Genomic DNA, 144,179 nt, shown 5'->3' on the forward strand with positions numbered 1-144,179 from the left:
GCCAGGTGACCATGAGGTGATGGTCAGGCGGTTGTTGACTATCTCTCTAAAATAATAATTTGTCGCAGCTGGCACCAGGGAAAGGCAATCTCCCAGTAGATAGAAAACATCAAAATTTGGTGATCAGCAGCTCCCCAATAAGATCTCAGGAGTTGGGCGAGTGGGCCCAAGCATGCACGCTGAAAGGCAAAATGGCAGAGTTTAACTGGTATACGACCTTCCTCTAGGAATACTCAACTGGTAAGGGAAGAACGCCTCAAGTGAGCATGTGCACAACTCCAGTAAACACACTGTGCATGCGGCCTCTCGCAAGTACTGGCAGGCCACTGCTCATGCGGACAGCCCACCCCGAAGGAAGAATCAGGGGAGAGGTAATGCAAGACCTCCGAAGCATGACAACATATAAAACCCCAAGTCAAAAGTCAAACCATTCACTCTAATCTCTCAAGTCATCCAATTGGTCCTCTTCCAAGTGTAGTTTACTTCCTTTCATTTCTGCTCTAATACTTTTTAACAAACTTTCACTCCTGCTCTAAAACTTGCTTCAGTCTCTTTCTCTGCCTTATTCCCCTCAGTCAAAATCTTTCTTCTGAGGAGGCAAGAATCGAGGTTGCTGCAGACCTGTACGGATTTGCCACTACTAACAATAAGATGTAAGATGGAATGATATTCTCTGCAGGAGCACAAAGGGAAGGAAAAGAGAGTTGTTTCTGAGACTCAAGTAGGCAACATGGTGAGGGTGATGGCAATCTGCCCCCAACCTCTCCACCTGACCATGTCTCTCTTCCCTCCAGGATCCTGTCCACCATGACCTTCTTTCTTTCTTCCTGCAGTTGTCTTTCAAAGCCTTTCGTCACTTTCTTGGCTTCCCTTAAATGCCATGGTCACTTAGCAGGCAGCCCTTCTGCCTGCTGTGGTTGCTCAGCTGAGCACCTTCCTGGGTTGTGCAGGGGTGAGGGAAGAGGAAAAGAACTGTGGGGGTGTGGGCATCATTCCTTCTTGGAGTTTGTGATTAGGGCAACCAGGACAGGTGGGGATTGGTGGTGTTAATCAGTCTGTTAACAAGTATGTTCTGATTTCTGAGTTTCAGGATCGAGCTAAGGGCTCACTGTTCTCTGTTGTCTATCTCTGCTCATCCAGCAAAAAAAAAAAAAAAAAAAAAGGGGGGGGGCGGGGGAGAAAATAGAAAAGAGTTATCCATCAGGTCTCTTTCTTGTGTTGAAGGTAGGGGCTTGGAGAGACATTTCCTGGATTCTGGTCCTGACAGCTACTAACTGGCTGTATAATCACAAGCCTTCACACCCCAGCCAGGGAGGCCAGGGAATGGCAGGCTTCATATTTTCTCAAGGCAGGATTTTCCCATTGTTGAAACTGCTAGGCAGAGTTCCCAGCACTTAGCAGGAACAGCGGCGGGGGCAGGGGCGGGGGGTGGACAGGTGGGCACATGAGTGCCTCTGATACTGTCCCTTCTAATTCGACACTCTAAAATTCCAGATTCTTTCTGTCAATAAATGGCCAGAGAGCAGTGGTTAATAAACACAAAATGTTCAGAGGAACAAACAGGGTGTAGGACCCAGGCGGGCAATAGAAAGATTTCATTGCAATTCGGGTAAGAAGAAGAGAATTTTAATTCAAATTATTCAGTAAAAATTTATAAAAAGACATCTTGGTAAAGTGTTATAAAAGGTTACTGTTCAAAAAAGCCAAAAAGGTAATAAAGGATGCACTATATTGCAAGAAAAGGTATATGATTAGGAAGTTGTATTCCTACAAGAAGTGTTCAGTTTATTAACTCATGGCTCATCTAGAATGAACTTGGAACTAATGCTCAGGCCTTGCTTTCCCATCCAGAGTCTCAGACTAAACCCTGATTCTGAAACGTCAGTTACTGTACTCATGTGACTGACCTAGTTTTTAAGTCTCCCTTATCTGGATGAGAAAAATGTGTAGTTCTGGGAAATTGTACACGCAAGCAGAGAGACAATAAAAAGATAAAAATGGGATCAATACTTTTGGTAAATTGTGTTCATTCAAGGAAATCGATTTGTCTTCATGATGCTGCTTTGATGATGCTCTCTCTGCTTAGCACATTTAGCGGGTGGGTATGTTCGATTTCCAAGACTTAGTTATATGCTTACAAAGATTCTGCTTATTAGATTTATAAATCTTATCTGTCAGAAGTTTGAAGTGCTGGAGATAATTTAAATTTCCAATTGTAGGTAGAAATATCTAAGAATCGGCCCGGCGCGGTGGCTCACGCCTGTAATCCCAGCACTTTGGGAGGCCGAGGTGGGCGGATCACGAGGTCAGGAAATCCAGACCATCCTGGCTAACATGGTGAAACCCCGTCTCTACTAAAAAAATACAAAAAATTAGCCGGGCGTTGTGGCGGGTGCCTGCAGTCCCAGCAACTCGGGAGGCTGAGGCAGGAGAATGGCGTGAACCCGGGAGGCGGAGCTTGCAGTGAGCCGAGACGCGCCACGGCACTACAACCTGGGCGACTGAGCAAGACTCCGTCTCAAAAAAAAAAAAAAAAAAGAAATGTCTAAGAATCTTTGATGAATTACAAAGCCCTACATGATCTTCTGTCCCCTTCTTTTCTCCTACAGTGGTGAATGGTGTGCTCATTTCCCCAGGACTGAGGTAGACTTTTACATGTCAGCCTTATCTCTAGGGGGTTATTTACATCTCTGAGGACTTCCATGACACCTATTATGATGAACCTCTGGCTTCCATTAAAAAAAAAAAATTCCACCACTTTGGGGCATTGTTCAGTGTAGAAAGCAGAGTAGGGCATTTTGGGAGCACTACACAGACCTGAGTGTAGTCTCATAGGATATCTATTTGAGACCATCATGGAAGGCCTGGAGTGCTGGGTCACTTGTCAGCTCCATGGAAGACTTCACGACATGTCCTGGTGGGCTCATCAGGATGCTCCTGGGGATAAAGTTTCCATCTGAGTGTGAATTAAAAGTTCACTTTACCTGCTGTGTGATTTTGGGCAAGTTCCTTAACATCTGTGAGCCTGTTTCTTCATCTATAAATTGGGAATAGTAATAGCTAGCTCAAAAGATTATTGGTAATGCTGATTTGAATTAATATTTGTAAAATACTTAGCATACTGCCTGAAACATATAAAGTGACCAAGCCATGAGAACTATCTGTTCCTCTTAAGTTTATGGTCAAGGAGAACTGGGAACCCCCTAAATGCAATCAAAATGTTAGGTCTAGAGTTCAATTCAACAAGCATGCATTGACCATCTGCTAATGTAGTCATCATGCTGGGAATTCATTCATTCATTTGTTCAACAAATATTTATTAAGCAGATGCTTGTTAAGGAAATTGGTTACACCTATTGGCTGCTCAATCCCCTGAACAGTGCTGAAAACACACTTAAAAATTATTACTCTTTGTTCTTTTGCTTATGAATGTATTCTGCATTCAGAGAGGGTTTTGAAAGGTAAATACACATTTCTAGTTAAAAGACACAAGGCTTCATATTGTATGATGAAAAGGCTACATGCTGTATGATTCCAACTATAAGACATTCTGGAAAAGGCAAAACTATGGAGACGGTAGAAAGATCAGTGTTTTGGAGTGGGACGGGGGAAGGAGGGGTGAATAGGAGGAGCACAGAGGATGTTTAGGGCAATGAAACTATTCCACATAATACTGTAATGGTGAATACATGTCCTTGTACACTTGTCAAAACCCATAGAATGTACAAGCAAAGAGTGAACCCTAATGTAAATGATGGACTTCAGTTAATAGTGGATCAATGTTGGTCTATCAACTGTAACAAATGTCCCACACTAATGCAAGATGTTAATAATAGGGAAAACTATATATGGGGGTGGGGTGAGGGGATATGTGCAAACTCTCTGTACTTTCTGCTCGATTTTTCTGTAAATCTAAAACTAGTCTATTAGTTAACAAAAAAAAGTAAGTGAGATTTTATCTCCCAGGCTTACCTACTGGAGATCAGACTTGATTTCTTAGGCTAAAATGCGTGTTTCTCCTTCATGATCTTGAACTACCTGTGCTTATCTTAATCCCAGTATCTCTGCATTATATTATTCCTGCAAGAATGCAAACTCTGTGAGAACAAGGACCATGCCTTACTCATCTTTGTAGGATCATGTAAGTCTTGTGTTCAGACTTGCCAATGGCTTCCCATTCCAAGCGCTTTAGATGTATTAGCTCATTTAATCCTTAAAACAACCCTGTAAGGTAGATGCCATTATTATTCTATCAATTATGAAAAAACTGAATCACAAAGAGGTTAAGAAACTTGCCTGACGTAACCAAACTAGTAACTGGCAGACCTGAGACACCAACTCAGATAGTCTGGCTTCAGAGTCTGCAGAAAAAGTACCAGAAAACCCAAAGATGTTTTAAACTGTGGGTCACAACACATTTTGGGGGTGAAATAATTTTAAGGTGCCTCAAACAAGGATGGTTTTAAAAGCACAATAGTAGAATGGAAGAAAAAGGAGAAATATCAGCATACCTTTCACATAGTAGGAATGGTATTGTTTTGTGAAGCTTTTATTTGTATATTACATGTGTGTATATTACATGGCACTGAGATGCCATGTAAAATGTATTTAGAAGGCTCACTGTGTTAAACCATAAGGAGAATTATTACCTCAGGTAACAAGCAGTGCAGAGTGAAGGCAGCTTCAGGCCTGACATGCCATCTCTGACTCCTGCCCCATTACCCTGAGAGCCTGTTGTCCCTGTTCTGCTATACAAGCTGGCTTCATCTCACCAGTTCCTGTCATCATATCCAAACCCAGTGATGCCCAGAGGCAGGGAAACAGCATCACTTCTGGAGAATCCTATCCCAGAAGTCCCTAGGAGATTGCCTCTTGCCTCCCTTACTAGATTAGATACCTCCTTACCTCTCACTGGCCACACCTGGATCACATGGCCACCATGAGTCAACCTGGGGGAAGGAGACCAGGACTACCATGATCAGATTCCTCAATCTGATATACCTCTGAGCAAATATATCCATATATCCAGCAAGGGTAAAAGGGGAAATGAGTCTTAGGCACCCAAAGTGTTTGCCCTGAGTAGAACCCAGAAAATAAAAAAATGTTTAAATTAATTTTCTGTCTCCTTAGAGATAGAAGCTTTCTGCATACTACCCATCTATTAATTCATACATTTATTCACTCAACAAATATTTACTGTTTATCTAACGTATGCCTGGCACTGTGCTAGGCAATGGGGACACAGAAGTGAAAGAGATAAGACTCATGCCTCCTGGGGATGACGCTAGAAAGGGAGAGAGTAGTCGAACAAATAATCTCAGAAATACATATATGTAACTTCAAATGGCTATAAATGCTCCTAAGGAAACGGTGTGATTGAGGTTGTAACAGGAGGATCTGATTTAGATGGAAAGGGGAGGTGGTCAAAGAAGTCTTTTCAGAAAAGGTCGTTTAAGCAAGATATAAAGAATGAGTAGAAGTTAGTAGAGTGAGGAGTGGGAGGAAGAACATTCCAAGCAGAGGGATCAACACACACAAAATGTTGGGATTGAAAACTTAGCACTTTAGAAGACTGGGAAGAAAGAGAATACAAGAAGATTTTTCGCCATCAAATATAGAGCAGAGACCCTTTCTAGGAGAGATTTGAGAACTTTCTAACTCCAGGAACTCTTTGTGGTAACAGAAAAGGCTATCTTTGCTTCTAATATACAGATGTTCTTTCCTAATCCTGGATATCATTGCTTGTTTCTGGAAGATGGGTAGGTTATTCAACTCATTTCTCACAGGAGATGAGAAGCCAAATTTCAGATGGCTTGCAGTATACATAGTTTGAGACAGCTTGAGCTTTTGTTCATCTCAAAGGAAGAGGAATTGTGCAGGCCAATTGATGGTGGCATTCTGTATTGATGGGCCTATTCTTGGGGAAATATGGGTTGCTTTTGTTTTTATTGTTGTTCTGGTGTCTCTGTGCCAAAAGATATTAGGTTCTAAGTATGGGACAAGGTTTCCCCGTGAATGTAATAAACATCACTCTTGTCAGTCATTCTTGAATATGCGAATACTGAGACAGGGCTGCGTTCAAGGGCATTCCCACTGGAGTCAGGTTAGCTGATCCCTGCAAGATGGGGGCAGCTCTAGGGGTAGGGAGAGAAGTACTCCAAATAGGACCCTCATACAGACCCCAAGAGTGGTAATACTTTGTGTTTAATTTTTCCTTTTATAACGTGCTTCTCTTATCATAAAACAAAGTCTTAACAAACCTTCAGCTAAGTCTTAACAAAACCTCTTCTGACCTCAGCTATCTCTATATGGAATTGAAGATAGAATCATTGTCCAAGTTGGGCAAAGTGGCACAGGGGAGAACAATAGCAGTATGTCTTCAGACACATGGGTATAACTGTGGAAGGGAAAGTAATAGTTTGAATTCCCATGATGGACCCTAATGACCAGTGAATATCAGAATTGGTCTTTGGAGTGTGTGTTTCTTGAGGTTTCTCAGAAATTCCTGGAGATACAAGCCTGGTAATAGACAGTACTTTCTGCAATTAAAAGAAATGGAGCTGAGACTACAGTGATTTGAGGATTAAAGGTATGTATGAAGTTTGGCATTTTTATTACAAATATATTCTTTCTAATCCTCACAACTGCCCTGCAAGGTGATTTTATTATATCAGAAAAGTGAGGCTCAGTGCAATGCCTAACCCAAGGCTACAGGGCAAACAAGAGGCAGAGTGGGTTCAGGTCCAAGTTCATCTGTGTCAGATGCCCAGGCTCATTCTGTTATGTCATACTGACTGCCTCCTTGAATACAACTTATTAGTGTGCTTCCTTTCAAGACCTTCAAAAAAGGAAGGCTAGGGTCGTTCACTTCCACTCTACAGCCAGACTAGGAGAATGACCCAGGGGACAGTGGAAGATGGCAGCTACAAGAAGAAAAAGAACCTTTTGTCTTAGCAGAAACTGAGGCCTCCTGTGGTATCCTTTAACTTCTTGCTACCTTATCTACACATTTATCAACATCTATAGCCATTTTCATCTTTTTTTTCCCTCAGATAAAGTTTCCTTCTCCCGGCCACACGCGGTGACTCACGCCTGTAATCCCAGCACTTTGGGAGGCTGAGGCAGGCAGATCACTTGAGGTCAGGAGTTTGAGACCAGCCTGACCAACATGGTGAAACCCCATCTCTACTAAAAATACAAAAGTAGCCGGGTGTGGTGGTGCTCGCCTGTAATCCCAGCTGCTCAGGAGGCTGAGGCAGGAGAATCGCTTGAACCCGCGAGGTGGAGTTTGCAGTGAGCTGAGATCACGCCATTGCACTCCAGCCTGGGCAATAAGAACGAAACTCTGTCTCAAAAAAAAAAAAAAAGTTTCCTTTTCCCATTTAAAGCCAAACTTCTACCTAAGCTTCTAATTGCCCCCCCGCTTCTCTCAGACGCTGCTCCATCTGCACACCCTCTTTCTTATACTTTAAATGTCTACCCTTGCTTATTCTCATTGCTATACCCATAATATGCTCTCATCTTCGCCATCTTAACCCATCACTTTAAACCCAAATTTTCCACTATGGATCAATTAACTTGTTCCTATTATTATCCACACTTCTCAAAAATGCAGATTATACTTAGTTAGCTCCACTTCCTCCCATCCCAATAATTTCTAATTTTATTCTGAACTAGCTTCTTCCTGTTTCATTACCTTCATTAATGTCACCCTAACATCCTAACACATACTTTAAAAATCTTTTTAAAGTCTCATATACATATAGAGAAGTGCTTAAGTGTTCACTGCAAAGAACGATCACATAGTGAATACATCCATGTATCTACCACCTGGTTAAGAAATAGGACATTATCAGCATCCTAGAAAGAAACACTATGGTATTCTCCCAATCATTATTTCCTCCTTCCTCCCTAAAGGTAACACCATTCTGACCTCTCATACCATAGATTAATTTCACCTGTTTTAAACTTTATACAAATGGACTCTTACATAATGTACTCTTTTGTGTCTGGCTTCCTTTTCTCAACATGATGTTTGTGCAATGTAGCCATGTTATTGCATGCAGCCGTGGTTTATTTATTTTTACTGCTATGTAGTACTTCATTATGTGAATATACTGCGATTTACTCACTTTACTATTAATAGACATTTGAGGTTATTTCCAGCGTGAGTCTGTTTCAAATAAGACTCCCTTGAACATTCTTGTACTTATCTTTTTGGTGCACATGTACACAGTTTTCCTCATCTGTTTTTAAAGAAAGGAAGTTAGTTTGGTTGGGAATACCACAAAATAGATTGGGGAAGTTAAGGCACAATACTATTCAATCAATTGGACAAGTTTATCATGAGCAACGACTGTTCTTACACAGAGATGCATAAGACATGGGTTCAGCCCAGAAAAGGTACTTGGGGAAGGGAAGTGTACTTGTGTGCGGGAATACACAAAGAATAGGGAACAGAAACAGACTGTAATTAAGTGCAAAATTGCATACGGCCGGAGTAAAGTCAACTTTTAGAACCTCTGGGCTAAGACTAGACAGTTAATACTAGGGCTGGATTCCCAATTCTGGCTCTCCCATGGTGACTGGAGAGTCACCTGGAGGCCATGGAAAGAGGGCTGTAGGTCTGGGAGTCAGGCCCACAGATTCCAGACGTATTTCTGCCAGAGTCCCTTCTTCCCTCTGCCTACCTCTCCTGAAAAGGACCCTAAAACCTTGTAACCCAGGCAACCCCAGATGGACTCTGCATTTCCCAGCCCTACAGATAATGTCCTGAGAGGCAGCGGGGAACTAGGGCAGATCTCCCAGGAGGAAGTGGGCTGAGCAGACCCACAATGTCATGGTTGATACCAGAAGTTTACAGCCTGGACGTATTTGGAAGTCAATGAAGATGTGAAAAGGGAGGAGCGGAAAGGCTGCATTGAAATTCAGGATTAGAAGGGGAGAGGGGACAGCTGCAACAATTACGACAATAACAGTCCCTTAAATTTGTATTATGTAACAACCTACAAAGAGTTTTCTATTCCTGAACTTTCACATTTCTGTGGAATGGCAGGGGTTACCCCCATTTTGCTGGTCTGCTCAAGGCCAAGTTTGAATGGAAGGCAGCGACGGGTCCCTAATCCGCATCTCCAGTTCCTCCTCAGGAACTCCGAGAGTGAGAGGACAAGTAGGGCAAGAGACCTGGAGATGGTCGAAGGGCTAAAGCAGTTGCAAAGGGAGAGGTGGAGGGGTTGGAGAGGTGTGAGGACTGAAAACTCTGCCCCTTTTGGGATCCGTTTGGGGCCACCTGGAAGACGATGATTTCAGCCAGGACATGCGCTTTTGCGGACTGCAGGGTGTTCGCTAAGTCAAGCCTCCCCGGGAGCCCCACGGAGGGTGGGAACGAGGTGGCGCCGCCCAGTCCCGGACGCGCGTCGAGCGCCCTCTTCCACCCCACGCTGCCCTGCCCAGGGCGAGGGCAGAGCGGGCCCGCCCAGGTGCGCCCGGGGGTTGGGCCGGAGTCCGGAAGGTGCGCCGCGCCGCCCCGAACCTGTCCCCTAGGCCTCCCCCCGCGTGAAAGTGAAAGTGTCGGACCCGCGGAGGTCAAGGATAGGGGGGCTGGGCCAGCGCGGAGCTGGGAGCGGGAGCCGGGCACTCCAGGGGCCATGGATGGGCTCGGCCGCCGCCTTCGAGCCAGCCTGAGACTGAAGCGCGGCCATGGGGGTTAGTGCCGGCCGGGGAGAGCGCGGGGGGACGGCGTGGGCACCGGGGAGCCGGGGCTAGGGCTGGCGGCTGGGGCCCGGTGGAGGGCGGCACGGGGCGTCGAGATCCGGGAGCAGTTGGAGGGGGACTCAGGAGGCTGCGCGGGGGCAGGTGAGCGGGAGGGAGCGCGCTGAGAGGGGAAGAGGGTCAGGTTGGGGGGGCGGGGACGGCGAGGCCAGGCCTGCGGGGGCGAGGAGGAGGCGGCGGGACACAGGAAGCCGTTGTGGGGCCCCGGGGCCACGTGTCCTTCCATCCAGGAAGCTTGTGGTGCAACCGCAGTGTGCCTGAAAGCGCCCCGGTTGTGGTGTCCTCCCAGAGGCACTGCCTCAGCTCCCGGCGTGCCCGCCGCCCCGCCCCACCTCGCCGCCCTGGGAGTCCTCCGTGGTCTTTGCCCAGTTCCTCGGAGCCAGCGCCCCTGCCCCTGCCCCGCAGATAGCCACCGGCCACAAACACAGGTCTCCCCGATGACGTTACCACCCCCACCCACCCTCGGCCAGGTGCCCTTCAGAGTGTGGCCTCCAGCGGAGCGGCGGTAGAACCTGCGCAGCTGCTGCTTTCCAGCGTGTCGCCCAGACAGGGCACCCCTTCCCTTTCCCTCAGCCCCGCAACAGTGAAATGGACATAATTCCCCCGTCCAGGATTATGGGGATTAAATTAGAAGTCAACTTCTAAGTTAAAGAAGCACCTTCTTTTCTTTCTTAGCAGAGCCCTGGGGTTGGAAGGAGGGCAGTTAGAAATTCATTCATTTATTCATTCATTCGGCAAATATTTGTGTGGCTTAGATACTTTGCCCAGAGGTCCTACTGTCTGAGGAGCAAAGAGCAGGGGCCATTCCCAGACAACCTGCCCTTTCCAACATTGGCACGCCAGGAGGCCAAGTGAGCCCCTCTCTTAGCCCAAGCCCCAGAGTTGGGGGGACCTCAGGGAGTGAGGTCAGTGCACCCTTCTTTGAACTGCAGTGACCTCTGAGTGATCTGCTCTTCCTCCTGTTGCCATTCCTCCTGCCACACCCTGCTCCTTCCCTCTTTGTAGTGTCCTCTCTAGACACAGATCTCCAATATCTGGCCATTCCATCTGCACCATCAGGGAGAGGTCAGAGACCACAGTTTGGGGCAGAGGCCTGGGACCGTGCAGTGGTGGGAGCAGAAGGCAGGATGAGGCTGACATTCTCTCTTCTCTGGAGAGCACTGGCCTGGTCTGTCCTGGTCTTCCCAGACCCTGGGACATCTGTGTGAATGGAAGGGGTCTGCCCCCTGCAGCCCAGAGGAGACATTCCAGTTGTTCCCACCCACCCCTGCCCCAACACCAGGCACTTCCTGATTGTGCCTGGAGGAGCTTCCTGATACTGAGGAACTGTAAGAACTGAGGCCTAACACTTGTAGGGCCAGGAGCATATGCCCTCTTCATCTTCCATACCATCCTCCACTTGCCTGGGGATTCTCCCCCTTCCTCCTTTGCCTTTCTGGCCCCAGGACAGTTGTGTATTAGGAGGGAGTGTGTGTGTGTGTGTGTGTGTGTGTGTGTGTGTGTATCCTGGTGACAAGGAGTGATGTGGTGGTGGTCCTGGGTTGAGAGCAGCTGAGCTGGAAGGGATGGGCCAGCTTCCCAGATCAAGGTTCCAGAAGGTCCCCTCACCTATGTTCTAGACAGATCTGGGACTTCAGTCAGGTGTGTGTGGGAGAGGCTTTCTGGTGGAGGAACAAGTGTAACCAGATTCCTGACTTCCCTAGAAAGGGTGGCTCCCTCCTCAACTAAAACTCTGGATAATAATTCCTTTCTAGGGCACTGGAGATTAAATGAGATGCCTTATATGAAACATGAGTTTGATGGAGGTTAGTTTTCTCTTACGCTTTTCTCTCCTGTGGATAACACCTTTTGAAAGAGGGGAGAAAACAGTCTTTTGCTGCATTTCTTGGGCCTCATCCCAAAAGTCTAATTACTTTCTTTTGTCAATGATTTATTAATTTTGCTATTCTCTTGGCTTGCTTGATAAAGCAGAAGAAAATGATCTGAAAACGCAGCCCAAAGGATTTAGGGAAAGGCATAATTTCATTAGAATCTGGAATGATCAGTGATAAGATTCTGTTTCTCAATGTCCTTTGAAAACCTCTGTGGGGTATTTGATGTCAAATGCATCCAGAAGGCAGGAGCATGAATTTGGAGCTTTCCTAATCCCCATTCCCAACAAATCCTGTCAATTTTAATAGCGTTTGAATTACTTTATGCCTCAGTTTCCCCATCTGTATCAGGAAGATGCTTGTTCCTCAAACAGGTGGTAAGGCTTGTGCAACAAGTCTGTGCAGCTTGCAAGTAAGGTGTGGTGCCAGCTCCAAGTGTTCTAGTTCGCTCTTCTCACCCATTACAGCATTTGAACATCTTTCTTTACTGTACATGAGTTTGGCCGTGAGTCCTGGCTTTTTCTAGTCCCACAGAAGCCAGGTCTAGAGCTCTTAGGAGCAAAGCAGCTGTTTTCCCTATCCTAGCACCCCACTCTCTTCCAGAGGGGTGCTTATTCTTAGCAGGAGTGGCAAACACTGGCGTCAAACCCTTTTGCCCCCTGCTTTCCCTTTGAGGCAGCTTCCTGGTAAAAGCCTTCCCTGTATTTACTCATTCAGGGGTTTCTGTGAGAATCCAAGGTGATTTTTTTGCTATTCCTTCTCTCTTACCTAGTCTCCAGACACAGCAGTGGGCTAGCAGCTGTGCCTGTAGCTTGGGCAGAACAGCTGACCTGGCCTGACCCGGAGGAAGGCTGAGCAGGCGTGGGGGTTGGGTGGAGATCACCCGGATGTTTTCCACTGCCATGGAATCACCCTCAGGCTGCTGGTGCAATCAGTCCCCTACCTTAAGCTGGGGACAGTCTTCTGAGCCAGTGCTTCCTATTTGAGAAGAGGGACTCTGCTGGAACCCTGGAACAAGTGCCAGTGACAGAACTCTCCAGGGGGTGAAATTCACCATTGTAGCTATTTCCAAAATATCACGAACTCTGGGCTTAGAGATGGATTTTGCTCTCTACTGCACCATCAGGAAAGAAGGCTATTGGGTATTGACTTCCAGAACTCTTTCTTTTGTTGGAAGAATTAATCTATTTGGATAATTATTAGGCCAAGTCTATTTATCTTAATCAGGGGAGGGCAGTGGCATCCTGGCTGCAGAAAGTGTTTGGCCATGTGCTCTAGGTCGGGAAGTCCTGGAAGTTCTAGAATTCAGCAGGTGGCCTTGCTGGGGTTTTTGACTTCTGTTGACCAAGTTGAGAAGTGAAAGGTCAGCAATCCAAGTGTTGGAGGTGTAGGATCCCTATCCTGAGACCAGCCAGTTTCCAGTGCCCACAGTCTGACACTATCAAGCATTGTCCACTGTTCTAAGGTTGTAAATTAACTCTCTGCACAATCTGCAGCCCAGATTCAAAACCCTTAGCCCATAAGTAGCCAGGCCTTTCCGGCTACTTTCAGCCAGAGGTGTTTGCTCATGACCTTTTCTCTCGCCACACCCTGGGGCTCTTGGGAGGAGCTGAGATCTGCGCTGCAGTGCCAGGATGCTGACTCTGTTGGTGCTGGCTTCTGCTGCTTTCCTGGGTCCCGTCACATCCTTCTTGCTCAACCACTGGGTGCACAGGATGGAAACTTCTATTCCCTCTCTGGAAGACAGCGCGTGGCTTGGCTTCACAGAGTTGTGGCTGGAGACCGAAGCAGCCCCTTTCTCAGGCTTTCTGTCACCAGTCTGTCTGTGTTAGGGGAGAGGGGAGTCTGCTCTGTCCTGAAGGCCCAGAGATGGAAGGACAAGTGGTAGGCCGGGTGTTCAGGCTCTTCCAACGCCGACTGCTTCAACTCCGAGCAGGTCAGGACTAGACTGCCTACTTCCTTGTTTTTAGGGTGACCCTCTTAGGCGGGACTGTTTCTTCCTTGAAATGCTCCTTCCTCCTCTTCCTTTATATCTCGGCCTCCACATGGTTCCCATGTGACTGGGTCAGGAGGCTTCCTCTGCTGGTTTTTAAGAGCTGGTCATGCCCTCTGTGGGGCTAGTGTGGTCACAGTCACATGCCCTTTGGGCCTGTTCTTATTCACTTAGTATGAACTAAACTCTCAGGCCGTATTGTTCCAGGACTGCCAGAAGCACCCGACAGGTTAGGCAGTCTCTGTGGTACCCTGGGGCCTTGGCCTCCATGTGGCCTCTCCAGCACATTTCCGTGGCTTCTGTGTCAGTGGTTTCTTTCCTCTGCTTGGCTCCCCATGGTTTCAAGTCTACCAGGGCAGGTGTGGAAACTGCCCATTTGGCCCTGATCCTGAGTGACTGGTGGTTCTGGCCAGTATCCAGGTATCTCAGCATTGGCAAGGCGGCCTTGAGGTGTGGAGGTCACCCGGATTCTCACAGACTCCACTCCAGGAATGGATCAATGAGATTATACTAAATGGGCTCTGGCTTGATTTCAGGACCACCCCAGGACAATTCAGGGGAAGCTTTAAAGGAACCAGAAAGGGCCCAGGAGCACTCTTTGCCCAACTTTGCTGGGGGGCAGCACTTCTTTGAATACCTTCTTGTGGTTTCTCTCAAAAAGAAGCGTTCAGAGGATGATTACGAGCCTATAATCACCTACCAATTTCCCAAGGTAAGGACTGAAGGAGGGGCAGGGCCAGCCAGAGGACTGGGGTGTTTGGAAGGTGGTAGGGGTGGGGGTTCCACCTCCTTCTCCCTACCCTACCGGGGCTTGAGCCTGGAGCTGCCCTGAGCTCTGAGCTCGCTGCTCTCCATTTCCTTCTTAGCACAGCCCCAGTTCTCTGTTATCACCCACAGAATCTAGGTCTAACTTCTTTGTGAGGGACTGACCTAGGCTTCCTAGCAGGGAAACTAGGCTAGACATTTTGCCTTTTAGGGGACCTGATAGGTCTTCCAAATCCCATTTTCAGTCACCCTTCTCTGCAGAGAAGCTTACCTTCTGCCAGAACTCCTAGAATGAATCCCCTCTCTGGGATGTGTGGGAAGGAAAGAGTGGGGCAGCCTTGTAACTGGTGGGCAGGCACAGCCCTCTGCCCGAGCCCAAGCATTAGACTCCTTGTCTGATCCTTCACCAGGTAGAGGGTTGGGAATCCTTCTCATTAGCAGGTGTGCCAACTGAGCTGGCCGCTTCTCTTCTCTGATGTGGTACCTCTCTGATGTTGTCCTCCCAGGGGCCTGGGCCATTTCAGGGCCTTTCTATATTCAACATGGCCCTGTCCCCTTTCTATGTAGATCTCGATACTGAGGTCGAACTCAAGCTTATGTAGAGTTGACCCAGGAGGGGCTGTTTCAGCTTTGGAGTTGTTCCAACTGGACCCAGAATGCAAACTGTGCAGAGTCATGGGCAAAGGCACCCTTCGCCCCTATGCTAGTGGAGAAGCTTATCCCTAGACTGCTTTAGAGCCTCAAAGGAAGCCCACCAGCTCTGAAGCTGTCTCCTGCTATCTCTGCCCCCAGCTTCACATCCACTTGTCTTTTCCTTTACCTTATAGCGGGAGAACCTGCTTCGGGGTCAGCAGGAGGAGGAGGAGCGGCTGCTCAAAGCTATCCCCTTGTTCTGCTTCCCAGATGGGAATGAGTGGGCATCACTCACCGAGTATCCCAGGTAATTGCTCAGCCCTGGGCAAGGGTATTGGATTTGGGGAGAAGGAACATGTGTGAGTTCTGTGGCTCCTGTAGCCTCCCTCACTGCTGTCATTTGTTGATTTTCGGCCTGGGAGTGTAATTGATTTGTTTGAAAACATCTGGCCTGGGGTCCCTCAAGGCCAAGAATATGAGCTATCAGTTTGATCAGTCACTTCTGTCCAAAGAGCCAGATTCTCCCACCTGTCCTAGAAGCAATAGTTGCTGCTTTTAACTCTGCTACTGGCCCAAGCTGGACTTAGCAGAAAGCAGTTAGCCTCCAAGAAGGCGATGTAGCAAAGGCCCTTCTAGCATGAGCCCTGGAATTTGACTGCTTGAGCTTTGACTTCACTATTTATGAGTTGAGTGACCTTGAATAAGAAGCACCCTCTGGCCTCAGTTCCTTCATCTTTAAAGTGGGGATAATTACTGAACCTACCTCAAAGAGTTGTTTTGACAATTAGATGAGATGATGTGTTTAGGGCCTGACACCAGTGAGCCCTTACTCCTATGATTAATCAGCAACTCCCCTTTGCCCTCCTCTCCACCCTCTAGTGCTGACCACTTTCCTGTTTTAGAATTCAGTGAGCAATACAAATCAAGCCTTGTCTGCTCTTTCTTAGGGAGACCTTCTCCTTCGTTCTGACCAATGTGGATGGGAGCAGAAAGATTGGATACTGCAGGCGCCTCTTGGTCTGTGCAGCTCAGAACTGCCCCTTCCTTTCTGCAGTCTGCTCAGCTCCACGGCTGGGCTTGCTCAAGCCTGAGCTGCAAAACTCCAGGCTTATTGGCAGCACTGGTTGTAGAAAAAGCACAGCCCAGGACCTGCTGCCATGCTAGTGCTCCCTCTGCAGCCCCACAAGCACAAGGACCTGATGCCCCTTCTCCCCCTGCTGGTCAGGCTCTGGTCTGTGCTCTCTCCGGCTTTCAATACAACGAACTCCTCTCCCTGCCTGCTCTATCCAGGCCTGCTTACCTTGGCCCCTGGAGCCTCCCAGAGCAGAGGCTGGGACTTGGACAATTAGTTTCAAATCTTAGGTCTCAGGAGGATTCCCCAAGTCACCTTTACAGTGCTTTCCTCCTTAGCCATTTCTTCATCTCTAAGGCACACTTGCTACCCCTCTTTGCTGACCCCAGATTGTGCTGGCACTGAAGGTGGCAGCGCTTGCCCACCAACTCACCCAGTACCCTCAAGGATTTCTTCTTTTGATGCTGGTGGCCATTCTGACCTCCCTGCTGCACCCACCATTCCCCATAAATCCCCCTCCCCAGCCCTCAGCCTTGTGCTCCTTCATACCCAGTTGGCAGAAGCCCTTGGGGAGGCTGCAGCACTGAAGGAGCCTCTCTGTCCCTCCCCAGCCTGCCGGCCCTGGCCCTCGCCTTCCCAAAGTGTACTGCATCATCAGCTGCATCGGCTGCTTCGGCTTGTTCTCCAAGGTAGGGATAGAACAGGATTCCTCAGGGCCTGTTTGTCCTGCCCATATTCCAGGCTGTCTCTGGCTGCCAACCCTGCCTGTGCAACTAAGCTCTTAGTGGAGCTCTTCTCCCATAGCCAGAGTCAGCATTAAAGCACACTTGGGAAAACTGAGGCAAAGGGGCATGCACTTGACTTAAGGGAAAAGTGGAAATTGAATCTAGGGGACTGGACCTCTTGCAGAGACAGCTACTGTTCCCACTCTAGCCAAGTAAGAAAGTAGTTGAAGTAGGACAAGCAGAAGAAACTTCTGCCCTGAGTTTCAATTTCCTCATCCATCGAATGGATATAATAATCTCACCTTCCTATCTCACTGGGTGGCGTGAGGCTTAAATGAGGTGATATATGAGAAGACTCTTTATAAAAGGCAGAGCACTAAACAAATGTGAAGGAGTTATAAGACCCATTCTGACTCCTTCAAGGGTAGAAGAACAGTTGAGGTCCCCAGGACTTCTCTTGGAGCTAATTTGAGTGCCAGTGCATCTGAGACAGAATTTGAGCAGAATCCATGGGGCCCATGCCATCCACTGGTGACCAGAAAGGACTTCATTATGCTCTGACCCCAGCAGGACCTTTGGAGGAGGAGGGGAGGAAACTCTGTCAGCTTTTGCTTGGGCAGAGCATTCCTTTGTGCAGTGCTCCTAGGGATGGAGGCAGTCTCTGACCTCGGGAATCTACAGTGGGAGTTGGAGGACAGAGTGGTACCAAGAGGCTTAGGCTTCTAGCCTCCTGCTCCAACCAGCATGAGTGGACATGGTACCATCATGGGTGATGAGTTTACTCCGGGATGACTTCCCAGGGAGGTGCTTTTATGTTGGTGTTAGGAGAGGGGAAGAATATGGATTTGTAGAGAGATAATAAAAAGGAAGCTGGAAAAAGGCAGGTCTTATGTGGGAGATAAACTGCAGATTATTTAGCATGAGCCCAGCCTCTGCCAGGGAGGGAGAGGACCAGTTCGTGGAGGGCCCTAGAAGATACATGAGGATCAGCTGAACCAGTATGAGAACATTATGACGCTCAGGGGTAAGTAGAGTCTCTTCCACCTGCCTGGTATTGTCCCTTTGAGCCGTGCCTCCCGTGGTTCTTTTCCCTGCAGATCCTGGATGAAGTGGAGAAGAGACATCAGATCTCCATGGCTGTCATCTACCCGTTCATGCAGGGCCTCCGAGAGGCAGCCTTCCCTGCTCCTGGGAAGACTGTCACTCTCAAGAGCTTCATCCCCGACTCAGGCACTGAGGTGGGTTAGCAAAATGGGTGAGACCTTCCCTAGCTGGAGAGGGTAGGCATCTGTGGCACCTCTCACCACTGTTCTTCCATTAACCAGGTTAAAGTACAGAGAAACTGAGCCAGATGGGGACTGGGACTTGGTTAGAATGGACAAAGCTGAAATCAAACCCAGATTTTCTGATCCTTCTAACTTGATACCCACAAGCACCTAGTTACTGCTCAAGCCACCAAGACTTTTATTTATAATAAATAAAACATGTAAGTTGAGGCTTCTGGTGCTATAAAGGACTTTTCCCTCAGCCCTCAGACTGCCACTTGCCCCTACACCCCTTCCACTCTCCTTTGTTTGTCCTGTCTCTACCTTACAGCGTCCATCTGTCCATTTCTTATCATCCATCCCCACCTCCGAGTCTCCACCCATGCACAGGGGAATGCTATTGTTTTAAGGCACCAAGCACACTGAGGCAGCAGGTAGAACACTGTTCTAAGAATTCCAGTCCTGACCTCTGGAACTCTGAATAGTCTGTGTGCCCCTTTGAACCTTGGCTTCCCCACAGGAAAATAAGGGGAGAGGCTAGAAATTTTCACTTTCTCAAAAAATAAGTGCTTAATGCTGGCTGTGTGCCAAGCTATACTATTTTCTGGGAATACAGTGGTGACCAAAATGAATGTGGTCCCTGACCTTTTGGAGCTGTGAGTCCAGTGGGGAGAATAGATGTTAAATAAACACACCAGTGCATGTTGAATTAGAAATTATGTAACTGTGATGAAAGAAAAAAAAACAAAACAGGGTGCTACATAAGAAGAAGATGGGAAAGTATCACATGGCCAAGGGGGGGCCTCTGTGACCTGAAAGAGGGTAAGAATGAAGGGAGCAGAGCAGTGCAGGAGGAGGGCCCTCATTGTGAAGGCTGCAGGCAGGAAAGATGGGATTGCTCAAGGAACAGAAGCCCATGTGGTGAAGCACAGTGAGAGAGGGGCGTGTGCTCGGGGAGGCGAGTGAGGGAGGGTGCAGGACATTATGGGCCATATTCAAGATCACATCAGTGCTGTCCTCCAGCCAATTAGCAGGGGGACAGAGAGACAGGGCCAGATTCACTCCTGGGGGCAGAAGGAATAGAGGCTGGTAGAGGCCCAGCACCTCGGGGTCTGCATGATCTTGCAGTGTAGTGACACCTTCTCTCTCTCTGGTTTCCCCACAGTTCATTTCACTGACACGGCCCCTGGACTCCCACCTAGAACATGTGGATTTTAGTTCTCTATTGCACTGTCTCAGTTTTGAACAGATACTTCAGATCTTTGCCTCTGCCGTGCTGGAGAGAAAAATCATCTTCCTGGCGGAAGGTCTCAGGTGGGCCCAGCCCCTGAACGGCTCACCTGAACTGCCCAGCATCCCTGGGTTCAAGGGAACAGACTGGAGGTTATCCAAGGAAAATGGGCTGTAGGGTCCATGCGCCCACCCTCCTGTTTCTAGCTCCTTGTTCTTTAAACCAAGAGAAACAGCTGTTTTGAACCACCCCCACTGCCTCTTCCTCCACACAGGACTGCTGCCTGGGCCTGAGGAATGCTCCTGACTTAGCTTGGGGAAGGACAGGAAGTATTCCTGGGACAGCCCGGGTGGGACCAGTTAGGGTGGATGCAGACATGATTCTGCCCTTGCAAGGCTGAGGGAGGGTGGAGAACAGGGCAGGAGGTAGATACTCATTCAACAAACATTTATTGTGTGTCAACTGGTTGCCAGATGCCAAGCATTGGGAAGATACAAACAGGACAAGGTCCTTCACCTGAAGGGGATGTGGAATTACATAGTGGTTGAAAGCACAGGGATTGAAATCAGCAGAATTAGGAGGTTTAAATCCAGTTCTTCTACCTTTAGCTATGAGGTTCCCATTAAGTTAGTTTGTTAACTTCTTGAAAATGGAAATAATGATTGTGATTACCTCATAAGGTTGTGGTGAGGATTAAATGAAATAATGCACATTAGGTACCTAACACCCTGCTGAGCACATATTGCTGAGTGCTAGCTTCTGTTAAGTTCACAGTTGAGTATATCCCTGTGTGTAGTGGAAGCAGGGTACTATTGTGCCATGGTCTCTACCTCTTAGGGGCTTCAGATCTGAGAAGGACATGGGGAGATGTAATAGAATGGAGAATGAAAAAAGTCATAAAACAGTAGGGGTAGGGGTGGACCTTCTATTCATACCTGGGGAGGGAGAAAACCAGTGATTTTAGGTTGACAACCCTGCTTTTATCTTTTAGGGAAGAAGAAAAGGATGTTAGGGACTCAACAGAAGTCAGAGGGGCAGATGAATGTCATGGGTTTCAGAGGAAAGGAAACTTGGGCAAGCAGTGGGGTCTCTGTGTTGAAGATTCTGTAAAAATGGGTGATAACCAAAAAGGAACTAGTTGTAGGTAATCCTTGAAGGGAGTGGCATCATCTTTTGCTTTGGAAATAGCTCTTTCACTCCCAGCCTTGAATGGAAACCAGAAGTTCCTGTGTGGCTAGAGCTGGGATTCTGCCTTTCCTCCTCAGATCAGTGTTTGGGAAGTGGAGGTCGGCAGGATTCACCTCTCAGCCGTTTACTTTCTTCAGGGAAATCCCACCACTCCCCACTTCCTTCCCACACTGAGTTTTTCAGCTCCCTGAAGCTCGGACAGGGAGGGGACTTCCAGTCAGCTAGCCTCTCAGAGACTCAATTTTGCTAATTCAGGAAGTGCCAGCTTGAAACCCAGAACTGAAACAAGGATTCCCGCATCTGTGCTTTTATTGGCCTTGACTTTGAGGCAATTTGGCTGGAGTAAAGAAGAGCCATGAAAGCCAGGGGATAAAAGAGAAAGACAGAGAGTGGGACTGTGTGTATGTGGTGGCGAGAGGAGTAGGGTCCAAGTTGTGACTTGGGCAGGAGTGACGAGAAATGCTTCACTGGAAAGTCTTGAGGAGGCACCTTTGTGGGACTTTCCGTGTAGGAATTGCTGGGCAGAGGTTCCTAGAACCTGGGAATTTCCCAAGCTACTCAGGCAGCAACCTGGGAATCTTTAATAACCTCGAGTGTGCCCAGAGGGGGCTGTGTGGGGGCAAAGGCTGGGGATGAGGGTGGATAGACATAGAGAGGTAAAAAGGCTTTGCCTCTCGGCTGAGCCTCCAGTGCTTGCTCACATGTTTGTCTCTTAACTACACTGTGAATTCCTTAAAAGCAGGGTCAGTGTCTTACTCTTCCTGGTATCCACATCTGTGAGGTATGCTCACAGTTGTGAGCACAGGCTAGGGGCTCAATCAATTATCTCCTTGAATGAAGGCAACTCTTCTTCCCTCTTCTCTTCAGAGTCGCTTTTATTTTTGGCCAGTAGTAAGTTGAGAAGACTAACTGGGAAAAGAAGGGTCAAATCAAGGCCCTTCTTGATAGTGAAGCCTCAGACTCTCTAGTTTCTGTCCCTCCCTCCCAGCAATGTACGTTCAAGCTCTGTGACCAGCATGGCCCCCAGACTTGCCTTTCTGCCATGGGCACGGGCAGCACTGCTCTAGCTGCTGTTGGTGGTGGGCGATGAGGGGTGTGTAGCATGGTGGTGCAGGGGCCCCCTGACTCTCATCCTCTGTGCTCTGTCCCAGCACCCTGTCTCAGTGCATCCATGCTGCTGCCGCACTGCTCTACCCCTTCAGCTGGGCGCACACCTACATCCCTGTTGTCCCTGAGAGCCTTCTGGCCACCGTCTGCTGCCCCACCCCATTCATGGTTGGAGTACAAATGCGCTTCCAGCAGGAGGTCATGGACAGCCCTATGGAAGAGGTATGATGTGGCAAGAAGAGTGCATGATTTGGAGCCAGGTAGAGTGGGATTCAGATCCCAGCTCTGCTGCTTACAGCTGTGTGATTAGGGGCAAGTTACCTTACCTCTTTAAGCCTGAGCTTTCTCATCTCTAAAATGGGGATAACAGTGTTCACTTCCTAAGGATTCTGGGGGAAACCACCTGCCTAGAGCTCCTAACCTGGCACCCGACACACAGGTGATGCTCAATAAATGCAGGCTCCTTTCTGAAGGATTCCCCTTTAGGCATAAGGGGCAGTGAATAGCTTATTCAGGGGTGAGCAGACTGTTCTATGCCAGCTGGCCCTAATGAGCAGTCTTCGGGGTGTCCCATCTCATCCAAATGTATGACACAGCTGGTCTATACAACACACACCCCACTGGAATGTATTTGAATTCCTTGGAATTGAGCTAACATGGTCCTCTGGCAAACTATGAGTCTTAAAAATGCAGATTTTTACAGCAAGTCGTCTTTCTGAGTAGCTCAGAGCTAAGGTGGCTAATGAGGATATAGGTCTGAATCCTCTTTGATTTTGTTAGCTTCTTACATCTTGGCAGTGCACCAGACACACCAGAGAACTCAGTTGTGAAAATGGGCATTAAAAGCGTAAATCTATCCCCACTGTTGGAAAAATAACTCAAAACATGTGCTTTAGAGTTGTCAGTAGGGACTTTCAAAAGATAGTATGTTACTGTATCTCAAGACGGAAGAGGGACTTGGGAATATCTGCCCTGGCCATAACCATTGACTCACTCCAAGAGATAACTGAGCTCCAGAGACTAATCCAAGGCCACATAGACAACAGTGGAACCTAGCACAGATAAAACCAAATCTCCTCCTATAGAAACCATTGCTGCAAAGTAAAGAAGAAGGCTGTGTTTCCCTTCTTTGCTCCACCGGCCCCCTCATCCTTCCTGAGGACTGCTGAGTACACATGCCCTTTGAACCAGCTTTAGCCTTGTGACTAACTGGGACAGAGTATTAGCCCCATGTTTAGCAGTAAACATTTAAATGTTCCAACCCCAGAAATTATGAAACTTCTTGACTCTGCAGCTCCAGCTCCCTGGAAGCCGTGGCTCCTCTCCTGATGGCCAGTCAGACTCTGGCTTTTGGTAAGGGATTACTCCACAGACAATAATATGCCCAAATACTGGAAAGATTTCTGGGAACAATCTTGAAAAACAAATTATTTATACACACTCTCTGCCCCCAATCCCTCAAAGGAACAGTCTTCCCTTCATGAAGGCATCTGAGCCTATGTATACAAGTGGTTTCAGGCCTGGACTAGTTCAACTTTTCTCCCCGATGACAGATAATTACAGTGCATGCTCTATTTTTTGGCATACTTTCCACTCTCTCTTTCCTTGTATTTGGAAGAAGGGACAATGGAGGGATCATTCTCTCTATTGTCAAGACCAAGGGTCACAAACGGAAAAGAGAGGCCCAGCGGGCATTTAAATGACCAATACATGATTTGGGAAATTACGGTAAACTGGTGGGAACATGCCCTGCCTAAAGCAGGCAACTGCTACTCAGTTCCATCTGAGTGTTGTCCTTTAGAAATGTGGACCCAGTGTTAGATCTCCTGACTTTTCAGGAGAAGCCCCAAATCCAAACTTTATGTGAGATAGTCCAGTTTAAATATTGGAAACCAAATCAATTACTTAAAAATACTGTGAAGATCAAAGAAACAGATCTGCTGGTTGGAATCAGCCAGCAGGATGCCTATTTGTAATCTCTGGTCTAGACTGAAGGCTCCCTGGGCAGTGATGGGGCCCGTGCTAAAACTCAGGTCCCCCAAGTTCCAACCCAGTGCTTATCTCACTTGAGGACTGTAGACACATGGTCTGCTCACTTCCTTTCCTTTCCTCTTCCTGTTGACCCTTCATTTTCTTCCTTTGCTGTTTCCTGCTGGAAGGCCCAAAGCTGTGAGGTAGGTTTTTTTGGTTTTTTTGTTTTTTTGTTTTTGAGACAGAGTCTCGCTGTGTCGCCCAGGCTGGAGTGCAGTGGTGCGATCTCGGCTCACTGCAAGCTCCGCCTCCCGGGTTCACGCCAGTCTCCTGCCTCAGCCTCTGGAGTAGCTGGGACTACAGGTGCCCGCCACCACACCCGGCTGATTTTTTGTGTTTTTAGTAGAGACAGGGTTTCACCGTGTTAGCCAGGATGGTCTTGATCTCCTGACCTCGTGATCCACCCGCCTCGGCCTCCCAAAGTGCTGGGATTACAGGCGTGAGCCACCATGAGAGGCAGGAGTTTTTCTAATAGAAAATTGTACATAAGTTGTTGCAAGCATGAAAAAAATAAAGATGTTGGTCTCTGTTCTAGAGAGCAGGGAGTTGAAGGGGAATTGTAGAGAGAGGAATGCAATCTCAAGAATATCAGTCTAGGCTTGGAAAAAAATTGGTTCTCTTATTAGCAGCATAGTATGACCTCGGGCAGCTTCTTTGGGTCTGTTTCCTCATCTTCAAAATGGAGATTGTATCTGCCTCATGGGACTGTTGCTTGAGATCAAACGTGTAAAGCATTTATGTGAACAATGTACTAAATGCTCCATGTAGAAGCAATTTCTGCAGTCAATGTTTTATTAAGGGAGTGACTGGCTGTGATTTCTCCATCTTGTATTTCCCTTCTACCTTAGCTCTTTCTCCTACTCCCTTCCTACAAACACCCACACCCTTTCCTCAGGAAGGGAACTGAGATTTCCAGAGGGGAATGGTGAGAAAGGAGAATGCTAGATAGGAAATGAGAACTGAAGATATTGATTTTGTTGCTACCTGGGCTGAAAGATACAGCCACAGGCAGAAATCAAGACGGTAAATCCTCTGGAGGTCTATGAAGAAAGAGGACCAGAGAAAGCCAGTCTATGTTTATTTCAGGTCCTGCTGGTCAATCTTTGTGAAGGAACCTTCTTAATGTCGGTAAGTGTCTGGGTTCAGATCCCCTGCAGGCCTATCACCAACTCTACCACTCTAGTTTCATCCATGTTCCACTTATTTAAACAAACATTTAAGTTCTTTGTTGAGTGAGAATCTGTGCTAAAAAGACCACATCTCTCTCAAGGAGCCCATGGACATAAACACATATGACTTCACTATAAGACAATCAGTGATAGTGCCTTTTAAGCAAGGGATATAAATCAAGTACCACCGGGATGGAGAGGATCCCTTGCTAATGTCTAGAGTCAAACTAAAGGCCAAGAAACAGCTTATGTTGTTTCTGTCCTATGTGGCTATTTGTGGGTGGAGTGGGGGTGTAGAATTCATGCCCTCCTTATGCTTTTCTGCCAACCACCTTCACTCCACACTTCCTTCCTGCTTGACCTCGGAGCTCTGTCCTCTTCTAGGTTGGTGATGAAAAAGACATCCTGCCACCGAAGCTTCAGGATGACATCTTAGACTCTCTTGGTCAGGGGATCAGTGAGTTAAAGAGTAAGTCCTTACTCTTATTTTGGGTCTCTCCAGGCAGTGCAATGGCATGCTTCTCAATCATTCCCTTCCAGAACTAAAATGAACTCACTCAGTAGTCCTAGACCAGCCCTAGAGGCCTAGAACCTAGGTCAAGTCTGAATTTGGGATTGTATTCTTCCTAAGCAATGGCAGAGAACTCATACCCAGATTCCCATCTCAGTCAGTAATTATGAACCCTACCCTATGGCTTTCCCCAGGAGCTTTCTGCCTGCAAGAAAGCCATTCTTGAAGGTGAGTTTGGGTAATTTCATCCTTCTGCTACCCTCTGAGATGGCCTTTATATCTCCTGCAGCTGCAGAACAAATCAACGAGCATGTTTCAGGCCCCTTTGTACAGTTCTTTGTCAAGATTGTGGGCCATTATGCTTCCTATATCAAGCGGGAGGCAAATGGGCAAGGCCACTTCCAAGAAAGATCCTTCTGTAAGGCTCTGACCTCCAAGACCAACCGCCGATTTGTGAAGAAGTTTGTGAAGACACAGCTCTTCTCACTTTTCATCCAGGAAGCCGAGAAGAGCAAGAATCCTCCTGCAGGTACAGTAACAGTCCCCATCAGTCTAAGCCCAAAGAGGGTTACCTCTAGAATAAAGAGGAGGGGAAAGAAAGAATACTTCTCTTTAGAAACCCACAAAATAGCTGTAGGTAGACTTTTATTAGTGGAGTTGAAATGACATAACCTGAAACCTAAGAAAATGTCTAATGGGCTGCCATTTTGTGGAAGTTGGTTTACCCATTAGCCAACAGGGCTGAGCCCTTTCCTCTGTTTTAGTCTAGAGCTAATTCCTGCTAAGTATCCTCTGTTTATGGGCTCCTTTTTGGACAAAACTGAATGTCTGGATCTCCAGAAGCCTGTGAGGCCAGAGACATCCTGGCAGGGATGGGAGTATGGGGAGCAGACAGGATATTTCTGATCCTTATTCCTGAGCTCATTATAATCTGCCTGACCAGATCAGATGCCTCTAACACCCGTATTTGAACCCACAGGCTATTTCCAACAGAAAATACTTGAATATGAGGAACAGAAGAAACAGAAGAAACCAAGGGAAAAAACTGTGAAGTAAGAGCTGCGGTGAATAAGAATGACTAGAGCTACACACCATTTCTGGACTTCAGCCCCTGCCAGTGTGGCAGGATCAGCAAAACTGTCAGCCCCCAAAATCCATATCCTCACTCTGAGTCTTGGTATCCAGGTATTGCTTCAAACTGGTGTCTGAGATTTGGATCCCTGGTATTGATTTCTCAGGACTTTGGAGGGCTCTGACACCATGCTCACAGAACTGGGCTCAGAGCTCCATTTTTTGCAGAGGTGACACAGGTAGGAAACAGTAGTACATGTGTTGTAGACACTTGGTTAGAAGCTGCTGCAACTGCCCTCTCCCATCATTATAACATCTTCAACAGAGAACACACTTTGTGGTCGAAAGGCTCAGCCTCTCTACATGAAGTCTGTGGACACGTAAGGACGAGAGTAAAGAGGAAAATCTTATTTTTATATGTGTCTTTGGCTTTTACTATGGGTAAAAGTATTTTCCTCGTGGAAAATAAGGCAATGAATATGACAATCAAGTGGACTACAAGTGGAAGACCTGGCCATGGGGATACGTTTGGAGTGATAGAATCATGGTGGGCAGCAGCTCTACTTCTTCTAACAGGAAGGGTAAGAGATACTGGTAAAAGCAGCAGCAGCACTGGACATAGGGCATCTAAGTCCTTGGTTTGGAGTCAGGTGTGCTTTCCAGAATCCTGGGAGGAGAGGCTGCTCACTGAAGGGAAGCAGCTTCAGTCTAATTTGAGGATAGGAATTTCAGTCAACAGCAGCCTGTGAAGAACACTACATGGCTTCCACAAGTAGGTCTGTTTCCCCATCACTTTCAGTTTGCACTAGTCCTTTACCTTCAGTCTTGGACATCCTACCTCCAACTGATCTTTATTTTGAGCAGCACAGTCCAATTCTTTAGCTAAAGGTGAAGGGATCGCTGCACTGACGTTCTTCCCCTTTGAGAAAAGAATCGTAATTTTAAGAGTCTGAAGGAGTTTAGTGGTCACCTAGTCTCTCCTCCCTTGATACCTCTACTGATACTTTCTACTCAAGCATTGGGAAGCTTTTTTAGAAGAATCTTATCTTCAAAAAATCTACCTTTTTTAATGTGTGTATTTGTGGCCCTCAGAAGTTCCTAAATTCTATACAAAGAACACAAAAGTTTCTGGAGGGTGGAACCGGGCATACTGAAGTTCAAGCCAATGTAATTTGCTTTTGTGACTGCAGAGACCTACTGCAGGTGGCAGATGTCCCACTGTCCACACACTGTGCTTAGCTACACTACTATTCTTCACAGCTTCTAGGAATTACATTTTTTTTGGTAGTTTATGGCAGTGGTGCCTAAATATAGTTGTACCTCCAAAGGTTTCAGAACAGGAACTGGAATCCTGAGAATCTTGTGAAAATATCCTCTTATGCCTCATCACAAATATACCAAATCATCTCTAGTGATAGGACCTGGAAATCTGTACTTTCTTAAAAGGTTCTTCAGGTAAGGTTTGCTGAGGTTTATTACAAATGTACCCTTGATTTGATGCTAATGCTGTATTTAGGGCTGAAGGAAGCACACACTAAATATCTGAGTGCTTTTCAGATTCCATCTATGCTGAAAAAGAATCTAGGAGAATAAACACATTTCAATTAGCCCTTAACATCTTGCTTCAGAACTTTAGCCCACTAAAGCCCAGTAGAGCATAGGAGAGAACACTGCACCAGGATTCAGATCTGGATTCTAATTTTTGTTCTGAAAAATAGCAAGTGACACTGGCATGCCATTTAACCTCTCCAGGCCTCAATTTCCACTATAGATAGTACCTGATGTGTCAGTAAGACAACTCATGTAACTTTGCCAAACAAGTAGAATTATCCTTCCTCCTTTGTCCTGCTCTGTCCTAGCTTTTAATACTTGGTCTGCCCTAACATTTTCCTGTATGTATTTCTTTATCCCAGATATTGGAACAATTGCTAGCAAGGAAAAGTAATGACGGATTTTCATTTCCCAATATAGTCTGGCAAAGAAATGAAAGGTTTACTTCTCCTTGCTAATTCAATCTACATGGTATTGATGGAATCATTAAAAGTGCAAGTAAGCAGCGCTCTGGCTGCCATACAAGGCAGTGTAGCTACTGTTTATTCCTGATTATGGGACAGGATATAGATGAAAATCAATAATAAGACACCTCATTTTAGCCAATAGTTTAAATCTTTTCTCCTGTGTCCCTCTTCTTCAAGCAACTGAATTATCTGTATAAAATGGAAACAATATCTGGTTCCCATTTCAAACGATAGTACAGATACCAAAGAGGAGACTGCCAGAAAAGGAGAGTACAAAGTGACCCCTTAGAGAGGCCCAGGCACTTGCTGAAAATTTAGGGGAAGGGTTTGAGATTTCTAAATGACTGATATTCACACAGGTGACAACTACAACACAAAAAAACCATTGACAGGAAAAATGAACACAGTTCTCCTTTTTAAAGTTTCTACAAAACAGAAATGTCACAAGACACATCACAACAATGCAGTGGACCACATTTTCTTATTTATTAAAGAACAGAAATAAATTTTGCTTAAATTTAAAAAAATAACATTAAAACTTAGTTTATCTTTCCACTGAGTAAAACTGAGAAAAAGTTGGCTTTCAGATCATATATTTATTTAAAAAAATAAAATGGGAAATTGACAAAGTTACCACATTATTCTGCATGCTAACAGGATTTCTCAAGCCTGTGAGAGAATCATTTCTTGAGCAATTATAAAAAAAAAAAAAAAAAAAAAAAAAAAAAAAAAAAGGACTTCCTCAACAATGTAAAGATAGGAAAACTTTCAATCCAAATTCAAGGTCTTTATTACTAGTTCCACCTCACAAGCTAGTGGGATGTATCTGTGTCACAAGCTGAATTCCTCAGTAAAGAAAGCTTGAGAAGACACTAAACAAGGATGTTACTAAAAGACAATGATTTGTTAAAATTATAAAGCAATCATCTTTTGGCCTGCAAACAGTCAACATTAGAACTCTCCACCACTGTGGATCTGGCTCCCCATCACAGTATTATTCTGAATCCAGGATAATTACAATCACGTGGCATTTTTTTCTGCATGCTTTCTTGGCCCAAACCCTGCATGACAACATATACAATTTACAAGATGGGACTTGAAATTCCCATTCTCACACAGGATAGTTAGGGAGTGTTACCAATAATAAAGAATAAAAGTTATACAACATTGATTATTATAAATTATATTTGTTCTTATCCACCCCCATTCTCCTTAATATGTTCAGATTCTTTCCTGCAGAAAACATGATGTTCCTATATACCAATTACATCATTAATGATGATTAGAATGAGCTGTAGAGACCTTGATTCTGAAGACATGTATGTGCAGGTGAGACGCAATCTGATTGCAAACACTGACACAGTAGCGGATCAAATCAAAGAAAGAGAAAACCTGGAAAGAAAAGAGACATTCTCAGCACCCGTTTAGGCTCTCCCTAAGCTTCCTGAAAGTAAAGAGGACTGGACTCTGTTCTCTCTACAGATTCACCTTCCATTCCATAAAATAATTCAATTTCCTTGCAATCTTTCCTTCACATACAAACTCTTTGTTAGAGAGACAGATGGCAAATATTTTAAGCTTTATGGGGCCTTATTGTCTTTGTCACAGTTGCTTAACTCTGCCATTGTACCATGAAACCAGCCACAGACAATATATAAATGAGTGGCCATAGCTGTGTTCCAATAAAACTGTATTTACCAAAACAGGCTATGGGCCCACAGGGTGTAGTATGCTGATTCATGCTTTTTTACTCAGTCAGAAATTTGCAATTTATGAGCCCTGCCCGATGTAGGCAGGACTAGTAAGATTAATGCAAAAAATAAAAGGCTCAAATATAAAGCCACAGAACTCTCACACAGCCCCATTTATGTGGATTTCTGACATTCCAAATCATTACAATTATATGAACCATCTTTCATGACTGGGTCATCAAAATAAGAAAACAAGCAACCTTCAAACCCTCAAACCATGAAATAAGACTTAGTACAATACTTACCAGGGCAATCCAAAGTACAATATATTCATCAATAAAGCTGTTAAAATACTGGTCCAGAAACAAAAGTGCCGGACCTATGAATGCTGTGTCATGCAAATGCATTTCACTTTTCGTCATGTGTGCAACCTATGAATAAAACAGAATAACGTAGGCATTTTCATAAGAGGACAATTGTGAACTACATAGTAAATCATATTGTGCTCAGATATCAACTTCCAATAATTATTTAGGAATAGCTGCTGAATTCCCAAAACTAAAAACCCAACAATATGAAATGTGTCTGAGAAAGAAAGGGATATATCATGTCAACTAACCCTACAAAAGATGCTTTTCACAAGAAGCCTTAATTTGAGTGTCCAGATTGAGACTGAAGAAAGTAAATAAACTGAACCAAATTAAACAGTGGATAAAAGGGTAAAAAGTTGTATGTTTTCCAAGAACTTCCAGTAACTTCAAACTGTAGCTTCACAAAAGAGTAAAAATAGTTCCCATGTTGATATCAAGAGATTCTGATTAGAAGAGGGCAAACTCTAGGACGATTTATGAAGCTACAGAATGAGAACTATAGCCATAAATCCAAAATAAGATGAAAGTGAAAAACACAGCAAATAAAAACTCAGGTGCTTACCACAAGCTTATTAGTGATTTTAGCAGACACAAAACCAAATGTCAGTATATAAAGACAGGGATGCTTTTCAAAAAGCTGAACTGCAGATTTCTTGTAGATCATTGCAGCTAATGTAATCACTGATCCAATATGGAGAAAAGGAGAAAGGACACTTGTTCCCTGTACAGAGCGAAGAGAAGAGTTAATAGTATTCAGTACTCATCAGATACTACATGGATCTGCTGCAGAACAGTTCAACTCAAACTTTCAGGAACCTCATGGTGCCTGATAGGCAGCAATTTCTATAAATCACAAACTAGAAGAGCTAATGAAAAGTAGCAGCATAAATTCATTAGGCACAAACTGAGGATTTCACTTAAGAGACCAGGCTTATTTTTACAAAGCAGCTCATACTTTAAAAAAACATGTGAATAAGTGTGTTTGTGTGTGTGTATGCATAAAAGTATGAATATATAAAGCATATAAATGTGGGTAAGTATATATAAAATTGAAGTTTTGAACATTAGTTTCTTTAAAGGCTAAGTATAAATTATAAATTAACAAATGATTTTATACATTTGAAATAAAAAACAAAATGACAACAAAACCAAGTCCTAGTGTAAACAAGTGTTGAAAATCTTAAGGTATACTTACTGCTATTGTTGATCCATTTTTGCCAACACCACCTGTGAAGATTACACGGAAGTAATTTGTACAGGAAAATATGGTCCCTGCTACAGTACAAAGTGCAGGAAAAATTTTCATTTGAATATTCAGCACTGGAATCTTTAATGGGTAGAGAGAGAAAACAATTAAAACATATACAAACTAAAGTAAGAAAACAGTCTAATATTTGATTCATATTCCCAAAAACTTTCCATTCCCTCCAATTACATAAATATGTAAAGTAATGAAAGTGTCCTTTTCCTCTTCATTATAAGCAATATAGCAAGTCTCAAGAGTTGAGACTATTTAGAAATTAATCTCACTTCAGCCATCAACCTTAAAAAAAACAAAAAAACCGGATTCAACTTTATTAACTTGTGTCACAAGCTAAGTTAGATTCACCTAATGCATCCCAGTGGTCTTGCAACAGTGAACCAGGATGTGTTCTGGCCTTTTAATAAAAGGAGTGCACCCTGCCTTTTTCCTTGTATATGTTTTTGAATTCTACCTCTAAATCTGTAGAACATTCATAATTGTTGTGAGGAAGTATGAAGCATAATAGAAATGTTGCAACTAGATATAAAAATCTGCAGAGTATAGAGAATGGAAGACAAAATTTCTATTCAGAAGAGTTCCCAACTCCAAATTGTTAGGATACAGGCAGCTAGTAAAAGCAGAAGGCAATTAAGAAGGCATTCACATGCAGAAGAAAAAACAGGTCAAGTACATTCAAACAGATTCTACAATTGTGCATACAAAATTTTGAAGTTTAAATGTACTTTTCAGAAAAGTGAATAATATATTCATAAAGTACACTGAAAATGTGTTTATTTACCTGAAGTATGGGGGACAGAGTGGATTGATGTCATGCATTTTTGCAAACACAATATCTATCATTTAAAATGAAATACACTTGTACTGAATTTTAAAAATCATTTAAGAGTCTCTTCTTTTTCGCACCCCTCCCTTTAAATTTTGGTCTCAAATTTTGTCCAATATGGATTGAAAAGAAAGCAACAGTAAAATAAATGATGTAGTCTAGTAATAGAAACAAATGATTATAGAAACAAGATTCCAAAAGCCCCCAGTGGTTTAATAAGCCATGAGTTCTTACAATGAAAAAAAAAAAAATTTTTTTTTTAATTGAGACAGAGTCTTGCTCTGTCACCCAGGCTGGAGTACAGCGGTGTGATCCTGGGTTTACTGCAACCCCCGCTTCCCGGGTTGAAGTGATTCTCCTGCCTCAGCCTTTTGAGTAGCTGGGATGACAGGTGCTCGCCACCATGCCTGGCTAATTTTTGTATTTTTAGTAGAGACAGGGTTTCACCATGTTGGCCGGGCTGGTCTCGAACTCTTGACGTCAAGTGATCTGCCAGCCTCAGCCTCCCAAAGTGCTGGGATTACAGGTGTGAGCCACCATGCCCGGTCACAATGAAAGCATTTTAATTATGGCTGTTTACACTTTGTATGGCTATCATCTATCTACACTTTTAAAATCAAATAGCAAATGTGGCACTTCCTACTATATAGAAAACCTCAGTTAAGACTGGAAGACATAAATCTTAATGGTTGGATACTTTATTTCTTCAAAACTCTCAAGAACTCACTTTGTTTAGATAACTCTGTTACCTCTTGCAAAAATGCAGCTCTAAAAAAAATTGAAATCAAATGTTCAAGATTAAATTGTACTGTAGCAGTGTTAAATTTTCTAAAATTAACTAGGTCAACCTAGTTCTAAAATTAACTAGGTCAACTAAGTCAAGTCCTAAACTTTATGGATTATCCTAAATGGTTATCTTCTCCCCCTAAATCTCCAACCTCTACAGTCTAAGTTCAAAACTTGTTTTCAAGAAAGGAGAAAATCAACACCATGGTTGCTTTGAACTCCAAGAGATTTTTCTGCTCTTGTTCAATAAACTAGGGACATTACATTCTCAATCTGATGCACCTGGCTGAAACTCAATACTGTGGCTAGTTTCCTGGTTCCCAACCTCTCTTCCCACCCCTCCCACTTTTGACTCCATAGAGACAAAAGATCTCTCTGGCAAAAGGGAAAATACTATACTTCCCTCAGATTCCAAAAGAAGCAAAGCATTATTCTATTACAGGGACAGCCCTGTATTAGGGCCAGGGTACTAAATGAGTACCATCTCTGTATAATAGTCATCTGTGTCATAAATGAACTGAATGAGAGTCATAACTGTATTTAAAATTTGGTGAAATTGCTTTGGGATCATAAAAATTGTTGCCCTTTGAAAGAAGAATAAACACAAACATTAGAAAAGCCAGGAAAATTAGTACATGGCCTGGACCACAAAGTAAGGAAGCAAGCTATTGACCTAGGAGCAAAGTATCATAGATTCTTAAGGTTTTCATCACTTTTGTCATATATGTTGGCTATATACACCAAAACATAAGCTCCTGAGTGTTGGATTTTGTTTGAATTGATTTTGTACACTCTCTAGAGCCCTGGTTATTGTAGGTGGCTCAATACACATTTGTTAAATGAAGATTAAAATCTTCTCCCTTTCTCTTTCTATGTAGAACTCCTGTTTTGGGAGAGTATGAAGAAACATCTAGCCCCCACTTTAGCAATGAAAAAGAAAGTGAGCTACCAAGAAAATATGAGGCAAAGTGAAGGAAAAGCTCGAGTCAAAGGAATCCCAAGTCTCACCAGGTGATCCTTTAAAAATTGGCACTACTTATAAAAAACACAAAGTGTTGCCATTCTCACCCCACGCTTAAGATCAAGGAGGGTGGCACATTCTCTCTCTCCCTCAAGTCAAAAAGGACAGGCACATTCTGTCTTTCCCAATCTTTTTCTTTCTGTCATCATCTTGGAACTTATCAAAGGTGGCCAAAGTGCATCCACTCTTTAGAAATAGCCAAAGAGCTATACCAAAGACATCTTTATGTCAGGTCTGCTTGAAGTTTCAAGTCTTTAAGAGTTGGGAAGAGTAAGAATTCCTTTGGGTCATGGTGTCTGTCCTACAGCCAGGTGAAAACTCTCCAGACTCATACCATGAAGGTATGCATCCAAATAATAACAATGTAATGAAATTCACTTTTAAAAAGGTTAGAGATAGAAAAAGAAAATCTTAAATTATCAGTATCTTTACCAGATTACAAAGGTCATGTTTTTTGGTTCAATAGTTTGTATTAATGCAGACTAATATCAGTTAGTAAATTTTGACTAGTTTTCTTATAAGCATGATAAAATGCCCTTATAGGCTTTGTACATCAGAGCAGAAATAAAAAGTACCATTTTGAGATTAGACACTTTCCTCCAAAGAATGTGGGAATGCCTGTTTGTAAATCATTTTAATGTAAATAAATTCCACCAAAATACAGCAAATGTTAACATAATTACAGTGTCTACAAAGGAAAATCACCCTATCAGAATTATTTAAGTGTAAAGGCATTTTAAAGTCTTGTAGTTCAAGAATGAGATATAATCAATTTATACTACATAGAACATCTTCAGTCTGACCAAATGAATCCTGAAACCTCATCTGCAGTAGTAACACTCACCTAGTTGCCTTAACTGAATTCCAGAAAGTCCCTTATGGCTTAATACAATTTGATCAATTACTACATTTAAAAGACTCAAGCATCAGTAAAAGTAACCATGAGTTGATTATATTAAGTCTCTTCCAAATAAGAATATATTCTTCTTTGTTTTTTTTAAAGAGTGATATGATAGAACATAGTTCCAAGGCATTCTAAAAGGAATGTCTTTTGGGGAAGCAACAAACAAAAAATATGCTTTTTGTTTCTTGCAATGTATAAAACAAGCACTGACTTTTATGCATGAAGACAATTGCTTTCCTTCGGAAAAAAAAAAAAGGAAAAACCACAACAACAACAACTATAATCTTTGGTAAAAATTCATCTCTTTGGGGAAAAAATTTGGCAAAGAATGGGTAATCCATATGTAATAAATGCAAATCACTTACCTTTACAAAACAGCTGATCTTCTGGAATCAGCCTTATGAAGACATCTGCACTGTTTTTATTTGTTCTGACCATAAACCTGCTTTCTAAATGTCAGTAAAAGCCTTCTAACTTAATGAGGATTTGGAAGGCAATTTCCATTTTATGGCCTCAATCTCAGAAGAGATGTAAATTTCATACCTGAACCCTAAGTAAATATCTTTCCTCCATTTGGCACACAAAAAAGTGAGTGCTCAATATGTAGTATTTGTTCCTGTATTAACAGAAGGCAATTCAAAACAGCATATTCAGTAATGAACCCTTAATGCTAAGTAAAAAGAAAAAAATAATATAGTGATCTGGGGTCAATTATGGGAATCTGTATTGGGAGTTGTTAAAAAAGAAAAAACAGAATATTTCACTAAGTCTCCAAATATATCACCAGAGAAGTTGGGTTGTTCCCTTTTGGTTTAATGATGCTAACAGTAGGACCAAAGTGCTAACAATAGGATGAAGGGGCAGGGGGAGAATCTGTTTTCCTGTTGCAACCTCACCTCATGAATCCTGAAATTAGATTGCTAGTTTACTGGGTCTGGGAACTCCATTTCAGATGTGAATCTGAGAGTTCCTCAGATAAAACATATAATTTAAAAAGGATGTTTATATTAATTACAAGACAGGACAAAACATTTGATCTTTATAAAAGAAAAAATTATATCTACTATGTACATGTGTAGATTATATGTATAAATCATAATGGAAAAAGGTAAAAAGTATACCTGAAGGAATTTACTACCAGGCATCACCTAAGAAATAAGGATATGTATATAACGTGCACAGACAACTTCATTTACAATGTTTTGTGCATTTCCATATTTATAACAAATAATTAGGCACACAGGTTGAGCATCCCTAATCAGAAAATCCAAAATCTAAAATGCTACAAATCCCAAAACTTCTTGAGTGCCAATGTGATGCCACAAGTGGAAAATTCCACACTTGAGCTTATGTGACAGGTCGAGGTCAAAACGTAGGTGCACAAAAGTTTATTCAGCATCCCCAAGGGAAAAACGACCCTCCCAGCCCCCTTCATAGCTGCAATATATCTTTGTGCACAGACCCATATCCTGTCACGTAAGTACACCCACAAAGGGTAATAAAATGGCATTGTGCAGGCTGGACATTCCAACAACAGGTTCTCCCCAGTGCCTGACATGGGGCCAAGAACTAAGTGCATTACTGCTTTTCAATTTTGTTTTTGTTTTTTGCTTATTCTCTGCTGTGTGGTATAAAGATATTGTTGAAAATGTCAAAAAGGCCTGCAGATACTTTTTTGGTTAATAGTGATAACATACAGGTATTCTGGTGATGCTATTGTGCTGCTCCACTACCCTGAATACATTATCTTTTCACTGATATGTCTTATTTTTTGCTAAATATATCTATGTGTAAATAAGTGTTAGAAAATGATTGCTTAACAGTAGTATGTAAATTCAGAGTCAGGAGTAACACTGATGCCAAACCACAGATTATCCACATGGGTGGCTAAGATAGTAACACTTTTGCTTTCTGATGGTTCAATACACACACTTTGTTTCATCCACAAAATTATTAAAAATATTGTATAAAATTACCTTTGGGCAATGTGTATAAGGTGTATATGAAAATAAATTTCATATTTGGACTTGGTATCTCAAGATACCAAGATATCTCATCATGTATATGCAAATATTGTAGAACTTGAAAACATCTGAAATCTGAAATACTGGTCCCAAGAATTACAGACAAGGGATACTTAACCTGTATAAACCAAACACTGACTTGTTTTCCAATAATCAAGCCAGAAATCCCACTTTTTGGATATTGGTATGCTGAAACTTTATGTACAAGATATTACAAATAATTTTGGGGGGAAAATTTTGGTATACAAGGCTTATAAAAATAATAATCACCATAGTCAAGGGATATAAAAACTTTAGGAATGGGGGTAAGCTTTAGGCTTTATGATCTGCTTTCAGGAAAACAAAAACTATTATTTCCTTCCCATAAGACAAAACTGTTATTAAAAAAAAGAACTAGTCTACTGAAGAGCAAAAGTAATAAAATTCGTATTTCCTACACATTAGTCTCAAAAGCCAATAGGGTCTCTATAGTGAAATCTAAGATACATAAATGAATGATATTATGTACATAACTGAATAGTTTCAGAATTTTCCCAGTTGACTGTGGATTATTTTTATTCCTTCATCTCCTCCCCCTTCACAGATTCATCTTCCCAACAAAAGATACTTAACAATTCATTTCTGGCAATAAATACCGTGGGTAGTGTATCAATTACACTTCCTCAAGCACCTAATTTTCCATCATAAAGTGAGTTAGGTAAGGGAAAAATGTTGCTCAGTAAATTTTCCTTATACTTTAAAATTAATCTGATTTTTAAGAATTGCATTAATTTAGGTCTAGTAAATCTTTTCTTTGTTAAGATTTCACCAAATGAATGATAAATACTGTATTCTGAAGGGGTGATGGTAGAAATCGGCAATTAACTGATGACCAGGGGAGTACATACCATGACAACCCAAATCTGAAAGAATACATTAAAACTATAAGAGCAGCAACAACTTTTATTGAGTGCTTATTATTTGACAGGCACTATTCTAAGTGCTTTACACAATATATTAACTCCTTTAATGCATAAAATAACTTTATGAGATAGGTACTACTAATGACCTCATTTTACAGAGGAGGAAACTAAGCCAGAGAGAGTTACGCAACAGATTAAGTTCACACAGTAGGCCATGGAGCCTGGGTCAAACGCACACAGTCTGGTTCCAGAGCTTGTGTTCTTGGCCTCCATATTTTACTCCCTACCTCAGAGGTTTGTGGAAAAGAATCTGTGTTTGTAGGAGTGACTATATTTTAGGTAGACCTGGAAATCAAGGTCCAAGCTCGTTCAAACAATCCAATGGCACTGATTTCATTCAACAGGTATTTATCCTGTTTTGGAACCAGAGTTAACTTACTATCTCAAATTTGTTATTCAGCTTTAAGTATATGACAGAAAAACTAGTAGACTCATGTAGTTAAGAAAGAGAATAAAAGGTCTAATTTAATCTTGTCACTGGTTAACTTGTTAAACTGTCTGCTGTATCCTCATCTGTAAAATGGGATGACATTACTAATTCAGATTCTCAATGGCCTTCAAAAATAATAGCCCTGGAACAGTCCTAACGTTCTACATAACTTCAAGTAGTAAAATTCACCATCCTCTAAAGAGAAGCTGTGTTCTACTGTTTGCTATGACTTTTCATTTTTGGAAAAAAATAAAAGAATTTCACACATTACCCTTTAACTGGATTATCCCATATTAGAAAACACAAGCAAAAGACAACATGCATTACATGGGATACACAATGTGAACAAAGTTACCATAGATTGCCAAAAAGGTGGTCCTCCAATCACTGCCAGCAAATGCATGATTATTATGAAGATTTGCACTTCAGTCACATCAATTCTGATTAGGTACAAAAAGCCAAAAGAGCAGAATTAGTCACAACAATTTCAAGTTAATTACTTGCAAGCTTAGCAGCATTCCTCTATCATGCACAATAGAAAAAAAAAATCTCAAATATTGAGGAAAGGGGAAAAGGAGGCATCAAAAATTTGTTATGAGCAAAATCATATAAAATCCAAAGCCTTTTAATTTAATTTGATGAATTTCAAAGAGCAATAAAAACCCCTCCTTTCCAAAGGAAATTTCTGACTCATTGAAGTTGGGCTGAAACCATACGTTAACCTTTCCCACCAAAAAAAAAAAAAATTGAGGAGGTATTAAATTTTGAGTATCAAGCAGAGGATTACATTGCACTGTTATAAAATATGAAATCTTGAAATAAGTGCTTTGTAGTATCAGATGAAATAAATAGTGTGCTTTAATTAAAGTTAACATAAATCACTAAGACTTTGTAAAACTTACTGTTCTTTAGATATATTCATTTAATGTCTGCCATTGTATAGGTGTGAAAAAAAAAACTCCTCCAGTTCTCAAATTCCTATTCTTACTAGGTTAACTACTCTGAGACTTCTGCAAAGAAGATACTGAAAGCAGCCAAGAATTAGCTTTGGGGTTGCTGAAAATAATTTTACAGTCAAGAAGAGACAAACCTCATGCACAACAGGGCAGCAGAAATTAGAAGCCTGAAAGTGTGAAAAAAAAGAACATGGGCAAAAAGATTGAGAAGCAAAACATATGCTGTTTTTCCTTTCCTCTTGTAAACTAGCACCTTCTACAATTTTGAGATTATCATTCTTAGATTACTGGATTCAAATGCCTTCTATTTTGAGAACTTACCCTACAGATATGCTTGCACAAAATGATGTTTGTACAAGGTTATTCACTATGGAATTATAAATTTATAATAGCATAATTTAAAAAAATTCCCTCAGAGGGAATAGTTATATAAATTATGGTACTTCCATAAAATAGAATATTTTACAGCTTTTAAAAAGAGTAGGGCAGCTCTCTATATACTGATATAAAAAGTAGCAAAGATATAGTAAGTGAAAATAAGTTGCAGAATGTGTACAGGCTATTTTTTGTGTAAAAAAAGAGACAAATAATATTCTACTTTTATTTTTGCCAGTAATTGCATAACAAATTTCTGGAAAGATACATTACAAACTAAGAGTGGTGGCTACCTATTGGGGAGTACAGTATAGAAACTGGGGAGCTGGGAGATAAGAATGAGGAGACTTTTCACTGTATACCTTTTTATAATGCTAGTTTTTCAACAAAGTGAATAATTTATCTATTAAAAGTAATTAGTCTAAAAGTAGATAACAACAGCAAAGGGATTCAATTCCCAGAACAGAACAGAGCCTCCATTTCTAAAAATATGTAAAGCAGATAATCTGTAATGTGAGTTTAAGATACATAAGCTGTCATGCTGTGATAAATAACTGGGTTGAAACTAATGTCTTGCAACTAAAAAAAAATGGGTCTTTGTTTGCCCAAGAATGTTTTTTAAACAGAAGCTTATTTAGCTGCAAACATACAGTGATGTAGTTATCTTGATATACACATTGAAAAAAAAAATGGACTGAATTAGGCTAAAAAGAATCTGTAGAGCTGACCTGGTGAGTGGTGTTGCCAATAAGGGGAATTACACTCAGTAGCAGATTCAGGAGACTAAGCAGGTAGGTGTCAAAGATGATCGATTCTGTCTTGGGTGGAGGAGGGTAGACATCTTAGAACATTTTGCTGGATATATGAAGTAGCCTTTTGGAAGGGGAAGGGCCAGAAGTATAGAATTACAAAATAAAAATGGAGGGAACCTCATGCAATTAATCTTTGTACCATGGATGAATATAAAAGAGAACAGGAAACATAAAAGATCTTTACAAAGTCTCAAATTGGGATTCTTAGGGCAAGTTTTATAGAATAGTCATTTGAAACTTTTGACAGAATTTTCTTAACCATTCTAATACTGACATTGTATTAGATGAATAATGTCTTACTGTTATGGAGAGAGGGCCAGGAAAACTTACTTACCAGTTGGTAGTTAGTTAAGAATATTTTTTATTTGCTTATCTGATTTAGAAGAATATTCTGAATTCCAGGATGAGAATCTTCTGCTCTGAATCATAAGAACTGCCTATCATCACTCCTGGAAGTGTGGTTCTAATCTTGACTGTCAATGAAAAAGGGTGCATGCAGTGCAAAGTCATTCCCAGGAATGGGAACTAAAGCAAGCTAAGAGGGACAGGTGGTAGAAATGATAAACAAGAGTTTATGATTTTGTTTAGAAGACAGCTAGTTACATGACGATCCATTCTTCCACCTTTCCACTAAGAAGTCTCAGTATGGGCTCAATTTACTGTAACACATACTACAAAGAGGCTCATTTTAATCTTTTTGATCATACAGGAAATACAGTTATTTACAGGACAGAATATTATATAAGGGCAGGGATTTGGCATGTCTGTAATCACTTCCTTTTTATTGTTATTATTATTTTAAAAATGGAGAATCGTCAGTGGTAATATTCCCAAGTGTTGGGACTATTCCTCAAAACCAAAACAAAGAAACTGACCACTACTACCACACCAAGAAAAAAAACAACAAAAAACAAAACCAAAAAACCCTTCAAGACACATGGGGTATGTGGTCAAAGAGGACCCAAACGCCAGTGATTTTTTAACAAAACATATGGGAAAACAAATTTCTTATGTGTCGCATTAGATTTCTACAGCCTAAAGTTGTAGAGGGAGAAAATTAAATGATACTAACCACAATTTTCTATATCTATGAAGGTACATGAACATCTTGACTGGTGCTGCTTTAAAATAATCTGGCTGGGCGTGGTGGCTCACGCCTGTAATCCCAGCACTTTGGGGAGGCCGAGGCAGGCGGATCACCTGAGGTAGGGAGTTTGAGACCAGCCTGACCAACATGGAGAAACCCCGTCTCTACTAAAAATACAAAATTAGCCAGGTGTGGTGGCGCATGCCTGTAATTCCAACTACTCAGGAGGCTGAGGCGGGAGAATCACTTGAACCAGGTAGGCAGAGGTTGTGGTGAGCTGAGACTGTGCCATTGCACTCCAGCCTGGGCAACAAGAGCAAAACTCTGTCTCAAAAATAAATAAATAAATAATAATTTCCTATTTCTACTTCATTTTAATATAGGTCGTCAAAAGACAAAAAAGAATTCTCCCAGTTACTGGGGATAACCCATAATGAATATTCTCATCAGGATACACTTAAATTACTATGACAAGCCAGAAACAAACACTGTTTTGATGGCTGTCACAAAAAATAAATAAAAAGAAGCAAACCATTCATCTGATGTGGAAGCTATAAATTTGACAGTCTGAGGTCAAAATAACCTTCAATGCCCATAATAAACTTTAGGCCAATCATTCCTTACAACACCCTAATGGTCTACTGATTAAGAGAATAAAGTGTACTAAATGAATACGAATAATTTAAACTTTTAAACAAGGGAACAGAGCATCTCTTTAGTTGGAGTGACTATCTCAGGAGGTCTTCGTCACTACAAAAAGCTTAGAAAACTCCCTGATCAAGGCAGTTATTACATCAGAAGTCCAAAATAGCTTTTAAAATGGGGTAGAACAACTGCAAAGTAAGTTAGCTAACTATGAGAAAAATTTCTATTTTGAAAGTTTCCATTTTTGTTTATCAGTGTTCAGAGAGATGCCTGACAAATGCATTTGGTTTGAATTCCAGAACTCAGTTTTAGTTGAGGGATGTGAGGGGATTTAAATGGCATTCTATGAAAGCTAAGCACATTAATCATCTCTCCCACAAATTTTTAATGTCTTTCCCCTCTAAAATCAGAAACAGACAATCTATTGTTCTTCTACATGTGACATATGCATTTCAAAGATACACTTGCAGTTATTTTGTAAGTATTTTTGTTAAACTATAAATAGTAAATTTAATTGTGTTGTAGTTTGGCAACACAATTGTTTATATTAGTTTGGTTAACATAGGATATGCACTAGGGATAAATTCACAATGTCAAAGAATCCCCAATTTGTACAATTTGACCTGTGAGCTATTGTTAAAGAGAAGCATTTTGTTTAAAAAAACCATCTATTTGAAGACGTCCAGATTCTTACTCAAGGATTAGATAGCTATTAACTCCAGGTTTATAATTATCTGTAAAGGGATTTGAAGCTCTAGGTAACTTATGGATAACCAGAGCATGACATTCATTATAGATTCTACCAGAAATACCATGGGTGGGGTGAACTGTTGGTGGACTGAAATAAAGATTAGCCTAGAAATTCAATATACTGACTTTGAATATTTTACTTTCTACCCTTGATAAGGGACAAACTGGACATGGTAATCTTAGTATTAAATAACATTAACCATACAACTGAGAGATAACTTGGAGTATTTTTAATTCAAGTGTTATAAATTGGGAAAACAGACAGCAAGACAAGTCTATTTTTGAAATTAAGCTTAATTATTAAAAACACATTACCTACCACATGAATGACTATATGGATCTTCAGACTTTCTGAGAAGACTAAAAAGAAAAAGCCCATTGAATAACTCTGAGTAAGAAGAGAAAAATATAGCCAAAGGCTAGAATAGAACAAGTCCTCTAATATAAAAAGAAATGGAGTATAGGTCTTAAATTTAAGGGGCAGTCTATCTTTATCACCTTTGAAAACAATAAGACCCGAAAGGAGAATCCTCTCACAATCTGAGTTAAATAAAGGGATCATGAACTTATTCTTCCTCTCTAACTGGCACAATACAAAATTTGCCAACCACTGGGGAGTCAGCTAAAACAGGTCTTAATATAGCAATAATGAAGACTTATTATATCCTTAGCACTACAGTAAGCGCATTACATTCTTCACCCTTTTAATCACGACAACCACCCTAGGAGGTAGGAAATATCACCATTTTGTAGATGAGAACATTTAGAAAGGTCAAGTGACTTTTCCAAGGTTATAAAGAAAATAACCTTGAAGAGAAACCGGAGTGTTTTTCCTACGTAGTGCTAAAACTCTTTGTATTCTAATACAATTTCACCAAAAATGCTAGAATACAACAGGAAATAGCTTATAGATAGTTTACATGCTAATAAATCAAATTCACTTAGAAACAAATTATTAAGGACAATTCTTTCTGAAGTTTTTTTCAAAACTTCATAAAAAAAGTATATTTGACAATCTCATTTTAATTATCAAATCAGTTTAAGCAATAAGTATTAAAAGCAAAAGAAAATCTCTGCAAGTTAGCAACTGGTAAAAGAAAAGACAGTATATACAGAGAAAACAAAGTATTTTCAAAACTTTTTTTATGATGTTAAAATGCATTAGTTTTTAGAAACATTTTAATAGACAGGGCTCTATAAATATAGGGTACTTTGTTATCATAGACAAACAAGGTGAAAGTAGATATAGGGTACTTTGTTATCATAGACAAACAAGGTGAAAGTAGATACAGTCAATATTCTGACTGTTAATTTCATTAAGAACATTGGTGGAAAAGACCTTTGCTAAGTATAATCAACAATAAAAAAGGGGCTATCAAAAATTATAAATCTATAAATCTAGGCAACTGCAATGAGCATAAAGCTACAGGTCTTTCGAGAAAGTACCAGAAGAGAGTGTAAGGGTAAAGGGAGGCTAATGATACACTTCTTAGTACAGTCAGCCCTCTCTATCTGTGGGTTCTGCATCCAGGAATTACACCAACCACAGGTCAAAAATATTACAAGTTGTGTCTGTACTGAACACATACAGACTTTTTTCCTTGTCATTATTCCCTAAACATTATAGTATAACAACTATTTACTTGGCATTTACATTGTGTGAGGTATAAGTAACGTAGAATGACTTAAAGTATACAGGAGGCTGTGTATAGGTTCTATGCAAATACTACACCACCTTATATCAGGAACCTGAGTATCCCTGGATTCTGGTATTTGCAGATTGTGGAACCAATTCCTCACAGATATGGAGGGACAACTGTATTTTCCACATTCCAAGGTTATTTTGAAAAAAGATGCAGAATATCCCTCCCTATGAATTTGTCCTCAAAGCCATCATTACTGCCACTGAATAACTGGATTTACAACACTGAAATATACTTTTCAGAAAGAACTCAGCCAGGTGGGCAGATCACGAGGTCAGGAGATCGAAACCATCCTGGCTAACATGGTGAAACCCTGTCTCTACTAAAAATACAAAAAATTAGCCGGGCATGGTGGTGGGTGCCTGTAGTCACAGCTACTCGGGAGGCTGAGGCAGGAGAATAGCGGAGGCGGAGCTTGCAGTGAGCTGAGATAGCTCCACCGCACTCCAGCCTGGGTGACAGAGTGAGACTCCGCCTCAAAAAAAAAAGAACCAAAGAACTTGGCCAACAAGGAATTCACTATTTCTGTATTATTGAAGCAATATTAAAATGTTTACAATTCTTTTTTTTTTTTTCAGGGCAGGTGACCTAATGTAGGAAACTTAATAAACCCTTGCATTGATATAATGATCTGTCAGGTTTTCATTTGAACAGTTCTCCAACATTCTCTGAACTGCCAAATAAATTGAATCTAAGCCCTATTTTTTCTTATGCTAAAGTGTGAATGATTCTGGACTATCTTACTGGGAAAACATTTCCTAACAATGTTTTTAAAAGTCATAAGGTCAAAACTGCAGTTATAAGAAAGAAGGGTGAATGCAGTGGCTCATGCCTGTAGTTCCAGTGCTTTGGAAGGCTGAGGTGGGAGGACTACTTGAGACCAGAAGTTCAAGACCATCCTAGGCAACACAGCAAGACCTGTCTCTATAAAAAAAAATTTTAAAATTAGCCAGGTGTGACAGTGCAGAAAGGTGAGGTGAGAGGAGCACTTCAGTTCAGGAGTTTCAAGGCTGCAGTGAGCTATGACTGTGCCACTGCATTCCTGCCTGGGTAACAAAATGAGACTCTATCTCAATTAAAAAAAAAAAAAAAAAAGAGGAAAAAGATACATTACTTTTAGCAGTACATTAGAGAAATATGTATTTACTGAAAAGAAAACAAAACAAAAAAGGAAAGTATTCAAAGAATGACTATAGTAACATGAAAAGCTAAGGATATTTAGTTTCAAAAGCACAACTAAGAGTGAAAAACATTAAGCAAAACAAACAGAAATGAGAATAGCTTACAGCATAAATATTATACAACACCAAGACTGCTGTAAACTCAAGCAGAACTAGTACTAGACTGCTTAAAGTATATGCTAAAGAAGTTAACAGAATAAGCAGAATCTTTCCTACATTAATATAGAATCATCTCAACTTCCTTACCTAAGAAAAACTCTGCTTGCTTTATTCTGTTTTCAAAATAGAAATATAAAAAAAATTCTATTTACTGGTGGAAAGGTATTTGTTTTAAAAAATAGTACATAGAATAAAAATAATAGGCACAATAGGCAAACGGGAGAATTGACTTTAGCATCAAATCACCAGAAATACCACTTTTCAAAAATTTTATTTAATAGGGTGGATTTTTATTGCCCTAATATTATACATTAAAATTATGTTTTCTAATAACCTGTTTGTGACATACCAACAGGAAGACTTTTGATTTTTCATGTTTTAATTATTCTGTGCATGACAAAGGTGCTGTCTTTATTGAATTCACACCATTGTACATCAGATAGCATGAATATTCTAGCAGTTACCGTGAAGTTCCAGAACCAAGGCCCCAGGGTTCCTGTGAGAAGCTGGCATATTATAATTATGATCTGGGACTCTGTAACATCGAATCTATGCATAAGGAAACAAACATTTCAAAATAACTTTACTCAGAACTTTTGCTAAAGAGCCGTACTAACACAGGTAACAAAATTAGATTTAAAAAGTAGCATTCTTCTTACAAAGACACCTAAAGATGGAATGATACAATTTATACAGTACTATACTATCCTTATACATACATACATAGTTCTTATCCAAATCAAGACAGAAGTTAAAAAAATTAAAACTGTAATATACTGAAAAAATGACTTTTAAGTAGGCAGCTGGAAACACTAATACTAAAAACACAGAATCAACTCTAATTACCTAGTAGTGGTGAATATTACTTGCCAAATAATTACACTATGACATAAATCCCTTTAGCACCAGAACTGATCTAGACTTCCCTGTAGATAGGAATTCTTCTTAGAAGTCCCAATGTACATTTTGAAAAAACACTAATCCATCTTACGCTCCTTCCCTGTCCCAAGCCTCACCACACTCCTACCTCCGCTATCTCAAAAAAACTAGCATATATGTGGAAAGGGTAAGTGGGAAAGAATCTAATCAAGAGTAACTTCTATTTGGATATGGTTAGAGCAAAAATCAAATTGGCCATCTCCTTATCCTATTTCCTGATAATCTCTAGTCCAGAAGTTTTCCTTTTTCCTCTTTCTCTTCCCTAATTCCACACCAGCATTATAATACTCTACTACATTGGATTAGTTTACTAGTGATAAAAATAAGTAAAACATCCAGTTCAATCACTTAAAAAGTTTGGAAACACAGATAATAACACACAAAACAGTAGCAGTATAGACTAGGCTTCAAATAAAAACTACTTAAATAAAAATTAAGAACTGAGGAATGCTAATGAGATAGATAGATGTCCATGATTTTACCTGGTGATCTGAGAGGCCAAACTGCAATCTAGGTTTTACATTAATACAAATGGTTGTTTTAGGACATCATCTACGGCAACTGATAAAATTAAACGAACGGAGCTGAGGCCCAAATGAACAAATCATTGCTGAAAAAAAGCTACACAGGGAAGTTGGAAACTGAAAGGAAAACCTCTGGTATTTAATAATTCATGTGATAAGTATTAGACATTTAAAGATAAATAGATTCTACGCAGGGATTAGAAAGTTTCCCAATTCTGAATCCATAGAAAGTGGATTATACATTAACAAACAACAGTTTTTTATTATCAAGAGGTCTTCAAATAATTATTCTTTAAAAATCACCTGGACAAAAAGATGAACTAAATTTGTCAGACTACCTAGTGGAATACATAGCCTATTAACTTTTTTCATATAACTATAGAAAAGAAAGAGTGGGAAGCTACTTACTTACATAGAAATAAACATTGGGTGACAGGGTTTTTAGCTAATATAAATGTGAAACTTTAGAAGCATGAATTGAAAAATGTAATAAAGGCAAAAATTAATACTCTGACTACTGTAATTATAAATAAGTACACTTGTAATAATATCTGTGTAGAATTAGTAGACTCACAGACTTTATAAACAGAAAGAACCTTATAGATCATCTAATCTAAAGCTTATTTTACAAATTAGGAAATGAGGCCCGTGAAAGTTACGAGCCTTGCCCAAGCTGATATATAAAAAAGATAACTTAGAGATTAACATTTGAGCCAACATATATTGGCACAAGTTCAATTTATTATTTTTTGTCTTGGAAAAAATAATTGAAGAGTATTTTGCTCCTGAAATAATTTAAGTGAGTTCTGCCTTTACAGCATAGATTTTTTTTTTTAAGACCGATGTTTTAGGCCAGGCGCAGTGGCTCACGCCTGTAATCCCAGCACTTTGGGAGGCCAAGGCGGGCAGATCACGAGGTCAGGAGATCGAGACCATCCTGGCTAACACAGTGAAACCCTGTCTTTACTAAAAATACAAAAAATTAGCCGGGCGTGGTGGCGGGCGCCTGTAGTCCCAGCTACTCAGAGGCTGAGGCAGGAGAATGGCATGAACCCAGGAGGCGGAGGTTGCAGTGAGTCGAGATCGCACCACTGCACTCCAGCCTGGGCGACACAGTGAGACTCCGTCTCAAAAAAAAAAAAAAAAAAAAAAGACCGATGTTTTATGTAAGTATAGTTTTATTAAAGATTGATTAGGACTTCTAAGCATTTAACTTATAGAAAGGATTCTATATATATGTTTATAAGTTATAGAATTAAAAATAACCTAATATAGGCCGGGTGCAGTGGCTCACACCTAATCCCAGCACTTTGGGAGGCCAAGGTGGGCAGATCACGAGGTCAGGAGATCGAGACCATCCTGGCTAACACGGTGAAACCCCATCTCTACTAAAAATGCAAAAAACTAGCTGGGCATGGTGGCAGCACGCACCTGTAGTCCTAGCTACTCGGGAGGCTGAGGCAGAATTGCTTGAACCCGGGAGGCGGAGGTTGCAGTGACCCGAGGTTGTGCCACTACACTCCAGCCTGGGAAACAGAGCAAGAGTCCATCTCAAAAACAAAACAAAACAATCCAAAGAAATCCTAATACAGATAGTTTAGGTCTTAAGGGAGAAAATGTGAACTCTCCCATTCAGTATAATGGGAGATATTCAGTATAATTTAAGATATAAATATCTTAAAGAGTATTTTGCAAAGATGAGCTTCAATTCATATTTATCTTCTACAACCCAATCCTCCCATGAAATTCTAGCCTCTAACCCCATTTTCCTCCCCAGTCTTTCCTATCCAGGCTAGTCATCTCTGTCAGGTCTCTACTTGCTCAATCCAGGGGCACTGTGAGAACAGGAGTCTGTCTAGACATGACAGGCACTAATATTCTCTGTGCAAGGTAGCTTTTAGCTGTGATCAGAGCAAACTGCTGGAAGACATAGCTCATAATTTCAGGGAAGATGTATCCAAAGCACATCTGCTTTCTCAAAAGGCTAGACTTTAATGAGAATTATTTAGTTACAGATGAATTAAAATCCTGTGACTATTTTTGTTTAAGATACTATAAGCAAACTTAATAGCAATTAAAAACAGTAATAATAAAGAGGCTAAGGAACAAAAAATTCTTATCTGGCAAACATTCTATTTTATGAAGTTATTAAAAGTATAACAACCTAAATTATAAATAAAAAAGAAATTCTCATTATTTTCACTTATGTATGTAAACATCAAAATAAAACAATTCAAATAAATAAGCATGTTTAAAAATAAGATTCCTAAGGTACTTAAATCTGCTTTCACTTTTTTCTAGAAAACAGTAAGAAAATGCAAGTGATTTTAAAAAATTTCTTTACTCAAACTACATTTCAGAGCTGACCTTGTTCCCTCCTTATTAAGCAAAATAAATTTTGACTTTCTCCTCCATGCATACAAACTTCAATAAGTCTTTAGGGATATCTATATGTATTCTATAGATTCTATGTATCTATATGTATATCTCTATTTATTCTATATGCCTCCATTACATTGTTATTTTGATAAATGGCTCCCTAGCGTAGAGCACTTAGCCTGCATTTCTTTTTTTTTTGAGACAGGTTCTTGCTCTGTTGCCAGGCTGGATGGAGTACAGTGGTGCTATTTCAGCTCACTGCAACCTCTGCTTCCAGGGCGCAAGTGATCCTCCTACAGGCATGCGCCACCGTGCTTGGCTAATTTTTAAAAAATTTTTTTGTAGAGACCAAGTCTATATTGCTCAGGCTGGTCTTGAAATCCTGGGCTCAAGTGATCCTCTTTCCTCGGGCTCCCAGACTGCTGGAATTAAAGGCATAAGCCACTGTGCCTGGCCATAGCACATTTCTATGAACATTATAGCCTGCTTTTAATTTAAAAAACAAATTTGGTGCTGCTTTAATGCAAATGTAGCATTTCTGAAAATTGGATACAATTTCCCAAATTAAAACTAATCCCTTGTAATACTAAAATTCAAGTTCATATATTAAATTCAAACTAATCTTAATATATCTAGTGTTTCCCCCCGCCCCCCACTCCAAGCCTTGCAAGCACTCCAGTGTCAGTGGCAGAGTTTCCTCCTGTTTAATGCCTCTGCCTTTTACCCTAGAACTCCTTTGTTCCTATATCTTTAGCTATTGTTCTATAAATCATTCCCTCTTTTTATTCAGTATCTTCAATCTCTTCTCTAGCAGATTTCTTCTGAATGCTCAAAATTTTCTCATAAAAATACAAGACCCTCCTTCCTTTGAGCCCATATTCTCTCCTCTAACCAATGCTTCTCTCCTTCACATCACAGTCACACATTTTATAAGTAATCATATATAATGTGTAATAAATAGTAGCCTACTTATTTGTTCCATTCACTTCTTATCCCCTACAGTCTGGCTTCTGTCTCACCATTACACAGAAATTACTATGAATAGTTCACACTGCCAAATTCAATGTACACTTTTCTGTCCTCATTTTGAGTCTTGGCAGGATTTAGCAATGTTCTTTTGTGAAATGCATCCTTCTGGCTTTATATTCCAGGACGCCTCCTACTACTCTGGCTGTTCAATAAATTTCATGGGCTTCTTTCTAAGCTTGCTCTCTAAGTTTTCTCCTGTTCTCATTTTATTTGGATGTCTAAAATCCCTCACATATGTTTCTGGGTAGACTGCTCTCTTTAAATAGGTTCCTCTTCCTGTAGTGCCTTTCTCTACCTTCATCCAGCCACCCAAGGAAGGGAACTAGGAGTCATTTCAGTCTCTGCCCTCTCATTCATTCCCCACATCCAAATACACATTGTGTCCTATAGTTTCTACCTCAAAAGTCTCTCTCCAATTTATTCCTTGCTCTGCAATAGCACTGCCATTGTGTTAGTGCATGCTTCATCATTCACATTAATTATGCTGATGCTTCCTCTAACAGGTCTCCTTGCTTCTGTCACAGCCTACTACAATTTACCCTCTGCCTTACCGCCAGACTGATCTTTCTAAAAGGCACTTTTGTCATTTCCCTGCTTTAGGTCCTGCAAAAGTTCCCTGCAGATTCAGGGTAAAAGCTCATATTTCTTGGCAGAGCACAGGACCTTGATTTTCTGGATCTTCTCCAGCCTTATCTCCTGCCACTCTCTACAGGCAGGCATCTTATCATCCAACCATATGGAGTTGTTTACAGTTCTCTAAATACATACTTCATCACAGGACAACATCATGAGGGAAATTCAAAGACTGGAAGACAGAAAGCTGTGATATCAAATCACTTCTAAAAACACTATTTACTCTTCTCCTACATCCATGGTTAATTTTCTTTCCTTCCTTCAGTTCCCACACCATATGGTTGGTGCTGTATTATTTGAAAGGGAAAGAGAATACATTAGGGCTGACAGATAAATAAGCTTTCAAAATAGGTATTGAAAGTGAAATGTGAGATAATAACCAACGAAACATAAACTATGTGAAATCCAGATATTATAAATTCTGCCATTTTTGAAAATAGTAGAAACACTAAAAATTAATATTGGATTAGGGTGCTGCTCTCAGAAACCATCTTCTTTTTCCTGGAAATGCATTTTTATATGTGAAAATAAAAATGGAATTAAGGTAAATAATGGTGGGGAAAAAAAGTGAATTTTTCTGTGGGAAAGACAAAGATGAGGGGCTACTGCTTTTTGTATTGCTTTTAAAATACTGGCTGGGAGGTTCTGATATCTCCTTTTAAAAAAGTATAATAGAGGGACATATGCAGAGACTATTAGGAAATAGCTATAATAATGAAGCATAAATTTTTTAATTTATTAAGCTAACTTAGTGATTTGATCAATTTCTAATACTCAAATACTTATAAGGCAACATTCTCCATATGTGAAAGAGAAAACAAAAATTACCATTAAGTATTACTTACATTCCAAATCGCAATGTTCCAGAAACATACGTTTGCCAGTGTGCACAATAGAACATAAATGTCCCCGCAAAACAACAAAAAAACATCCAATCAGGGTTTGTCCCCAGCTGCACTGCAATACAAGTTCCAAGAACCACAAAAACTGCAGAAGAAAGATCACAATGAAAACCAAATAATATGAATAGCAAACAACTGAGCTGGAAATGATTTTAGATGAGACAAAAAGATATGCTGTAAATGCATAATCTTCTCTCAGTTATCTATTGTAACAGAAAAGTAGGATATAATCTGTTACATAATCTCTTACCCCATAATTTCAATCTCTTTTTTTTTTTTTTTTTTACCAAATCACTTAGTGGAAGCAAAGTTCTTGAAGGCAACTAAAATACTTCAACATTTCTTCGAGTATTTTCCTGACTTAGAGACACTAGTACTAATGATCAGCAAATCATTACAAGGCAGACAGCCAAAAAAGAAAAACAAAGGGGCTATATAATCCCCAGACGGACCGACTTACTTGCTTCAGATTGATAACTGTCTTTTTTTTTTTAAACAGATATTGTTATGGGTGACATACATAGAAAAAGACTTCCTATAAAAGTCTAGACCTCAAACTACAACGCAAAAATGACTGCAATTTAAAATAAATAATAGGAAGCCTGCCATCTGCAGTCAGCTGGTTGTTGCCTTTCAAGACAGCCAACTACCATTTATTCAACAGAAGTTTCAAGTATTTCTTGATTTGACTCTTAAAAAATTATATGACCTTAGTTGCTTCTCCTCCTCTACTAAATAAGCTGCTGTTGGGATACAATGAAGCAATGATTTTGATATGCACCTATACCTGTAAATCTGGATTCAGGAGGTAAAACTATAAGGGGTTTTTGTTAGTTTCTTTTTAAATATTTTAAGTGCCATGTCAACCAAGAAAATAATTGAGAAACTAAATAAAACAAAAATAAAAGAGGGGAGGGATGAGTTCCTGTCAGAAAGACTAGCCGAAAAACTGTCATTTAGATTTTAAGTATCTTTTTCCTCTCTAAAAACATAATAAACTACTATTTTAAAAACTTGCAAAACAGTGCAAATAAAGAGATATCACTTATAATCCAAACAGAGTAACTCGGTTATTGCTAGCACTTTAGTGTTTCTTTTAAAAATTGTATATGAGGTGTAAAACATGCCATATATATAAATGATTACTACAGTTAAGCAAATTAACCTATCCATCATGTCCCATAGTTACCTTTTTTCTCCTGTGGTAAAAGCACCTAAAATGTACTCTCTTAGCAAATTTCCAGTACACAATGCAATATTAACGATACTCCTAATTTGTCATAGTCTTTCTCTGAGCTTCTTATGATGTAGTTATAATCCAAGTCCATTAACATAATTCTGAATGTCTACATAACATTCATTTAAATATATGAAGACCACAAATTACCTAACTAGTCTCCCACCACTGTACTCTCATTTAGTTCATAAGAGTTTTGATGGTGACAATTATGCCCCAAGCTTTTAAAAACAAAAGATGCCAAAACAATATTTGGGGCTAAAAATAACAAGCAGAAAGTAATTTCTAAATTTCCTAACACTACCAATAATGAACAAATATTAACTAGGTTCATAGTCTTTTGAGAAATACTAAAATTTAATACAAAATTACTTATTCTCATGACTAAACATGTATTCTAACACTGCTTAGTTAGCACACTGGTTTAACGATTGTTAATAATCAATAACATTAAAAAAATCAACAATACCTGTTGATAGTGAATCACAACCATGATCAAAAAGTTCTCCCAGAGGAGAACTACTATTGGTTCTTCTTGCCTGTTTCCCATCAATAGCATCCAAAGACTGGTAAATGAAAAGGCCACAGGCACAAGCAATATATGCCCACAGAGGTGCCTGTGAAATAAAATAAGAAAGGCAAGAGTATTCAGACACACAATTACCATGTTTGACTAACATATTTTTACCTGTAGGTTGGAAAGCTAGTTGGAAGCTATGGGAGAGAAGATCCAAGTGCTACATAATGAAGAACTCACTGAAACAATTAGAATTGTAAAAGAATTAAATTTCCTGCTTTTAGAGGTGTTCAAGCAGATGCTAGATAACAACTTACAAGGGAGATTACAAAAATCCCAAGAGATTGGACTAGGTGTCTTCCATAAGATTCTTTAGATTAGAAGGGTCAATTATTGAATTTTTTCCAAAATCATATCCTTCAAAATGTTTGCAGGTATTACATGAAAAATTCCATGCTAACCTCATATGGGAAACACTGGGTTAAACACTAAACAATGTTAAATGGATTTCTTTACTACAGGACTTCTTCTAGTCCTTAATATTGCTAATACATCCTGTGAATATTCAAGAGGGGGACATAATATCCTGCCATTTTCCAAATTTATTTGAGTTTGTAACATTTTTAAACATCTCTTCAATGGGCCATAAAATAACACTAGGAAATGATATCCAGTGCATAGAGTGTTCAGAATACTATTTTTCAAATCCACAGTCACGTTTTCAAGGAATAGCTTCTCTTTTCCCAAACAGAAATTGAACTGCTGGTATTAAATTTATTTATTTATTTATTTGAGATGGAGTCTTGCTCTGTCACCCAGGCTGGGAGTGCAGTGGTGCAGTCTTGGCTTACTGCAACCTCCGCCTCCTGGGTTCAAGAGATTCTCCTGCCTCACCCTCCCTAGTAGCTGGATTATAGGCATGTGCCACAAAGCCTGGCTAATTTTTTATTTTATTTTATTTTTTTTAGTAGAGACAAGGTTTTGCTATGTTGGTCAGGCTGGTGTCGAACTCTTCACCTCAAGTGATCCGCCCACCTCAGCCTCCCAAAGTGTTGGGATTATAGGCGTGAGCCAACGCACCCGGCCTGGTATTGAATTTAAATGTATATTAAAAAAGAAGAGGTCTTATTTGATTTATCCTTAAGAATGTGGAAGAGTATATTGTATCACTTTTCATTATTTTCCCCTTCCCAGGCTATAAAATACTTTTTATAATCACAAGGTAGTTTATTGTATATTGGTTATCAAGTTACACTGTGAATATTAAACACTCAGAGATGCAAATAACATTCAGTATATTCTGTACTGCAAAGGAGTTTCTCTCTGATAGAGATCTATTTAGTACCAGTTATTAAAAGGTAAGGATCTTTTCATAAACCTTTTTTGAGTTCCGTTTTTTAAGACACTGAGATTATCCAAAGGAGCTAGCACATACCTCCACTAAGCCAGAGTTATAAACCCTGAAAGCAATAAATATGATTATGGAACCATACTTTACATGCAAGCACACTGAACTGAGTAATTAATCCTGTATGACTAAGAACTCTGTCTTCTGGACTTTGGGTCTACTGCTTCTTGCTCCTAAAGGAATCCAGTAACTCTCTAGAGCTGCGCTATCTTGCACAGCAGCCATCAGTCATCTGTGACTATTTGAAATTAATTAATATTAAATAAAATTAAAAATTCAGTTCCTCAGTTACACTAGGTAGATTTTGAATGCTCAATAGCCATCTGCAGCTATGGCTACTATATTGGACCTCACAGACACAGAACATGACCATCGTCATAGAAAATTCTGCTGAATACCTCTGCTTTAGGGGATAAGAAATCTAGGGGTTTCTTGGGGTCCAAGCTTAAGATTTTAATGGGGCAAAACGTTGCTCCGGAGCAAAGATAACTAGTATATACACAATCCTAGGAAATAGTAAAATAACAATCACAGACATAAAAAGTTTCCTTGACTTTGGATTTTCCTTTCTTCCTGTGAATCTGCACAATGATACACTAATATTTATATACTTCTTCCTTGTTCACATTATTTTATACTTCTCAGAGGTATTTTAAGATGAAAGCCTAATTCAGGAATAAATATGATCCCAGTTGCCGTAAGACCCTGGGGGAGATACTGAATGAATGAAGGAACTCATGCATCATTCAGAACTCATTATGTCCTGATAAGTGTATGGGAAAGAACTGACATAAACAAATAATCTTATCACAATGTAGCAATTAACCAACTTGTAAAATCTTGCAGAGATGTTATATGAGTCAACTCAGGTAAAAAATTCCAAGAAACATATGGTTTTACTAAACTTTTGAAAGAGAACTGAAGATTTCACATACATACAAATATATACACATGCTAGTACAAGAGTAATTTTTTTCTTTTTCTGGGAGGATACATAAAAAAAACTATTAAATGTTACCTCACTTTCAGCACTGGACAGACCATCTAAATTAAGTTTGTCCAAGCTGTGGCACGTGGGCTGCACTGCATGCAGCCAAGGACAGCTCTGAATGCAGCCCAACATCAATTTGTAAACTTTCTTAAAATATTATAAGATTTTTTTTTTCCCGCTCATCAGCTATCGTTAGTGTTTTATGTGTGGCCCAAGACAATTCTTCTTCCAACATGGTTCAGGGAAGCCAAAAGATTAAACACCCCTGATTTAAACAGAAAACCAACAAAGTAACATTGAACTTACAGTGCACTACAGACCAAATGGACCTAACAGACATTTACAGAACATTTCATTCCATAGCTGCAGAATACACATTCTTCTCATCAGCACATGAAACATTCTCCAGGACAAACCATGTGTGAGGCTACAAAACAAGTCTCAACAAATTTTTAAATATTTGCGTTGGGGTCATTTCAAGTATCTTCTGAGACTACAATGGAACAAAACTAGAAATCAATAACAAGAGGAACTTTGCAAACTGTACAACTACATGAAAATTAGCGAACATGCTCCTGAATGACCAATGAATCTATGAAGAAATTAAGAAGTAAATCATTTTTTGAAAAAAATAAAAACAGAAGCACAAAATACCAAAACCTACAAGATACAGCAAAAGAAGTACTAAGAGGAAAGAATAAAGCAAAATAAATGCCCACATCCGAAAAGTAGAAAGATTTCAAATAAACAACATAATAATGCACCTCAAAGAACCAGAAAAGCAAGAACAAATCAAATCCAAAATTAGAAGAAATAAAGATCAGAGCTAAATGAAATAGAATATATATATATATATATATGTACACACACACATACACACCTATGTGTGGGTTATATATGTACATGAAAATCTGGCCAGGCTTGGTGGCTTACGCCTGTAATCCCAGTACTTTGGGAGGCCAAGGCGGGCAGATCACCTGAGGTCGGGAGTTTGAGACCAGCATGGTCAACGTGATGAAACCCCATCTCTACTAAAAACACAAAATTACCCGGGTGTGGTGGCGCACACCTGTAATTCCAGCTACTCGGGAGGCTGAGGCAGGAGGATCGCCTCCCAGGTGAGGCGGAGGTTGCAGTAAGCCAAGATCGTGCCATTGCACTCCAGCCCGGGCAATAAAAGCAAAACTCCATCTCAAAAAAAAAAACCCCAAAAAAGGGAATATATATATCATATATATGTATATATACATATATGACACACATGGCATGTGTCATATATATGTTGTGTGTATATACACACACACACAATGATAAAATGAAAAGTTGGTTTTTTGAAAAGAAATAAAATTGACCAACTATTAGCTATGATTAACCAAGAAAAAAAGAGAGAAGACCCAAATAAATAAAATCAGACACAAAAAAAGAGGCATTACAACTGATACCATAGAAATATAAAAGATCATTAGAGGTTGTCATGAACAACTATATGCCAACAAACTGGAAAACCTAGACGAAGTAGATACACTTTTAGACACGTATAACCTACAAAGATTGAACCAAAAGAAATAGAAAACCTTAACAAACTAATAACAAATAACAAGATTGAATAAATATTAAAAAGTTTTCCAACAAAGAAAAACCCAGGACCAAATGCCTTTACTGCTGAATTCTACCAAACTTTTAAAGAACTACACCAATTCTTCTGAAACTATTCCAAAATATTGGACAGAAAATTCTTTCTAATTCATTCTACGAAACCAGCATTACCCTGACATCAAAACCAGATAGGGATGCAATAAAAGAAGAAAACCACAAGCCAGTATTACTGATGAACACAGATACAAAAATCCTCAAGAAACTACTAGCAAACCAAATCCAATGGCGCATTAAAAAGATTATTCAACATGATGAAGGAGGATTTAACTCAGGGATGCAAGGATGGTCCAACATATGCAAATCAATAAATGTGACACATCACATCAACAGAACGAAGAACTAAGATCCTATGATCATCTCAATAGGCTCAGAAAAAGCATTTGATAAAATTCAACATCTCTTCAAGATAAAACGTCACCACAAATTATGCATACAAGAAACATACCTCAACACAACAAGGACCATATATGACATACCAACAGCTAACATCATACTGAATGGGGGAAATGGTCAAAGCTTTTCCTCTAAGAACTAGAACCAGACAAGGATGCCCACTTTCCACACTCAACATAGTACTGGAAGTCCCAGCTAGAGTAATTAAACAAGAGAAAGAAACAAAGGGCATTCACATTAGAAAAGAGGAAGTCAAAACTGTCCCTCTTTGCAGATTATATGAACTTATATATGGGAAAACTTAAAGACTGCATCAAAAAACTCATAGAACTGTTAAATTCAGGAAAGATGCAAGATACAAAATCAACATACAAAAATCAGTAGCATTTCCATACACCAATAACAAACTAGCTGGAAAAAAATCAAGAAGGCAACCCCATTAACAACAGCTAAATAAAATAAAATAAAATAAAATAAAATAAAATACTTGGGAATAAATTTAACCAAGGAGTTGAAAGATCTCTACAATGAAAACTACAAAGCACTAATAAAAGAAACTGAGGAGGACATACACACAAAATGAAAAGTCATCCCATGTCCATGAATTAATATTGTCAAAATGGCCATACTACCCAAAGCAATCTACAGATTCAATGCAATCCCTATCAAAATACCAATGACATTCTTCACAGAAATAGAAAAAAAATCCTAAAATGTGTATGGAAGCACAAAAACCTCAGAATAACCAAAGCACTCTAGAGCAAAAAGAACAAAGCTGGAGGCATCACACTACCTGACTTCAAAATACACTAAAAAGCTATAGTAACCAAAACAGCATGATATTGGTATAAAAAGACATACAGACCCAAAGAAATGAGAACCCAGAAATAAATCTATGTATTTACAGCCAACTGATTTTTGACAAAGATGCCAGGCACATAGAGTGGGGAAAGGATAAATAAATGGTGCTAGGAAAATTGAATATCCACATGCAGAAAAATGAAATTAGACCCCTATCTCTCACTATATTCAAAAATCAACTCAAATGGATTAAAGACTTACAAATGTGAGACCTAGTAGTATAAAACTACCAGAAAAAACACAGGGGAAATACTTCAGTACATTGGTCTATGCAAAGATTTTATGGCTAAGATCTCAAAAGCACAGGCAAGAAAAACTAAAGTAGAGACAGCAGGGCACGGTGGCTCACACCTGTAATCCAAGCACTCTGGAAGGCTGAGGCAGGTGGATTATCTGAGGTCAGGCTGACCAACCCCATCTCAACTAAAAATACAAAACTATCCAGGTATGGCGGTGTATGCCTGTAATCCCAGCTACTTGGGAGGTTGAGGCAGGAGCATCACTTGAACCTGGGAGGCAGAGGTTGCAGTGTGCTGAGCCTGGAAGACATCATGTTAAGTGAAATAAATCAAGCACAGAAAGATAAATACTGCAAGTTCTTACTCATACGCAGGAGCTAAAAAAAAATGCTCATAGAAGTAAAGGGAAGAATTGTGGTTACAAGAGGCTGGGATGGGTAAGGAGGAGGGGAGGATAGGGACAGGTTGTTTAACAGAAGCAAAGTTACAGCTATGTAGGAGGAGTAAGTTCTAGTGCTCTACAGCAATGTGGGCTGAATATAGCTAACAACAATGCATTGTATATTTTCAAAAAGCGAGAAGAGAGGATCTGGAATATTAACACAAAGAAATAAATGTTTGAGGTGATAGACATAATTACCCTGATCTGATCATTATACACTGTATATATGTTTTAAAATATAACACTGTATCTCATATATAATTATTATGTGTCAACCAGAAGGAAAAAAATACTCCTAAGATTTTGGCGGGCATATATATGGGCAGGTACAATATGAGTTTTATTACTATTTCAAACATACAAAAAGTTTTAAAAAATCTGATGAACACCCTTGAGAAACCTCTCAGCTTAAAAAGCATAATTGGAGCTCCATGAACAGCTCTCTCCAATTCATCATGCAATCTCCCCCAAAAGTACCCACTAACCTGAATTTAGTCTTTATTATTCCTATGTTTGCCTTTAGACTTGATTACATATATATATGCAATCCTAAACAATAAAGACTTATTTTGCATACTTTAAACAATTTCTAAATGGTGTACTGTGTGTTCCACATGTTGCTTTTTCTCAATAAAATTTAGGGTGTGATTTGTCAGACAAAAATACTGTTAAACTTTATTACATTTGAGGAGAGAGGTTAGGGTGAGGGGTAGGAAGGAAAGGCAGATAAAAAAGGGAAGATTTTACTTTTTGTTTTATGCCACTCTGAATTTTTTTAACTCTGTAATTTTTTTCCCCTTCACTTTTCAATGTCAACATAAGTTAACTGGGCAGTGAAATTATGGTCAATGTGCCATTTTAATTTTCTTTTCACTTTTCTATGCCAAAAAAAATCTAACAAGTTATTTTTTAGTGAGGTGAATCAAAAGCATGAAAACTAGCAATATAAAAACAAAAACAAATGAGTGTTTAAACAACTCATGATATTTCAAAAAGTTATATTGAAATTTGACACAACTCTTTTTGATAATGGCATTTCTGGTTTTCATGGGTATAATACAGGTTAACACCAACTTCCTTTTTCTGTCTTACGTGATGAGGACTAAACTGTTGATTTTTACCTTGCCCAAATTCGTATCTAAGGGATCTGGGGAGTCATGCCCTACAAATCATAAATTCTCATCAGATGGGTTTTATTTAACCCTATATATCTTGATTTACTTTCCAACCTGACTCTGGCATAACAATACAAGACAAGGAAGAAAATCAAAATATTTTACCCCAAAACATGTTTCTTGGTCATATTTTGAATTGGCCCTGCAAAGCTGTTCTTTGTGGGGGAAAATGTGCATCTGTAAAGAACCTCTATTAACATAGCTAGATCTTTTTCTTCCAGACTGTCCCAATCCTAAAGAGATTAACTAAGATCTGAAAGGGAAAGGTTTGTCATCTATTGTCTCTAAGGACAGCCACTATAAGACTTCAAAAGAACTTTGGTCTCCACAATCTTTATCTTAACCTGAACATTCCCTTTCTATCAATCCCAGATCTGTAGACAAACTTATCCAGAAAATGTTTAAATTCAACTATAGCCTGGAAGCCCTTCCACTCTGAGTTGTCCCACCTTTCTGGACCAAACCAATGTATTTCTTAAATGTACTTGATTGATGTCTCATGCCTCTCTAAAATGCATAATACCAAGCTGGCCGGGTGTGGTGGCACACGCCTGTAATCCCAGCACTCTGGGAGGCCAAGGTGGGTGGATTACAAGAACAAGAGATTGAGATCATTCTGGCCAACATGTTGAAACCCTGTCTCTGCTAAAAATACAAATATTAGCTGGGTGTGGCGGCGTGCGCCTGTAGTCCTGTATTCGGGAGGCTGAGGCAGGAGAATCGCTTGAACCAGGGAGGTGGAGGTTGCAGTGAACCGAGATTGCGCCACTGCACTCCAGCCTGGCAATAGAGTGAGACTCCGTCTCAAAAAACAAACAAACAAACAAAAAAAAACAAGCAGTGCTCTGACTACCTTGGGCACGTGTTCTCAGGACCTCCTGAGGGCTGTGTCACAGGCCATAGTCACTGATATTTGGCTCAGAATAAATCTCTTCAAATATTTTACAGAGTCCAACTCTTTTTGTGGACAGAGGCAAGGTGAACACAAGTATATTAACATATACCAAGTTGCAAGACAAATTCCAAATTAACTTATGACACTAAAATCAAAGCTACTAGCTAATGAAGTTTAAATACTGAGTAATGAACAGATCAAAGGGAAATTTTGGCTCTCCATATAAAAAGAGAGAAGTCTGTATTTCTACCCTAAGAATGTGAAAAATAAAAGCTAACTTATTTTCTTATCTACTAGGAGGATTGCTTTTCCTAAGAAAAGAAACAAACTGAGCTTAAATTATTATAATAATGACCTTCCTTTCTACCAGAAAGATTGGTGTCTGAAACTCTAATACATTTTTAAAAAAATCAGTAACATAAAAAATATATGGGAAGTTCGTAATACTATACATGTAGACATGAAACTTAATGATCATCCACTGGCATAAGGCCCAAAAGAATCAGAGATACAATGAAGGAGAATTTCCCTGGGTGATAAAATTTACGAAATTCTCTGACTCCAACATGATGATAAAGAAAAATATAAAAGAAATAAGGACTTAGATGAATTTGTAACTGGAAATATTATGTATCATTAGAGGAAATCACGAATGGGAAGGGGGCTATGGAAGAATAGATTATATACCTAATCTTTTTGATCAATGAAACAATAACCATCTACTATTTTGAACATTATATGCTAGGTACCCTGAATGTATGATCATCATACCACAAAATAAGATTTAAAGAGGGTGACTTAGAGAATTTACTTATCTTACTGAAGATCACAGAGATAACAGGTTGTCATAGAAAACAACCAAGACCTATTTAAATGCATTCTGCTTTGAGCCTAATAAGGATAGCTACCTCGTAGCTAAAAACACATCCAGGCATCTCCATTGTAGGACATTACCTTCCCTTGCAGAGCAACAAGCAGCAGCTCAGTCATATTCTGATTCCTCCTAGCAGCAATTCTGAACCATCACAACTAGTGAAAAGAATAGCTTCCATTCTGGAAGTCTCCCTAAAGATTTAACTAATTCTTGGGTTATTCATACATTCCAAATCACTTAAGAACAGAGGCCAAGAAAAAGTATTATAGGGGAACACATTACCTGATATACTCTGTGGTGTTCCATAAATGACTATTAGTGGCTGAACTATCCTTGAACCTGCTCTCACTCCTTGATCCCCATCCTAGAACTAGTTTAGTACTGGAGGTCTTCCACTGGAATCAATCCACCTCCCTGTTGTTCTACTATATCTCTAATGATTTGTGTGATTTGGACCAAACCCTTCTGGGAGTGGCAGTCAAATTCTCAGACAAGCCCCAAGTGAAACAATTTAAAGGATATGTGATAAAGAATCCAAGGACACATTTAAATAATGTACTGGTTTGTGTTTTTTAAGTATCCTAACTGAGCAACAGGAAGAAAGTTAAAAAGAGGGGAGCTGGGCGCAGTTGCTCACTGTAATCTCAGCACTTTGGGAGGCCAAGGTTGGTGGATCACCTGAGGTCAGGAATTCCAGAGCAGCCTGACCAACAAGGTGAAGCCCTGTCTCTACTACAAATACAAAAATTAGCTGGGCGTGGTGGTGCGGGCCTGTAATCCCAGTTACTTGGGAGGCTGAGGCAGGAGAATCGCTTAAACCCTGGAGGTGGAAATTGCAGTGAGCCGAGACAGTGCCATTGCACTCCAGCCTGGGTGACAAAGGCAGACCCTGTCTCAAAAAAAAAAGAGAAGAAACCAGATTTTACATCTAAAAAATCTGTATGGACTGTCTTTGTAATAGTAAAAGAGGAATTAAGGGTGATGGGAAATGAAAACCTGGAAAATAACGGAAATCACATGTTCTGGGGTAACGGTGACCCTCAATAGCCATTCACTTTAATGGCTTTTATTTAACCTATGGAAACAGACAAATTGATGAAAACAGAAAAGAATAGAGGGTTGAATGGTGGTAATTTTATCTCAAAGGACAAATAATCTGAGAAGATTACTTAAAAAAAATTACTTCAAGCTTAAAACAAGGTAAGGAATGTTGTGGCCATTACCATCTCATTTAGCTCAGAATCACTCTGACATGTTTAGTTAGAATTACCTTCTACTGTCTTGAATTACCAGAAACTGATCAGTCTAACTAATATAGGCAGAACAAATGCTTGTAATTCTCTCATCTACCTAACTAGCTTAGTTCATGTTTTGGTAAGGATATTTTAAAACCAAAGAAATAAATATCAATGTATCTATTCTGATAAAGAGTTCTAGTTTTGGTTTCAAGTAATGAGTACAGAGGGTAATAGAGGGTAATAGCAGAAGAGAGGCTTGGATCTGAGAAGGCCTGTGTGAGTCTTTGTAAGCAATAGCATGCATCCTTTCTTAATGGTAGCCAGAGCAGGATACGGAATAGGAAATACATTGTATTGACTTTTTCTTACACTTCCTTTGCCACAGTTGTTAGAAGAAGAATAAGCCATATACCCGAAGTCTTCAGGCATACATGTTTAAAGGAAGAGAGAAGGGAAATTTAACACTTCTCACTAGAATGGAAAAAAAACCTTTTGATAAGGCTAGTTTACAGTCATGCCATACTAAATACCAGAGAGTTTTCTCACTGTTTTTTTTTTTTGCTAAGACTTTATTCTACCATTTAAAAAAATGAAAAATTTTTTGTAAAAAATTGAGATTTAGTGACTTTAAAAGGAACATTTTACATGTTAATCCCTGCTAACATTAATTTAACCACTAGGATCACAGTCTACCGTTTGCTTCTGGTTTCCAATAAGCAAGTGTGTAGGCTGTACTTACAAGCTTTATCACAGTGTGTGTGATATTTTAAAATAGTTGACAGCTGTCAGATTACTTTATCTTTAGTTAAAATGACCCCACGATCCCAATTACAACGTTTTTGGTATATAGCAAATGCTGAGATCTGTTAAGAAACTCTTACCTGCTCTGTAGCTGTAGGGCAGTAGAAGACTAATAAAATAGTTGTACAGATGTTTATTGACAGTCCAATGATGGTGATGAGATTTGGGGCAATCCAGGAGGGAACTCTTCTAACGAGCCATTCCCAATACCCTTGCATTAAGGGCTCAAGCAGGGACCGTCCAGCACTTTGATATCTGTGTTCTTCTAGCCGCTTTAGTTGGTGTCTTGACAATGGTGGTGTTGGTAACTGAAACAATTTATTTAATACACATCCTGTAGTACTCATATGCCCGAAGCCCACTGGGGACTCCGGGTGAGAATCTCCACATCTTTTCCTTGTTGATCGATGCCCACTCATGGATCTTGTTTTTTTTTAATATTTAAAGACAGTAATTTCCCTTCTTTTGTAGGTTTTTGTGGCTGGTGCTTACCTAAAAAATAAAATAAAATAAAAATTAAAAAATACACTTGTTGGCCACGATTTACATCTTATGCCAATATTAACAAATTAGGAAACAAAAAATCAAATTGTCAATAAAGTAGTAAGTATCAAACAGGACCAGAAAAGGAGGGACCTGATTTTGGTTCTAGTTCTTATTGAAAGTGTATAACCTCAACTTTAAGCAAAAAATAGTAAGAGACTTTAATAGTAGTATGCTTCCTATTATCTGATAGTCTGTCTGACTTTGAAGCTCATATTCTTTTTCGATCCCACACTGCTTTCAGTTGTATAATGCAACAAATGTTAGAAATCATCTCATCATTACACATATACGGAAACTGAGGTCCCAAGGCTAGCAAATTAGTATTAGTATCAGAGGAATGACTTCAATGAGTCTTAAACTAGATTCTTATTTAATGGCAATAGCTAACATTTATTGGGCATGCCCTTCATATTACAAAACTTAAGCACATTTTATATACTAACTCCTTTAATCCTCACAACCACCCTAGAAGGCAAGGACTATTAATTATCCCCATTTTTACAGAAAAATAAACCAAGGCTCAGTGAGGCTAATTAACTTGTCCAAATCACACAGCTGGTAAGTAGCATTCAAACAAACACAGGGTTTCTGTTTAAACTAAACCAAGTAGTATTCAAACAAACACAGGGTTTCTGTTTAAATTAAACCAAAAGACAAAACTTCTTATTGGTAAAAACAAATATAGACGGTATTCTCGGTGGAGATATACAACAATGAAAAAAATTAACTTTAAGACGTATATATGTGTTAGCAGAGTGTCCTGATGAACTGAGGAAGTAGAAGGAAAAAAAGTAAAAGTGGGTTAAGTGATGACTGCTAATAAAGGACCTTGAGTTTAATCCCTGAAGTATTTGTATTTCATTTAGAAAAGATTAGAGATAACAATTATAAGTAATCAAGTAGCATGAGGAAATACAAGAGTATTTTCAAGATGAATCAGAATGGAGAAAATAGAACAATTAAAAATTAGTAAGTACAGTGATCTCAATGGTTTGAAGTGGTGAGGGCCTACAGTAGGATGGTAAAAATGAAAATATGAAAGACAGTCAAATCTATAAGTAATTTCTATTTAGATGGAAGATTCAGCAGAAAGTACTTAAGAATTAGATATGAGAGGTGAGGAAACAGAAGAAAAAAAGAGTCAACAGCTAGAGATTACTGGCACTGTTGTCAAAAGGGCAAGTTGGAAAAGAAAATCAGTTTGTTATTTTTTGGCTTTTGGGGTGTAGGGGGTGAAAGGGAAGTAGGGATGAGGGTAGGAAGGGAATATATACACATGACTTTTAAGTAGAGATGTTTTAGACAAAATCAAAAAACTGGAGTTTTGGTAAGAGTGAAAAGTTCAGGTCATCAACTTAAAAGCTAAAGTCTGGTTAAAAACTAGAAAGTAGAAAAGTTCTCAAAGGGATTAAGCATTGAAAGAAAAAAATGAATAAAGAACCTTGTGAGAAACTTACCATAGTGAGGAGGAGGAGGAACAGAGACCATTTAAAAAAAAAAAAAAAGAAAGAATCTTAATAGAACAAAAAAGATTAGTGGCATAGGTATGTTTTGATCTTCTGGTTGGAAACTATCCACAAAGCAGTATCAAAGTCCCAGAAATGGTATGGGTCTAGGACATCTTGACAATGGATCTACTATCAAAACATGCTCAGTTGTCCCTTTTAACTTTTTTTGCTTTGAGAGGATCTGGTTTATTCTGCCTTTGCAGGGTGGTCCTGAGAGTGGCAGGTTCCCCTGTCTGGGGTGGAGGGGAGGCAGCACTGGAATGCAGTGAAGCCAGGCCAAGGCCCAGAGGCAGCTGTGGTAGACTGCAACATGGTGCTCCTGCTGCCCAGGATGGAAGGCACTGAACTGAGACCCGGCCATGGCTAGAGGACTATGAACCCAGGCCACATGTGCATTCTGGGAAGTGGAGCACAGGGTCACATGCCACAAAACATGAAATGTAGGCACTCAGCTCATGAGTAACCACATGGACAAGTAGGTACCAGCCAGGGGGACACTCACCCCACAGCCTGGTATGGACATGTGAACACAATGGAACAGGACTTTTTTCCTATATCCCTATAAATACCAAATTCCAAAATTTCAATGTTACTAATGACCTAAGGTGGCATCCAAAACCTCTGTCAATCACGTATCTCAATATTTTGTTTAGAAAATAGTCATTATAGTCAAGTTAATGCCCTTAAATAAATTTTCAAAAATCTCAAGAGACTCATCAGTGCCACAATTTAACCAACTGAGATGCTCTGAAATAAAAATATTTAATATTTCGCCGGGCGCGGTGGCTCACGCCACTTTGGGAGGCTGAGGCGGGCGGATCACCTGAGGTCAGGAGTTCAAGACCAGCCTGGCCAACACGGTGAAACCCCATCTCTACTAAAAATATAAAAATTAGATGGGCGTGGTGGCAGGCATCTGTAATCCCAGCTACTGAGGAGGCTGAGGCAGGAGAATTGCTTGACCCCAGGAGGCGAAGGTTGCAGTGAGCCGAGATTGCACCACTGCATTCCAGCCTGAGTGACAAAGCGAGACTCTGTCTTAAAAAAAAAAAAAAAATTAATATTTCAAATCAAGGAGAAAAATAAAAGCTAATTTCTTACATTTTGAGGAATTCTTTCACACAACTGTATCACAAAGGTACTGATTAAAACTGTTTTAAAGTAATGTTTATATAATATTAAATAACTGGTGACAAGATCACTTTAGATCAAATGAGAGACCAATAACCACGAATACACTTAGCTTCATAGTAGCCAAATTTTCTATAGTCAAGCAATGATATATTTTCGTATTTGGTAAATGATAGCTCTTACGGAATTCCACTTGAAATGGGAATTAAAAATTCAGTCAATTCCATTTGTATTTTACTGTTGCAGTATTCTATTCTCTTACTGTAAAAAAAAAAAAGAAAAAAAGATGAGTGCTAGCCTGCTTTTGGCACTAAATAGCTATAAGCAACTGATCCTAATGGTTTTAAGTTTGAGAATTTGGCAGGACTAGTTGATAAACTGATACTTTCCCTCTCAGTTTTTCCCCTCTGCGACCTAGACTGTTTTTTAACCTTCTATTTCTCTTTTATAAACATCTATATTTTGACAAACCTTTCCAGATCTAGCCCACTGTACAAATTTATACATGAAAAGAGGCAATGAGTTTTTGAAGGCTTTCTTTGCCAACATTGCAGCAACAATGTCTCTGTGAAGCTATTAGCAACAACACTACAAATATAAATTGAGACACATGTAGTCTCTGACCTACAGATGGCTACTTTACTTTCAACACATTCATATAGATACAGAGTTTGCAGTCACTACCACAGGTTCATCTCTACTCTTCCTTCCATCATATCTGAGATCCAGGGGCTATGACCATGAAAACCATTACAGAAAAGACAGGAACTTCTGAATTTTAGCAAATGAAAAGCAAGTATATCTCAATGGAGCCGCATAGGGTAGGTGGCTACAACAGGAAGATCAGGACAATGTGGCGAGAAAGGAAAAATGGATGTGGGGTGGGAATACAGAAAGGAGGTAGAATATTAAAAAATTATTCTATGTTGGGAACGGTGGCTCATTGCCTGTAATCCCAGCACTTTGGAAGGCTGAGGCAGGTGGATCACCTGAGCTCAGGAGTTTAAGACCAGCCTAGGAAACATGGCAAAACCACATCTATACAAAAAAATTAGCTTAGCATGCTGGCCTGTCGTGCAGTCCCAGCTACTTGGGAGGCTGAGTTGGGAGGATTGCTTGAGCCCTGGAGGTTGAGGCTGCAGTGAGCCATGACCACGCCACTGTACTCCAGCCCAGGCAACAGAGCAAAACCATGTCTCAAAAAGGAACAAACAAAAAAACCCAAAAGTTATTGTAGCCACCTGAAATTTTTATATGGAATCAGGCCTATGACCAAAAGGATGAGCAGAAAATGTCCTTCTCTTACCACAGTACAAGTAACAAAAAGAAAAAAAAAAGTAAGAAATTAAAATTATTGCTGGCTAGCTTAGAAACCTAGCCACCAGTCTTAACAGTTATAAGAAAATAGACTACCAGTTTCCAATGCATTCAGCCAACATATAAATGCAGTGAATGAGGCTGACATGATCCCAGCTCCTATGTCCAGTGGGAAAAGAAATAAAAACTAGTAAACAAGCAAATAAAAAAATTACACACTGTGATAGGCACAATGAGGAAAACAAAGTGCTAAGCTAGAAAATAGCTGGGGTTACACATTTTAAACAGGGTGAAGTCTTCAAGTAGCTTCTATACCAAGCTCAGAGGAAAAGAAGGAGCCAGACGTTTTAGGGGAGGAGGAAGAATAATCCAAGAAAATGGAACACGCCCTGAGATAGTAAAGAGTTTGTCTTGCTCAGGTACAAGAGAGATCACCATGGATGGATAGGAGTAAACCAGATGGAAGAATGGGATAAAATGAAGTTTGGAGAATTAACGCAGAGTTGTCATTTTACTTGGATGTAATGGAAAGCAACTGATGTGCTTATAAAGAAACCTGTAACTTTAGAACACAGCCAAAATTATTTGTTAACTGAGGATACGTTTTCATGTACCATAATAGTAAAAGTGAATATTTTAAACTGTATAAAATTCCCATCAGCTGTAACGCTGTAAGTCAGTTCATAATAATACTGTCAAAGTCCTATAATACTGTCACAGTCCTATAGCTATTGTAGCCTTTTCACTTGTAATCAGTAACTCCGTTCCTCTGTTAAAATCTGGCTCTAGTGCTCTGCTCCCTTTAAAGCACTCATCACACTTTGAACGTTTTTTGTTTGTTTGTGTTTTTTTGGTCTTTCCCCCAGACTGTTGTGTATACTCCACAAGTGCATGGGTCAAGCCTGTCTTGTTAACATTCTTTTCCCACAAGCTCATACCATACTTAGCACTAAGTAGATAATCAATACTTATTTTAATTTAATTTAATTTTGTGAGACAGGATCTCGCTCTGTAGCACAGGCTGGAGGCAGTACCAGATCTTGGCTCACTACAAACCCCTCCTCCTGGGTTCAAGCGATTCCTGTGTCTCAGCCACAGAGTAGCTAGGATTACGGGCATGTGCCACCACACCCTGCTAGTAGGTAATCAGTACTTACTGAACAATTAACAAATATTATTCGTCTAGTATTTAATAAACACTTAGTGGTTCCAGACTCTGATGAAACAGAAAGGCTGAAATATAACATTCCATACCTTTAAGAAACTCAAAAAGGGGAGGGTGGGGTCTCAGAAACAGCTAAGTTATAAATGCTATCAACAAACTGTTTTGTAAGTCCAGAGGAGAACTAGGAAAACACATACGGTCTGACAAAGAATTTTCTTTGTGCAAGCATAAATATTTATGTGGAAAATCCAACAAAGGTAGAAAAAGTATAATCAGAGATATTTAATTAATACCTTTACTAAAAAAGTCTATCATGCAAAACGGCTGCATTTATATCAGCTGAGGATAATGGCATATGGGCTACATTATTCCTGTGTGGACTTTAGCATGGGGAATGTCTGACAAGTATCACATTAAAAAAAAAATAACTCCTGAGCAGTGCATAAGGTAAGCTTACACAATATACAACCTGTTGTGTGAAATTCCAGAATTTCCATCCCCGCCATGTCTAAGGGTGCCAAGTTTTGATCTGCACTGATTCAGCAGTATATTTACAGTCTTTTCACAGGTAATTGGCTACCTAAAGAAAAATACTCATGGCTACACTAGCAGAAAGGAAGGGCAAATTATAAAGAACAAGGAAAGAAAGGAAGAAAAAAAAAGAAAAAGAAAACTAATAGGATCACAGGATTAAGTTCAGCATTATTTAACAAGTGATACATAGAGCAAGTTTACAAAAACAAAAGCCTTTTCAGCAGACTTGGAAGCAAAAACAGGGCTGTGTAACACAACTTAGATTTAGCGTTTTGCTGAAGTGAAATACTGCACTCCTTAAAAGAGGAAATCACTTTCTTCCCCCTTAAAAAAACACACACACACAACATAAAAATCAGCAAAAGCTTGGTATTTTAGAGGTTATTTTTCTAGCCCCTTAAAAATAAACACAGCATGACCCTCAAAAAGAACATCAGCACCTTTAACCAGCTTAAAAAACAAATCTAAAGCCTAGAAAACAAAGAAATTGTGTAATAAAATGTTATTGGTGTTCATATAAGGTAGATTTACTAACTTATTTCTTAAATGTGTTGGAAAGACAAGTTGTGCAGGGGGCCTTAACTAGTTTTTCTCAGCATAAAACGAAGAGGAAACTAAATGCTTTTAGAACCTCAATCTCGAATTTTATGTGAATGGCAATGGCTCTAAATTAGTAATGCTCTAAATGCCCTTACCAAAGTCTAACTTGTGTTATAAGTCGTTCAACTCAACATCTACGGACTGGACATATTCCTAATAGTTCGAGTAGGAAATAAATCTTTATTCTTTGTCCACATACAAGACGAGACACTAACATTTGTTGAAAGACAACTATGAATTTGCCTACTGTTATACTATGCATTTACTGATTAACTAACAGACTTCAAGCAAAATTATATATTCAATACTAATGATGCAAAATGGCAAAAATGACACCAAAATGCCAAGCACTGAATTGGAGAAAACAAGTTAAACATGGCTAAAGATCCCATTCATGCAGTGTTTCTGGGAATACTGGCAAACACCAGCAACTCTTCTGGTTATTTCTCCTTGCAAGAATGCTGCTGAAATAAACGCCAGCTAGCAATCTCACAGCTTATCAATATAGGCTGAAATTTCCAGAAAAGTTGCTGACCAGAAGCGCGTCCCAGCCACAAACATCAGCACCGCATTCCTAAGGGGAGACAAACCCGGCAGAGGATGCCACACGGTGTGTGGACTTGCCAGCATTCGGGCAGGAGGGTGTGGACCTGACAGGCAAGGTCCGTTCGGCACGGGTAGCGCTCCCAGCCCTCGGCCCGCTCAGCGCTGGCCCTCCACGGTTCTTTCCACCCCTACCTTGGGCTCCCACACAACAGCCCCCCGGCTCCGGCGCCGGCGCTCCGCCACCCCAATGTCTCCACAGAGGGGCAAGGGGGCAGTCGCCCCTCGCCTCCCCACAACCCCGCGCGCGAGGCCACCCTGCGCCAGGAAGAAGGACGGCGTTCGCCTCGCGCGAGTCCATACACAGCTATATCCTAATGACCCGCCCCAGAGCATCCAGTCCTCTCTCCACTGGCCCCTACAACGCCCTTCAAATCCTTCACGCCCGGTGACCGCGCTCCGCAGCCTTACCCTGACCCCAACAAGTACACCCCTAGAAATATCGCCTCCGACTCCAGCCGACTGGGTGACTGATCGGCGGCAGCACGTTCACGACACTTTCGCGATTGCCGTAAAGGGAAACAAGGTTTGAACTAGCAGCGCCGCAGGCGCGCTCCTCGGGGCCGTGAGCGCGCCCCGGGGCCGGCCGGTCTGCTCGGGAGCGCGCCCCATGGCCCAGCCCTGTCTCCTTTTAGCATAGGGGCTTCGGCGCCAGCGGCCAGCGCTAGTCGGTCTGGTAAGGTAAGTCGAAGTAGGGGAGAAGGGACAGGCCCCAGCGCTTGCAGCCCGCTCCCTCTAGAAGGGTGCGTCAGAGGGTGGGATCTGGCAGCTCGGGGAAGTGGGCGCAGCCTGGAGCCCCCTTACCCGCGTCGCAGGCGCGCGAGACTCCTGCTGGCCCTCATTGCCTCCGGGGGCTACCTTATGCCAGGCGCCAGAGGGGCTGGTTGGGGCGGGAGCTGCGGGGGTTTCCGGGGGCGGGGATGAGTGCAGCTGGGCTCAGCTCCCTGTGCCCTACCTTTCTGTTCTCTTCCTTGGTTTCCCCTACTCTCCTCCTGCCCCAAGCAGTGCCTGATGCCGAGTTCCGTCTCTCGCGTCTTTTCCTGGTCCCAGGCAAAGCGGAGCGGAGATCCTCAAACGGCCTAGTGCTTCGCGCTTCCGGAGAAAATCAGCGGTCTAATTAATTCCTCTGGTTTGTTAAAGCAGTTACCAAGAATCTTCACCCCTTTCCCACAAAAGGTACGGTTGAGTACACGTTCCTGTTGTGAGTTCTGGGTTCAGATACTTTGGTGGCTGGAGGGAGCGAGGGGGAGGGGAGAGTTTGAAATTACGATCCCTGGTGACCTTGTGTTTACACGAAGCTCAGTCTTCTGCACTCAATTCCATCGCAGCGGGTGGGTCCCGCACAGAAAGGAAATTGCTGGTCCTGGGTATCTTCACAACCGTGTTTTCAAGTAGGATACATCTGAAAAACACAGAAACACTGTAGAAATAATCTTTCCAGTTCTCCCAAATTTTAATTTATAAATCAGTAACCAAATGCAACTCTGTATTTTGCATTGCATTATCGGATTGTCCTCATTTCTCTTAATGTAACATTTGATGCAGCTTATAAAAACACTTAATTTTTTAGACTCTTTAGGATTTAACCATTAGGAGAATATTATGTTTGTCAGGAGGCCAAGTTAGAGTTTAGAAAAGTAAGTATTTTTAAATTATATTTTGATTTGAGCCTGATGGTTCTGTGCATCTCTAAAAGCAGCTTAGGGCTTTCTGACCGTTCACTTGGAACTTCCAGAATTTACTTTCTTATTTCTTAGCATTCACCACTTGGCGAAGACAGCATGAGGAATTCATTTTATTACCACGGGTATTTAAATATTTGTTAAAAAATTGTAATCACAGTTTTGATTCATAGAACTTCAAAGAGAGCAGAGAAGATAGGTTAGGTTAGAGATGCAAGACTTTTTCTTTTCTTTTTTTTTTAATGGAGTATCGCTCTGTTGCCAGGCTGGAGTGCAGTGGCACGACCTTGGCTCTCTGCAACCTCCGCCTCCCGGGTTCAAGCGATTCTCCTGCCTCAGTCTCCTGAGTAGCTGGGATTACAGGCGCCCGCCACCACGCCCAGCTAATTTTTGTATTTTTAGTAGAGACAGGGTGTCACCATGTTGGCCAGGATAGTCTCAATCTCCTGACCTCGTGATCCGCCCGCCTGGGCCTCCCAAAGTGCTGGGATTACAGGCGAGAGCCACCACCCCCGGCCTGCAAGAACATTTTTATAAACATTCTTACTGCCCTGTGAAATTTATTCCTGCATACTCTCAATTATTTTGAAAGGTTTTTTGAATTATGAATCATTAAAATTCTAATTTTGTTTGTTTGGCAATTACTCAGCAATGCTTTCAGGTTTCAAAGGCAAAAACACATTGACAATTAGTCTTCCTCACCTAGTCCATGCATTTAAATTCCTCAGTTGTCATTCGCAAACTGGTAAACCATTTCAAGCCCTGCTTCTATAAACTGTCAGTTTAAACAACTAGGACTCTCAAAGCCTAAGGAGATACGAATCCAAGATAATTCGTACATAGAAAAAATTCATACATAAAGTTGTACTCCATACCTGTGGCCTTATGACTACATAATTAATAAATCAGCTCTCATTATTATATTGTATGCTTATTCTACTCCACTCCAAGGAACAACTGTTTGAGTACTGTAACTCAGAAGCTAAGTAAATTGCCTGAAATCATAGAGTTGGGTAGTAGTAAAGGTAGGACTTGCGTTTAGAGATACCTCATCTCACAGCTGTGTTCTTTACATCACATGGACTTGCAATTGCTTTATTTTGCTTAATAATCTATTATTTTTTTCCTCATGTCTCTCTATAGGAGAAGACTCAATGATATTTCTTTTTTCCTCTTTAAGATAGTGAAGGTGTTGGATGTGAGAATGCATATGAAAATTTATATCCTGGAATTAAAACATTATTTAATTCCAGATGGTACAACATCATTGTAAAAAACTCGTGTCAACTCGTCAAAGAAAAATAACCTGTTAACAATGCTGTAGCCTAGTATTCTGCCCATGAACAATATTGGCGTGTTGACTTAAAACTGTACATGTTTAAAATTGTGTGGATTGAGAGAAAAACTTCTTATTTTCTTTGTGTGGATTTTAGGATTTACAAAAGGTGCAGGTATGAGCAGATCTGAAGACTAACATTTTGTGAACTTGTAAAACAGGTAATTCATTTTTCACATTATAAGAGGAATAAGTACATACTGATCATCTCTGAAAATAAGTATCTTATTTAATCCTTGAATAAACCTCTATGAAATGGGTATTATTTTATACTATTTAACAGATAATACTAAAAGCTACCATTTATTATGCACCAGCAATCTGTTAGGTTCTTTGCTTGTGCTATCAGTATAAGCTGTACAAAGACTACTCAGTACAGTCCAATAGAACTTTTCCACAATCATGGAAATGTTCTTTTTTTTTTTTTTTTTTTTTGAGACGGAGTCTCGCTGTCGCCCAGGTTGGAGTGCAGTGGCGCGATCTGGGCTCACTGCAGGCTCCGCCCCGCAGGGTTCACACCATTCTCCTGCCTCAGCATCCCGAGTAGCTGGGACTACAGGCGCCCACCACCTCGCCCGGCTAATTTTTTGTATTTTTAGTAGAGACGGGGTTTCACCGTGTTAGCCAGGATGGTCTCGATCTCCTGACCTCGTGATCCGCCTGCCTCAGCCTCCCAAAGTGCTAGGATTACAGGCGCGAGCCACCGTGCCCGGCCAATCATGGAAATGTTCTAAATTTTTACTGGAGTGCAGTGGCACGATCTCAGCTCACTGCAACCTCCGCCTCCCAGATTCAAGTGATTCTTCTGCCTCAGCCTCCCAAGTAGCTGAGACTACAGGCGCCTGCCATCACCCCCGGCTAATTTTTTGTATTTCTAGTAGAAACGGGGTTTCACCGTGTTGGCCAGGATGGTGACACGTGGCTTTTGAGCATTTGAAATGTGGGTAGTGTGACTGAGGAATTCAAAATTTTATTTAATTTTAATCTATCGAGATTTTAATTTAAATAGTTACATGTAGCAGTGGTTGCTATAGCAGATGGTACAATCTGTGTTGATAACATTATTCCATTTTTCTTTGTTTTTTTTTTGTTTTTTTGTTTTTGAGATGGAGTCTCGCTCTGTTGCCCAGGCTGGAGTGCAGTGGCACAATCTCAGTTCATTGCAACCTCTGCCTCCCAGGGTCAAGCGATTCTCCTACCTCAGCCTCCATTCTCCTACTTCAACCTCCCGAGTAGCTGTAATTACAGGCGCACGCCACCATGCCTGGCTAATTTTTTTATTTTTAGTAGAGACTGGGTTTCACTGTGCTGGCCAGGCTGGTCTCAGAACTCCTGACCTCGTGATCCGCCTGCCTCGGCCTCCCAAAGTGCTGGATTACAGGCCTGAGCCACCGCACCCAGCCTCACATTATTCCATTTTTCAAAGGAGAAACTGGTTCAGAGAAGTTATGAAGCTTGCTGAAGTTCACACAATTTTATTTAAAAAAAAGTTTTGAGCTGAGGAATACTTTAGGAATGTTAATTAGGTAATGCAGGTGGAATGGGTGAAGGGGAAGGAAAAGCAGATAGGCCAGGAGAATTGAAAGTCAGAATCACGTGGTTACAGTGTGAACTGGGAAGAAGAATGGTTTAAATGACTTGTAGAAATAGAATTGCCATCACTTGGTGACAGCATGTGAGGACTTTATAAGAGAGAACCTAAGATTCCTCTGAAGTCTTAGAATCCTCATAACCTGAAAAAAATGGTAATGTTGTTTACTGAAATAGAAAAATCATGAATAGTTTTGGGAAATAAAAGGATTTTGCTTTGGCTGTTCATGCAACAAATAATTGAGTGATTACTATGGGTAAGGTCCTCTGCTATGCTTAGGTAGAGAAGTGGAAGGATCTTATTCCCTAAAGACACCATCCTCAATTTTCATACTGTAGAGACAATGAGCTCTAAAAGATGTGAAAATCAAGTGTTCTCAGAGAAAGGGGTGCTTATTTCTACATACAAAGGGCTTAGGTAAAGTTATCTGTGGAAGATAGCATTTGAGCTTTTGAAGAAAAGGAAGGATTTAGACATGTAAAACAAAGGGGGAGGAGGTTTTGCTACTAGCAGTGAGGTGGACAAAATATTTGAAAATCTCTTTTACCAATACACCTAAATGCTGAATAAATTACATTAGCTCATTAAATTCATGACAGGTCTTCTACGAAAGACAGGGAAATCTCCAGGGCTAAAAAGTTAAACAACAACAACAAAAAAGCTGAAACTAGAGTAGTATACTAGCAGTGTGTTTCCTTTGGGGGCATTTGGCTGATAGCAGAAGTAGAGCACAATCAGGGACAGGTGACAGGCTGCTCTCTACCCAAAGCAGAGAGATAGAATTCATATCCCTGTAACCTCCCAGGCACATGCTTCAATGTCAATGGGTGCCATTCCATGGTAGTTGATGTAAATGGTACCTGTGTTTCAGGGGGTGATGTTTTCATAGAATAAAGTTTAAGTATTTCCACTTGAAATTGTACAACTCATGGTATTGGAGAAGCACCTTCCCCCACATTCAGCCAGGACCCACAAAAGTCTACACAGTCAGTCATAGGTGGGCCAGAAAAATATCTCCCTCCTGGCAAAGGGAGATCACAGAGAAATTTGTTCGTTTTCATCACAGCTCCAGGAGGGGGAATAAAGATGCCACCTGAAAACTTGAAACTGGAGGGTCTGCCATCACTCATTCAAGGTTCAAATTTACATATCTACATGGTCTAAAAAACCAGAAGCCAAGAAATTAACATAAAGTTGGCCCGGGTTGGTAATGTGCCATACTGTCTGGAAAAAACAAATACGGATCCTCTCTGTAATGACTCACCCTTAGTTAAGCCTTTTAAAATACTCCCAGATTTTAAGATTGTCCAATATAGGCTCAGAGTCAAAAACTGTAAAACATATGTGCAAGGGACAGCTAAACTGACATAGACTCCTAAGGACTTATGGGAATGATCAGAAACAAATTAACATTTAAAGAGATGAAAAATGAAAAAATTAAAGATCTTAGAAATGATTCAAAATTATGTAAATTAAGAACTCTTGTCCTGGAAACCTATGCTGGGGAAAGCACCAATAGGATTTTGGCAAGGACTTGTCATGATTAACTGAATAGATGAAGAAAAAAGATATTGATGGGATGTTAAGGACTGACAAGGAAAAAGGAAGAGAAAAGAGAAGATTATGAAATGCAAATGTGTATATTTAGCAACAAATCAGATGGCCAGAGTAAATGACAAATACCAATCAAAAATGGCTGAGATTTCATTCTTTGGAAAGTCAGTCTCAGATGAGGAAGCTGTAAGTATTCACAAAGTTCATGGAAAACACTAAATTTCTTTAGGTCATCAAAAAAATATGAGAAGATACTCCTTCAAACATGAAATTATTCTCACATTCATAGGAGTATTCTAATTTAAAAGTATTCCTATATTTTTAAAAATTAAAAAAATTAAAAGCATGAATTTGTACCAATGTTTCTTAATTCATATTATTGACTCATTATTACTTAACAACATCCTTAATCTGGAATTCAAGGAAGAAAGTGGTGATGTGGGGTATGGGTGTATTTAGGCCCTCTGTCTCCGCCCCTGCTCCTGCTGCCCCCATGTAGGAGCTGGAAATATAATAGTGAACAGAACAGTTGTTTCCTGTTCTCACAGAACTTAAAGTTTAGTGAGGAAGAGAAAACCAAACAAGCAAGTTAAATGTAATGAGTGCCCTGGTTGGGGAGGTAAAGGGTGCTGTTAAAAACAAAGCAGGGACACTCAACTGAAGCTGGAAAGATTGAGCCTTGAAAAACATAAAAGTTAACTGGGTAGGTAGTGTTCTAGTCACCATGAATGTCTGAAGGTGTGCTAGAGAGCATGACACATTTGAAGATCTGTAAGAAATATGCTCTGGCACTGTGGCATAGTTGATTGGGCACTAGAATCAAATTGCTTGAGTTTGAATCGTATCTCCACCACATCCAGCTCTATGACCTTGGGCAATTGTCTTAACCTCTGTAATTCTGTTGAGGAAAGTACATTATTTCATGTATTTAAGGTGTTTAGTAAACACTGCTAAGGCATAGTAAATGCTAGGTGTTTGCTTTTGTAATGATGAGATAATGATAGCTAGAGCAAAGAATTGAGAACCAAGCATGGCCAGAGGTGAATATAGAAAGATAAGTAAAGACAGACCGGGCATGGTAGCTCACGCCTATAATGCCAGCACTTTGGGAGGCCAAGGCAGGTGGATCACTTGAGGTGAGGAATTCGAGACCAGCCTGGCCAACGTGGTGAAATCCCGTCTCTACTAAAAATACAAAGATTAGCCGGACGTGGTGGCAGATGCCTGTAATCCCAGCTACTCAGGAGGCTGAGGCAGGAGAATCTCTTGAACCTGGCAGGCTGAGGTTGCAGCGAGCCGAGATTGTGCCACTGCAGTCCAGCCTGGGTGTCACAGTGACACTCTGTCTCAAAAAAAAAAAAAAAAAAGGTAAGTAAAGACAAGACAATGCAAGGACCTTATGGACCATGTTAAGGAGCAAAGACTAAGGGTATAGGGGAAACCATTGTAGGAGAATAAGGGGATCAGATTGGTATTTTGAAGTTGGAAGGATTACTTTGGTTTTAGAGTGGAGTCTAGATTGGTTTGGTCAAGACTGGAGGAGGATTGAGTAATAATAGAAAAACTAGGCTGGCTGGGTGGCTCATACCTATAATTCCAGCAATTTGGGAGGCTGAAGTGGGAGGATTTCTTGAGCCCAGGAGTTTGATACCAGCCTGGGCAACATAATGAGACCTCATCTCTACAAATAATAAAGTTAGCTGGGCATGGTGGTGTGTTACTTGTGGTCCCAGCTACTTGGGAGGCTGAGGTGGGAGGATCACTTGAGCCAGGGAGGTCAAGGCTGCTGTTAGCTGTGATTGCACCACTGCACTCCAGCCTGGGCAACAGAGTGAGGCCTTGTCTCAAAAAAAAAAAAAAAAAAAAGAGGAATAAAAACCAACCAAAGTATTTTTCCTGTTCTCTCACTCAATAATCAACATAATACTTCTCTGATCATCAAGAAGTATGGAGATTTCTCTCCACCAGCTGACACCAATTGGATATCCCCTAATTCAATTCTGATGGTATCTACCTAGAGATAGCATCAGATCGCACTGGTTGAGGGCTCAGTCCCACTAGACTACCTCCCAACTTCTGACACCAATCACAAGCTGGGGTTGTCTTACCCATGTTTCTAACTGACTGGCTATAAACTAAGGTTCTCATTACCCCCTCCTTGTGTTTGATTAATTTGCTGGAGTGGCTCACAGAACTCAGGGAAATGCTTATATTTACCAGATGCATAAGGCAAGGGATATGGAAAGGGGCATGGAGCTTCTGTGCCCTCTCTGGGTATGCCATCCTTCAGGAACCTCCGCATGTTTGGCTATCTAGAAGCTCTCTGAACCCAGTCCATTTGGGTTTTTATGGGTGCCTCATTACACAGGCATGATCAGCTTAAGTTTCATCCTCTCTCTCTGCCTTCCTGGAATTGGGGATGGAGGACTGAACGTCCAACCCTCTAATTATGCCTCGGTCTTTCCTGTGACCAGCTCCCATCCTAAAACTATATGGACTGCAAGCCTTATTAGCATATAGAAGACACTCCTATTACCCTGGAGATTCCAAGCGTTTTAAGAGCTTTTTGCCAGGAAATGGGATGAAGACCAAATACATATGTATTTCACAATATCACAGGTACCCCTTAGGAAGTTATAATTGACCAAGAGATGATGGTGGTTTGGGTAAAGTAGTGACAGTGAAGATGGAGAAAAAGGGTAGATTTGAAATAAATTTAGGAGGTAGTATAAACAGTACTTGGTACTTTCCATGGGAAGATGGGACAAGAAAGCAAGTTTCTAGCTCTGTCACGTAGGTGAATCTTGGTTGCGCTCATTAAGAAAGGGAAGGAGAGCGAGTATTGGGGTATGGCATGAGGGATGATTTCAGAGGTGAAACAGCTTGGGGTGGTAAGTACAAGGCTGTGGGCATGGATGGCTAAAGTAGGATGAGGAAACTCTTGTGAATTATCTTTTCTAATATGTTTTCTCTATTTCAGAAAACCTGTTTGAAATGTGGTGGTTTCAGCAAGGCCTCAGTTTCCTTCCTTCAGCCCTTGTAATTTGGACATCTGCTGCTTTCATATTTTCATACATTACTGCAGTAACACTCCACCATATAGACCCGGCTTTACCTTATATCAGGTAAGTGAAATGTATTCTTTGTATAGGAGACTCTTTATGTCTCATTCTTATTTTAACATTGAAGCCAACATTTAATGTCAACCTTTTAAAAATCAGATTTTACATTGGCATTACAACAATAAAGGGAATATAAAAAGGAACTTGAATTTGGCTTTTTCTTTGTGATAGAGAAATGTAGAGACAGCCCAATAAGATTCAGTTTGTGAACTGGTTCTTGAACTGTGACTCTTTAGTGCCTTCTTTTCTAAGTAAGTATTTGAAGTTGTTTCAGAATATAGAATTGGAATTATTCGCCCCTTAAAATTAAAAAATAAATGCTACAAACAGTAATAATGATATGAAAAGATAATGGAAATGACAAACATGTCTTAATATGCTTACTGTGTATGAAGTAATTTTCTTTTTTTTTTGGAGATGGAGTCTAGCTCTGTCACCCAGGCTGGAGTGCAGTGGCACGATCTCAGCTCACCTCACTGCAACCTCCGCCTCCCGAGTTCAAGCGATTCTTCTGCCTCAGCCTGCCGAGTAGCTGGGATTACAGGCGTGCATCACTACGCCCAGCTGATTTCTTTTTTTTTTTTTTGCATTTTTAGTAGAGATGGGGTTTCACCATGTTGGTCAGGCTGCTCTTGAACTCCTGACTTTGTGATCTGCCCACCTCAGCCTCCCAAAGTGCTGGAATTAACAGGCGTGAGCCACTGCGCCCAAACTTTTTTTTTTTTTTTTTTTTTTTGAGATGGAATCTCACTCTATCGCCCAGGCTGGAGTGCAGTGGCACAATCTCGGCTCACTGCAACTTCCGCCTCCCAGGTTCAAGCGATTCTCCTGCCTCAGCCTCCTGAGTCACTAGAATTACAGGCGCACGCCACCACGCCTGACTAATTTTTGTATTTTTAGTAGAGATGGGGTCTCACCATGTTGGTCAGGCTAGTCTTGAACTTCTGACCTCGTGATCTGCCCGCCTTGGCCTCCCAAAGTGCTGGAATTACAGGCGTGAGCCCCTGTGCCCAGCCTCGTAGAAAGTAATTTACTAAGCATTCTTCATGTCCTAAATAGTTGAATCCTTACAACAACTGGATAAGGTAGAAACTATGATCCTCATTTGAGAGAGAAGGAAATGAGGTCCAGGGAGGTCAAGTTATTTGCTCATGGGCAAATAACTCAGTGTTGGAACCAAGAATTAAACCTGGACAGTTTGACTGTAGAAGCTAGGCTCTTACTCTTTATGCTGCCTAGATATTTTTGACGTATTAAGTATCAAAATTTATTGATAACATTTTTGAAATCTCACAACGAATGAAGAATGGGTAGTCAGTTGCATATACTATGTTCATAACCCTCTTTTTTTACACTTGATCTTAGCCAAAAGGCCAAGAAGCTATAATAACCCTCTTTTTTTAAAATTGCAATAGCAAAAAGTAATTATTACAACAAATTTTAAACAATACTAGAGTGATTATAAAAATGAAAAGCAAAAATCCCTTCCTGACACCTTCCAGTTTCTACACCCTAGAGACAATTCATAGTTTGGTAGATTTCCTTCCAGAGTTTGGTTTGTTTTATCTTGTTATCATGTATGTACAAAACTCTTTCTCTTTTTTTTCTCGTTCTTTCTCACTTTTTTGGGTTTTTGATTTTGTTTCATTTATAAAAAGTGATAGGATGTTGATACAGAAATTGCTTACTTATTCTTCCTTCCCTTTTTTTTGGCTGTTACAAACAGTACTATAATGAAGGTTTCATTACATACAACTTTACATACTGATGTTGATATGAGGTAGATTTCTAGAAGTGAGATTGCTAGATAGGTAATAGGGCATCTACATTTTTCATTTGACATTTCCAAACATATCTTTAGAATTGTTGCATCAATTTATGCATTCACAAAAAGGATATGAGGAAATCATAATTATATGAATGGTTTCTGAGCTATTGAGACTTAAACTTCTCTATAAAAGTTAAATAAATTACATAGGGCAGGGAGATGAAGAAAACATAATTATTAAAACGTTATTATTAAATATGATTAAGCAACTACTAGTGTTTTAATCTAGATGATTTCACCTGGAATATAGTTAGGTCCACCCCTGAAAGTATTCAGCCTCTATATGATGCTTTTGAAACATCTGTCTCTTCACAGAGATGCCAAATTTTGTTGCTATTGTTGAGTAATATTTTTTGTTTTGTTGCTGTTGTGGTTGTTTCATTTATTCATTTGTTTACCTTCAGAAAAATAACCTTTCCAACACAGAAAATAGTAATCTTTTAAAGAATGATAAATTGGAAGATTAAATTTATCTTTTAAAAATGTCAAGAAAAGATCTGGGCATTACTATCTACATGTTGTTTCCACAGTGGTATGGCGTGGCACAAAAGATATAAACAAATTGGATGCAGTTTGGGAAGATTTACAAAACCCAAAAATGTTTTAGAATTTAAGGTTCCAATTCGAGAAATAATTTGATAAATAATTACCACTCCGCTAGTGGAATATGTAGCCTAAGGAGCCACACCATTCTTTAGTAACTCCAGAAGGTACATATTTAATATTCATGAGGGTCTTTCACAGTATTTTTTTTCTCCATCTGAGAACTTGTCTGCTTTCGTTTTGAAGAACTTTTAATACAGCCAGCCCCCTATATTCATGGGTTCCACTTCTATACAGCCAATCAACCACAGATTGAAAATATTCTGGGGAAAGAAATTCCATCAAGTTCCAAAACTTGAGTTTGCCAGGTGCCAAGTACTTCGTTGAATCCACAGGAATGAAGTGATGTGTATTAGATATTATAAGTAATCTAGAGATGATTTAAAGCATATTGGAAGATGTGAATAGGTTATATGCAAATACTACACCATTTTATGTTAAGAGACTTGGGCATCCCCAGGTTTTGTTATCTGATGGAGGTCCTGGAACCAGTCTCCCACAGATACCGAGGGACTACTGTAATATAAGAGGCCACTTAGTTCTTTTTCTGAGTTTCACTTCCTTGGTGGTACTGCATGTGATTTTCTTTAAAAAGCACCCTAGACACTTCCTTTTCTGTTCTGCCTCTTCTGCTTTTTGATTTTTCTGCTAATGAACTTAGTATTACCCTGAGGTCTTTCTCCAACATTCTGACATACATATTTAAACTCTAGTACTTATTTTTATTTCTTGTAGGCTCATTTCCTTCATCTGCAAAATGATTAAGTTAAACTAGCAAGTCTGCAAAATTCTTTTCAGTTCCTAGATCCTATCCAAAAGGTTTAGCTGTTAGCCTGGGCAACAGAGCGAGACTCTGTCAAAAAAAAAAAAAAAAAAGAAACGAAGAAAATGGTTTAGCTGTTAACAGCCCCAATGGACATAACCAAATGTAAATTTCACTTCAAAGACAATTTTGCTATAAGTGTGCTTCAGGTGTTCTCTTAGTTGGTTCAAGTAATGGATGCCCAAAGGAGTGACTAGCCACTGGGGTAAGAGAAGAAATATTACAACATCTATGTATATTTTTAATCTAAAAACATTTAAACTTTGCCAATATTTAACATACAGAATAATGATAACATATATTTTGATGTTAGATGCTCAGATATTTTTTGGTGATGCTGTGACCACTGAGATGAAGTGCTATGATAATGAGGTGATGGGCATGGCTGTTTTCATTTGTAGGCCAGTGTATGTCATTCTATCCTGAGCCAAAGGAGGGAACACTCTTAGCCAACCATCTTGGAAATGCATGCCTTTGTTAACTTACATGTATCATTTGAAGTATAGCTATGAAAATTATGGATTTTTCTAAGAATAATACATATACATTGTGGAAAATTTGAAAAGTAGCAGGAACAAAAAACCCTTTATTCCCTCCTCCTGAAGATGGTCAAAGAGTACCAAAATCTTTTGTATGTAAAAGATAAATTTTATTATTTTATAATTGTTTCTTTACAAATACATTATTTTTTGTTTCTCTATTTTCACTGCAGATTTTTTTTTTTAAGAGAAAGACTCATGGAATTGGAAAGTTAGAAGGAGCAATCCTTACAATTCATGTTTAATACTTTCCATTTCCTAACACCCCTAATCTAAATGTTTACTAAACGTTATGCATTCTTACCAGCTATAACTTTCTACTTCTTTTTTATCCCCATTGCATTGTCTTAGTTGAGACCCTAATTATCTCTTTCCTGTGGTATGTCAATTCAAGGCCAAAGACACTGTCTTTTTAATCTTTGTAGTATTTTTAAGAAGGGGAAAGAACTAATATTTAATGGATATCTCCCATTAGCCTGCTACTGTGCTAGATACTTAACATGCATTACCATTACATTTCATCCTCACAGTGATATGATGAGCTGGGAGGGAATGAATAGCTCCATTTTGCAAATTAAGGGAACAGTTTTAGGGAGATAAAAGGATGAACCTAAGGTCCTGCAGTAAGTAAATGGTGGGGTTTTAATCTGCCCCGGTGTGTTGCATACTGCCCTGAAAGACAGGCATGCAAGTGGATACATTGTAATGCTGTGTGGTAAGTGAGTTTATAGAAGTTCAGAAAGCATGCTATGTGAGTCACTATCTGCTAGAGGAGTTATCCAAGGTTATAGAGAGGAAGAGACTCAAAACTGTCTTGAATGTAAGCTCCGCGAGGGCAGGGGCTTTGTCTATTTTACTTATCACTGTGTTCCCGTTTCTGAAATGGTGTCTGGCACATGGTAAGTGCTTGATAATACTTTTAAAAATTGATCAGTAGGTGAATAGGTGTTAATTGAATACAGACATAGTCAACAAAAGGTGCAAAAAGGCAGAGTTGTGAAAAGCCTGTGGTGTTTAGGGAATATTCTGGTGGGACAGATAAATCCATCTGCCTGAATGATGGTAGGTCAATAACATAGTCTTAACATACCAAGGACAGCTTTTTAAAAATCAATATATATTGATTTCTACTATGTGGAAGAGAAATAATCTTAAAATGATGTGAGTAAAAGGTGAAGTAGGCAGATATTTGTGAACTCAAATTGTCATGTTCTCTGTATAAAATGATATGAGTTGAACTCCTGGATTTATAAAAGATAAGAAGTTTGAATTAACTCCTGATATTCTTATCCCTTAGAAGAAATATATGTGTTTATCTAGTATGAGAAATCCACATACCTTCCTTTTTTTCTTTCAGTGACACTGGTACAGTAGCTCCAGAAAAATGCTTATTTGGGGCAATGCTAAATATTGCGGCAGTTTTATGTAAGTAATGAAAGTGATTTTAACATGATAATAGCCAAATTGCTACAGTATTTTCTTCTTTCAACACTGGAGTGTTACTTGTTTTACTTTCTAGTTATACTTGAGAGTATGTTATCACTAAATAATTGATCATAATTATGCTCCTTTTAAAAGAAAAACACTTTTCTAGAAATGCGGACTTATGGGAATAAACCTTTAAAAAAATATGTGTCGGATTATTCTATTCATTCAAATGGAAGTTGTTAAGTCTAACCAAATATTCCTTGAGGATTGTAGTGGACTTCTTAAGCAACCAGTAAGGAACAAAGAGTTGTGGATGCAGCTGACCACAGCTAATCCTAACTAAATTCCTTTGGGATAAACAGTTTAGATGTTTGAGAATAAAGATGGAACCATGTTTTGATTTTTGAGCAACATTCTAATGCTAAAGGGATAGAGTTGCTACTGAAGTATTTCATATCCCTGTTTATTTTGAACCAAATTTTTATTAATGGTTTACTCACATAATATTTTTCCATCAAGTGTGATTGTTTTAAATATTTGCATTCTTCTGTATGTTTATTATTTGCTTGGGTCAAAAATAGAAATCAGGAAGATAATTCAACTTAAAGAAGTTCATTTCATGACCAAACTCTTCAGAAACATGTCTTTACAAGCATATCTCTTGTAATGCTTTCTACACTGTTGAATTGTCTGGCAATATTTCTGCAGTGGAAAATTTGATTTAGCTAGTTCTTGACTGATAAATATGGTAAGGTGGGCTTTTCCCCCTGTGTAATTGGCTACTATGTCTTACTGAGCCAAGTTGTAATTTGAAATAAAATGATATGAGAGTGACACAAATAAGCTTTTGGGTTTTTTGCCTACGCCCATTTTATCTATATTCTATAACTAGTTCTGATTCTGATGCTAATCATAAAAACATTTTGTGTTTTATATAACTATTTGTAAATATGAGACCCATGGAAGGCAAATGATTTGCTTAGTCACTGGAGGCATCAGTAGTTCCATAATACAACCTTAAGGTTCTCCAACATCCACAGCATGAGCCAGGCACACAGGTATGTGCCTACAGTCCCAGCTATCTGGGAGGCTGAGGCCAATGGATCACTTGAGGTCAGGAGTTGGAGTCCAGCCTGTGCAACATAGAGAGACCCCATTTTTTAAAAGCAAAAACAAAACTACAGCTATTTTGTTTGTTTTTTTTTCTTTTTATTCTCTCTGATTAATTTTAAAAGGAAAATCTGTGATTCTGGATAGCAGTGACCTTTGTGAACTCTTCATTGGCAACTTTATTTCTTGGTTATTTATTACTTTGTTGTTTTTTGGATTATCTTTTCCCAGGCATTGCTACCATTTATGTTCGTTATAAGCAAGTTCATGCTCTGAGTCCTGAAGAGAACGTTATCATCAAATTAAACAAGGCTGGCCTTGTACTTGGAATACTGAGTTGTTTAGGACTTTCTATTGTGGCAAACTTCCAGGTTTGTGTTTTAGCCCAGCATAGGTATTTTCCTTAAGTACATAAATATACATATTAAAAGGGAAACCTGAAGCATTCAGTTACATGCTGTTGTTATTTCTTTACCTTAACAAAATAGAAATCACTTCCTTTAAATTATTTGACCCTATTAGAAATAGCTACTTGCACAACTAGAAAAATTCATATTTAAAAGTCTGAACAAATACAAATTATTTTAACTTTTTTAGGATCCACAGGACAATTATTAGAGTCTTCATTACTACTTAGTTGGAGATTACTTCAACTCACTACTGAAACAAAATTGATATAAATTAGAAGTGACACAATTACAGATTTTAAAAGTTTTGTTTTTAATATGCCTAACAATTTATAATCATTTACCTATTTTATCTACTTGTTTGGATGTTTTCATTGATTGCCTGCATTCCTAGGTGTCCTGCCTTGTATATGAGGAAAGGAAAGGAAGAACTGTAGGTCTTCTAGCTTTTTCTCAGGAAAAATAATGTCAAATACTTAATGTTAAAGTAGTGGTCAACCTTTATCAAATATTTTTCAATTCTCCACAGAGAGAGCAGTAGGAAAGAAACATTGGGCTCAACTCTGAATACAAGTAAAAGTGGGAATTCATAGCTGTGGAGCAGGGTGCAGTGGTTAGTGGATGGAAAATTACTAAGCTGGAAACGTAAGGGTTAAGAAGGGATTCTGGTTAAACTGCCTTGGTTTGTTTTGTGTGCTATAAAAGAATACTTCAGGCAGGGTGATTTATAGGAAAAGGGGTTTATTTGGCTTATAGTTCTGCAGGTTGTACAAGAAGCATGATGCCAGCATCTGGTTATGATGAGGACTTCAAGAAGCTTACACATGATGGAAAGCAAAGCAGGAGCTGGTGTGTGCAGAGCTCACATGGCAAGGGAGGAAGCAAGGGGGTGGTGGTGCCAGTCTCTTTTTAACAACCAGCTCTCACAGGAATGAATAGAGTGAGAACTCATTCACCACCCCCAACCCCCCACATCAGTCTATTCATGAGGGATCCACCCCTGTGACCCAGACACCTGCCATTAGGCCCCATTTCCAACATTGGGGATCAAATTGCAACTTGAGATTTGGAGGGGTCAAATAGTCAAAACCATAGCACTGACCTAATAGGATTCTTGGTGAAGGCAGGCCAGGGTGATTAGACATCACTTGAGGGATGGTAGAGGTGATATATTTATGGTGATCAGATACTGAGAATGGATGATTACGGCTAAACTGAACAAGATTCTTGCTAAAATTGGAAAATGCAGAGACGAACATGGCAACCCAGAAGTCAGGACCTAGTTGACAAGAAAGTTCAGAGGAACCTGAGCTGGGTTTGGTGAAGGACAGAATTTTTGTCACCTGACAGTAACTCATGTAATTCCACTGACATTCATGTTTGCTAGATATGGGGGTGCAGCGGGTGTGCACAGGTCAGAAAAAATGGACCCTGGAGAAAATGTAGTTTTGCTGGACATTAGTTCCCAGCAGCCACTTTATACTATGAAAGGATAACAACAATTTGGGTGGACAACTAGCTAGCTGTCTGTGCCACAAATAGAGTTCTGCCTTCCCTAATCAGTTTCTGTAGCTCATTATTAAAAAATGTTTTGGAGAATTTCAGTGTGAGGATGGTGATTGTCTGTCTCTTGGTCAATTTAACAATGTTTCTCATCACTTTTATGGTAAAGATGAATCTCCAGTATTTGTTTACACAGCCCAGCAAATTCCAGTAGCAGTTCTTGATAGCACCCACACAAGCCGCCTTTCCACCTTTATCTCAATTACTTAAGGTAGCCTATATACTTTCTTTATTGTTTTGCTTTTAGCTTTTATTCTAATTTACCTTCACAAGAGTACTTATGGCCGTGTAATTTTGACTAAATTACTTTTTCTCTTTTGTTAACATCTCTTCATGCAACTTTAGATGCCCTCTTCATCTTTCACTGACGACTTTATTGCTGGGCCCTGTTTATAACCAGACCTTGTAGCATTACCCAAATATCAAACAATTCTCTTTCCTTTCTTTTTTTTTTTTTTACTCACCGCTATACTAATGAGGATCTCCTTCCTTTCCAGAGTAAACGTTTACTACTTAATTAAAGTGGTGAGTGCACTGCTTCCTCCTCCACTTCCCCCTTTTCTTTTATGGAGACAAACTCTAGGTGATTTATACGGGAAAAATTTTACAAAACCAGGTCTATAAATGGTTTTACCCTTGCAGGTATTGGCTTGGAAGAGAGGCTAGCGCTGTGTTTTAAATGGAGTCAGGACTTACTGGTTTTACTTCTTGAATATTTTTTGAAGACATTCACTTCTTTCCATTTCTGTCTTTACTTCCCTCCTTACTGTCTTCTTCTCAACTAGCTTAGATTTCATCATCTCTCATCTGAACTACTGCCACAGCCTCCTCAGTGGTTCCTGTGCATTCGCTCTTACATTCCTTGAATCATTTCTTCATATTGCAGTAAAAGTGATCTTTTGGAAACATATATACATCTCATTTTGCTTCCCTGTGTCCTTGCTTAAAGTTCTACAGGTTTAAAAATTATGTGAAAAGAGATACAATTCAAGAGAGAAAAAAATAATTTGCTAAACCACCAAACTGCCTAACTAACTCAAAGATCTTGTATAATCTGGCTGATGTCTACCTTTCAAGCCTAATTTTGCATTGTCCCCCTTCTTAATGTCTCCATTATATATATCACTAGCCTTTTTGTGCTCCTTAAATAGGACAAGCTTATTTAATTTCCTCTCACATACTGTTTCCTCTGTTTGGTAGGCCATAACGCCCTTTATATCCATGGTTGTAAATTTATTATTTTTATTTTTTAGTTGATGTATTTCTTTATTAATTATAAGCACAATGGTTTCGAAACGTTCACCATTGTATCTCCAGCACCTAGCTCACTACTTAAGACAAACATGCTTTCATTAATTATTTAGTAACTTATTGAGAGAGGTTAAAGGGACTATGCAGGATTGGAAAAAATTCTCTTATTGCTGTGGTTGCCTGCATTTAAAGAGATGCCTAATAATTGCTATAAGATGGTATTTGAAAAATCTAACTTAAAAAATAAAAATTGAATTTCTTTTAAAACAAATTTGTATATGTTGTTCAGTAAAATAACTACATGGTAAGTGTCTTCACTACCTACTTAGAGGAATTTTTTTCTTCATACGAAATTTATCAAAGGAGAGTAGTAAAACTTTAGTAAGCAGAAATCTGTATTAATTTTCTAGTGCTGCCATAATAAAATATCAAACTGGGTGACTGAATAGAAATTTATTCTGTCAAAGTTCGGGAGGCCAGAAGTCTGAAATCAGGGTGTTGGTAGGGTTGATTCTCTTATTGGAGGCTCAGAGGGAGAATCTGTTCCTGGCTTCTGGTGATTACCAGTAATCCTTGGTGTTCCTTGGCTTATGGCAGTGTAACTATATATAACCAATCAAGCTAGAGCCAAGGGAGAATATTTTAATTTCTTGAGTCTTTAAATTTTATTTACAGTTAAATTGAATTTAAATGGAAACTCCCTATTCCCAGCACTGCAGTCCATCCTAATCTTTTCTTATTGCACTATGCTTTTCCTATGACCCTTTTCACCATCAGACACACTGGAATTTCCTTATTTCTGAAGTTTATATTTATTGTTTATGTACCTTTACTAAACTCAGAGCTCCATTTTTGCCTGTTTTGTTCTCTAATGGATCTGAAGATTTAGAACAGTGCCTAGCACCTAATAGGCACCAAGTAAACATATTATTAAATGAAGAAAATAATAAATGAATAATTCCTATTATATTTTCAGTGGAGGTATATGAAATAGTTTGGTATTACTATAATCCTTAGGTTTAAGCTGAGTATTATGAGAGAAAATTACTTCAGAAAGTACTTTGTTTGTAGAATTGGCCGAGCTTCTCTACTCAGTGAATGTCCTATTGAAATCTCTGGGTTGTGCTTTTAAATGTTGTGTTGCCAATGTGTTCTGAGTTTCTTTTATTGACGTATTTCTTCTCTCTATCTCTCAGAAAACAACCCTTTTTGCTGCACATGTAAGTGGAGCTGTGCTTACCTTTGGTATGGGCTCATTATATATGTTTGTTCAGACCATCCTTTCCTACCAAATGCAGCCCAAAATCCATGGCAAACAAGTCTTCTGGATCAGACTGTTGTTGGTTATCTGGTGTGGAGTAAGTGCACTTAGCAGTATCCTTCACTGTACAATGTGGCTACACTTGGAAAGGAATTGAATGACAAGATTTAAGTAAACACTATTGGTGCAGTATAAGAAGCCTTTTTGTCTTTTTTTTTTTTTTTTTTTTTTGTAGGAGAAATTCTTAGGTTCACAATCCTAAACTAAAGAATTTGAAATATGAAATTCAGATTGTACATAGTGCCTCAGTAATTGAGCTAGGAACAAAAATGTTGAGCCTGATCATACTCACTTCAAAGAAATGAGGGATGAGTAAATGCCCTTTCTGAGAACCATTATCTAGTTAAAGATTATGATAGAACTGCTAATTTTCTGAGCAAAGAGGTGGGGTTTGACTGTGAGAACCATTTTGTTGTGACCCTCTGAGCAGCACATTTTAAGTTTCACAGTACCACTGCTGTGTAACATTAAGTCTTTAAGAAAATGGGTTTAGACCTTAGCAATAAATGTGTGAGTAATCCTTTTAGACTGTAAAGTGATTTTTGTTCTCTGAGATCTTCTCTGAGATTCTTCCTTGACTTATGTTTTTATAGTGCTGACTTGCTCATCAGTTTTGCACAGTGGCAATTTTGGGACTGATTTAGAACAGAAACTCCATTGGAACCCCGAGGACAAAGTAAGAACTTACAGTCTATAAAACTTAGTTTTATATTAAAGATGGTTATTTTGGTTGATCTTGATGTGTTTTTCATTTCATCAGTAACAATGAAAGTCTTCTGGTAGAATAATCAGTGCTGTATTAAAATTATTTTCTTGATATGGTAGGGTTTATGTAGAACCTTCCATATTCTCCTGTCACCTGTGATCTGTAGATATTGTCAAAATATGAAGAGCATTGCGATGGCAGAAGAGTTTTCTGAGAAATTGACTCCCCTAAATGTGGGTATAGTATATAATATAGCCAACCGAGATCATTTATGTTTTGAATACTTGTTTTCTGAATTGAAAAGACATCTTCTCCCACTTTTTGTTATCTGGAAATTGATTATGGACTCTGCATTTAGGTTTCAATATAGTGGATATCTGAATGTAGATATAGCATCTTGGACTCTGAGAATAGAGGAAGAGGAACATATACTAAAGAATAAAATGAGTTCATCTGTTTTCACAAACCACTTGGTGGTGTTTTATTTAAGAATTAGCCTCAAATTGGGCATGTTTGTGAAAATGAATGAATGAAATAATTTACTAGATTTTCCCAATTGTAACCCATATATTATTTAATATCGTAAACACAGCACTTACTAAGTTTATTCTGAGCATTGTTAAACTTTTCTTAGTTGCATATTATGAATCTTATGGCTTTGGGTAAGACAATAGTAATTTCTCAATTGTAGAGTAAAAATGATCCTGTTCTATCTTAGCTATTTAATTGGAAATTTTATTCGCTCCCAGTGAAACAAATAGAGTGTCATTTAGGAGGACTTCCTAATGCTGGCTCTTTAATTCTAGAGATATTATATGCCTGGTAAGTCAAGGGTTGATTTTCAGAAGCTCCATTATTTTATAATTATTTTATAAGAATTGTGTGTTTTTTATTTGAAACATAGTATATAGATCGTTTAAATGAAATTTCACAAAACTATTCTTTTTTTCCCGTCACTCAGGGTTATGTGCTTCACATGATCACTACTGCAGCAGAATGGTCTATGTCATTTTCCTTCTTTGGTTTTTTCCTGACTTACATTCGTGATTTTCAGGTAAGAAGGCACAGTATTAGATTTATTCAGTCAGACTTCCTTCTCTTAGTCCAGGAAGGTGGACTAAGAGAACTTTCCATAGGCAACTCTCCCGCCTTTTTGAAAATTAACTGTTTGTGATTTGGTATCATAAACAAGTGATGTAACTTTTCAGGTAAATTGTTTCTGTGTTTAAAGAAGTAGTATTGCTAGCAAGATTTAGCCTTGAAAATGGGGCTATAAAATAAATTTCAGAAATTCTTACATAGAATTTGTTATCGATTCTGTGTACTTTTACATAGGTCATTCTCAACATTTGGTTTTACTGATTCTTAGTAGAAACCAAAGAAAAACAAGGAACTTTATGAATTGAGAAGCTTGGTTTTTCCAGATTTTAATTGGTACAAAGAGGATACCTTTGACAGTAAAACAGCTGTCTCACTACCATTAGAATTGATTTACATTCATAATCACAAGGTAGCCTATAGAACATATTGAAGGAGTGATCTCTCTTTAAGGAGCAAACTTCTATATATAATTTTCTTTTCTGTTCCAGAAAATTTCTTTACGGGTGGAAGCCAATTTACATGGATTAACCCTCTATGACACTGCACCTTGCCCTATTAACAATGAACGAACATGGCTACTTTCCAGAGATATTTGATGAAAGGATAAAATATTTCTGTAATGATTATGATTCTCAGGGATTGGGGAAAGGTTCACAGAAGTTGCTTATTCTTCTCTGAAATTTTCAACCACTTAATCAAGGCTGACAGTAACACTGATGAATGCTGATAATCAGGAAACATGAAAGAAGCCATTTGATAGATTATTCTAAAGGATATCATCAAGAAGACTATTAAAAACACCTATGCCTATACTTTTTTATCTCATAAAATAAAGTCGAAAGACTATGATATCATAGTTTTTTATACCTTATTTAAGAGAAACAACCTGACGTGCACCAATCAGTCTGCACATCCCAACCCTTCACATTTTATAAATTATTGTAGATCATGTTTTGTTAGGAGCACTTTTATGAGAGACATTTTCCATGACTAAATAATCTGCATTAGTCAGTAAATCCTTTAGAACTGGGTTTTGAAATGGGAGTTTTATCATATTAAGTCATTTCTTGTAGTCTTACATTTTTTGTTGTTGTTCTGGAATCTACCTGTAAAGGAAAGTAGACCTGGATTCATGTGGGCTCTTTCATGGCTTAAGTGTTGCCCAAGAGATTTTGTAGGTAACGATTTTTTTTTTTTTCTGGCCACAATGCCAGATACTAAGCTAATTGGTCTATCATACACATGCTTGCAGTAGTTTCATGAAGTTTAGTCTCTGGTGTGAAATTTTAATCACCAGTGAAGGAGAGAGGCACCTGTAGGTAAATTTACTTTAGTCATATTTTATATAAAACAAGGGTTAGTATTCATGTAACATTGAGAAGTTTGGGAATAACAGCAGATATGATTAATAACAAACAAAAGTCATAACCATACTCAGGAGCTTCTTAGATTTTCATTTATGGCAAGTTATAATTACATATAAAAGTAGTCTTGAACAGGTAAATATTGAGCCTTTTTAATGGGATGTAACCTTTGTAGAGCCCAAATTCTAAAGAACAAAATTGGCAATCCAATTAAACTACATGCAAAATAAGTGTGATACATGCATCTACAAAAACAGTGTTCTCATTTTTTCTGGGTATGCAAATGATTGGATTGTTTCTCCTTGGATCTCTGTATGTACAGGTAAAGAATAGTTTACAGATCCCTGCTGAAATTAAAAAGAAAAAAAATGATCATTTGGAAAGTGCCCAGTGATGAACTGGTTTGCAGAATAATCTTTGAAGAAGATTAATCAGGTTTTTATCTTTTTAGAAGAGATGGTTCCCTGGCCAGAAGAAAAGGTGGGGAGAAAACATTTAAACTGTCAGTTGGAGCAATTCAAGGAATAATGCTTATGTGATGGAGACCTCAATTATAAATTAGTTGCTAGATACAAGAATCAGTAAATAATATTTCTGAAGTCTTCTGGACTAATAAGACAGAAAGGGAATAAAATACTATGCCTATATTAAACAGCAATAAACCTGGGAGACATTTCCATAAGCATTGATTGACTAAATGCTGACATTGCTAGAAATAATTTGGATACAAACCATAAAAAAGTATCATGCCTTTGAAAAGCACGGTGTAACACACCTGCAAAATGTCATTTAGTCCTGATTCCCGTATCAAGGAAACTATTATTTAAGTTATGAAGCGTGATAGTATGGGGAGAAGGAAATTGACAGAGTCAAAGTTTATAAAATTATAAAATTTGTATGGGGAAAGTGGCTCAGGGAAAAACATAGACTTTGTCCATTCCTAGAACACGAGGCTTAGCGATACATACCAACATATTAAATAAATTATTTTAAGACAAAAAATACTTTCATAATATTTGAATCCCATTAGTTAAATTTTACCCTTAGAAATAACATAGGCTAAAAATGTTAATACAGTTGGCTTGCATTATCCATGGCTTAGCTTTCTGCATTTTCAGTTATTCGCAGTCAACCATGGTCTGAAAATATTAAGATAATTTCAGAAATAAACAATTCATAATTTTCAAATTATAGGCTCTTCAGAGTAGTGTGATGAAATCTTGTTGCCCTCCTGCCCAGGATGTAAATCATCTCTTTTTTCTGCATATCTGTGCTGTAGACACTACCCATTCATTAGTCACTTTGTAGCCATCTCAGTTATCAGATGGACTGTTGCAGTATCTCAGTGCTTGTGTTCAAGTAGCCCATATTTTATTTAATGCCCCAAAGCACAAGAGTAGTATGCTGGCATATTATATAATTATTATATAATCTATTTTATTATTGTTGTTCACGTCTTACTATGGCTAATGTATATGTTAAACTTTATCATAGATATATATATATTGAACTTTATCATAGGTATATATGTATGTATAGGGAAAAACAGTATATAGAGGGTTTAGTACTATCTCTAGTTTCAAATAATCCACTGGAGGTCTTGGAATATATCCCTACTGATAAGCGGACACTGCTATAGGCTTGTGGAGGGATTATAAGAGAATTTGGAATGTGTGTTCATCCCTAACTGTAATGCTGAAGTGACAGAAGACAATCATACCATCAAAATATACCTTGCCTCCATTGTCAGATACAATAGCTTGATTGAACAGATAAGGCATTTCTCTTCAATTCCATCAACATTTTTGGGTTGAATATTTAACTTTTAAAGTAAGAGGTCTTAAGCTAACAAAATTGGCAGATACTGTGAACCGATAGTGAAAAATCTGTTTCCTTTTTGTCCTGGGTATACCGCAAGACTATATTTCCTAGTCTCATGTGCAGTTAGATGTAGATGCAAAACTGAATTTTAGAAAGTGGAGTGGATGTATTTGCTATTTTTATATTAAGGTTTTGAGAATTCATAATGTTTTCTCCCAGTTTTTTCTCTTTGTACCAATTGGATATTGATTACAAGCTTGTAAGAGATGGTGGAATCGGCCGGGCACAGTGGCTCACACCTGTAGTCCCAGCACTTTGGTAGGCTGAGGTTGGCAGATCACCTGAGGTCAGGAATTCAAGACCAGTCTGGCCAACATGGTGAAACCCTGTCTGTACTACAAATACAAAAATTAGCCAGGCGTGGTGGCGTGTGCCTGTAATCCCAGCTACTCAGGAGGCTGAGGCAGAAGAATCACTTGAACCCGGGGGGTGGAGGTTGCAGTGAACTGAGATCGTGCCATTGCATTCCAGCCTGGGCGACAGAGCAAGACTCTGTCTCAAAAAAAAAAATGGAATCACAAGGTAGAAGGACCCTGAACTAGTCTACTTTTAATAAGATTTTAGAAAATCAAACCTGAAATCTAATATAATTTAGGAACTTGATATTCGTTCATCCAAGTTACTAAGATTATATTGTATTTTATAGTAAGATGTCATATATTTTCTGCTCAATGAATTTGTGAAAGAGGAAGATAACTTTTATCTTTCATTGTCCAGTAAAGACTTCCTGGAAAATGAAAGTTCAGTAAATAGTGGCTTTTTAGTACCCTTGTAAGTCTAGTGTTGAAAATATTTCTTGGTTTTAAACAACCAGTGTGCTGATTTTAGAAAGGGTGTGTTCATTTATTGGGAAGCTAAGAAAAATAACAGACCTGAAACAAAGGAAAAGTCATTCTGAGGCATTATGGTTTAAGAACTGTGTCCTCCAAAGGGAATGATAATATGACTGAGAGTTCACCTGAGGCACAGAAAGCCACGGACATCAACAGATTACAAGTAAAATGCCCCAGAAATTCTAAAATACACTATTGTGATTAGTGCAAAGAAAAATCTGTTCTTTCAATAACTGGCAGCTTAGCTGAAAAGCAAACAAAACAAAACAAAAAAACAGAAACACTAGAATCTTACCAGGGCTGATATCCAGATTTCTGTTAAAAGGAAACTTTGTTCACTCAAAATATTTGAAATGGCCAGTCACAGTGGCTCATACCTGTAATTCCAGTGCTTTGGGAAGCCAAGGCAGGAGGATCGCTTGAGGCCAGGAGTTAGAGACCAGCCTGGGCAAAATAGCAAGACCTGCTTCTCTACAAAAAAAATACTAAAAATTAGCAGGACATGGTGGTGTATGCATGTTGTCCCAGCTGCCTGGGAGGCTGAGGCAGGAGGATCCCTTCACCCAGGGCTGTGATCACACCACTGCACTGCAGTCTGGACAACAGAGTGAGACCTTGTCTCACATATGTGTGTGTGTGTGTATATATATATAAAACACACATATATAAAATACAATTTTATATATATAATTGAAAGGAGGGAGGAAGTGAATCAAACTACAGCTGCAACAAAGCCCAGCTGCTCTCAACTGTACATCAGATTGATTCAGTGTCATATTCTGAACCTAACAAAAGGAGCATGCTGTTGTTTTCTGGTGTTAACTATTACTTCTTTTCATACTTACTGTCCTTTTATAAAAAATATACAGCACACAGTTAAAAATTATAAGACATGCAAAGGAGGAAAAAAGTTTGATCCAGAGAGGAATCAGTCAGTAGAAGCAAATTGAAATTGTCCATATGTTTGCATTATCAGAGGGTGATCATAACAATAAAAGTGCCTAAAGATCTAGTAAAACAAAGTGGAAAACATACATGAAGAGAGAGAATTTCAGCAGAAATATGGAAACAACAAAACACAGAAATCTAGAAATGAATATGATCTAAGTACACAGAGGAAAAAATCAATAAAGACAAAGCAATTGAAAATATACAAATGGAAAAGCAAAGAAAAAGGGAGTAAAATTATAGAGTGTGTGAAATTTGAAGGAAAGTGAAATGGCTTACCATCCTTGTAATTGAGTCTCAGAAAGGGAAGATTGAAAGAATGATACAGAACAAATATTTGAAGAGAGATTTACTAAGAACTTTTTCAAAGTTGATGGAAATTCACACACAAAATCAAGTTGAAAGTGAGTTTTTTGAAATAAGATTGATAAACACCTGGTAAGACATACTGGGCTGAATAATATCCCTCCAAAATTCATGTTCACTTGAAACTTCAGATGTGACCTTATTTCAAAATAGGGTCTTTGCAGATGTAATTAGTTATGACGAAATCATACTAGGTTAGGGTATCCCGAAATTCAATGACTAGTTTCCTTATAAGAAGGCCTTGGCAGAGATACAAAGTCCATGTGAAAATAAAGGCAGACATTGGAGTGATGCCAACTTTAAGCCAAAGATTGCCTGCAACCAGAAGTAAGGAAGAGGCAAAGAAGACCCCTTTTCTAGAGCCTTGAGAGGGAGGCTTGATTTCAGACTTCTAGTCTACACAACTGTGAGAGAATAAATTTCTCTCGTTTCAAGCCATCTAGTTTACGATGTTATAGCAGCCTAGGAAACAAACTGATCAAATTAAAAAGAGGAAACACAAATTAATAATGTTTAGAATAGAAAGGACATTATAGTCTATTAACATTAAAGATAATTGCATGTTATGAACAGCTTTATGCCAATAATTGAATAACTTAGATGGACAAATGCCTTTTGAAACACACTTGTCAAAAATGATGCAGAATACAAAATATGAAAAAAGCTCCATATTTATTAAAGTGAATTGGTAAACATAAATGTTACCAAAAAGAAAACACCAACTCCTGATTGCTCCAATGGAGAATTACATCAAATGTGTAGGTTAGAGATAATATTAAACTCTACAGAGATTCTTTCAAACATTAGAAAACAAAACAATTTTGAATTTATGAGGCCAGTATAACCCCTGTATTAATCCATTCTTACATTGCTATAAAGAAATAACAGACCGGGCAATTTATAAAGAAAAGGAGTTTAATTGGCTCCTGATGCTGCAGGCTGTACAGGAAGCATAGTGGCTTCTGCTTCTGGGGAAGCTTCAGGAAACTTACAATCCTGGTGGAAGGCGGAGGGGAAACAGTTACATGTTACATGGCTGGAGCAGGAGGAAGAGAGAGAAGGGATGTGTTGCACACTCTTAAACGACCAGATCTCATGAGAACTCTGTCTCAAGAACAGCACCAAAGGAATGGTGTTAAACTAGTCGTGAAGGATCCACCCCCGTGAACAAGTCACCTCCCACCAGGACCAGCCTCCAACACTGGGGATTACAATTGAACATGAGATTTGGATGGGGACACAAATCCAAACCATATCAATCCCACTACAAAACTTGACAAAATAGTACAATAAAAGAAATTTAAAAATCAGTATTTCATGTGAATATGGATGCAAAAAATACTTAAGATAAAAAGAAATAGAATTTAGCAGTGTAAAAGGTTGTATATATGTTAGGCTTAACCCAGCAATATAATTCACCACATAGCAAAATGAGAAAAACCATGTGATTGTTATCAACAGATATAAAAAAGTAATTTGACAATTGATAATATGCATTTCTATATTAATGAATAATTGGAAATGAAACATAACATATTTACAATAGCATAAAACAGCCATATACTTAGGAACCATTCAGTGACACACATGTAAGACCTGTAAGACCTTTACACTACAAGTTACAAAACACTGATGAGAAGAAATTTAAAATACCTAAATAAATGGAAAGATATGTCACTAAATATATTGGATGACTCAATATTGTTAGGATTTTCAATTTCTGCTTGGTGGTTTATGAATTCATTGTAACCCCAAGCAAAATTCCAACAGTATATTTTAAATAAATTGACAAGTTGTTTCTAAAATCTGGAAATTCAAAGCATTTAGAATAGCCAAAGGAATCTTCAAACAGGTGGAGGACTTACTGTACCTGGTTTCAAGATGTATTATAATGTTGCAGTAAAAGAGATAATATAGTATTAACATAGATAGACAAATAGACCAATAGCACAATAGAGTCCTGAAATAGACAAATGCATATAGTCAATTGATCGTCTTTTTTAAAAACATGACTTGAAATTGGAATTTGTATACATTTCTGGTTGGTAAAGTCATAGAGTCAGTCTGAAAAATTGACAGGGTTTTTTTTTTTTTTAAAAACTATAAATCTAGAATTACCAAATTAACTGCAATTCCATAGGATATGTTTTTACCTAAGAGAAATGAAAACAGAAATTCACACAAAGACATGTACCTGAAATTTCATAGCCTTATTCATAATAACCCCAACCTGGACATAAGTTTTCCAGAAAAGAATAGTGGTTATATACATTGTGCTATATTCATGGAATCAAATGCTAATCAATAAAAGGAAAGAAATAACATGCAAAAACATGGATGTGAGGTGGAGAAAGATGGCTGAATAGAACCCTCTAGCAATTGTTCACCCTGCAGGAATGTCAAACTGAACAACTATCCAAGCAAGAAAGCACCTTCGTAAGAATGAGAAATTCAAGTGAGGGAGGTCACCAGTACCTCACCAGCAATAATTGAGGTGATGGATCGCAGTTTTAGCATAATAATGAGGAAAAATGCATTGAAGAAGGTAGGAAGGATGTTCTTAACATTGCCTGTAACACTGCTTCCCCAGACTCAGGCAGCATAGCAAGAAGAGAGAATCTCTGTGCTTGGGGGAGAGTGACATGAGTGGAACTTTGCATAATAACTCAGTGCTGCCTTGTAATAATGAAACGGCACCAGGCAAAATTCTACCAATGCCCATGGAGGTAGCACTTAAAATAGCCCTGGGCTAGAGGAGAATTCACTACCCCAGTAGCAGGAACCCAAGACTTGTTCTGCTTTGCCACCAACTGACTGAAGTTCCCTGAGGCCCTGGATAAATTTCTCTGACAGCTAGGCCATGTTAACTGCAGTTCTTGAGCAAGCCCTGGTGCTGTACTTCTTTCAGAGGCTGTTTACTTTGGCTTGATTCAGCAAGGGACCAGCTGCAGTGACCATGGGAGTACATGGATCACCCATCCTCCAACTCCAGGAAGTGCAGCACAGGAGAGAGACTCCTGCTTTGGGGAAGGAGAGTGACAGCCCAGCCTCAGTAAAATAAAGCAATGGCAGAAATCCTGAAGCTTCTGATTCCAGACCATTACTCCTGGATGGTGCTTCTACACTCATCTGAGGCCAGAAGAGAATCTACTGCCCTGATGGGACCCAAGTCCCTCCATGCTTCACCTTCCTTTGACTAAATTATCCTTGGGTTTTGAATAAAATTCAGTGGCAATCAGACAGTAGCAGCTGTTGGCCTTGCACAAACCCAGGTACTGTACTGGTCTGGCAGACTGGACCTTGGTTGTTATGCAGTATCAGCTTTGGTGGCCCTGACAGTGCTTGCATTAACCCTCCCCCAACACCAAGAAGCCAGGCCTAGAGAGGGACTCATTTGGCTTGGAGGAAAGACAGAAGAGAGTAAGGATTTCTCTGGGAACCCAAGGAATTCTCCCTCATTTCTAAATTCATTAGGGCTAGGAGTCTGCAAGTGTCACAGCACACTTAGGTTTAGGGTACCCTCTACTGCTGAAGTGGCTGCAGTTAACAGCCACTTTGAACTCTTGGAGAGCCCTCTGAAAAAGGAGTTATAAGCAAGGTCAGACTGTGAAGACTGGAATAAATACATAAATCTGCAGTGCATGCGCAGACATTTAGGAATGTCCAAAAGCATCACAGACATCCAGGAAAATATGGCCTCACCAAATGTACTAAATGAGGCACCAGTGATCAATCCTAGAGTGACAGAGATATGTGACTTTCCAGACTGAGAATTCAATATACATATATTTTTTTGGAAACTCAGTAAACTACAATAAAACAGAAGGAAATAAGGATTCTTTCAGAGAACTGTAAAAAAGTTTGAAATAATTATCAAAAACTAAACAAATCTTGGAGCTAAAAATTCAGTTGACCATCAGAAAAATGCCTCTATGTCTCAACAGCAGAATTGATCAAACAGAAGAGAAAATTAATGAGCTCAGGCTATTTAAAAATACACAGAGGAGAGAAAAATGGAAAAAAAAGAAGATGTTTATAAGATATAGAAAACAGCATCAAAAAGCAAATACAAGTTATTGGTCTTAAAGGGGATATATAGAAAGCAATTGGGGTAGAAAGTTTATTCAGACATAATAGAGAACTTTCCAAACCTAGATAAAGATGTGAATCTTCAGATACAAGAAGATCAGAGAACACCAAGAGAAGCCTGAATAAGAATACCACAAGGCATATAGTTAAACTCTGTTTCAGGGACAAAAAAAGGGATCCTAAAAGCAGGAAGAGAAAAGAAGTAAATAATGTATAAGGGAACTCCTATACATCTGGAAGCAGACTTCTCAACAGAAACCTTATCAATCAGGAGGAAGTGGGAAGACATATTTAAAGTGCTGAAGGACAACAAAAAAACTTCCACTGAGAATACTGTATCCAGCAAAGATATCCTTCAATCATAAAGAACTAGACTTCCCAGACAAACAGAAGCTGAAAGATATTTGTCACCACTAGATCTATCTTACAAGACAACCTAAAGATTTTTTTACTCTGAAAGAAAAGGGCTCTAATGTGCAACAAGAAATCATCTGAAGATGGAAAACTCACTGGTAAATCTAAGCACACAACATTCAGAGCACTCTAATGCTGTAATTGTGTATAAGATGCTAGAAAGTTTAGCATGAAAACTAAAACATAAACCTACCAAAAGTAATATTGCTTAAGAAATAGGCAATATAAAAAGATACAGAGACAACAAAAAGTCTAAAAGTAGGGGTAATAAACTTAGAGCTTAGAGTTTTTTAGTATTTCCTTGTACTGACCAAAGTTAAGGTGCAATCAGTTTAAAGTAACTTATTATAAAACACTTTTTTAAAGCCTTCTTACCACAAAGCAAAAACTCATAATACATTAATATCAAAGCCAAAGAATTAAAATATATTACTTGACAAAATAACTTTTACACAGAAAAGATAGTAAGAAAGGAAGAAATGATTTACAAGACAACCAGAAAGCAACAAAATGGCAGGTGTAAATTTTTCCTAATAATATTAGAATTGAATCTAAAGGGACTAAATTCTCCATTTGAAAGAAATGGAGTGGCTGAATTTTTTTTTTAAAGACCCAGGTATATGCTGCCTGCTAGAAACTCACTCCATCTCTAAGGACACACGTAGACTGAAAGTGAATGGTTGAAAAAAGATATTTCATGCAATAGGAAATCAAAAATCTCAGAAGTAGCTACTATACTTAGATAAAATAGGCTTCAAGTCAAAAACTAAAAATTAGAGACAACATCAATGTAAGGATAAAGTGGCCAATTTACCAAGAGGAATGAGCAACTGTAAATATATATGCAACCATTATTGGAGTAATTAAACATATAAAACATATATTAATTGGTTTAAAGGGAGAGGTAGACTGCAGTATAATAAAAGGCGACTGCAGTGTCCCATTTTCAGCAATGTACATGTCATTAGGACAAAAAGAAACAGTAAACTACACTCTAGACCTAATGGAACTAGCAGACATTTATAGAACATTTTTTCTAATAGCTGCACAATACACATTCTCATCAGCACAAGCAGAATTCTGCAGACTAAACTATATGTTATGACACAAAGCTTAACAAATTTTTAAAAAATCAAACTAATATCAAGTATCTGACCACACTGGAATAAAACTAGAAAGCAATAACAAGAGAAACGTTGGAAACTATACAAATACATCAAAATTAAACATGTTCCTAACAACCAATAGGTCAGTGAAGAAATTTTAAATGAAGTTTAAAAATCTGTTGAGACCAATGATGATGGAAACACAACATACCAAAACTATGAGGATACAGCAGAACAGTACTAAGAAGGAAATTTATAATAATAAATGCCAAATCAATAAAGACTCCAAATAAATAACCTAATGGTATACCTTGAAGAACTAGACAAGCAAGAACAGGCTGGAGTGGAGTGGTATGATCTTGGCTCACTGCAACCTCCACCTCCCGGGTTCAAGCAATTCTGCCTCAGCCTCCTGAGTAGCTAGGATTACAGGCATGTGCCACCATGCCTGGCTAATTTTTGTATTTTTAGTGGAGACAGGGTTTCACCATGTTGGCCAGGCTGGTCTCAAACTCCTGACCCCAACTGATCACCTCGGCCTCCCAAAGTACTAGGATTACAGGTGTGAGCCACCATGCCTGGCCCAGTCAATAAAATTGAATATCATATTAACGTTATCAAGGACAAAAACCATAGATCATGTCAATAGATGCCCAAAAAAAAGCATTTTATGTAATTCTACATTCCTTCATGATAAAAACAGCAAACTGGGTAGAGAAGGAACATACGTAAACACAGTAAAGGCCATGTATGAGAAACTCACAGCATGATATTGACAAACGGAAAAATTGGAAGCCTTTTGTTCCAAGATCTGAAACAAGACAAGATACCCACTTTTAACAATTGTATTCAGTATCACACCAGAAATTCTAGCCAGGGTAATTATTGAGGGAGAAGAAAGAAAGGACATCAGAATTAAAAAGGAAGGTCTTAAATTTTCATTATTCACAGATGATGTTATTTTCAGAAAAACAAAGATTCTGACAAAAATCTGTTAGAACTGATAAATTCAATAAAGTTGCAGGATACAAAATCAACATGCATGTCAGTGAATAATGTAATGGCATTTCTATATTTCAATAAAGAACTATCTGAAAAACTAAGGAAGCAGTCCCATTTATAATAGCTCCAAAAAATTAAATACTTTGGAATAAATTTAACCAAGGAGGTTAACAGAATTTACAATGAAAACTATAAAATACTGATGAAAGAGATTGAAGCAGATACCAAAGAAATTGAACGATATCACATGTTCATGCATTAGAAGAATTAATATTGTTAAAATGTTTATACTAACCAAAGTGATCAACAGATTTAATGAAACCAGTGTCATTCTTCATAGTGGGAAAACAATCCTTAAATTTGTATGGACTCACAGAAGACCTGAATAGCCAAAGCAATTGTGAACAAAAGTCACAAAAGTCAGATGTAACAAAGTAACAAAGTCAGATGTATCACATTATGTTACCTCAAAATATACTACAAGGCTATAGTAAACAAAATAGCATAGTACTGGAGCAAAAACAGACACATAAACCAGTAGAATAGAATAGAGAGTCCAGAAATAAATTCATACATTTACAGTCAGCTCTTTTGACAAACAAGCCAAGACCATACATTAGGGAAAGGATGGTGCTTAAACATAAGATACGAAACTACTAGAAGAAAACTGGGCAAATGTTTCAGAACATTTGTCTGGGCAAAGATTTCTTGAGTAAGACCTGACAGGCAACCAAAGCCAAAATTTAAAAATGGGATAACATCAAGCTAAAAAACTGCACAGAAAGAAACAACGTGAATAGACAACCTACAGAATGGAAGGAAATATTTGAAAACTAGTCATCCAAAAAGGGATTAATAACCAGAATATATAAGGATTTTAAATAACTCAATAGCAATAAAAAATATTTCTATATAAAATAGGCAAAAGATTTCAATAGACATTTGTAAAAAGAAAACACAAATTGTCAACAGATACATGAAGAAATGCTCAACATCACTTATAATCAAATCAAATGAAATCAATTTGATTTGACATGCAAATCAAAACCACCATAAGATATCACCTCACCCTAGTTAAATGGCTTTTATCAAAAACAAAATAAATGCTGCCAAGAATGTGGAGAAAGAAAATGCTTATACACTGTTGAAAACGTAAATTAGTACAGTCACTATGGAAAATACTATGAAGCTTCCTCAAAATACTGAAAATAGAACTACTATACTATCCAACAATATTACTGGTGGGTGTATATTTGAAAGAAAGGAAATCAGCATACTGAAGAGATACCCGCACCACTATGTTAATTGTAGCACTATTCATAATAGCTAAGATATAGAATCAACCTGTGTGTTCCATCAGTGGATGAACGAAGAAAGAAAAGGCAGTATATATACACAATGGGACATTATTCAGCCTTAAAAAGAAAAATTGTTCTGGCTTGGTGGCTCTTTCCTGTAATCTCAATATTTTGGGAGGCTGAGATGGGAGCATCACTTGACCCCAGGAGCTCAGGACCAACTTGGGCAACACAGTGAGATCCTGTGTCTACAAAAAGTTAATTATTAGTCGGGCATGGTGGCATGTTCCAGTAGTCCTAGCTATTTGGGAGGCTTAAGTGGGAGAATTGTTTGAGCCTAGGAGGTCGAAGCTGCAGTGAGCCATGATTAACTCACTTCACCCTAGCCTGTGTGACAACAGTGAGATCTGGTCTTGGGGAAAAAAAAAAACCACAAAACAAAAAAAGTGCTATTTGCAGCAATAGGGATGAGCCTCGATGACGCTAAGTTAAGTGAAATAAGCCAGGCACGGAAAGACAAATACTGCATGTTCTCACTCATGTGGGTACTAAAACAACTGATTTCATGGAGGCACTGAATAGAACGGTGGTTACCAGAAGCTAGGAGTAGTAGTGGGGAGGGTTGAATGAAGACAGGTCAGTTAATGGGTAGAAAAGAACAATTAAAAGGAATAATTTCTAGTGTTTCATAGCACAACAAGGTGAAATAGTTAACAATAATTTATTGTATATTTTTAAATAACTATAAGAGAAGATTTGGAATATTCCCAGCACAAAGAAATAAATGTTTTGGGTGGTGGATATCCTAATCACCCAAATTTGATTATAACATATTGTATGCTTATATCAAAAGTATTCATAAGAATTAAACATTAAAAAGTAAAATGAAATTTTAAAAACATGGATGAAATTTTAAAACATAATGAATGTAGCTAGAAATTATATATATAATTTCATTCCTATGATATTTTAGAAAAGGCAAAAATATCTGTAATTATACAAGGTAAAACAGTGTTTGTGCCTGGGAATGGGGGAAGTGACTGCAAAGGAAATTTTTGGAGTTATGGCTTGCTTTTACTTCTTGATTGTGATAGTGCTTACATTTTCGTATTGTAAGAAAAAATGTAACTCTACTTATGATAGATGCTTTTTTTGTGAGTTTTATTTTAATTAGCTTTGTGTTGAAATATAAAAGTCTTTTAGAAGGCATCAAAGAGCTACACAGGTACTGGTGAATCGTGAGGCCAACCTTTACAAATAAACGAAGCCCAAAGAAGTGAGCCTATCATTGATGCGGCTTTTTTCTCAACTTGTGGCAATGCCAGTTTTGAAAGCAGATGCTAAGAGGATGCAAAACCATGCACCACTTTCAGAAGACTCATGGTAGAATTACAAATGTTGAAATGATTGGGAAGGAGATGAGACTTTGGCAAACAAGCCCAACTTTCAGCTGGGACTCCTAACAAGTGTAAGGCTGAAGTGGTTGTATATTATTTCTTCATAGAGTATGAATTCCAACTTCAGATATTATTTCTTGAATAAATCAATGTACTCCTGGATTTCTAGTTTCTGTAGCCCATCTGCCTAACAGAAGCATGAGTAAATTATCTCTGGTGGAAGATAAAGTCATCTAGAGTTGATCTATATGTTTTTGCATTTCATCTGATAATAAAATATCTGGCAACCACTTGAGTATATGGGAAAACAAGACTTACCCAAAGAACCATTTTATACCCCAAGGAAACCCAAATAATGGAATTAATAAACATGGATGTTAAAATGAAATAACAAGATTGACAAATACGTTTTGCAGAGAACTGGAGGTCGTACAAACGATCAAATGGATATTCTAGAAATAAAATTTGGCAATTAAAATTAAGAAACTAGTGTATCCATTTGAAAACACATTAGACATAGAGGAAAGAGTAGTAGTAAACTGAAAGATTTGTTGGGAAAAATATTTAGGTGGAGTTGCAGAGAGACAAAAAAAATGATTTTAAATGAAGCATTAGATGCATTGGATATAATGAGAAATATTTTTCTTTCCTGTAAATATTTCATTTCTCATTATAATATTTGAAGAATATTTAATTGAATATAAAATTTGAAGAAGTGGAGTGAAGAAGGATGGTGGAGACAGAATAGGGTAAAACAGTACTTAAAGAAATACTGGCTAAAGAATGATACAAGACCAAAGAAAGAAATCCCAAAATTCAAAAAAATGTTATAAAGTAATGTCAATGAAAGTCAACCATACTGAGTTACAGCATACTAAAATTACTAAAAATCAATGTCAAGGAGAAATTCTTTAAAATAATGGAAGAAGAGATACATTATCATTAAGAGAGGAAAATAAGACTCAAAAGTGATTTCCTAACGGAAATAGCAGAAAGTAGAAGGTAATGAAGGTAGTGATTCATTCACAGACCTAAAAGAAGACATTGCCAACTTAAATCTGTATGTCAAATATATAGGAAGACATTTTTGGATCTAAAAATTGCAAGGGAGAGGCAGGTCATCATGGCGGACAAGAGGTAGGACTAGATTGCAGCTCTGACTCGGATGGACAGAACAGTGTGCAGAGGCTCACATTGTGAATTTTAGTGCCAGATTGACTGCAAGAATGAACCAGCAATCCTGAGAGGACCCACAGACCCTCTGAAGGAAGCAGACTGCTCCTGCAAGACCCACAAGACACTCCAGATCTTGTGAGTGCCCCAACTGTGGAAGTGGGAAAGGGAGAGTCTCCTCTTCTGAACACACACCCCCACTGGAGAAACTGAAGGTCTGTTTGCAGAAGGTTTCCCACCTTAACCTGGGGGGTGAGTCAACTTAGCTGAGCAAAATACAGGGGTAGAGGAAGCAGCAGAAAGGCCCTGGGAACTTGCCAGGTTCCCAAGCAGGCCAGTCCTACCTGGCACCACAGGAGTCCATCAGGAGGGTGGCCAGAGGAGTGGAGTGAGGTGGGGAGATAAGCACCATAGGGAGAAGGCAGTTTCCAGCTGAACTTTGTAATAATTTGAATGGATTGAGAAGTTTCCTGGCCAGAACTCGGGGGAAGGGTGTGAATCCAGTGTGCAGACTCCAGAGGCAGGGGAAGAACCAAGCCCTTTCGCAACTGGGAGGCAGGTAGCCTGGAGCAAGTTCTCAAGCCTGGCTTGCCTACCACCTGGTAACAGACTCAGGGCTGTTAGGGGGTGCATGGTGGGAGTGAGATCGGCCCTTTGGTTTGCATGGAAGCTGGGTGAGGCCTGTGACTGCTGGCCTTCCCCCACTTCCCTGACAACCTGGATGATTCAGCAGAAGCAGCCATAATTCTCCTAGGAAACAACTCCATTGACCTGGGAACCTCACTCCCATCCCCCACAGCAGCTGCAACAAGACCCACCCAAGGAGAGTCTGAGCTCAGACACACCTAGCCCTGCCCCCACTTGATGGTCCTTCCCTGCTTACCCTGGTAGCTGGAGACAAAGGTCATATAACCTTGGGAGTTCTAGGGCCCCCCCCACCATGGGTTCCTCTCCATACTACCACAGCTGATGCTCTCTGGAAAGCACCACCTCCTGGCAGGAGGCCAACCAGCACAAAAAGAGAGCATTAGACCACCAAGCTAAGAACCTTCATGGAGTCCATTGCACTCCCTGCCACCTCCACCAGAACAGGCATTGGTATCCATGGCTGAGCAATCCATAGATGGTTCACCTCACAGGACTCTGTGCGGAGAACCCCCAGTACCAGCCCAGAGCTGGGTAGACTTGCTGGGTGGCTAGACCCAGAAAAGAGACAATCACTGTACTGCTCACAGGAAGCCACATCCATAGGAAAAGGGGAAGAGTGCTACATCAAGGGAACATCCTGTGGGACAAAAGAATCTGAACAACAGCCTTCAGTCCTGGGCCTTCTCTCTGACAGCCTACCCAAATGAGAAGGAACCAGAAAACCAACAAGCCTCTTTAACACCCACCCCCAAAATCACGCTAGTTCACCAGCAATTGATCCAAACCAAGAAGAAATCCACGATTTACCTGAAAAAGAATTCAGGAGAATATTAAGCTGATCAGGCACCAAAGAAAGGTGAAGCCCAATGCAAGGAAGTCTAAAAAAATGATACAAGAAATGAATGGAGAAATATTCCAGGAAATAGCTTAAAGAATAATCAAAAATTCAGGAAACATTGGACACACTTATAGAAATGCAAAATGCTCTGGAAAGTCTCAGCAATACAATTGAACAAGTAGAAGAAATAAATTAAGAGCTTGAAGACAAGGTCTTCGAATTAACCCATTCAACAAAGACAAAGAAGAAAAAGAAATTATGAACAAAGCCTCCAAAAAGTCTGGGATTATGTTAAATAAGCAAACCTAAGAATAATCAGTGTTCCTTAGGAAGAAGAGAATTCTAAAAGCTTGGAAAACATATTTGGGGGAATAATTGAGGAAACCATCCTTGACCTTGCTGGAGATCTAGACATTTAAATATAAGAATCACAAAGAACACCTGGGAAAATCACCACCTAGGCACATTGTCATCAGATTATCCAAAGTTAAGATGAAGGAAAGAATTTTAAGAGCTGTGAGACAGATGCACCAGGTAATTTATAAAGGAAAACCTATCAGATTAACAGCAGTTTTCTAAGCAGAAACCCTACAAGCAAGAAGGGATTAGAGCTCTACCTTCAGCCTCCTCAAACAAAACAATTATCAGCCAACAATTGTGTATCCAGTGAAACTAAGCATTATATAAGATGGAAAGATACAGTCTTTTTCATACAATCAAATGCTGAGAGAACTCACCACTACAAAGCCACCACTACAAGAACTGCTAAAAGGAGCTCTAAATCTTGAAACAAATCCTGGAAACTCATCAAAGCAGAAACACCTCTTTAAAGCATAAATCACATGGGACCTATTAAACAAAACTACGAGTTAAAAAGCAAAAACAAGAAACAAAAAAACCAAAGTACACAGGCAACAAATAGCACAGTGAATGCAATGGTACCTCACATCTCAATACTAACATTGAATGTAAATGGCCTAAATGCTCCACTTAAAAGGTACAGAACCGCAGAATGGATAAGAACTCACCAACCAACTATCTGCTGCCTTCAGGAGACTTACCTAACACATAGGACTCGCATAAAGTAAAGGGATGAAAAAAGTATTTCATGCAAAAGGACACCAAAAGTGAGCAGGGGTAGCTATTCTTCTATTAGACAAAACAAACTTTAAAGCAACAGCAGTTAAGAGAGACAAAGAGGGACATTATATAATGGTAAAAGACCTTGTCCAACAGAAAACACCACAATCCTAAACATATATGCACCTAACAGTGGAACTCCCCAATTTATAAAACAATTAATAATAGGAACATTGACAGCACTAGACAGGTCATCAAGACAGAAAGTCAATAAAGAAACAATGGATTTAAACTATACCTTGGAAGAAATGGACTAAACAGATATATACAGAACATTTCATCCAACAACCATGGAATACACATTCTATTCAACAGCACATGGAACTTTCTTCAAGATAGACGATATGGTAGATCATAAAACGAGCCTCAATAAATTTAAGACAGTTTAAATTATATCAAGCACTCTCTCAGACCACAGTGAAATAAAACTGGAAATCAACTCCAAAAGGAATCTTCAAAACGATGCAAATACATGGAAATTAAATAACCTGCTCCTGAATGAGCATTGGGTGAAAAACAAAATCAAGATGGAAATTTAAAAATTCTTCAAACTTAACAACAATAATGACACAATCTATCAAAACCTCTGGGATGCAGCAAAGGTGGTGCTAAGAGGAAAGTTCATAGCCCTAAACAGTGACATCAAAAAGACTGAAAGGAGTACTCAGACACAGGTATGCAGTGTAAGAGCAGCTAGGGGACTGCCTGGCTCAAGTGGTCAAAATGCAGCCCCGAGAAGCTAGCGCTGTTTGCTTTTATTCAGTGCAGGCACAATACCAAAAACCTGAAGCCAACACAACCTGCAGGTAATTAACATTTATTGTTCCCCTTTCAGGAAATGTCACACACAGGTCATTTCCTGGTCAATATAAGTAAACAAGCTTGATCAGGATAAGTTCCCCTACACTCCATTGTACCTACTCCTTGCCCTCTGCCTCAGGGTCAGAAAACAGCTGCCTTCAGCTATTATCCCCCAAAGCTATGCAGAGCCTTCTGACCTTTCAGAAGGCCTGCTCCTTTTTCTATAGTTTCTCCCACCACTCTATACCAAATTTCACTTTACCAAAAATATTGAAGTTAGAGAAAAAAGTTAAATGACCATGAGATAAGAGAAAAATTCTTAATTTGGTATATTAAGCAAAACAACCGGCACTGTTTCTTAAAAATGTCGATGTCATAGATCATAAACTTACATTTCTGAGTATAATCTTTTAGACCATGGGAGCCCAATGCTCCCACATCAACAACTTAAAAAATAAAAATTTCAAAAATTATGTTTTTAAATAAATTGGAAAGTTGTCAAGACAATGGATTTTGAAACAATTGGAATTCCAGAAAGAGGGTGACCTTGTAATTGCCATTTTGTACCCTGGGGGTTATTCACTGATTCTGGTCATGAACTGATCATGAGGTTTGTCTCACACAAAGGGACTCTATTAAGTAGATGGGACATAAGCAAAACTTTTAACATCACTTGCCTGAGATGGAACAACAGATTGGAAAAGTGAGCTGCTTTACCTAGATTCAATATTAGTTAATGATATGTCAAGTGGACAAAGTACAGAATATTTGAACAACTTGTTTCATAAATGCAATACAATTCATACTTGAAAACACTAATTTTTTCCTCCATGTCCTTTGTCATTTTAGAATGTAATATAAGTAGAATCATAACCTTCCCCAGTGGTGGAGGTGGGGCCTTGTGGGAAGTGTTGGGCCATGGGGGAAGATCCCTTGTGCATGGATTTGTGCCATTGTTGTGGTAGTGGAGGATCTTATTGTTAAAAAAAGCCTGGCACCATTTCTTCACCCTGTCGCTCCCTCTCTTGCCCTGTAAAATGTGTGTTTTTCCATCACCATCTACCGTTAGTGGAAGCTTTTTGAGGTCCTGACAGGAAGCAGTTGCTGGTGCTGCACTTGTATAGCCTGCAGAACTGTGAGCCAAATATACCTCTTTATAAATTACCCAGTCTCATGTGTTTCTTCCTGGCAGTCCAAAATGGACTTATGTGGAAAATTGGTCCCAAAGCATGGGACATTATTATAAAGATACATGAAAATGTGGAAACTGCTTTGGATCTGGGTAATGGACAGAGGTTGGAAGAGTTTGGAGGGCTCAGAAGAAGACAGGAAAACAACAGAAAGTCTAGAATTTCTTAGAGACTGGTTAACTGTAACTACAATGCTAATAGAAATATGGAAAGTGAAGGCCATGCTGATGAGGTCTCAGATGGGAATTAAGAACTTACTGGGAACTGAAATGAAGGTCACCCTTGTTACCCATTAGCCAAGAATTTGGCTGCATTATGTCCATGCTGTAGTAATTTGTGGAAGGTTGAACTTAAGCGTGATGACGAAGGGTAACTGGCAGAAAAAATGTCTAAGCAGTGAAGCATGCAAGAAGTAGTGTGGCTGCTTCTAACAGCCTATGATCAGATCTGGGAGTGAAGGAATGACTTAAAGTTGGAACTTATAATTGAAAGGGAAGCAGAGCATAAAAGTTTGGAAAGTTTTCAGTCTGGCTGTGTGTTAGAGAAGGAGAGAGTATTTTCAGAATCTAAGTGGCTGCAGAGCAAGATCTCACTAGAGAGATTTGCGTGACTGAAAGGGACCCACATTCTAACATTCAAGACAGTGGGAAAAAGGCCTTGAAGTCATTTCAGAAGTCTTTCAAGGCAGCTCCTCCCATCACAGGCCCAGAGGCCTATGAAAAAAGAATGGTTTCAGGGGCCAGGCCTAGTGCCCTGCTGCCCTGCACAGCCTCAGGGCACTGCTCCTTGAATCCAGGCCACTCCAGCTCCAGTGATAGCTATACGGCCCCAGATACAGCTTGGGCTGCTGCATCAGAGGGCACACATTTTATGCTTTGGCAGCTTCCATGTGGTGGTATCTGCAGGGGTGCAGAATGCAAGCATGCACAAGAGTAGTGGAGTCTTGGCAGCTTCCACCTAAATTTCAGAGGATGTATCGGAAAGTCTGGATGCCCAGGCAGAAGCCTGCTGCAAGAGAGCCTCTGCTGTGTCTCTACACAGCTTCTCTGTGTGGGGGCTCCAATTCCACATTTCCATTTCCCCAAGGAGTCAGCACACAGAGTACCCACCAGGGCACTGCCTAGTGAAGCTGTGGGAAGAGGATCACTGCCCTTTAGACCTGAGAATGATCCAGCACCGGCAGCTTGCATCCTGAGCCTGGAAAAGCTAAAGGCACTCAATTCCAACCCTGTGGTGACAGCAGCTACAAGGGCTGCACCCTGTAAAGCCACAGGGGCAGAGCTGCCCAAGGCTTTGGGAACTCACACCTTGCACCAGAGTGCTCTGGATGTGGGACGTAGAGTCAAGGATTTTATTAGAGCTTTAAGGTTTAGTGTCTGCCCTGCTGGGTTTGGGACTTCTGTGGGGCCTATTGCTAGTTTTATTTGGCCAATTTCTCTCTTTTGGAATGGGAATGTTTACCCAATGCCTGTAGCACCATTGTATCTTGGAAGTAAATAACTGAAATAACTGGTTTTTGACTTTACAGACTCATAGGTGGAAGTAACTTGCCTTGAGTCTCAGATAAGACTGGACTTTGGACTTTGGAGTTGATGCTGGGATGAGTTAAAACTAGGGGACTATTGAGAATAGTCCCCCAGTGTGAATTTGCAGTGTGAAAAGGGCATGAGATTTGGGGAGGCCAGGGGTGGAATGATACAGTTTGGATGTTTGTCCCTTCCAAATCTCATGTTGAAATGTAATCACCATTGTTGGAGGTGGGCGCTAGTGGGAGATGTTTTGGTCATGGGGGTGGATCCCTCATGAATGCCTTGGTTCCATCCTTGTGGTAATCTGTGAGTTCTCACTCTATTAGTTACCACAAGATTTGATTGTTAAAAAGAGTATTGCCCAGTAGGGCATGGTTACTCACACCTGTAATCCCAGCACTTTGGGAGGCCAAGGCAAGCAGATCATGAGGTCAGGAGATCCAGACCATCCTGGCTAACACAGTGAAACCCCATCTCTACTTAAAAAAATACAAAAAATTAGCCAGGCATGGTGTCACATGCCTATAGTCCCAGCTACTCGGGAGGCTGAGGCAGGAGAATTGCTTCAACCCAGGAGGCAGAGGTTGCACTGAGGCAAGATTGCACCACTGCACTCCAGCCTGGGTGACAGAGTGAGACTCCGTCTCAAAAACTAAATAAATAAAAATAAAAAGCAGACTTGCCCTTCCTCTAAACTCTCTTACTCCCTCACTTGACATGTGACATGCCTGCTCCCCCTTCACCTTTTTTTTTTTTTTTTTTTTTTGTTAATTATACTTTAAGTTCTAGGGTACATGTGCACAAAGTGCAGGTTTGATACGTAGGTATACATGCACCATGTTGATTTGCTGCAGCATCAACTCATCATTTACATTAGGTATTTCTCCTAATGCTATCCCTCCCCCAGCCCCCCAGCCCCTGAAAGGCCCCGGTGTGTGATGTTCCCCGCTCTGTATCCAAGTGATCTCGTTGTTCAATTCCCACCTATGAGTGACAACATGCAGTGTTTGGTTTTCTGTCCTTGTGATACTTTGCTGAGAATGATGGTTTCCAGCTTCATCCATGTCCCTGCAAAGGACATGAACTCATCCTTTTTTATGGCTGCATAGTATTCCATGGTGTATATGTGCCACATTTTCTTAATCCAGCCTATCATTGCTGCACATTTGGGTTGGTTAGAAGTCTTTGCTATTTTGAGTAGCACTGCAATAAACATACATGTGCATGTGTCTTTATAGTAGCATTATTTATAAACCTTTGGGTATATACCATGTAACGGGATTGCTGGGTCAAATGGTAATTATAGTTCTAGATCCTTGAGGAATCGCCACACTGTCTTCCACAATGGTTGAACCAATTTACACTCCCACCAACAGTGTAAAACGTTCCTATTTCTCCACATCTTCTCCAGCATCTGTTGTTTCCTGACTTTTTAAAGATTGCCATTCTAACTGCTGTGAGATGGTATCTCATTGTGGTTTTGATTTGCATTTCTCTGATGACCAGTGATGATGAGCATTTTTTCATGTGTCTGTTTGCTGCATAGATGTCTTCTTTTGAGAAGTGTCTGTTTATATACTTTGCCCACTTTTTGTTGGGGTTGTTTGTTTTTTTCTTGTAAATTTGTTTGAGTTCTTTGTAGATTCTGGGCATTAGCCCTTTGTCAGATGGGTAGATTGCAAAAATTTTTTCCTATTCTGTAGGTTGCCTGTTCACTCTGATGGTAGTTTCTTTTGCCATGCAGAAGCTCTTTAGTTTAATTAGATCCCATTTGTCTGTTTTGGCTTCTGTTGCCATTGCTTTTGGTGTTTTACTCATGAAGTCCTTGCCCATTCCTGTGTCCTGAATGGTATTGCCTAGGTTTTCTTCTAGGGTTTTCATGGTTTTAGGTCTGACATTTAAGTCTTTAATCCATCTTGAATTAATTTTTGTATAAGGTGTAAGGAAGGGATCCAGTTTCAGCTTTCTACATATGGCTAGCCAGTTTTCCCAGCACCATTTATTAAATAGGGAATCCTTTCCCCATTTCTTGTTTTTGTCAGGTTTGTCAAAGATCAGATGGTTGTAGACGTGTGGTGTTATTTTGAGGCCTCTGTTCTGTTCCATTCGTCTATATCTCTGTTTTGGTACCAGTACCATGCTGTTTTGGTTACTATAGCCTTTTAGTATAGTTTGAAGTCAGGTAGCATGATGCCTCCAGCTTTGTTCTTTTTCCTTAGGATTGTCTTGGTGATGTGGGCTCTTTTTTGGATCCATATGAACTTTAAAGTAGTTTTTTTCCAATTCTGTGAAGAAAGTCATTTGTAGCTTGATGGAGATGGCATTGAATCTATAAATTACTTTGGGCAGTATGGCCATTTTCACAACATTGATTCTTCCTAACCATGAGCATGGAATATTCTTTCATTTGTTTGTGTCCTCTTTTATTTCACTGAGCAGTGGTCTGTAGTTCTCCTTGCGGAGGTCCTTCACATTCCTTGTAAGTTGGATTCCTAGGTATTTTATTCTCTTTGTAGCAATTGTGAATGCGAGTTCACTCATGATTTGGGTCTCTGTTTGTCTGTTAATGGTGTGTAGGAAAACTTGTGATTTTTGCACATTGATTTTGTATCCTGAGACTTTGCTGAATTTGCTTATCAGCTTAAGGAGATTTGGGGCTGCGATGATGGGGTTTTCTAAATATACAATCATGTCATCTGCAAACAGGGACAATTTGACTTCCTCATTCCCTAATTGAATACCCTTTATTTCTTTCTCTTGCCTGATTGCCCTGGCCAGAACTTCCAGAACTATGTTGAATGGGAGTGGTGAGAGAAGGCATCCTTGTCTTGTGCCGGTTTTCAAGGGGAATGCTTCCAGTTTTTGCCCATTCAGTATGATATTGGCTGTGGGTTTGTCATAAATAGCTATTATTTTGAGATACATTCAATCAATACCTAGTTTATTGAGAGTTTTTAGCATGAAGGGCTGTTGAATTTTGTCGAAGGTCTTTTCTGCATCTGTTGAGATAATCGTGTCGTTTTTGTCATTGGTTTTGTTTATGTGATGGATTACATTTATTGATTTTCATACGTTGAACCAGCCTTGCATCCCAGGGATGAAGCCGACTTGATCGTGGTGGATAAGCTTTTTGATGTGCTGCTGGATTCGGTTTGCCTGTATTTTCTTGAGGATTTTCGCACCAATGTTTATCAGGCATACTGGTGTAAAATTTTATTTTTTTGTTGTGTGTCTGCCAGGCTGTGGTATCAGGATGATGTTGGCTTCATAAATGAGTTAGGGATGATTCCCTCTTTTTCTATCGATTGGAATAGTTTCAGAAGGAATGGTACCAGCTCGTCTTTGTACCTCTGGTAGAATTCGGCTGTGAATCCGTCTGGTCCTGGACTTTTTGTGGTTATTAGGCTATTAATTATTGCCTCAATTTCAGAGCCTGTTATTGGTCTATTCAGAGATTCAACTTCTTCCTGGTTTAGTCCTGGGAGAGTGTATGTGTCCAGGAATTTATCCATTTCTTCTAGATTTTCTAGTTTATTTGCATAGAGGTGTTTATAGTATTCTCTGATGGTAGTTTGTATTTCTGTGGGATCAGTGGTGATATCCCCTTTATCATTTTTTATTGCATCTATTTGATTCTTCTCTTTTTTCTTCTTTACTAGTCTTGCTAGCGGTCTATCAATTTTGTTGATCTTTTCAAAACCAGCTCCTGGATTCATTGATTTTTTTGAAGGGTTTTTTATGTCTCTATGTCTTTCAGTTCTGCTCTGATCTTAGTTATTTCTTGCCTTCTGCTAGCTTTTGAATGTGTTTGCTCTTGCATCTCTAGTTCTTTTAATTGTGATGTTAGGGTGTCGATTTTAGATCTTTCCTGCTTTCTCTTGTGGGTATTTAATGCTATAAATTTCTGTCTACACACTGCTTTTAAAGCAGTGTTAAAATGTGTTCCAGAGATTCTGGTATGTTGTGTCTTTGTTCTTACTGGTTTCAAAGAACATCTTTTTATTTCTGCCTTCATTTTGTTATTTACCCAGTAGTCATTTGGGAGCAAGTTGTTCAGTTTCCATGTAGTTGTGCAGTTTTGAGTGAGTTTCTTAATCCTGAGTTCTAATTTGATTGCACTGTGGTCTGAGAGACAGTTTGTTGTGATTTCTGCTCTTTTACATTTGCTGAGGACTGCTTTACTTCCAATTATGTGGTCAATTATAGAATAAGTGCGATGTGGTGCTGAGAAGAATGTACATTCTGTTGATATGGGGTGGAGAGTTCTGTAGATGTCTATTAGGTCTGCTTGTTGCAGAGCTGAGTTCAGGCCCTGGATATCCTTGTTAAATTTCTGTCTCATTGATCTGTCTAGTATTGATAGTGGGGTGTTAAAGTCTCCCATTATTATTGTGTGGGAGTCTAAGTCTCTTTGTAGGTCTCTAAGGACTTGCTTAATGAATCTGGGTGCTCCTGTATTGGGTGCATATATATTTAGGATAGTTAGCTCTTGTTGTTGAATTGATCCCTTTATCATTACGTAATGGCCTTCTTTGTCTCTTTTGATCTTTGTTGGTTTAAAGTCTGTTTTATCAGAGACTAGGATTGCAATGCCTGCTTTTTTTTTTTTTTTTTTTGCTTTCCCTTTGCTTGGTAGATCTTCCTCCATCCCTTTATTTTGAGCCTATCTGTGTCTTTGCACGTGAGATGGGCTTGTACAGCCTGCAGAACCATGAGCCAAATAAACCTATTTTCTTTATAAATTACGTAGTCTCAAGTGTACCTTTATTATGTGAGCCAAAATATCTGACACAGGTCTCATTCAATTTACAAAGTTTATTTTGGCAAGGTTAAGGACTCACCTTTAACACAGCCTCAGGAGGTCCTGACAACATGTGCCCAAATGTTCAGGATACAGCTTGCTTTTAAATATTTTAGGTAGACATAATACATTAATTAATATGTGTAAGATTCACCTTGGTTCAGTCTTTACATATTTCATCCATGTTATCCATCTCTTATTCTCTTACTGTGTTTATAATATTTATTTTATCGTTCCTGTTTTCAACATCTTTATCAACTGTGTATCTGTTTATATTGTCTATTTTTTCCTGAACTATTGGTGACATTGTCTTTTTTCTTAGAATGTCTTGTAATTTCTTTTTTTTTTTTTTTTGAGACGGAGTCTCACACTTTTGCCTGGGCTTGAGTGCAGTGGTGTGATCTTGGCTCACTGCAACCTCTGCCTCCCAGGTTCAAGCTATTCTCCTGCCTCAGCCTCCCGATTAGCTGGGATTACAGGCACCTGCCACCATGCCTGGCTAATTTTTTGTATTTTTAATAGAGATGGGGTTTCACTAAGTTGGCCAGGCTGATCTCGAACTCCTGACCTCATGATCCACCTGCCTAGGCCTACCAAAGTGCTGGGATTACAGATGTGAGCCACCACACCTGGCCGTCTTGTAATTATTAAATGTATATTGGAGATAGTATGTAAGGAATTACAATTTTAGAACACTTTATTACCTGAGGAAGTAACTCTGTATCTTTTAACAATTACATCTCATTTCCTTTACCTCCACTTCAGCCTTAAGTAACCATTAATTTACTTTCTGTCTCTTTAGATTTATTTATTCTGGACTTTTATATGAGTTTAATCATACAGTGTGTGGTGTTTTCTGAATGGCTTCTTTTCGTTAGCATAATATTTCAAAGTTTATCCATGCTGTAGTATGCATCAGTACCTCTTTCCTTTTTATGGCTGAATAATTAATTGCATGGTTATAAGTTATACCACTTCTTTTTAAATTTATTCATCACTTCAGGGACATGTGGGTTATTTCTACTTTTTAGATATAATGAATAGTAGTACTATAAACATTTGTGTGTAAGTTTCTATGTGGATATACATTTTCATTTTTCTGAAGTATTTACCTAAGAGAGGGACTACTAGATCATATAGTAAATTTATATTAATTATTTGATGAAATGTAAGACTGTTTTCCAAGTCAGCTAGGCCATTTTACATTCTGTGGTGTGTGAATGTTCTGTTATCTCCATGTGCCCACCAACACTTGTTAACTGGCTTTTAAAAAATAATAGATTTTATGTTTTAGAGTGGTTATAGGTTCACAACAAAATAAATGGTAAGTACAGATATTTCCCATATACTCCCTGTCCTCACACCTTTAGAGCTTGCCCTGTTATTTATCAACACCTCTAACCAGAATGATATCTATGTTAAAATCGACGAACCTACTCTGGCACGTCTTTATTACCCAAAGTCAATAGTTTACATTAGGTTTCACTCTTGGTATTTATTCGGTGGGGTTTGACAAATGCATGACATGTATCTATCATTATAGTACCACAGAGCAGCAGTTCTTAACCATTTTGGCACCAGGGACTGGTTTTTTGGAAGACAATGTTTCCATGGACTAGGGTGGGGCATGGTTTCAGGATGAAACTGTTCCATCTCTGATCATCAGGCATTAGATTTTCATTAGGAGCTCGCAACGTAGATCCCTTACATGCACAGTTCACAATAAGATTCACACTCCTATGAGAATCTAGTGCCACCACTGATCTGACAGGGCGTGGAGCTCAGACAGTAATGCTCACTCCCCAGCAGCTCACCTCTTGCCCTGTGGCCTGGTTCCTAACAGGCCATGGACCAGTACCAGTTTGTGGCCTGTGGGTTGGGGACCCTTGCCATAGAGAATACTTTTTCAGCCCTAAATATTCTCTGCTCTGTCTATTCATTTCTCCTCTCCTCTAAACCATGGCAACCACTCAATTTTTTACTGTCTCCATAATTTTGCCTTTTCCAGAATGTCCTATATTTGGAATCATACAGTATGTAGCCTTTTCAGATCAGGTTCTCTCACTTAGTAATATGTTTTTAAGGTTATTCATGTCATGACTTGCTTCCTCATTTCTCTTTAGAAATGAATAATATTTCATTGTGTGGATGTACTAGAGTTCAGCCTTTTATCTACTGAAGGACATCATGTTACCCTTCAAAATTTGTCAATTATAAATAAAAGAGCTATAAACATACATGTGGATGTTTTTATGTGCACATGGTTTTCAAGTCCTTTAGGTAAAAACCAAGGAGCACAATTGCTGATTGTTATGGTCAAAGTGTGTTCAGTTTTATAAGAAACTGCTAAACTGTCTTCCAAATTGGCTGTACCATTTTCCATTTCCACCAACAGTGAATGGGAGTTCTTGTTGGTCCACGTTCTCACAGTATTTGATGTCAGTATTTTTGGATTTGGTTATTCTAATAGTTGTGTAGTAGTAGTGGAATCTCACCATTTTAATTTGTAATTTCCTAAAGACGCATGATGTCAAGCATCTTTTCAGATGGTTTTTCTACTATGTGTACTTTCTCTGATGTGCTGCTTCTTTAGGTCTTTCATCCATTTTTTAAACAGGTTTTTTTATTGTGCTATTAGAGTTTTTTGTGTATTTGTAGAAATAATAGATTTCAAGACAAAAACTATAAAAGGAGACAGGGTTATTTTGTAATGATAAAGGGATCAATTCAGCAAGAGAATATAACAGTTCTAAATATATATGCACTCAACACTGTAGCACCCAGATATATAGAGCAAACATTATTAGAGACCATGAGAGAGATAGATCTTAATACAATAGTAGCTGAAGACTTCAGCACCCCACTTTCAGCATTAGACAGAGCACCCAGACAGAAGATAAAGAAACACCTGAATTAATCTTCACTATAGAATAAATGGATGTGATATATATGTACAGAACATTTTTTTCAACAGCTGCAGAAGACTTTTATCTCAGCACAGGGGTCATTTTCAGGGATTGAACATATGTTAGGTCACAAATCAAGTCTTAAAACATTCAAAAATTGAAATAGTATCAAGCATCTTCTCTGACAATAGTGGAATAAATCTAAAAATAACGAGACATTTCAGAAAATATACAGACACATAGAAATTAAACAATGTGCTCCTGGGTCAATGAAATTAAGAAGAACATTGAAAACTTTCTTGAAACAAATGATAATGCAACACAACATAGCAAAACTTACGGAATGCAGCAAAAGAAGTACTAAATGGAACTTTATAGCTAATAAGTGCCTATATATTTTTTTAAAAGCCTCAAATAAATAACCAAACAATGCGTCTTAAGGAAGTAGAAAACCAAGAGAGGACCAAAATGAAAATTAGTAGAAGAAAAGAAATAATAAAGATCAGAGCAGAAATGAATGAAATTGAAATGAGGAAAATTATACAAAAAATCAACAAAAAAGTTAGCTATTGGAAAAGATAAAATTGAAAAACCTCTAGCCAAACTAACTTAGAAAAAAAGGGACAAGACCCAAATAAAATCGGAGATGAAAAAGGAGACATTACAACTGATAACACAGAAATGTAAAGGATCATTGGTGGCTACTATGAGCAACTATGTGGCAATAAATCGGAAAATCTAGAAGAAAGGGATAAATTTCTGCACACATACAATGCACCATGTTTGAACCATGAAGAAATTCAAAACCTGAACAGATCATTAACAAGTAATGAGATTGAAGCTATAAGAAAAAGTTTCCCAGTAAAGAAAAGCTCAGGACCCAATGACTTTACTGCTGGATTCTTCCATATATTTGAAGAACTAATACCAATCCTACTCAAACTATTCTGAAAAATAGAGGAGGAGGGAATACTTCCAAACTAATTCTATGATGTCATTGTTACTCTGTTTCCAAAACCAAAGACACATTTTTTTTTTTAAAGAGAAAACTACAGGCCAATATTCCTGATGAACATAAAGACCATATACAACAGACCCACAGCTAGTATCATGCTGAATGGGGAAACTGAAAGTCTTTTCTCTAAGATCTGGAACACAACCAGAATGCCCACTTTCACCACTGTTATACAACGTTGATATTACTGGAAGTCTTCACTAGAGCAATCAGACAAGAGAAAGAAATAAAGGGCATCCAAAATGGAAAAGAAGAAGTCAAATTATCCTTGTTTTCAGATGATATGATCTTACAGGTGGAAAAAACTAAAGACTCCACCAAAAAAACTATTAGAACTGATAAACTAAATTCAGTTTAGTTGCAGGTTACAAAATCAACATACAAAAATTAGTAACATTTCTATATGCCAATAGTGAGTAGTCTGAAAAATCAAGTAATCCGATTTACAATAGCTGCAAATAAAATTAAATACCTAGGGATTAGCCAAATAAATGAAGGATTTCTACAATAAAAAGTATAAAACATCGATGAAAGAAGTTGAAGAGGACACAATAAAATGGAAAGATGTTCCATTTTCATGAATTAAAAGAATCAACATTGTTAAAATGTTCATACTACCCAAAGCAATCTACACATTCAATGCCATTTCTATCAAAAATACCAGTGACATTCTTCATAAAAATAGAAAAAAAAAGTTTTAAAATGTATATGGGACCACAAAAAACTCACAATAGCTAAAGCTAAACTAAGCAAAAAACCCCAGAACTTGAGGAATCACTTTACCTGACTTCAAATTATACCACAGAGTTATAGTAACCAAAACATCATAGTAACCAAAACGTCATAGTAATAGCATAAAAACAGTCACGTAGAACTGTGAAGCAGACTAGAGAACCCAGAAATAAATCTACGGTGAACTTTTATTTGTTGACAATGATGCCACATGTGTTAGTGAAAGGACAGTCTCTTCAATAAATGGTGCTTGGAAAGCTGGATATCTATATGTAAAAGAAGAAAACTGGACACTTATTTTTTGCCATATAAAAAAATCAGGCTGAGTGTGGTTTCTCATGCCTGTAATTTCACTACTTAGGTAGTCAGAGGTGGGAGGATAGCTTGAGCCCAGGAGTTCAAGACCTACTTGGGTAACATAGGAAGACCACCAAAAGAAAAAAGACCCAAAAAAAAGTTTGAATAAAAAATCAAAATTGATTGAAGTCTTAAATCTTAACACTTCAAACTATGAAACCACTAAAAGAAATTATTGGAAAAATTCCCCAGGACATTGGATTGAGCAAAGATTTTTTGAGTAATATGCCATAAGCACAGAAAACTGAAGCAAAAATGAACAAATGAGATCACGGCAAGTTAAAAAGCTTCTGTAAAACAAAGGAAATGATCAGCAAGTTGAAAAGACAACACAGAATGTGAGTGATGTGATTATTATACATTGCATGCCTGTATCAAAATAGCTCATGTAACCCATATGTGTGTGTGTTGTGTGTGTGTATATGTATATATACACACACACAACACACACACATTCTGTCTATATTTATATATATATATTAGCCATAAAAATTAAATATAAAAAAAAATTTTTTTGAGATGGAGTTTTGCCCTTGTTGGCCAGGCTGGAGTGCAGTGGCACGATCTCAGCTCACCACAACCTCTGCTTCCCGGGTCCAAGTGATTCTCCTGCCTCAGCCTCCCAAGTAGCTGGGATTACAGGTATGCGCCACCACGCCTGGCTAATTTTGTTTTTTATTTTTTAGTAGAGATGGGGTTTCACCATGTTGATCAGGCTGGTTTTGAATTCCTGACCTCAGGTGATCCACCCGCCTTGGCCTCCCAAAGTGCTGGGATTACAGGCGTGAACCACTGCATCCAGCCAAAACATTTTTAAAGAACTATCACCGGCCTATATCACACTGCAGCTGCCTTAAGGAAAAGCTGTCAGAATGTTTTCCATGTGGTTCCCTGACCATGCCACTTCTCACTGGGTAGGACCTCCTGATCTGGGACCCCAGACAGGACAATTGCCCTGCCCCATCCTGATCAGTCAGTAGGGGCTCTTTGCTTCTCTGTGTAAGAAATCCCAGAGACAACCCACAGGATCTCTGTCATTGCTGCTGCAGCAGTACTTCCCCTTTTATCCTCAGGCTGGGGAAAGAGTAAAGCCTCTGATGTTTGCTTGCACCTCTAGCACTCCACAGCTGCCATAAAGAGAGGAACCCAATCTGTCTACCCTGTAAGCCCCCACTTCCTACTCTTTACCAGGCAGGACCTCTGTCTTGGGCCCACAGCACAGCCATTTTATCCCTGGCTGAACATTCCCATTGGCAGTGGCTTTGTGTCTCTTTGAGATGGAGTTCACATAGGCAACTAACAGCCCCTCTGTCACAGCTGCTGCTGCAGTGTATGCCCTTGCTGCCATCAGGCTGGGGAAGGAACAAAGAGCCTGAGTGCTTTACTCACACCTCCAGCATGCCATTGCTGCCCTGTGGAGAAGAGGACATACTATCTTCCCCATGTCCCCCCTGTCCCCCTTGCCCTTCACCAGGCAGGGCCTCCCAGCTTGGGCCTGATATGCAGACACCCCACCCTGGGCTGATTATTCTGATTGGCAATGGCTCTACGTTTCTCTGGGGTGGAGCCCCAAGAGACAAGTGAAAGGCCTTCTGCCATTGCCACTACCAAGGTGCCTGGACCTGCTGCCTCCAAGCTGAGTTGACAATAAAAAGCCTGAACTCTCCAGTGCTGTGGTGTGCACCCTGGGAGTGCCAAGTGAAGATCTGTAAACAGCACTTAAGTGGGAAAGGAGCTCAAACTCTTAAAGCACTGAGAGGGAGCACAGCTGCAAGTGTGAGGAAATATAGAGGACTCATATGGCTGAATAAGAGCCTATCACTGGCCATTGCATTAAGCACCATCTACTGGATCACAGCCCAAACTTCAATACCAAAAATACTTTATGAATATACTCCCCTGTGAAACCAAGGACAAGATTTCAGCCACAAAAAAAGCCCCAGGCCTCAAAAAACCTGCAAAAATGAAGCCAACTGTCTATACTCAAATTATACCACTCTTAAGGGAACATTATTGCACACAGATGAGAAAGAACCAGCACAAGAACCCTGACAACTCTAAAAGCCAGAGTGTATTCTTACTTCCAAATGATCATAGTACCTGAATAATGGTTTTCAACCAGAATGGAATGGCTGAAATAGTGTAGAATTCAAATCCACCTTGCAATTAAGATCATCAAGATTCAGGAAAAGTTGAAACCGAATGTAAAGTATCTAAAGAATGCAGTAAAAATGATTTCATAGATTAAAGACAAAATAGCCATTTTAAGAAAGAACCAAACTGATCTGATAGAGCTGAAAAACTCACTACAAGAATTTCATAAAACAATCAGAAGTATTAAGAGCAGAATAGACCAAGCTCAGAAAGGAATCTCAGAGCTCAAAGCCTGGTTCATTGAATTAACTGAGTGAGACAAAAATAAAGAGAAAAGAATTTTTTAAATGAACAAAACCTCTGATAAATATGGGATTATGTAAGGACACTGAGTCCATGATTCATTGGCATAATGAAAAGGGAGAGAGAGTAAGCAACTTGGAAAACATATTTGAGGATGTTGCCTACAAAAATTTTCCCACCTCACTAGATAAGTTGACACTCAAATTCAGGAAATTCAAAGAACCTCTGTGAGATACTAATTTATAAAGGAAAGATAGTTAGTTGACTCAGTTCTACACGGCTGGGGAGGCCTCAGGAAACTTACAATTATGGCAGAAGGGGAAGCCAACATCTTCTTCACAAGGTGACAGGAGAGAGAGAAGCATGAAGGGGGAGGAGCCCCTTATAAGACAATCAGATCTTGTGAGAACTCACTATCATGAGAACAGCGTGAAGGAAACTGGCCCCATGATCCAATCACCTCCCACTAGGTCCCTTCCTTGACACATGGGGATTTTGGGGATTACAATTCGAGATGAGATTTGGGTGGGGACACAGAGCCAAACCATATCACCACACAAAATCTCAAGAAAATCAGAAGTTTTTCTTTGAATGAATGAATAAGATTGATAGATGACTTGCTAGACTAATATAGGAAAAAAGGGAGAGGATCTAAATAAACACTATCAGAAATGGCAAAGGAAACATTACCATCAACCACACAGAAATACAAAAAAAACCCTCAGAGACTATTATAAAAACTTCTATGCACACAAACTAGAAAATCTAGAAGAAACGGATAAATTCCTGATTGCATATAAACTTACAAACTCCAAAGACTGAACCAGGAAGACTTTTGAAACCCTGAACAGAACAATAACAAGTTCTGAAATTGAATCAGCAATAAAAAACCTACCAATGAGAAAAACCCCTGACCAGAGAGATTCACAGCTGAATTCTACCAGATGTACAAAGAAGAGCTGGTATGAATTCTACTGAAACTATTGCAAAAAGTCAAGGAGGAAGGACTCCTCTCTGACTCTTCTATGAGGTCAGCATCATTCTGATACCAAAAGCCGGCAGAGACGCAATAAAAAGGAAAACTTCAGGCCAATATCCCTGATGAACATAGATACAAAAATTCTCAATAAACTATAAGCAAATCAAATCCAGCAGCACATTATTAGCTAATCTTCCATGATCAACTAAGTATTATTCCTGGAATGCAAGGTTTGTTCAACATACACAAAGCAAAAATTTGGCTAATCACATAAAAGGAACTAAGAACAAAAAGCACCTAATCATCTCGATAGACACAGAGAAAGTTTTTAAATAAAAACTCAACATTCCTTCCAGATAAAAACTCTTAACAAACTAACCATTGGAGATATACACCTCAAAATAATAAAGGCCATTCATGACAGACACACAGTCAGTATCATAATGAATGAGCAAAACCTGGAAGCATTTCCCTTGAGATACGGAACAAGATAAGTATGACCACTCTCACCACTCCTATTCAACATAGTACTGGAAGTGCTAGCCAAGACAACCAGTAAAGAGAAGAAAATAAAAGGCAACCAAACATGAAGAGAGGATGTGAAACTATATCTCTTCACAAATTTAATTCTATACCTAAAATCCCCATCGTCTCTGCCCAAAGTCTCCAGATACTGATAATCAACTTCAGTAAGGTTTCAGGATACAAATCAATGCATAAAAATTATTAGCATTCCTATACACCAATAACTTCCAAGCTGAGATCCAAATCAAGAATGCAATCCTATTCACATTATTATTTTCCTAGCCACAAAATAAATAAAATACTTAGGAATACAGCTAACCAGGAAAGTGAAAGATCTCTGCAATAAGAATTACAAAACGCGGGCCGGGCGCGGTGGCTCACGCCTGTAATCCCAGCACTTTGGGAGGCCGAGGCGGGCGGATCACGAGGTCAGGAGATCGAGACCATCCTGGCTAACACGGTGAAACCCCGTCTCTACTAAAAATACAAAAAATTAGCCAGGCGTGGTAGCGGGCGCCTGTAGTCCCAGCTACTCGGGAGGCTGAGGCAGGAGAACGGCGTGAACCCGGGAGGCGGAGCTTGCAGTGAGCCGAGATCGCGCCACTGCACTCCAGCCTGGGCGACAGAGCGAGACTCCGTCTCAAAAAAAAAAAAAAAAAAAAAAAAGAATTACAAAACGCTGCTGAAAGCAGTTGGAGATGACACAATAGAAAAACATTCCATGCTCATGAACAGGAAGAATCTGTATTGCTAAAATGGCCATACTGCCCAAAGCAATTTATAGATTCATTGTTATTCCTACCAAATTACCAACAATGTTTTTCACAGAATTAGAAAAAACTATTTGAAATTTTTATGGAAACAAAAAAAGCCTGAATAGCCAAATCAATCCAAAGGAAAATAAAGACAGGTGGAGGAATCACATTACTCGACTTTAAAAGTATACTGCTAGCCTACAGTAATAAAAATAACATGTCACTAGTACAAAGACAGACAGATAGACCCATGGAACAGGTCAAAGAACCTACAAATAAAGCCAGACACCTACAATCATCAGATCTTCAACAAAACTGACAATTACAAGCAGTGGTGAACAGACTTCCTATTCAATAAATGGTGCTAGGATAATGGGCTAGCCATAAGCAGAGTATTGGATCTCTCCCCTACCTTTCTCCATATACAAAAATAAACTCAGGATGGAATAAAGACATAAATGTAAACCCTAAAACTATAGAAACCCTAGAAGAAAAACTAGGAAATACCATTCTGGAAATAGGCCCTAGCAAAGACTTCATGATAAAGAGCCCAAAAGCAATTACAACAGAAACAAAATTTGATAAAGGGGACCTAATTAAACTAAAGAGCTTCTGCATAGCAAAAGAAACTATTAACAGAGTAAACAGACAACTTGCAGAATGGGAAAAAATATTTGCAAACTATGCATCTGACAAAGGTCTAATATCCAGAATGTATAAGGAACTTAAGAAGCCAAAAACAAACAACTTCATTTAAAAAGTGAGAAAAGGACATGGACAGACACTTCTTACAAGAAGATATACACGTGGCCAATAAGCATATTTTAAAATGCTCAATATCATGAATCATCAGGGAAATGCAAAACAAAAACACAGTGAGATAGCATCTCACACTAGTCAAAATGGCTATTAATTAAAAGTCAAAAAATAGCAGGCAAAGTTACAGAGAAAAGGGAATACTTATACATTGCTGATGACAAAGTAAATTAGGTCAACCAATGTGGAAGGTAGTCTGGATATTTCTCAAAGAACTTAAAATAGAAGTACCATTTGACTCAGCAATCCCATTACTGGGAATATACCCAAAGGAATATAAATTATTCTACCATAAAGACATATGTGTCTTTACTAAATAGCACTATTCACAATAGCAAAGATGTAGAATCAACCCAGATGCACATGAATTGTAGATTGGATAAAGCAAATGTGGTACATATACACTATGGAATACTACACAGTCATAAAAAATAATGAGATATTGTCCTTTGCAGCAACATGGATGGAGTGGGAGGCCATTATCCTAAGCAAGTTAATGCAGGAACAGAAAACCAAATATCACCTATTCTAACTCATAAGTGGGAGCTTAAACATTGAGCACACATGGGCAAAAAGAAGAGAACAATAGACACTGGGTCCTACTTGAGTGTGGAGGCTGGGAGGAGACTGAGGACTGAAGAACTACCTATTGGGTATGATGTCAATACCTGGGTGACAAAATTATCTGTACACCAAATCCCCAAGAAATGCAATTTACCCATGTAGCAAATCTGCATGTACAAACAAACCACATGTACACCTTGAACTGAAAATAAATGCTGGGAAGAAAAAAGAAGAAACATACCCAAACAGAATAAAGACTATATATGATAAGCCCACATCTTACATTACACTCCAATTGTAGAAAGTTGGAAGACTTTTCTCTAAGATCAGGAACAAGACAAAAATGCCCACTCTATTCAAGGTATAGTATTAGAAGACCTAGCTAGAGTTGTTAGACAAGAGTAAGAAAAGGTGCCCAAATAGGAAAGGAAGAAGTGAAATTGTCTCTGTTTACTAATGACATGACCTTGTATATAGAAAACCCTAAAGGCTCCAACAAAAAGTTAGAAATGAAGTTTATAAATGAATTCAGTAAAGTTGCAGGATACAAAATCAACATTCAAACATTAGTAGTGTTTGTATACACTAACAATAAAATATTTGAAAAAGAAATCAAGAAAACAATCTCATTATGATAGCTACAAAATGCTTAGGAATAAATTTGATAAAGGAGGTGAAAGACCTCCACACTGAAAACTGTAAAACATTGATGACGTCATTGAAAAAGACACAAATAGATGGAAAGATATTTTATGTTTGTGGATTGAAAGAATTAATATTGTTACAATGTTCATACTACCCAAAGCAATCTACAGATTTAACATCATCCCTATCAAAATTCCAATGGCATTTGTCACAGAAATAGAAGAAATAATCTTAAAATGTGCATAGAATGATAAAAGCCCAAATAGCCAAAGTAATCTTGAGGGAAAAAAAGCTGCAGACATAACACTCTTTGATATTAAAATATATTATAAAGCTGTTGTAATAAATACAGAATGGTACTGGCAAAAAAAAAGATGTTAACTATTGAAACAGGATAAAAGCTCAGAAATAAACCCACGTGTTTAAAGCCAATCAATTTTTTACAAGAATGGTGGTTTACAGAGGCTGGCACGGGTGGGGGCTAGTGGAAAGGGGGAGAAGGAGGAAAGGGGAAATGTTGATGAAAGGATACAAAGTTCCACTTAGACAGTAGGAATAACTTTTAGAGATCTATTGCACAGCATATTGATCATAGTTAATGTATTATACATTTCAATTGATAAAAGAGTAGATTTTTAATGTTCTCACCAGAAAAAAAGATTACTAGATGAGGTGATGGATATATTAATTAGCTTGATTTAATTTTTCCACAGTGTATTATACATATTTCAAAATATTACATTGTACCCCATAAATGTATATTATTATTTTTGTTAGTTAAAAATAAGATATAAATTTTAAAAACATCATGTTTTTGAAACATTTATCAAATAAAAAATTAGTTAAGAATAAAGGCTTTTATTTTTAAAAAGGAATAATATGGAGGTGGTTCCAAGATGGCCAAATAGGAACAGCTCCAGTCTACAGCTCCCAGCGTGAGCGACGCAGAAGACAGGTGATTTCTGCATTCCCAACTGAGGCACCAGGTTCATCTCACTGGGGCTTGTCAGACAGTGGGGGCAGGACAGTGGGTGCAGCCCACCGAGTGTGACCCGAGGCAGGGCGAGGCATCGCCTCACCCAGGAAACACAAGGGATCAGGGAATTCCCTTTCCTAGCCAAGGGAAGCGGTGACGGATGGCACCCAGAAAATTGGGTCACTCCCACCCTAATACTGCGCTTTTCCAACGGTCTTAGCAAATGGTACACCAGGAAATTATATCCCGTGCCTGGCTCAGAGGGTCCCACGCCCACAGAGCCTCACTCATTGCTAGCACAGCAGTCTGAGATCGATCTGCAAGGTGGCAGCGAGGCTGGGGGAGGGGCGCCTGCCATTGCTGAGGCTTGAGTAGGTAAACAAAGTGGCCAGGAAGCTCAAACTGGGTGGAGCCCACTGCAACTCAAGGAGGCCTGCCTGCCTCTGTAGACTCCACCTCTGGGGGCAGGGCATAGCAGAACAAAAGGCAGCAGAAACCTCTGCAGACTTAAATGTCCCTGTCTGACAGCTTTGAAGTGAGTAGTGGTTCTCCCAGCATGGAGTTTGAGATCTGAGAATGGACAGACTGCCCCCTCAAGTGGGTCCCTGACCCCCAAGTAGCCTAACTGGGAGGCAGCCCCCAGTAGGGGCAGACTGACACCTCACACGGCCAGGTACCCCTCTGAGACAAAACTTCCAGAGGAACGATCAGGCAGCAACATTTGCTGTTCAGCAATATTCACTGTTTGGCAGCCTCTGCTGCTGACACCCAGGCAAACAGGGTCTGGAGTGGACCTCCAGCAAACTCCAACAGACCTGCAGCTGAGGGTCCTGACTGTTAGAAGGAAAACTAACAAACAGAAAGGACATCCACACCAAAACCCCATCTGTACGTCACCATCATCAAAGACTAAAGGTAGATAAAACCACAAGGATGGGGAAAAAACAGAGCAGAAAAGCTGAAAATTCTAAAAATCAGAGCGCCTCTCCCACTCCAAAGGAACGCAAATCCTCGCCAGCAACGGAACATAGCTGGATGGAGAATGACTTTGATGAGCTGAGAGAAGGCTTCAAACGATCAAACTTCTCCAAGCTAAAGGAGGAAGTTTGAACCCATTGCAAAGAAGTTAAAAACCTTGAAAATAGATTAGACGAATGGCTAACTAGAATAATCAACGTAGAGAAGTCCTTAAATGACCTGATGGAGCTGAAAAACATGACACGAGAACTACGTGATGAATGCATAAACTTCAGTAGCCGATTCGATCAACTAGAAGAAAGAGTATCAGTGATTGAAGATCAAATGAATGAAATGAAGTGAGAAGAGAAGTTTAGAGAAAAAAGAGTAAAAAGAAATGAACAAAGCCTCCAAGAAATATGGGACTATGTGAAAAGACCAAATCTACATCGGATTGGTGTATCTGAAAGTGACCCGGAGAGTGGAACCAAGTTGGAAAACACTCTGCAGGATATTATCCAGGAGAAATTCCCCAACCTAGCAAAGCAGGCCAACATTCAAATTCAGGAAATACAGAGAATGCCACAAAGATACTCCTTGAGAAGAGCAACTCCAAGACACATAATTGTCAGATTCACCAAAGCTGAAATGAAAGAAAAAATGTTAAGGGCAGCCAGAGAGAAAGGTCGGGTTACCCACAAAGGGAAGCCCATCAGACTAACAGCTGATCTCTCAGCATAAACTCTACAAGCCAGAAGAGAGTGGGGACCAATATTCAACATTCTTAAAGAAAATTTTCAACCCAGAATTTCATATCCAGCCAAACTAAGCTTCAGAAGTGAAAGAGAAATAAAATACTTTACAGACAAGCAAATGCTGAGAGATTTTGTCACCACCAGGCATGCCCTAAAAGAGCTCCTGAAGAAAGCACTAAACATGGAAAAGAACAACTGGTACCAGCCACTGCAAAAACATGACAAATTGTGAAGACCATCGATGCTAGGAAGAAACTGCATCAACTAACGAGCAAAATAACCAGCTAACATCATAATGACAGGATCAAATTCACACATAACAATATTAACCTTAAATGTAAATGGGCTAAATGCTCCAATTAAAAGACACCTACTAGCAAATTGGATAAAGCGTCAAGAACCATCACCGTGCTGTATTCAGGAGACCCATCTCACATACAGGGACACACATAGACTCAAAATAAAGGGATGGAGGAAGATCTACCAAGCAAACAGAAAACAAAAAGAGGCAGAGGTTGCAATCCTAGTCTCTGATAAAACAGACTTTAAACCAACAAAGATCAAAAGAGACAAAGAAGGTCATTACATAATGGTAAAGAGATCAATTCAACAAGAGCTAACTATCCTAAACATATATGAATCCAATACAGGAGCACCCAGATTCATAAAGCAAGTCCTTAGAGACCTAGGAAGAGACTTAGACTCCCACACAATAATAATGGGAGACTTTAACACCCCACTGTCAACATTAGACAGATCAATGAGACAGAAAATTAACAAGGATATCCAGGAATTGAACTCAGCTCTGCACCAAGCGGACCTAATAGACATCTACAGAACTCTCCACCCCAAATCAACAGAATATACATTCTTCTCAGCACCACATCACACTTATTCCAAAACTGACCACATAGTTGGAAGTAAAGCACTCCTCGGCAAATGTAAAAGAACAGAAATTGTAACAAACTGTCTCTCAGACCACAGTGCAATCAAACTAGAACTCAGGATTAAGAAACTCACTCAAAACCACTCAACTACATGGAAACTGAACAACCTGCTCCTGAATGACTACTGGGTACATAACGAAATGAAGGCAGAAATAAAGATGTTCTTTGAAACCAATAAGAACAAAGACACAACATACCAGAATCTGTGGGACACATTTAAAGCAGTGTGTAGAGGGAAATTTATAGCACTAAATGCCCACAAGAGAAAGCAGGAAAGATCTAAAATTAACACCCTAACATCACAATTAAAAGAACTAGAGAAGCAAGAGCAAACACATTCAAAAGCTAGCAGAAGGCAAGAAATAACTAAGATGAGAGCAGAATTGAAGGAGATAGACACACAAAAAACCCTTCAAAAATCAATGAATCCAGGAGATGGTTTTTTGAAAAGATCAACAAAATTGACAGACTGCTAGCAAGACTAATAAGAAAAGAGAGAAGAATCAAATAGATGCAAAAAAAATGATAAAAGGGATAGCACCATTTATCCCACAGAAATACAAACTACCATCAGAGAATACTATAAACACCTCTATGCAAATAAACTAGAAAATCTAGAAGAAATGGATAAATTCCTGGATGCATACACCCTCCCAAGACTAAACCAGGAAGAAGTTGAATCCCTGAATAGACCAATAACGGGCTCTGAAATTGAGGCAATAATTAATAGCCTACCAACAAAAAAAAGTCCAGGACCAGATGGATTCACAGCCAAATTCTACCAGAGGTACAAGGAGGAGCTGGTATCATTCCTTCTGAAACTATTCCAACCAACAGAAAAAGAGAGAATCATCCCTGACTCATTTTATGAGGCCAGCATCATCTTGATACCAAAGCCTGACAGAGACAACAAAAAAAGAGAATTTTAGACCAATATCCCCAATGAACATTGATGCAAAAATCCTTAATAAAATACTGGCAAACTGAATCCAGCAGCACATCAAAACGCTTATCCACCATGACCAAGTGGGCTTAATCCCTGGGATGCAAGGCTGGTTCAATATGCACAAATCAATAAACGTAATCCAGCATATAAACAGAACCAAAGACAAAAACCACATGATTATCTCAATAGATGCAGAAAAGGCCTTTGACAAAATTCAACAGCCATTCATGCTAAAAACTCTCAACAAATTAGGTATTGATGGGACATATCTCAAAATAATAAGAGCTATTTATGACAAACCCACAGCCAATATCATACTGAATGGGCAAAAACTGGAAGCATTCCCTTTGAAAAGTGGCACAAGACAGGGATGCCTTCTCTCACCACTCCTATTCAACATAGTGTTGGAAGTTCTGGCCAGGGCAATCAGGCAGGAGAAAGAAATAAAGGGTATTCAATTAGGAAAAGAGGAAGTCAAATTGTCCCTGTTTGCAGATGACATGAGTGTATATTTAGAAAACCCCATCATCTCATCCCAAAATCTCCTTAAGCTGATTAGCAACTTCAGCAGTCTCAGGATACAAAATCAATGTGCAAAAATCACAAGCATTCTTATACACCAATAACAGACAAACGGAGAGTCAAATCATGACTGAACTCGCATTCACAATTGCTTCAAAGAGAATAAAATACCTAGGAATCCAACTTACAAGTGGATGTGAAGGACCTCTTCTAGGAGAACTACAAACCACTGCTCAATGAAATTAAAGAGGACACAAACAAATGGAAGAACATTCCATGCTCATGGATAGGAAGAATCAATATCATGAAAATGGCCATACTGCCCAAGGTAATTTATAGATTCAATGCCATCCCCATCAAGCTACCAATGACATTCTTCACAGAATTGGAAGAAACTACTTTAAAGTTCATATGGAACCAAAAAAGGGCTCACATTGCCAAGTCAATCCTAAGCCAAAAGAACAAAGCTGGAGGCATCATGCTACCTGACTTCAAACTATACTACAAGGCTATAGTAACCAAAACAGCATGGTACTGGTACCAAAACAGAGATATAGACCAATGGAACAGAACAGAGCCCTCAGAAATAATGCCACACATCTACAACCATCTGATCTTTGACAAACCTGACAAAAACAAGAAATGGGGAAAGGATTCCCTATTCAATAAATGGTACCGGAAAAACTGGCTATCCATATGTAGAAAGCTGAAACTGGATCCCTTCTTTTCACCTTATACAAAAATTAATTCAAGATGGATTAAAGCCTTAAATGTTAGATGTAAAACCATAAAAACCCTAGAAGAAAACCTAGGCAATATCATTCAGGACATAGGCATGGGCAAGGACTTCATGTCTAAAACGCCAAAAGCAATGGCAACAAAAGCCAAAATAGACAAATGGGATCTAATTAAACTAAAGAGCTTCTACACAGCAAAAGAAACTACCATCAGATTGAACAGGCAACCTACAGAATGGGAGAAAATCTTTGCAATCTACTTATCTGACAAAGGGCTAATATCCAGAATCTACAAAGAACTCGAACAAATTTACAAGAAAAAAACAACCCCATCAAAAAGTGGGCAAAGGATATGAACAGACAATTCTCAAAAGAAGACATTTATGCAGCCAACAGACACATGAAAAAATGCTCATCATCACTGGCCATCAGAGAAATGCAAATCAAAACCACAGTGAGATACCATCTCACACCAGCTGGAGTGGTAATCATTAAAAAGTCAGGAAGCAACAGGTGCTGGAGAGGATGTGGAGAAATAGGAACGCTTTTACACTGTTGGTGGGACTGTAAACTAGTTCGACCATTGTGGAAGACAGTGTGGCGATTCCTCAAGGATCTAGAACTAGAAATACCATATGACCCAGCCATCCCATTACTGGGTATATACCCAAAGGATTATAAATCATGCTGCTATAAAGACACATGCACACATATGTTTATCGCGGCACTATTCACAATAGCAAAGACTTCGAACCAACCCAAATGTCCATCAATGATAGACTGGATTAAGAAAATGTGGCACATGTATACACCATGTAATACTATGCAGCCATAAAAAAGGATGAGTTCATTTCCTTTGTAGGGACCTGGATGAAGCTGGAAACCATCATTCTTAGCAAACTATCACAAGGACAAAAAACCAAACACTGCATGTTCTCACTCATAGGTAGTAATTGAACAATGAGAAAACTTGGACACAGGAAGGGGAACATCACACACCAGGGCCTGTCATGGGGTGGGGGAAGGGGGAGGGATAGCATTAGGAGATATACCTAATATAAATGACGAGTTAATGGTTGCAGCACACCAACATGGCGCATGTATACATATGTAGCAAACCTGCACGTTGTGCGCATGTACCCTAGAACTTAAAGTATAATAAAAAAAAGGAATAATATTGGATCAAAAAATTTAACTGGTAACATTACAATGTTAAAAGTAAATAGGAAATGTCAATATAAATTTATGACCTTAAAATATAAATTTCACAGTATTTATTTTATAGCTCTTAATTTCGAACTGGTGTAGAGCAAATTGTCATCTTTAATAAACATTAAAAGTTGCTCAAATCATGATTTCTAATACTTTGTTTTTCTACTGAAAGGATGGCTACTTTAAGAAATTTCTGATTTTATGTCTGGACCAGGAAGGAACAAGAAGACCCTTAAATAATTTTTGTGATAGAAAGAAAAACAGTAATTTAAGTGATGTCTAAACAAAACAAGACCTAACCTAAAGGAAATTCTAAGTGACCAGGTATTACCATTTGAGCATCAAAAGAAGAAAACTTGATTGTGGTTGATTAAAATATATTGAAAATACACGAGTCTCTATTGAAATATACAAAAATAAATAAATAAATAAAACAGAGAGAAAGAGAGAAGCACTAAACATTGTTAAGCAGAATACCATGCACTGGTATCCACCTCTGGGATAGAGGCACCATATAGCAGTCACTAATCTGAGGAAAGGACTCTAAATACCTCACTAATTTCTTCTAAGATTCTTATGTTTGGCAGAAAATTTTGTACAAAACAATCTGCTGGAGATCTGCAAGTGTTCTTGACTCTGGCAGGGGGCTCATAGAAGACCCAGATGCATAGCAGTCGCACTGCTACCACTTTCCTTCTTAAGCCTAGTCTTTTAAAACCGAATACTCTCACAAGTCACGCAGGCATTACTCCCTGGTAGGCAGTAAGAATGAAAATGAGTTGAGCCAGTGCCCCATGGATCAAGGAAGTTGCCCAGGATGGATAGGGTCTTGTCTTTGTGTGCCACATTGTACCGCAGGTGAGAGACCCCAAAAGCATTTTGCTCTGGGTTTTATATTCTGGGTGTAACTGGGATTGCTATGCTAAAGCTTTGTGGACATCCTATTCTAGGAGAGATGAGGACAATGACTGGGCTGTTCTGTACAGTTCCTCCTTATCGCTGGATGTTGCATTCTTGGTACATCCTATGCAAGACTTGCAAGCAAGAGGGGAAAGTGTAGGATTGGCCAAGGTTACATAGAAACGTGTCATTCTGCAAATATAATTGCATAACTTTAATAAAGTTAACTAGAATATTTTTGTTATAATTCAATTTTGTTAGTCATGCTATGACTGCGAATTCAATTATTTTATTTTAAAAGAATACATAAATGGGATACATAAATACATCAATCAGAAGGCACTTTATACCTCAAGATGTAAGGAGTAGAATTAACAATGCTATAAGCTGTGACCCTAAGTCACACCAAATTGTAAAAAACATGCAAAATTAAATGTTATTTAAAGATTACCAAGTGTCCTAAAATAGTGAAAGTATCAAAGATTCCATCAGCTCCAATGTCATTAATATAAAAATCACATATTTATATGCATTATCAATGGAAATGATATTGCCACCACTCAGGAAATAATTGGTTCTTAGGTGTCAAAAATATACATACACTATATAAACAAAGTACAGTATATTTGTGGTATTAAAAATTCACTTGAGTGATTAGAAAAAAACTACCATGAAAGGCTTAGAAAGGCAATAATGAAAATAAGGTTTTGTCTATGAACACGAGCTAGAAAACCTAAAAGAAATTGATAAATTCCTGGATGCATACAACCTCCCAAGATTGAACGAGAAAGAGATTGAATCCCTGAACAGACCAATAGTGAGTTTTAAAATTGAATCAGTAATTAAAGTTCTACCAATCAGAGGAAGCCCGGGAAGTGACAGATTCACAGCCAAATTCTACTAGATATATAAGGAAGAGCTGGTACCATTTCTGCTGAAACTATTAAAAAAACATTGAGGAGGAGGGAATACTTCCTAACTCATTCTATGAGTACTCATCCTGATACTAAAACCTGGCAGAGACACAACAGCTCCAAAACAACTTTAGGCCAAGATCCTTAATGAACACAAATGCAAAAAATCTTTAACAAACTACTAGCAAACCAAATCCAGCAGCACATCAAAAAGCTAACCCACCATGATCAAGTAGGCTTTACCCATGGATGTAAGGTTGGCTCAACATACGTTAATCAATAAATGTTATTCCACATAAACAGAACAAAAAACACACGATAATCTGAATAGATGCAGAAGGTACTTTCTATAAAATTCAATATCTCTTTATGTTAAAAGCCCTCAACAAACTAGACATTGAAGGAACATACCTCAGAATAGTAAGGGCCATTTATGACTATCTGACAGCAAACATCATATTGAATGAAAAAAAGCTGGAAGCATTCTCCTTGAAAACTGAAACAAGACAAGGATACCCTCTCTCACCACTCCTATTCAACATAGTACTGGAAGTCTTAGCCAGAACAGTCAAGCAAGAGAAAGAAATAAAAGGCATCCACATAGTAAGCCAGGAGAACAAACTATTTCTGTTTGAAGATGATATAATTAAATACCTAGAAAATTCCATAGTTTATGCCCCAAAGCTACTTGATCTGATAAACAACTTCTGCAAACTTTTGGCATACAAAATCAGTGTACAAAAATCAGTAGCATACACCAGGTGCAGCGGCTCACACCTATAATCCCAGCAGTTTGGGAGGCTGAGGTCAGCGGATCATTTGAGGTCAGGATTTCAAGACCAGCCTGGCCAGTATGGTGAAACCCTGTCTCTACTAAAAATACAAAAAAAGTTAGCCAAGTGTGGTGGCACACACCTGTAATCCCAGCTACTCAGGAGGCTGAGGCAAGAGAATCACTTGAAACCAGGAGGTGGAGGTTGTGGTGAACCAAGATCATGCCACTGCACACCAGCCTGGGCAAAAAATCGAGACTTCATTTAGAAAAAAAAAATTAGTAGCATTTTTATACACCAACAAGATCCAAGCTAAGAGCCAAATCAAGAATGCAGTCCCATTCACAATAGCCTCAAAATGAATAAAATATTTAGTAATATAGCTAACCAAATAAGTGAAAGACCTCTATAACAATTACAAAACACTGATGAAAGAAATTAGAGACAACACAAACAAATGGAGAAACATTCCATGCTCATGTATAGGAAAAATCAATATTGTTAAAATGGCCATATGGCCCAGAGCAATTCATAGGTTCAATGCTATTTGTATCAAAGTACCAACATTTTTCACAAAAGTATAAAAAAACTATTTAAAAATTCATATGGAACCAAAAAAGAGCCTGAATAGCCAAGAGAATCCTAACCAAAAAGAACAAAGCTGCAGGCATCACATTATTAGACTATACTACAAAGCTACAGTACACAAAACAGCACAGTACTGGTACAAAACAGACACATAGATCAAAGGAACAGAATAAAGAGCCCAGAAATAATGCCACACACAACCATCTGATATTTCACAAAATTTACAAAAAACAAGCAATGTGGAAAAGACTCCCTATTCCATAAATGGTGCTGTGATAACTGGCTAGCCATATGCAGGAGATTGAACCTGGACCCTTTCCTTACATCATATACAAAAAATAACTCATGATGGAGTAAAGGCTTAAATCAAAAATCAAAATCTATAAAAATGCTGGAAGATAACCTAGGAAATAGATTTCTGGCTATAGGACCTGGTAAAGACTTTATGATGAAGATGCCAAAAGCAATTGCAGCAAAAACAACAATTAACAAATGGGATCTAATTAAACTAAAGAGCTTGTGCACAGCAAAAGAAACTATCAATAGAGTAAACAACCTACATCATGGGAGAAAATA

General features: G+C 39.2%; 3 protein-coding genes across 14 annotated transcripts; 2 read left to right on the forward strand and 1 right to left on the reverse strand.

Annotated features, from left to right (window-relative positions):
- The first annotated feature begins 9,322 nt into the window (after positions 1–9,322).
- DENND2D (DENN domain containing 2D) lies at positions 9,323–26,819 on the forward strand. 2 transcript variants are annotated; one of them, XM_016925738.3, is made up of 12 exons: positions 9,323–9,705; positions 14,172–14,347; positions 15,228–15,340; positions 15,981–16,050; positions 16,717–16,794; positions 17,928–18,068; positions 19,261–19,409; positions 21,666–21,843; positions 24,739–24,780; positions 25,206–25,290; positions 25,622–25,861; positions 26,312–26,819. In XM_016925738.3, the coding sequence occupies exons 1-12, from the start codon at positions 9,648–9,650 to the stop codon at positions 26,386–26,388; spliced, it is 1,407 nt and encodes a 468-aa protein (XP_016781227.1). In that variant the 5' UTR covers positions 9,323–9,647; the 3' UTR covers positions 26,389–26,819. The 2 variants fall into 2 exon arrangements, with proteins under 2 accessions (XP_016781227.1, XP_001160938.1); XM_001160938.7 differs by lacking the exon at positions 9,323–9,705 and adding an exon at positions 13,301–13,578.
- Positions 26,820–28,883: 2,064 nt separating this feature from the next.
- CEPT1 (choline/ethanolamine phosphotransferase 1) lies at positions 28,884–74,012 on the reverse strand. Of its 6 annotated transcripts, none has more exons than XM_001161519.7 (9): positions 73,858–74,012; positions 65,579–65,990; positions 54,478–54,625; positions 52,715–52,856; positions 39,053–39,137; positions 31,679–31,810; positions 31,046–31,204; positions 30,418–30,543; positions 28,884–29,813 (listed from the first exon to the last, which is right to left on the reverse strand). In XM_001161519.7, the coding sequence occupies exons 2-9, from the start codon at positions 65,915–65,917 to the stop codon at positions 29,694–29,696; spliced, it is 1,251 nt and encodes a 416-aa protein (XP_001161519.1). In that variant the 5' UTR covers positions 65,918–65,990; positions 73,858–74,012; the 3' UTR covers positions 28,884–29,693. The 6 variants fall into 6 exon arrangements, with proteins under 6 accessions (XP_001161519.1, XP_054541559.1, XP_009427839.1 ...); XM_054685584.1 differs by lacking the exon at positions 39,053–39,137 and adding an exon at positions 46,830–46,914 and having other exon boundaries at positions 73,858–73,992; XM_009429564.5 differs by having other exon boundaries at positions 73,707–73,925.
- Positions 73,399–95,716, forward strand: DRAM2 (DNA damage regulated autophagy modulator 2). Of its 6 annotated transcripts, none has more exons than XM_063798455.1 (10): positions 73,399–73,583; positions 73,908–74,078; positions 76,018–76,081; positions 82,046–82,190; positions 87,338–87,405; positions 88,750–88,889; positions 92,936–93,113; positions 93,654–93,736; positions 94,728–94,820; positions 95,356–95,716. In XM_063798455.1, the coding sequence occupies exons 4-10, from the start codon at positions 82,060–82,062 to the stop codon at positions 95,461–95,463; spliced, it is 801 nt and encodes a 266-aa protein (XP_063654525.1). In that variant the 5' UTR covers positions 73,399–73,583; positions 73,908–74,078; positions 76,018–76,081; positions 82,046–82,059; the 3' UTR covers positions 95,464–95,716. The 6 variants fall into 6 exon arrangements, with proteins under 6 accessions (XP_063654525.1, XP_009427815.2, XP_016781255.2 ...); XM_009429540.5 differs by having other exon boundaries at positions 73,953–74,078; XM_024347663.2 differs by lacking the exon at positions 73,399–73,583 and having other exon boundaries at positions 73,997–74,103.
- The last annotated feature ends 48,463 nt before the right edge of the window (positions 95,717–144,179 follow it).

This window comes from Pan troglodytes, chromosome 1 (genome assembly GCF_028858775.2).
Source record: "Pan troglodytes isolate AG18354 chromosome 1, NHGRI_mPanTro3-v2.0_pri, whole genome shotgun sequence".
Taxonomy (NCBI): Eukaryota; Metazoa; Chordata; class Mammalia; order Primates; family Hominidae; genus Pan; species Pan troglodytes.

Excerpts from the sequence above, each read along its gene's own strand:
- DENND2D (XM_001160938.7), top strand. The coding sequence starts at position 13,512 with ATGGAAGGACAAGTGGTAGGCCGGGTGTTCAGGCTCTTCCAACGCCGA. Across the intron at positions 13,579-14,171 it reads ACTGCTTCAACTCCGAGCAG|GACCACCCCAGGACAATTCA; the intron begins GTCAGGACTAGA and ends GCTTGATTTCAG. Across the intron at positions 19,410-21,665 it reads TTCCTGGCGGAAGGTCTCAG|CACCCTGTCTCAGTGCATCC; the intron begins GTGGGCCCAGCC and ends GCTCTGTCCCAG.
- DRAM2 (XM_063798455.1), top strand. The coding sequence starts at position 82,060 with ATGTGGTGGTTTCAGCAAGGCCTCAGTTTCCTTCCTTCAGCCCTTGTA. Across the intron at positions 87,406-88,749 it reads AAATATTGCGGCAGTTTTAT|GCATTGCTACCATTTATGTT; the intron begins GTAAGTAATGAA and ends ATCTTTTCCCAG. Across the intron at positions 93,737-94,727 it reads ATTGGAACCCCGAGGACAAA|GGTTATGTGCTTCACATGAT; the intron begins GTAAGAACTTAC and ends CCCGTCACTCAG.
- CEPT1 (XM_001161519.7), bottom strand. The coding sequence starts at position 65,917 with ATGAGTGGGCATCGATCAACAAGGAAAAGATGTGGAGATTCTCACCCG. Across the intron at positions 31,811-39,052 it reads CACCTTTTTGGCAATCTATG|ATTCCAGTGCTGAATATTCA; the intron begins GTAACTTTGTTC and ends TACCCATTAAAG. Across the intron at positions 29,814-30,417 it reads TTGTACTTTGGATTGCCCTG|GTTTTCTCTTTCTTTGATTT; the intron begins GTAAGTATTGTA and ends TTTTCTTTCCAG.